This window comes from Neofelis nebulosa, chromosome 6 (genome assembly GCF_028018385.1).
Source record: "Neofelis nebulosa isolate mNeoNeb1 chromosome 6, mNeoNeb1.pri, whole genome shotgun sequence".
Taxonomy (NCBI): Eukaryota; Metazoa; Chordata; class Mammalia; order Carnivora; family Felidae; genus Neofelis; species Neofelis nebulosa.
Window position 1 is genome coordinate 27963002 of NC_080787.1, and position 144179 is coordinate 28107180.

The 144179-nt window shown below is 38.1% G+C and overlaps 4 protein-coding genes and 1 long non-coding RNA gene across 22 annotated transcripts; 3 read left to right on the plus strand and 2 right to left on the minus strand.

Annotated features, from left to right (window-relative positions):
- Nucleotides 1–7496: 7496 nt before the first annotated feature.
- ECI2 (enoyl-CoA delta isomerase 2) lies at nucleotides 7497–26891 on the plus strand. Of its 2 annotated transcripts, XM_058733147.1 has the most exons (11): nucleotides 7520–7614; nucleotides 8845–8866; nucleotides 9989–10139; nucleotides 12352–12450; nucleotides 12674–12862; nucleotides 14689–14758; nucleotides 19787–19889; nucleotides 20451–20571; nucleotides 24130–24219; nucleotides 25618–25761; nucleotides 26640–26891. In XM_058733147.1, exons 1-11 carry the CDS (start codon nucleotides 7602–7604, stop codon nucleotides 26793–26795), a joined length of 1158 nt encoding a protein of 385 aa, XP_058589130.1. In that variant the 5' UTR covers nucleotides 7520–7601; the 3' UTR covers nucleotides 26796–26891. The 2 variants fall into 2 exon arrangements, with proteins under 2 accessions (XP_058589129.1, XP_058589130.1); XM_058733146.1 differs by lacking the exon at nucleotides 8845–8866 and having other exon boundaries at nucleotides 7497–7614.
- Nucleotides 12452–38971, minus strand: LOC131513849 (testis expressed protein 56-like). Of its 3 annotated transcripts, XM_058733149.1 has the most exons (5): nucleotides 38657–38970; nucleotides 34374–34572; nucleotides 26986–27208; nucleotides 22525–22623; nucleotides 12452–13091 (listed from the first exon to the last, which is right to left on the minus strand). In XM_058733149.1, the coding sequence occupies exons 1-4, from the start codon at nucleotides 38847–38849 to the stop codon at nucleotides 22549–22551; spliced, it is 690 nt and encodes a 229-aa protein (XP_058589132.1). In that variant the 5' UTR covers nucleotides 38850–38970; the 3' UTR covers nucleotides 12452–13091; nucleotides 22525–22548. The 3 variants fall into 3 exon arrangements, with proteins under 3 accessions (XP_058589132.1, XP_058589133.1, XP_058589131.1); XM_058733150.1 differs by lacking the exon at nucleotides 22525–22623 and having other exon boundaries at nucleotides 38657–38971; XM_058733148.1 differs by lacking the exons at nucleotides 12452–13091; nucleotides 22525–22623 and having other exon boundaries at nucleotides 26899–27208; nucleotides 38657–38967.
- A 43-nt stretch (nucleotides 38972–39014) lies between these two features.
- Nucleotides 39015–41454, plus strand: LOC131513850 (uncharacterized). The gene is made up of 2 exons (XR_009262832.1): nucleotides 39015–39367; nucleotides 40903–41454. It is a non-coding gene; the product is annotated as an uncharacterized LOC131513850 (long non-coding RNA).
- A 3887-nt stretch (nucleotides 41455–45341) lies between these two features.
- On the plus strand, nucleotides 45342–53971 carry FAM217A (family with sequence similarity 217 member A). Its single transcript, XM_058733145.1, is given in 7 exon segments — nucleotides 45342–45627; nucleotides 47129–47216; nucleotides 49084–49168; nucleotides 49329–49342; nucleotides 50056–50123; nucleotides 52501–53567; nucleotides 53570–53971. Coding segments are annotated over 7 exon segments (1473 nt in total). The 5' UTR covers nucleotides 45342–45622; the 3' UTR covers nucleotides 53716–53971.
- Nucleotides 53972–58384: 4413 nt separating this feature from the next.
- PRPF4B (pre-mRNA processing factor 4B) lies at nucleotides 58385–94917 on the minus strand. Of its 15 annotated transcripts, none has more exons than XR_009262835.1 (17): nucleotides 94717–94916; nucleotides 86504–87703; nucleotides 83793–83969; nucleotides 80319–80474; nucleotides 78839–78920; nucleotides 77078–77288; nucleotides 73677–73750; nucleotides 72257–72347; nucleotides 71457–71604; nucleotides 70021–70158; nucleotides 69259–69412; nucleotides 66518–66632; nucleotides 65766–65917; nucleotides 64340–64426; nucleotides 62298–63039; nucleotides 61745–61790; nucleotides 58385–61230 (listed from the first exon to the last, which is right to left on the minus strand). XR_009262835.1 is itself a non-coding variant. In XM_058733151.1 (15 exons), exons 1-15 carry the CDS (start codon nucleotides 94851–94853, stop codon nucleotides 62836–62838), a joined length of 3126 nt encoding a protein of 1041 aa, XP_058589134.1. In that variant the 5' UTR covers nucleotides 94854–94916; the 3' UTR covers nucleotides 58385–62835. The 15 variants fall into 15 exon arrangements, 1 of the variants encoding a protein (XP_058589134.1); XR_009262846.1 differs by having other exon boundaries at nucleotides 58385–60360; nucleotides 61143–61230; nucleotides 61745–63039; XR_009262843.1 differs by having other exon boundaries at nucleotides 58385–60884; nucleotides 61143–61230; nucleotides 61745–63039.
- Nucleotides 94918–144179: the final 49262 nt, after the last annotated feature.

A 144179-nucleotide genomic window follows, 5' to 3' on the forward strand; every position in this document is an offset into this window, starting at 1 on the left:
CCAAAGTAGGTTCCAGGCTCCGAGCTGTCAGCACAGAGCCCAACGCAGGGATTGAACTCACGAGCTGTGAGATCATGACCTGAGCTGAAGTCAGATGCTCAACCGACTGAGCCACCCAGGCACCCCAAGAATCCTACTTTAACTATGATGATATACATACATTAAAAGGATGAAAATAAATCACATAAACCCCAATCAAAATAAAGCTGTATTGTCTATATTAGTATCAAATAAATTAGATTTCAGATCAAGGAAAATTATTTATCAGGGATAAAAAGAGACAATACATGATGATAAAAAGTTCCGTTCATCAAGGAAACATAAAATCACCAATTTGTATGCATGTAACAACAGAGGATGAAGTAGAAACTGATAAGACTAAGTAGAGAAAGAGACAAGTTCACAAATATACTTTGTTACATCAACATTCTTCTCTAATCTACAGAACAAATAGACAGTAAATCAGTAAGTGTCATTTAAAGAATATCTACCTGATGGGGTGCCTGGATGGCTTAGTTGGTTGAATGTCTGACTTCAGTTCAGGTCACAATCTCAAAGTTCATGAGTTCCAGCCCCTCATCAGACTCACTGGTGCCAGCACCAAGGTAGCTTCAAATCCTCTATCCCCTCTCTCTTCCCCTCCCCGACTCATGTTCTCTCTCAAAAATGAATAAATGTTAAAAAAAATAATAATAAAGAGAGAGAGATCTACCTGACAACAATGCCTTTTCTAAGACACGTGGAACATTCACCAAGATAGACCATATGCTGGGCCACAAAACAAACTTCTTTAAAACAAATTTAACAGCATTGAATTAGCACAAAGGACGCTCTTGGACCATAATTAAATGAAACTCCATGGTTCATGTCCTTTTTTTTTTTAGTTTATTTTTTTATTCTGAGAGAGAGAGCACACAAGAGGGACAGAGAGAGGGAGAGAAAGAATCTCAAGCAGGCTCTGCATTCTCAGTGCCAAGCCCCAGTGCAGAGCTCAAATTCATGAACTGTGAGATCATGACCTGAGATAAAGTCAAGGGTCAGACACTTAACCAACTGAGCCACCCACATCACCCATTACATGTTCTTCACTGGCTCTCAGAGTTCTCTGAGTTGATTAATTTGCTTGATTAACTCACCTTTTATTGGCGGCTTTTGCTTTCCTGTCTTCACTCCTCCCACACAAATGTTTCCTGGGATGATTTCCAAATAAACTCCTTTCTGGAGGTCTGTTTCATGAAGCCCAAGCTAACACAGCTGCATGCACAATTAATTCTCATTATTTGTTCAAGTGAGATTTTCTAAAGTCACTGCAAACACTGAATTAGCGAATACTGAACCCTGTTAGCTCCAAGGGAAAATACAGTTAGGATCCTGTGAGCCTCTGGTCACATTTTCATCAACGAATCAATACATAACCTTGTTTTATGTGTATTTCTGTTTAAAGACAACTTATTTAATACACATTGAAATTTCATTAAGATTGAACTGATGCCAGAGTGCCTGGATAGCTCAGTCGATTAAGCGTCCCTTGGTTTCAACTCATGTCATGATCTCACGGTTCGTGGGATAGAGCCTTGAGTTGGGCTCCGTGCTGACAGCATGAAGCCTGCTTAGGATCTCTCTCTCTCTCTCTCTCTCTCTCTCTCTGCCCCTCCCCTGCTTGCTCTGTCTCTCTCTCTCTCTCTCTCTCTCTCAAAATAAATAAATAAAGTTTTAAAAAAGATTTAACCCATGTGAATAGCACTATAACTCATGTCTAAGTGAAGCTTATTTAGGACACATTTTCCCTATAAGACACATCACAGCTTTCTTGCACTTAGGTACACTAGACAGCACTTCATCACTATACTTGGAGGCATTTTAAACAGCAAATTTCCACCACCACCACCAATAAAAAAAACCACATGCCCACACACAGCTGTGGAAAACATGATACAAAATAGACCATGAAAAGGACACTTGTTTGCAGTATGAGAGCTGGAACAAGACAGCAGATCATCTCCTCGTTTACCCCTCAGCTGGGAACATGCATGTACTGAAACTCAAATGTTTTGATGCTCTCTCTACACATGTCTATGAAATAGACATATAACTATGAAAGCCCCAGGAGTACTGATTTGGAGGTTTCAAATAAATTTTGTAGTGAGTGAATTCTCAAATACAGAATTTGAGAATAATGAGGATTGACTGTGTCTTTTTAAAGTCTTCATTCAGTGACTTATGGATAGAAATCTTAATTCACTTCTTTTTTATACAGAAAGAAGAGGCCATATCACCTTTGCTAGTCAACAAGGATGTCATCTGCTTCCCCAACCGTGGATGTCATTCTCTGACCTCTTTCTAAGCCCTGGAATCAATGTAAATTATTTAATGTTGTACTGAATCCATAGCTTATGATTCTTTTTGTGACTCTCTTGGCTCATTTTTTATCGTGGCCATTGTTCTTGTTCTTTTTTATGCATTTGGACAAGTTGTAAGATAAGCTTTGGTGTGAACAAGAAAAATTGGAGTTATTCTGGAAACAACAGCCACTTCTTACACAGTAATATGTATCAGTTCCAATCATTCTCAGAGCAGGATACCTGAGGGAGATTTCTTTGCTAGAGAAAAAGGATTGAAAGGTAATCCTCAAACAAAAGGTTGGGTTTATGTTTGTGCAATACACACACCCAGACCCACACCCACCCACCCACCCACCCCCCCCCCCACACACAATGTGGATAAAATAGCCATGGATGGATGAATGAATGAATCATTCAAGTATAAGGAACTCAGGCACAGCTGATACAGTGAGTCAAATGTTTACTTCTGAAATGTCTTTCTTCTCTAAATTATAATAATTGAAATAGAAATGAAAATAGAAATAGAAATAACATGCAAAAACATATAGGATTCCAGAATGTTATTTTTAATATATTTTAATATATTTATATTTTAATCACGTATAAGACAGTTTAGAAAGATGATACAAAGCCTACATAGAAAAAAAAGATTAATTTAGTAAAGAAAACATAATAGCAGCATAGGTTTAACTGGTCTCAAGCAATGTTATAGAACTCAAGCCAAGAAACAGCTTTGATACTGAGTACAGAACATGGACTAATAATCTTTAATGACTAATTGAAGATAATATATTACCCCATCCCAGAAATTTATAGATTTAAATACCATAGTTTCCTTAATCCCACTTTTTCTAGTTTTGTTTATTTTTATTTTAGAGAGAGAGAGAGAGAGAATGAGCAGGGGAGAGGGGCAAGGGGTGGGGAGAATCTTAAGCAGGCTCCACACTGAGCTCAGAGCACCCATGTGGGGTTTGATCCAGCAACCCTGTGATCATAACCTGAGCAGAAATCAAGAGTCAAGAGTCGGACGCTCAAATGACTGAACCACCCAGGTGCCCCTAGTTTGTTTTAACACAGGAAACTGGCAACAGCTAACTTCCCTCTCCTTAAACTACCACTAACTGAAAAGAAATAGTTCAAAGCACAAAAACATTGATGTTAATTCCTTCTGAAACTTCATAAAAACATAGCAATTTACTCATAGCTTATTATCAAACATGGAAAAATATGGCCTAGATAGACATTTTCAATAGCCCATCATTCAATACACATTTACAGACTATTTTGTGTCAAGCAGTGTGTTAGGAGGTGGGGCCTGGGGTTTACTATAAGCGTGGAATTCTCAGTGTGTGCCTGTGGGTGAGTGAGGAGACAGATCACTAACCAGACATATACAGTGACACAGGTGCTATGAGAAAGAGAAGACAGGGGGGATTATAGGAGCTCAGAAGGAAGAAATATACCTGATTGGGGGGGGGGAGGTCAGAGGAGACTTTCTGGATAAGATGAGGATATGAAGACTCAGAAACAGAGTATCCCAAGTTCATCTGCAATGGAAGATTCAAGTATAGGGTCGGTGAGAGATACACTAAACTGGTAGGCAAGGGCCAAATCTTGAGGGCCTTTAGGTTAGACTAAGAAGTTTGAATTTTTTCAGAAGACAATGGGGACCCACCAGAAGATTTTCAATTATGAGGAGAGATTGGGGAGAATTATGAGTGTAGCGTCAGGTTTACAATTTAGGGAAACCAGTTAGGAAGCAGATAGACAATGGGCTGCAGATGTGGGGCTGAAGTCAGCAAAACTGGTAAGTGGCTGTTATGGTAACATAACTAATGATAATCCAAAAACCAGTAATCACACACCATGAGGGTCTATGTTAAGACGGTGGTAGAGGGGAAAAGGAAAGAAGTGAAGAAATATTTAGAAGTCAGAGTCACTAGGATGTAGCAACTGATAAAAGTGAGGTCTCAGTGAGACAGAGAGATTCCAAGATGCTTCCAGGCTCCTAGCATGCACTGTTAATTGGACAATAGTTCCCAAATAGCTCATCATGACTGAATGGGACAGACTTCTTGTATGTCATAACAGTATCTGATGGCTTGAAAATCAGAAATAAAAATAATCATTATGACTGACAGAAGACACACAATTGGTAGATGTTACTCTGCAATTCTAAAAAAGTAAATATTTTTAAGATAAAAATTTCCTACCACTGAGCACAACAGTGTGAAGTGGGCATCCTGGCTCCTAAGCGTCATTACAGCACAGTGGGCACCTGTGACCTCCAGGGGAGTCTGGGATTCTCCGTACACAGAACAGCATCAAATTCCCTTCCAGGCAGACCCTTCCCCCCGCCCCCCCCCGCAATCAATACTCTAAAATGGGATCCAATCAGATAGGACATTCCCCTTCCAATGCCTTCAGAAGCACCAGGGGAACCTGAACATATACTAGAGATTAGAACTTTGTGAGGTCTTGACTGGGCTTCTGCATTGCTTACTCTTATCTAGACTCATTACACCCTGAGGATACAGAGGGAGTGTATTATTGCACTAAGAACTGATAACCAGACATACCAGTGATATCTTCAGTGGCTCTCCAAAGCTCTCAACACAAAATCCAAACAGCTTAGCGTGGAGCTTCTAACCAACTCACAGTGGTTCCCTTTAGCTGAGAACTGGTCTTTTTACCCATGAGGCCATCATAACCATGTTTAAATGGCATGGCCTGAACTTCTGGTAACAATTTGATAGACCAAAGGTGGACCCAAGATGTCAGGAATGTCTATCTTCTCAATCATCTCCCCTCACTCATTCACTGGCATATAGTGGTCTTTAGTAAATACAACCAGTGGAGATGCAAACTATTTGAATAACGGTAAAAAAAAAAAATACACTCCAGAGTTTATGGTTTTATTGCTCTGTAAGACATTAACCAATTTTGTATATAACCTGGCAGTCTACTCTAGCATTCTTTTTTATAGTAATGATATAAACCAGCCTTTCAAATTCTTTCTTACCATCCTGTTAGTTCCCTAATTAATGAGTTAAGTAAACCTCTCACCAATGTTCCCTCTATATTTTTAAAATTATACTTTGGCAAAGATACTTTCCCACATCCCACTTTTCTGTTGAAATACAGGAGGCATAATCCAAATATGTTCACCACTAAAGAACTTTTTCAAAATACTAATATTTCAGAGAAGTGTTTCATCTTCTGGAGTCCAGAGAATCTCCCAGTATTTTTGCAATTTCCGACTAGTGTATTTCCACTGCCTAAGAGGGTCACTTAACTCAGTCCATGACAGGACCAATGCCTTTGAGAAACAGCTCAGCCTACCAACCATAACTTTGTACTGTCTGAAGTTTTAGGAGAAGTCCAAATTGTTCTACCTGGCCTTCAGTCTTGCTCCCAGCTGAACTACTACCCATATCTGCCTGATGAGGCACAAATACTAAAGGACCATCAGCGTGGAATAATAAAATTACTTGGGACTTCAACTCTGGGCTTTGAGTTGAAACATTCTAATCACTTCCAAGTCACAGGTCTTTGGGCAAGCCACCTAATTACTCTTTCTTGACCTCAATTTCCACAACAGCAAAATGGGGAAAGACCATTTTTCTTGTGTGATTACAGAAAGAATTACAACTACCCTGGCTCACTATATATAGGTAATCCAGGCCTACTTGGATGTTACACCTTGAGCACTATAACAAAAATTTTTTAAACAAAAATTTAAACAGTAAATTTGAAGAGCTAACTGGCTTTATGAAATGATTCATGAATCAGGCATGCTGTTGAACTGTAGAAAAGGCAGAGAGGGAGCAGAAAGAAGGCAATTATTAGCAAACAATGCATCATTTTAGGCAAGGTCAACCTCCTGATAGAAACAGAAGTCATCAGTAAATTTCCTGCTGTTGATCAGGAAATTCCCTATTGACAGTTATAAAGTAGGAGGGGCAGTGTAGGAAACTGCAATCAGGTTAATTTATTAAGTCTTAGTTTGCTGACTCTGAGCCCTTAACATAAGTGACTCCATTCTGGACCTGTGGTTTTCTTTTTAACCCCATTTAAAACAGTGAGTTTTGTTGTCCTCCTGTGACTGGAGGAGCTGACTGCCAAAGGCCCTTTCAATTCTTAAGAATTCTTTCCCAAAGCCGCACCTGGGTGGCACAGTCAGTTAATCGCCTCTTGATTTCGGCTCAGGTCATGATCTCATGATTAGTGGGTTCAAGCCCTGAATAGTGCTCTCTGCTGACAGTGTAGAGCCTACTTGGGATTCATTCTTTTTTTTTTTTTTTCTTTCTTTCTTTCTTTCTTTCTTTCTTTCCTTCTTTCCTTCTCTCTTTCTCTCTTTCTCTCTCTCTCTCTCTCTCTCTCTCTCTCTCTCTCTTTCTCTCTCTCTCTCTTTCTTTCTTTCTTTCTTTTCTTTCTTTCTCTCTCTCTCTCTCTCCCCCCCTCCTTGCTTGGGTGCTCTCTCTCAAAATAAATAAACATTTTAAAAAAATTCTTTCCCAAAGAAAAGACTTTGTTAAACACTTTGGCAAAACTGACAACTATCCAGAGTTACTGATGTGAAAAGATGGGTTTAAAATAGTCAGCAATTTCTGATGCCCAGGTGCTCTACCAGGTCTGTAAACCTTTCATCTTTTGCATTAAATAAGGCGTGTTCTGTTTTGTTTTTTTTTAAACACACCCTCATTATTTTCCTTCCTTAACGCACGGCCCATCCTAGGTAGCTGGGCGGTAGGAGAGGGAAGCGACCACCCCTCCTCGGGCCCTCTAGCAGGTAGCCCAAACTTTGGCAGAGTTCCAGTGTACCCAATACACACCTTCGCACCTCCTAACGCACCTCCTGGAGCTCGGACAGCCTCAGTTTCCCACTCCGTTTGTCGGCTTCCCGCCAGTCGTCGCCCCCGCGCCCCAACTTTGCTCTTCCTCCTCCGCCTCCGCCCGCCTCCCCGCATCTCCCCAAGCCTCCGCAAAACCTTCGGGCGCTGTACCTCCCCCACTCACTTCCAGCCGCGCCCCGCCTCCCCGCGCGTTGGCCCCGCCTCACACGCCGTCTCGCCCGCTTTGACCTATCGGGTCCCCACCTCTTCCCCGCCCCGGGCCCGCCCCCGCGCATCGTTCCCCCAGCCCCCCGCGCAGGCCCCGCCCCCGTCCCTGATTGGTCCTGGCATCCCGTTCACGCCCATACCCTCGGGGTAGCCATGGCTGGCTCAGCGGGTAGAGTCGTCCGGCGCTGGTACCCTAATGTCCTCAGGAGGTAAGTGCTGAGCCAGGGGTCCAGGGTCGCCCTTGCGACGCCGCCGTCCCGGGAGAGTCGCCGCCTTTGGGAGCTGCCCTCTCTCTTAACTTGTCCCGAGAGCAACAGAGCTATGCTTTTATGGTTTTTCAGGAACACAGTGCCAGCAAGTATCCTGAAACGCGCGCCCTCTTCCTCAGCTGGGCGCGAAAGAGTGGGGGTGGAAGCCGCGGGGCCTAAGCTGAGACTCTTCTCCCCGCGCGCGTCCGCGCTCAGCGCCCGCCTCGGGCCACACTCCCTGCAGGAGTGCGTAGCACTCAAATCTCCGGCCTGTACGCCGCCACCCTGGCTGCTTCTGGGTTACAAACGTAGTTTGCTAAAATGAGGTCGAACATCTAAGCACGCTTGCCTTTTCTGCTGAACGCTGTAGAAACGCAAACCCTTATCAACTATTCTCTTCTTGGAGAACACTTGGAGAATAATGTTAAATGGCGGGATACACAAACTATGTAAAACTAAAAAAGGAGGGGGGTGCGCCCGCTATGCAGGCGGTAAAGCACGTGACTCTTGACCACGGGTTGTGGATTTGAGCCACATCTTGGGGGGAGAGTTTACTTAAAAAAAATCTTAAATAGCAGACACAAAAAGGACGCTATGCGTAAGAAACCAGAAACCCCGGTAATGTGGTGGTTGCCTTAATGTGATGGAGTTAACGATTTTCCTGATTCTGTATATTAAATGGTAGTGTTTTGTAATTTTTTTTAACTTTAGCTTAAAATAAGTGTGTACTATATTTTGTGAACACTTGCACATTTATTTAGGCCTTCTAATGGACATTTTGTTTTCCTTTCATTTTGTGTGGAACTTGACAGGTGCCAGATTCACGTAGGATGCAGTTTTTTCCCCCATTTTGGAAAGAAACTAATTCAATTATTTAGTATAAAAATTGTTGAAGACTTATTGAATTACTAATATTTAAGCGTTTGAACATAGTGTTCATTATACTCTTTGAAAGTTGTGTTATTGCAGAAGAAGTGATACTAGGTTTGGGCTCTATTAGTAATTGTATGTTTTAATCATCTTTGATCCCATTAACTTGAACTTTATATGCCAGAGTCATCATTGTGAACACCCTTTTTGTTTGTTTGGTTTTTTGCTTGTTGCCTTAATACTGTGCACTGAAATTTTCTCCTCCCCTCTGCCTGCTAAAAACTTACCTGTTTGTGCTTGCTGTTTCTGCTCTGCTTCTAGCTGGCTCCTTAAACTTCCTGGGGTGAGTATTTAGTTATATCTGTTCAGCCCAGTTTCACAGACTAGCATCCACATCAGTTAGGTTTCCCCTAGGTGGGTCCCTTACTTCACTAAGAAGTGGCTGGCTCTTTGGATGCCAGCAACAGCTCATTTGTCTTTTTGAATATTTCTTGTATTTTACCTCATTCTCCCCTCCTTTCATCTGTATGTTGAGACACACATTTTGCTGAATAGGAAGAATTGGCCTTGTAGTAGTTTATACTTTGTTAATCAGTAAGGGCAGACAGGGTTTCTGGCCCACAGGGTGCAAAAGACCAGGTTCTGTTCACTTGACCTGTTCTGACTCAGTGTCCTGATTACTTTCATTTTGCATGCCTTTCATTTACTTCTTGCCAGTGGCAAAATTTTGTGGCAGTTCAGGTTCTACCTGTTCTTACCAGTATTTAATTTGAGTTGCTACAAATGCATTGCGGTATTGTAGCTTCCTTTTCCTTTACTTGAAGATGACTACAGTTAGTCTCTGTATTGATTTTTAGAAATCACTGTTGGGGAAGAAGAAATTTATTTTGCCCTTCAAGATCCTTCTAGCTGGACCAAGAATCAAATGGACATACGACAGATTCACAGAAAACCAAATTTAGTTTCATACATATGGGGAATACATGACATGAATTTCCAAAAATAGGCAGCATGAGGCTTGTATGACTTGTATCTTGAAGCTTCCATTCTGAGCTAAGGAGAAGGGGTATGGGTTTGAGGATACAAAGGGGAAGAAGACCAGTAGCAGGAAGGTGAGAGAATGTTGGCAAAACAAAGATGGTCCTGTTAGGTAAAGTTTGTTAGATAAAGGGGAATCTCTGTTAGTGGCTTTCTTCAACCACTCTTCTTTCCAGTGTAAACTCAGGCAGTTGGTGGGGAGGCAGAGAGATTTTCCTACATCTGCTGGCTTTTGCTTGCTTTTTACTCAAAATATTGTTCATGCCAAAGTGGCCCATCTCGGGGCTGCCTGCCCTTGGCCACTACACCACTAACCATTTGCAGCCAACTTGTATAGGGCAGGTATAGGGAACATGTTTAAGGAGAAACATAGCATTTTGGTATGTAACGGTTGGGAACAATTAGAAATCAGTGTGCCTGTTTGTAGTTCCCTGCAGGTCCCAGCACTTCAGCTGCACGTGAGTAAAACAGCAATGAGAGCCAGTCAGAAGGACTTTGAAAGTGCACTGAGTCAGGTGAAACTCTTGAAGGATCCAGGAAATGAAGTGAAGCTAAAACTCTATGCGCTCTATAAGCAGGTAACTCCCTGAGGTCTCATATCATTTAGAGACGTTTTGAGCAGATGGCTCTCAAATAGATACGCTGTGTGTTTTACTAAAATCTGTTTCTCATGTTTTTGAGGTTGCTGCCTTGCCTCTCAAACCTGTATACATGAGAGTTTTTGTATATTACCGGCCTTTGCAGTACTGTTAAGGCAAAAAGTAACCCCTCAGGATCACTCCAGAGTAAGAGAGACTTAAAAAAGATAACAACCAAAGGTGTGGACCTTATCTGGCTGAGAAAATATCCGCGGGGGGGGGGGGGTAGTTTTTTTGAGACTACTGGGGAAATTTGAATATGGATAGAATATTGGGTGATACCTGGGAGTTATTACTAAGGGCATCATGGCTATATAATAAAATGTTGATGTGTTTTAGGAATGCACGCTAAGTATGTAGGAGTGAAGTAGTATGTGTTTGGGAATCGATAAAATGGGCAAAAAAAAAAAAAAGGGGGGGGGGGAAGAAAAGGATGGACAAAGCAAGTATGACCAAAAAATGCTAGTTATTGAGTTAGGTTGAATATTGGGAATTCATTAGAATATTGTACTTTAGTGTATGTTTTATTTTTTTTAATGTTTATTTAGAGAGTGCGTGCATATGCGCAGGGTGGGGGTGGGGGGCAGACAGAGGGAGACCAAGGATTTGAAGCAGCCTCCACACTGTTGAGTGCAGAGCCTGATGTATGGCTCAAACTCATGACCCTAAGATCATGACCTGAGCCGAAACCAAGAGTCCACTGCCTAACCGGCTTGAGCCACCTAGGTGCCTGTTTGAAAATTTTTATAACAAAAATTTTAAACTTCAGTTTTTAAGTTGTGATGTCTAAAGACTACCTTGAGAAGTCAGCTCATCTGAGCTCCTGGGTGTGATCTATTTTCCTCTTCCTGTGATTGGTATGAGCCTCCCTTACTTTCATATGGGTGTGTATAGTGAAGAATTTGACTTAGCTCAGAAAGAGCTAATGAATATGGATAGAATATTGGGTGATACCTGGGAGTTATTACTAAGGGCATCATGGCTATATAATAAAATGTTGATGTGCTTTAGGAATGCACGCTAAGTATGTAGGAGTGAGCCTACAAAGTATGTAGCCTTTGCCCTTGATTTCTGGGAGGTAATCCCTCAGCCCTTGAGATACCATGCCTGGTACAGACTATCTTTGCCCGCCTGGAGAGTCTAACAATGTGATTTAGAGTGGGGGCTTCTGGTTACTTAGTCAACCATACCCATGTGATGGAGCCCCAAATGAAAATTTTGAACACTGAGTCTTGAGTGAGCCTCCCTGGTGAGCAGTACTCCAACATGTGTAGTCAGACACGTGTTGTGGGAGAAGTGTTGCTATCCTAACTCCATAGTGGGTGTGGGGAAGGAGGCTTGTGAACTGTGTTGCCTCCAGCTTCTCAGGTATCCACCCCTTGCAGGGTGACTCTAGTCTCTCTGTCTTGGGAAAGTCTCAGACTCTTTTACTGCCTTTGTTTTTCAAAGCCTCTTCTTTCCTCTTTTGGCTAATTATGGAATTTAAAGTTTTTAAATGTGGCTATTTAAGTGGAAAGCAGTTGCTTGGGATATTTTATTCATCTTAAAACACTCCACCTGTTCTCAAATAAGTAAAATTTAGTTGTTTTTATGCTTCCTACTTGCATGCCCTTCAGTTCAGCTTCCAAAGGGTGAGTGGCTCTGACAGCCCCCCATCCCTGCTACCCTAGGCACAACTCTAGTTAGCAAAAATCCACCACTGAATGAGTGGTATTTTTTTGTACCTCTGAGTGGGGTTTCAGAATATGCTGTAGGTTTGGCTAGTCACGTTTGAAGATAATTTGCTTGAATATTTTGAGTGTGTGTGAAAGATGTGATCATCAGTATAAAACTAATGGACTACTGGAATTTTTAAAAAAGTACTTTCCCAGAACCCTTACCTTGCATTATTTTCACATGCAGGCATTTATAACCTATTTTAGGGGCTAATAGCTCATGGCATATTTTCTCTCTCCAGTATTTTTTCTGTTGTGTATTTTTAGTAATAGCGTCAAAGGGAGGGCAAGGAGAAAATTCAGATGAATTTATGTACCTTCCGAAAGTATTTGGGAGTGGAAGACACATTCATGCTAGTTGTGCATTCTGTGGATCTTAAATATTTAACACTCCAGTTTGCATGGACATTTGATAATTGCCTCTCTGCTTTTCACAGGCCACTGAAGGACCTTGTAATACACCCAAACCAGGGGTGTTCGACTTGATCAATAAGGCCAAATGGGATGCATGGAATGCCCTTGGCAGTCTGCCCAAGGTAAATTTACTTGCTACTTTGCTATTATTTGCTATACTCCTGAAGGAAGTTGGGTGCTTCTCATTATTAAGCCATTGCAGATGGAACCTGTGAGATCTTGATGTGTTCTGTTGAGTCAGAACCTCTATTCTTCATTGGAAGGTGCTGTTTCTTAGCATTGTAAGTTTCTCAAAATGCTTACTCGTTGACCATGGGCCGAAGTTATTTGTCATCTTCTCTTCAGGAAACTGCGAGGCAGAACTATGTGGATCTGGTGTCTGGTTTGAGTTCTTCCTCTGACTCCTCCAGCCAAGTGAAGCCTGAAGCAAATAGGAAACAACCAGGATATGAAACCCTGGTGGTAACCTCTGAAGACAGCATCACAAAGATCATGATGAACCGGCCAGCCAAAAAGAATGCAATGACAACTCAGGTAAAGCGACCTGCCGTGAGAGTTTGTCCTGCTTTTCTGTTCTTCCCCTATTTCACTCAAAAGCTGTAGTGTTTCAGCATCATTCCTATTTTTGTGATCTCTCGTTTGATTTGGTGTAGTAAGATGAGTAATGGTGGCTGTTACTTCACATGACCAAGTTGGGCATTCATTATTTAGAACTTGTTGGCTTCGGGTAGGTTCTGCATGTCCAAAAAGCACTGCAACTTTCCTAACGATGGAAGCACAAATAAATTAACATAAATGAAGTATATATTGATATAAGTGAATGTGCATAGAGATTCTCTCTAAGGTCAGGATAGACCATCCCCAGACTTTGTTCCTGTCACTTAGACTTGAGAGGGAGTACTATTCTAGTTGCATGGGGCTTTATTTTGTACAAGTAGAGGGAGAAAGGAAATAAGGCCTTCCTCTTAAATATAGCATAACCCAGCTCTGCTTAAAATGAGTTGCTTTATAAGAGCAACTTTGATCTTTGAATCTTTCATTGAACTAGAATGATAATAAAAATAACTATTTCCACCCCTTCCACTTGAAAAAATTATAGGGAATTAATTAGATGCTTCGTGCTGAACTGCAATTAAAATTTGAGAGGACTATCTATAACCTTCTTTGTTGGGTTTATCATATGCTTTATAGCAGAAAGAGCACACTAACTTTAAAGTAGTCTTAAATAAAAATTCAATGAGGTTGGGTATGTGCCATCCAATTAGTAAAACATTTGAATCTCAAAACTTTATTTCCCTTGCCCTTCACTCAATTCTGTATAATCCTGGTGATGATTATAGCGAATAGTAGGTACTCTTCACAGTGTCAGCACTTTCCACACAGAGGTTTCTTTAGTTCCCATACGGAGCCTACTGCTATTATTACCTAACAATAAAATAATTAGGTTAAGTAGTAACTTGCTCAAATAAGCTGGAAAACCTAAATTGAAACCCTAATAGATCCATCTCATAATCCCAGCTCTTGCCAGTTACCCCATCATGCTATGTCATCATAACTGTAATAATATTGGCATTACTTCTTCATTTCTTCCCTCAATGAATATGATTTCACTTTTACTCATATATTATGTAAAGTCTGTCTTTTTTTTCAGTGTCTGCGTGTGCATAAATATCAGCCCTCTTCATCATTCTCTCCCACCCACAGTGATGTCCCATCTGAGGTAGAAATGGCACCAGTGCATTAAAAGCTATAACAACTACACACCTGAGGTTTTCAGAGATGTTGCTGATTTGAAATACTGTCCTGTTGTCTTTGGTTACCATTACAATGTCCTGAAATCCCAGCCTTTAACACTCATTAACGCTTTTCAGACTGCCTGGGACACTTGGGCTCTTTTTTGAGGTCCTAGCTGAAAAACCGCTTCATGAAACTCTATGGCCACCTCCCCTCCCACCCATGCCAGATGCATCAGTGCTTCCTCTGAGCTTCCAGCTGCATTGTACCCTCCACCCATTGTAGAGCTTCCTGGACCCCTCCCTCCCTTCCCCCCCCCCCCCCCCCCCGCCAGCATTAATTCCAAAAGCTCAAGAAATGTGTCTTGCTTACTTTGGGAAAAAGTGGACAAATCCCCCAGTGTCCACCATAACACATGGTACCATTATACACACGGAGTAGTTGTAAAAAGAATGAGAATCCTTTCAAGTGTATCCAACTGCCTTTTTGATTATGTAAATACAACCAACATAAACAGAAGGCACTTTGCAGAGAGCAGGCTTGCAGACTGACTTTAGTCAATCTACCAGGTGGCAGTTATTATTTTCAAAGTTCTTTTCTTTTCCTCGTCTCCCCCTTTCACATAGATGTATAATGAAATCATGCTTGCACTTAAAGCTGCCAGCAAGGATGACTCTGCCATAACTGTTCTAACAGGTAAGACATTCTCTTGGATTTCTTAATAATTAAATTTCTATTGGGGGGGGGTGGATTTCCTACCAGGTAGGAAACTGAGTAAATAGCTCTAAGGTCTTTTCCAGTACTGAGATACTCTAATTCTTTAATATATAAAAAACACAATAGGCACAAGATTGGTATCTTTATCGTGTAAAAAGGAGATACAGACTGGTAAGAGAAGTACTAAGATCTCCTAGAGAAATTGGTGAATAGAATGAATAAACAGTTTATATGATAAAGACCAGGTATTAGATACCAAGGAAAAATGCAGCCTCATTAATAATCACAAATACAGATCAAAATGATGAGATACCATTTTGTACTTCTTAATTAGCAAAATTTTTAGTTATACCCTACTTTGACAAGGTTATGGTAGAATAAATGACTTTAATGTCTTGCTGGCAGCAGTGAAAACGGCTGTAAAAAGTGTAAATAGCAAAGGAAAAGGGCATTTTGGCAATATATAAACTGTTTAGCATGGGAATCCCACTTTGTAGAAGTTTATTTTAAGGAAATTATCCAAGAAAAGGTTAAAGGCTTGAGGCAAGAAAGGTATTTTGCAGCATTTCTTGCAATTGCAAAAATGTTAAAACATTCTAAATATGTTGCCATAATAGAATAATAAAGCAAATTCTAGAATATCCACTGGACTGTTTATTGCATAAGCACTAACAATTATAATTGTAAAGACCAACAATATAGAAAATATTTAAGATATAATTAAAAAAACAGTAAAAATTTTTAAACAGTGAAAATTATATCAGTTCTATGATAATCACTGAAAAATGTCACGGATGCCCATGAACCTGGACTGATGAGAACATAAAAAATAGAAGCTGGATTTGGAAGGGACACCACGTGTGTGTAGGGGGCTAAGGCTCAGGACTCAGGTCAACTTACATTTAAATCCTGGCTTCATTCCTCACCTACCTGTGGGTGACCTTTGCTTCTGGAATGGAGAAGACAGTGTTTTACTAACCCCATTGAAGGGTTGCGATGGTGACATGAGATCATGCAGGTAAGGGCATGGGACACAGCAGGAATGTGGTAGATGGTAGCTGTTACTGTTTGTTGGCATTAGCAGAAACAGAAGTGATTCTGCTTTCTTTTATTTTTTGTTAAAGTTTGTAAAATAAATAATATAGAGATATCACACAGCTCTTTGCGAGAAAAGAGGTCAGGAGAGAGAAATCTCATAGCTGATTAGAGGGTCAGAGGAAGGGAAGAGCTGAAGATCATCCTGGCAGTTCACGCATCTACCTAGGTGATTTCGGAGAACGGAGGGAACAAAAACAGTAGGCTAGAAGTGACATTGGTTTGATACAGGAGAAGGATGTTTTATGTATATTTTTTATAATAGTTAGACATAAGCACATGGTTTTTGTTTTATTTTGTTTTTAATCTAAAGAATATGAAAAGGCAACATAACAAAACTAAATCTCAATTCTTGGAACCCCAGTCCTGCTCCCTAGAAAAATTTGATTTTTCTTCCATGCCTTTTAGAAACTGTATGTATATACGTGTGTGTGTGTGTGTGTGTGTGTGTGTGTGTGTGTGTGTGTGTGTATGTATGTGTGTGTGTGTGTATGTGTGTTTCTCTTCATGTTTTTAAAAACAACCAGAAAGACAGTATACACACATACTATATCCACCTACCTACCTTAACACATCCTGAAAAACTGTTCTGTTAGCAACCTACACATCTCAGTGTTTCCTTTCAGGGCCACAGAGTATTACATTTTTTGGATTCCATAACTTACTTCATTATTCTTCTGTTGATGAACATGTAGATTGTACTTAGTCTTTGGCTATTAAAGTGCTTCAGTGAATGTCTTTAGATGTATGATTTTAGGCTAACGTGCAATCATATCTACAGGCTCTATTCCAAATTGCTAATTTAATAATAATGATAGGTGACATACATATATATATGTGTGTGTGTGTGTGTGTGTGTATATATATATATATATATATACACACACACACACACACACACACACACACTTTCTGTTCTCTTCACCAGGTCCTCTTCTAAACACTTGGATTCTTTTTAAAGCTTTTTTTTATTTTAACTTTTTAACTTTTTCTAAGCTTTCTTGGAACAAACCCAGTGAAGTTAGGTCCTGTAATTATTCTTCTTTTATAACTGGGAAAACTCAAAGGTTAAGTTTTGATAAATAGTGCTTTTGCTATAGTTATCTTTTATATATTCTTCACATTGGGTTTCTGTTTCCTCTTTGATCCAATCATTACATAATAATGATAGTTCCTTAAATTTCCAGAAAGTTTTTTCTTTTGTTTGTTTCATTGGTTGGTTCCCTCCTTTCTTACCCTAGGCTTCAGTGGCACAGCCTGCCCCAAGTTGCTGGCTCTGGTCTCCTTTGTAAGTTCATGCTCTGTGTTGTCATCAAATGGGAGAGTTCCTGAAGGTTTACCCATAGGCAGTCTTTTCTTGCTTCTAGCTCTCCCTGGACCCTGCATCCATGCCTACTCTCCAACAAAAATTTACATGCTGGTGATTCCCCCATTGGTATCTTTACTGAGGACGTTCCACGGGGTTCCCAACTGGTGTACCCACCTGGCACTTCTTCAGAGGTGTCACCTCCCACATCTCTCTGGAGCTCTTTTAGTGTTCCAGATCACAGTAGGTGGCTTCATATCTACCCTTTGTGTAGACCAGAATCCTAACATTCATTATTGATCTTGTCCCTGTCTTACCTCCTATGTCCAGTCCAATCCAATTTTACTTCATCAGTATTTCTGGACTTGTACTTTTTTTTTTTTATGTCTCCTCTGACGTAGTCCAAGCTACCGTGGACTCTTGTCTGAACTGAAATCAACCCCATATAATCTCTCTGATACCCTTTTGTCCACCTCTCTCCCATGCCTTGTCCAATCTTACCACATCCAGTAAAATTCTTTTTCCAAATAAAAATCTTATTCCTCCCCCATTTGAAACTTCTTCAGTGGCACCAAGATAAATCAGTGGAGAAAGACAAATCTTCTGAAAAATGGTGCCAGAGCAACTAGATATCCATATATGGAAGAGTAACTAGATCTTTATGTGGAGAAATGAACTTCAACCACATCTTACACCCTATACAAAAATTTAAAAGTTATTTAAGCATAAAGCCCACAAACATAAAGCTTCTAGAAGAAAACAGTATCTTTGTAACCTTGGGGTAAGCAGAGATTTCTTAGAACACAAAAAGTATTAACCATTGAAGAAACTATTTACAACTTAGACTTCATCAAAATTTAAAATATCTGTTTATCAAAGTCAGTAGTAAGAAAATGAATATACAAGTACCACAAGCTAGAGGGGGGGCATATTTACATATACAAATTTATGTATACATAAATCTGATTAGTGATTAATATTCAGAATATATAAAGAACTCGTAAAAATTAACAACAGCCAGATTTATAAACTAGATAGAGGTGCTGGGGTGGCTAAGTCCATTAAGCGTCCAACACTTGATTTCCACTCAGATCATGATCTCACGGTTTGTGAGATCGAGCCCATTATCAGGCTCTGCACCAAGCGGGGAGTCTACTTAAGATTTTTCTGTCTCACTCTTTCTCTGCCCCTCCCCCACTCACACATGAGCTCTTGCTAAATAAATAAATAAACAAACTTAAAATAATAAAAGAATAAAAACTAGATAAAAGACTTGAATACTTCATAAAAGAACATATACAGATTGTCAGTAAACACATGAAAAGGTGCTCAATATCATTAGCCATCAAACAAATGCAAATTAAAATCACAGTGAGATATTTCATGCACTAGAATGGCTAAAATCCAAAGAACAGACAATATGAAAGACTGGTGATGATGTGGAGCAACTGGAACTCTTACACATCTAATATGAGAACTCTGCAGAAAACTGGCAACTTTTATGGAGTTAAAAACATACCAACTCAGTGGCACACCAATCTACTCCTAGATAATTACTCAAGATAAGTAACGCATATATCCACAGAACAGTTCATAATCCAATTTACAGTAGTCCAAAACAACTCAAATATCCATTCAGCAGATGAATAAACAAATTGTTGACTAGTCACACAAATGGAGTACTACTCAGCAATGTAAAGGAATGAAGAACTGATACGAGAATACAGGTGAATCTTTAAGACAGTTCAGCAAAGAGAACACAGACACAAAATAGTACACATTATGTGATTCCATTTATGAAAGTTCTAAAATAGGCAGAAGCGTTCTGTGGTGATTGAAGTCAGAAAGTGATTGCATTGGGGCAGGGTGGGGTGGAGTGAGATGGCTGGAAAGGAGCTTAATGGAACTTTCTAGGATGGTAGAAATGTTCTATATCTGTTTCAAATGGCGATCACAATTATTTACAGTTATCGAAAATCATTTAACCGAGCATTTAAAACAAAAGCATTTAGCATAAAAAAAAGCATTTCTTGTGTGTAAGTTATACTTTAAAACAAACACCTTCAATGGCTCTTAGAATAAAAGGCAGAACTTCTCAATGGTTCAGCAAAGCCCTGCATGGTCTTTCCTGCCTGCCCACATCCTACATACACCAACTCCCCCTCTGGATTTTACTGCTCTGGAACAGTGGTGCTTCTTTCAGCTCGTCATGTACACCAGGGTTACCCCCTTCACAGAGCCTTTGTACATGGTGTTCCCTCTGCATGAATTCTGCCTTACCCCTCTTTTTCTAGCTAACCTTGCTCCTCCTTCAGATCTCCGTTCAGCTATTCCTTCTTTAGGAATGTCCTTCTGAAACGGGATTAGAACAAATTCTGTTACATACTCTCATGTCATCGTCAAGTACTTCTCTGTATCAGAATTAGGTTACCTACATTTGCTTATGTGTTTTGAAATCAATGTCCAGCTTATTCAACAGTCTGTAAATTAGGACAGGAGCCATAGCTGGTTCACCAGTGCATTTCCACTGCTTGCTAATAGAGCCTTACCTAGTAGATGCTCAGTAATTACGGAATGAATGGTGAATCTGCTGATTTTATTTACAGGAAATGGTGACTATTACTCTAGTGGGAATGATCTGTCTAATTTCACTGATATTCCCCCTGAGGGAATAGAGGAGAAAGCTAAAAGTGGTGCCATTTTACTGAGGTAAGAGTGACATTTGTTGATCCCAAAGGGCACATTCTTATTCATTAAAGTGGTATTTAGTCGAGCAGAAGATAAATACTTCTTTGTGTCAATGTAATAAACTACAGTTCAAAAAAAAAAAAAAGTTCTCTCGTATTGAAGCAGAGAGATCTAGCAAATTCTCTTTTTGGCCAGAGGATTGCATGGTTTCTATGATTGCGGGTAATGAGATATGTGAAGTAGTCTCAGCCTAGAGGACAGGAAGGCTTCTCTCTTCCTAACTCATTTATCCCTCCTGGGTTTCTCATTCCCACTGAGCTATAAAATTGCAGCATATGCTCAGCCAGCCACCCTAATCTCTAAGTCTGTGGCTGACATACAGCCCTGACCTGGCTGCCCAGAATACATGGTTGAAACAAGGTCAAGCTTATGGGACTCATTTTATGAGCTTCCATCAAGTGCCATTCAGATGGATGTCCAGCCTGGCCAGAGAGTTTATTTCAGGCTCATGCTGTCTTTCCTATACTTCAGTAATGCTGCCTTGGAACATTTAAATGTGCTTTTGTATTTCTGTTTCTGTAGGGATTTTGTAGACTGTTTTATAGATTTTCCTAAGCCTCTGATTGCAGTGGTAAATGGTCCAGCTGTGGGAATCTCTGTCACCATTCTTGGGCTATTTGATACTGTGTATGCATCCAACAGGGTAAGTTAGCCCCCAGAAACTTACAAAGTCTTGAGGGAAAAATGAGGTCCTCTGAACTTTCCTTTATTGTTGCTAGTAGTAAGTAGATTACATGGTTTATGGTAGAATGGACTAAATTGAAATTTTTCCTAACGAATTACCCTAATGTAATTCAACTTGTTTTATTTGTCCTTCATTATTAACTTAGGTTTTCCTAAACACCAGTATTGTTGTGAACATTTGTCCCCACTCTTTCAGTTCTTTAGTCAGATTACATAACAGTTACTCAACTTCTAATTTTCCAATTAATCTAAGATAGGAGTGGCATTTTTGCATGTTACACAAGTGGATCACTTAATACTTTTTTTTTCCAAATAAATTCTAGAGTTTAGAATTTTAGAATAGAATTTTTGAATAAGAAGGAACTTTCAAGCACTCTCTGCCCTCACTCCCTTTTTTGCAGGTAAGTAAACTGAAGCTCAGTGAAGTTACTTGCCAAAACAGTTCAGCCTGGTGTTTATCATTGAATTGTACTGATTTTACTTTCTGTTCTTACTACAGTAGTGGTGTATGTCATAGTAGAAAATAAAATTTTGAAAAATCTGGAAAAGCACAAAGAAAAGGGTTCAATTAAAAAACACTCCTTGTCTTACCTCTCAGAGATAACCAGTCCCTGGGTGCTGGAACTCCAGGTCTTTCATTTTGAACAAAGATGTGATGACCATTTAGCTTAGAACTTTTACCCTAGAACTTGTACTGTAGAACTAATAATCCCTTGTACGGTTACCAGATTCTTAGAGTTATTTTTGCTTCTGCAGTAGTAGGATTTCCTGATCTACACCTCATGGGAAACATTTGGTTTTTATCACTGAAGAGATTTCTAGTTTTGTTTGGAGGTGTTTTCCCTACTGATAGACAAGACCATATTTTAAGATCCTAATCTCTTGGGTTCATTTTTTACCAGATTCATTTTGGTCGGATTGAGCATATTGTCAGACCTAATTGTTACTAATAATTTTTCCATGAAAATAGTAAATGAGATTCTAGGTGCTAGGATGTCTAACCTTTACAGGTGGAAATTTCTGCCCAAAGGCAGAAATCAGTAGCCTTTGGTCACATTGCGTGTGACCAGTCATTAATCAGCCAGTCCAGAAGGGGGTGGGTTCAGGAATTCCTGACATGAACTTGGGGGTCTCCTTCTTCAGTACTCAGAGGGAAAATATATTATCCTATTTGAATATTTTCCTGATTCTCTCTCAGAATTCAAAATGACTGTCCTATCCATCATCCTTTTATAGGTTTCTAGGACTTCCATCTTAAACGATACCAATTATAATTGAAATCAAAGAAAACACATGTATGTAATTAAAAATGCTAAAAGATTTGGCTCAAAGTAAAATATTTAAACAAATAGAGACCACTGCTAAGAGTTCACCCAACTGAATCAAACCAAGGTTCAATTTCAAATCAGAGAAAGACACAGAAGAAAGAACCTGTGGAGAGGAATTCGTTTTATAGGATTTATCATTATTGGCTTCATAAACAAATACCATACTAAACGTGGGTTAACATTTACTCATATAATCAAATGATTCTTTATTATGGGCAGTAGTTAACATTGTCTGTTAGCTTCTTTGTCAACAAATAGTGCATTTCCCCATAAGGTAATAAAAAGGTAGAAATCCTAAAAATCATATTTGAGTACACCACATACTGGGTGTTCTGTTGATGCACAGTGTACATACATAACACTTACAACAGCCCTGTGAGACAGGTACTCTTGTCTCCATTTTACAGATGGGGAAACTGTGGCACAAAGAGGTTAAGAAGCTCCCAGCATCACCAAGCAGTCTGATGCAGAGCCTGACCCTTAGTCACATCTACTGCTCTATTTATGAAAATGGGCTAAATGCTTACTTATAATAATGATTGTAAATAAGTTAAATGGTGCTTTATTGTTGGCTCCACACATACCTGTTCGTGTCCCCTTAGCTATGATTAGCCTTTTCTTTCAATTTCCTGCTTGTAATCCTTAGGCTGTGACTTTGCAGTATATCTTCTTGAATATGTTTTCTTTTGGAGGGAGGGGGATGATAGGTGACATTAGTATTTTATATTTTTATTTAGGTTTATGTGCTGCATTCATTATATATTTATGTCCTCTAACAATATACATTATGAAATAGCACCATATCTGATTAGGGGAAATGAAGTCTAAATGTTCTGTGTACATATTGTCAATTATAAATTAATTTCCTTTCATAAGGACTTCTCATTCATCAAGAAATACACAAAAATATTTCTTAAATAAATTTAAAAAATTAAAGATGGCTCTGTAGTCTAACCAGTATTAGTCATAGATTCTGATATTTAAAGCCAATTTAAAAACCTCTCTGAGGTAAAATCAAGACAGATGACAGACTGAGGAAACAATTTTTCAACTGACACAATAAAGGCTAATCTTCCTAACATTTTTTAAATACATTTATAAAATGATAGATCAATAACTTAATGTAAAAATGGGCAACAGAGGAATACATAATCTGCAGAAAATAAAGTATAAATGCCTCTTTAAAAACATAGGAGAAAGACACTATTAAGAAAGTTACTTGCAACCAGAATACATAAAGAACTACAATTTGATAATAAAAAGACAACCAATCTAACTTAAAAATCATGGGCAAAGTATTAGAATGATTACTTCATCAAAAAAGATATAAAATGAGCTAATAAGTACATGAAAAGATGCTCAACATCATTAGTCATTAGGTAAATGGAAATTAAAACCACAAGACACTACTACACACCTACCAGGATGGTTCAAGATAAAACGACTGATAATAAGGTTTAGCGAGGATGTGGAGCAATTGGAACTCCACGTGCTGCTAGTGGGACTGTTAAATGGTACACCATGGTGGAAAATCTTTTGGCAGCTTCTTACAAAGTTTTAAACCACCATTTACCCTACAACCCGGCAATTCCACCCCTAGGTATTTACCCAAGAGAACTGAAAACACGTTCATGCGGAGACCTGCATAAAATTATCATTAACAGTCGTAATCATAATAGCCAAAATGCTGGAAATAACACCGATGGCTTCCGCTGGTAAATGGATACACGAATTACAACATCCATACAATGGAATTCTTCTGTTCAGTAACGAGAAGGAACAAGCTACTAATACATACTACAGCATGGTGACTCTCAGAAATCTTAGGCTAAGGACCAAAGGCTACAGAACATGTGATTCCATTATATTACATTCTAGAGAAGGCAAACAGAGGGATAGAAAACAGATCGGTGGTTGTTTAGGGGTGACAAGAATGGAAGGCACAAAGGAACCCTTTGGGGTGATGGAGATAGTCTACACCTTGACATGGTGGTGACTGCAGAACTGTATACATGTGTTAAAACTTACCAGCTGCATACCTAGTAGTGAACTTTCTGTGTATATAATTCCACCAAAATCCTAATTGTAAAGCAAGTTACTCAGTTAAGTATTGTGAGGATGTAGACAATAGTGGGGTTTTTTTTTATCCCATACAAAAAATAATTTTATTTTCTTTTTTCTCCAAATAGGCAACATTTCATACTCCTTTTAGTCACCTAGGCCAGAGTCCAGAAGGATGTTCTTCTTACACTTTTCCGAAGATAATGGGCCCAGCCAAGGTAACTTTTGGAAACCTCAAGAATAAATTGTAATAGTGACTTCTGTTCCAAAGGCAACTCTGTACTCTCTCTTTTTATAATATAGACAGGAGAAAAATGAAACATTTGCTGATAATGTTTGAACTCTAAAAGTTTCAAATATAGAGGAGCTGGGCTATGGGAAATGGTCTTTCTGGTATGAGGGACAATCAGAAACCCTCCATAACTCCCCAAACTAGGATCTATTCTTGCAGCTGGGTGCCTAGCTCATTCTCTGCTGCTGTGTGGTGTTAAAAGACCAGGGCTTTAAAAACATTAAAAGACCAGGGCTTGTTCCCAGCTCAGGGCGCCACCTGGTTTCTGTACAGATGAGTGGCATCCTCTGGAAGCCCTAAGATGACACCTTTACTTGGAGAGTCACGGGAGATACTCTTCCACAACCACTTCCAGTCACAGCAGCCTCTTCGTGGGTGGTTTTAGTTGTGTATTCAGGTTCCCTGAGTGGTTCAGTGGCTGCTCAGGTCTGTCACTGTGTCTGGAAACTTGGTTGTGCAGGCTTAGTGTGCATGACTGCAAGGTGATCACAAGACTGGAGTGTGGAGAGCAGGGGCTAGGGGATGGCTCGGCCCACACTCTTTGAGGTATGAAAGGGCTGGCGTTGGAGTTGAGCCTGTTTTCACTGACTGCTAGGTTTTTGTTGTAAATACGTATTTTTTAAATCTCATTATTCTGTCATAGACCCTGAGTCACTCTACAGATTTTAACTTTGAAAAGCTGGGCAGAACCAACTCTAAGGCTTAGGGCATTTGACTATGAAAATACTATTTTTCCAGAAGAAAAATTGGAAATACAGAGGATATCTGCTTAGGGATCTCAGTTTGTTAGAAACAATCTTAGTCCTCACTTTCCTTTAGCCAGGTAGAGCTAAGTACTAGTCTCTGTGCAGGTAAAGAAACCTGTCAGAGCTGGACCACTGGGTAAAATCTCCAGGGAGAGGAAGTTAGAGAGGTAGAGTGTCTAAAGTTTGGTTGGCATTCACTGTGACCATGATTTTCCTTTTTTTTTTTAATTCTTTTTTTCTTATATAGTTGTTTATGGTATATTAAATAAAAAATTATAGCTGCGTGGGTTATCAAGTCAGCATCTGCTTCAAGTCATTTCTGCCCTGGGCTCCCTGCTCTTGCCTCTCCAACATAGATACATCCAGAAGCAAAAACACCTGCAAACCTTCTAGAGAGCCTAAGATGGCTTCAGCACATTTTGCAACAGCATTGCCTATTGAGGTCTTCAGTTTCTCCCTGAACAAGAAATCCTGGCAACCTGAAAAGACCACAGGGGAATCTCCCTATGTCTGCTGTTCTGAGGTTAACTGACCTTTGTTTTATTAAGTTAATATCTCAATCCTACTTTTCATTTCAGGCAGCCGAGATGCTTATTTTCGGAAAGAAGTTAACCGCTGCAGAGGCATGCGCTCAAGGACTTGTTACTGAAGTGTTTCCTGATAGCACTTTTCAGAAGGAAGTTTGGACCAGGCTGAAAGCATATTCAAAGTTGCCCCCAAATGTTTGTGTTCTTTTTTTTTCTTTTTTAATAGTAGAAACCATGGAAATAATGTATTTGCCTTAAGAGAATAAGGAATTTAAAAAACAAGACCTATCTTGGTTAGCTTTGAGCATATCTAAATTTGAGATTAAAAATAACCATAATAATGTTAGAAGCACTGATTTTTATAAAACTTTTCAAATAGACATTTCATTTCTCTGATATGTAGGAAGGCAGAGGGGCAGTTCTTTCTGGGGATGACTTTGAGGAGGATGATAGGCATTATTTGCTGAGCACTTTTATTCTTGAATCCAGGTGAGAAACCAGATAGGTTGACCTTGAGGAGATTCTTATCATGCAGCACTTTTGTGGGGGTGGGGGGTTGGTTTTTGTTTTTATTTTAAGTTTATTTATTTATTTTGAGAGAGGGAGCACAAGCAGGGGAGGGGCAGAGAGAGAGGGAGAGTGAGAGAATCCCAAGAAAGCTCTGTGATGACAGTACAGAGCCAGACATCGGTCTCAAACCCACCAACCTATGAGATCATGACCAAGAGTTACACACTTAACCAAAGAGCCACCCAGGCACCCTGCACTTTCATTTTTATATGCAGCTAACTGGTAACTGATTGCTCTTATAGTTTTTCTGTCCAAAATGTGGTCCTGGAACCAAAAGCTTTAGTATCTGTCTGGGGCTTTTTACAAATGTGGAATCCCAGGCTCTCTCCCACACCCATCAAAGTAATTTGTATGTGCATTGTAGTTTGAGAAACACTGTCCTATGTTACACCTGTATCTGAACGTGTGACAGGATTAAGTGAACAATGGAGAAACAAAAATCAGAACTATAGGGTACCCTGTTACAATGCCTTTTAACCTTATTGTTGCTTTTGTGTTTTCAGGCCATGAGAATTTCAAAACAGGTCATCAGGAATAGGGAGAAAGAAAAGCTACATGCTATTAATGCCGAAGAAAGCAGAGTCCTCCAGGAAAGATGGCTGTCAGATGAATGCACAAATGCAGTCATGAACTTCTTAACCCGAAAAGCCAAACTGTGATGCCTATCACAGAAACGTTAAACATTTCAAAGGAAGGGATATGCTATCATTTGTGATTTCCAATACTTGAACTGAATAAACCGTGCTGAAATATCACTTACGATTATCCTACTTCACTAAAGCCCTGGTGAAAAACAAATGACATGTAAAACAAGAATCTACAGAGGTTTTTGGTCATAGCGAGTCTTACATCTTTTGACATGAAACGCTGTTGCCAGGAACACTGAAACATTGTGCCTGTGGTCCTGCTTTGAAAAGCATTCACAGCATTACAAGCTGAAGTCAGGTCTTCGAACACCACGATAGCACTTTGCCGTCCACAGAAGGTGACTGACTTAATTGGCCCAAACACTGACAGCCTCTGGATTACTGACTGGAGGTCTTCGGCGGGTTGCATGTTCTTTTTCAACCATCTAGCAAGGGAGCAAATGGAGCAGTAGTACTATTAGAAAATAAGTAAGAATCTTATTTCCATTTTTTCCCCCATAATTTAATAAAAAAGACATGAAGGGAAAATTGGGTTATTTCATTGGAAATAAAAGCAGCGTTCTGGATCCGTAATTACATACTTAACTATTACATAGTCTTCATTCTTGTTTAACGTGTTAGGTTATAAAAGGCATACCTACAAGCTACCTTACCTGTCCTTGGAACTTTCTGCTTTGATTGGCGCCATATCTATTAGTTGACAAGGATGAGGGTGTCATTCCAGTGGCTACAAAGCCATCATGGAATATTTTGCTCTTCTAAATACCCCCTTTCCTTTTCAGTCTGTCCTTCAAGCCTCAGTATCCAGGTAGCCAGCCCACTGAACCTGTAACTTTTGAGGTCTTCATTTTTGTATTCCAGTATTATAATCCAAAATGTTCAGTCTTATTGAAAATATATGAATAGTAATAGCCATTGTTTTGAGCACTTACTGTTTGTTACAAGTGTTAGATGGCCCATAACCACATTTTATCCTCAAAGAGCAGTGCTACAAGTTGAAAATGATGTGGGTACTGTTGCTTCTACCATTTTACAAGTAGGGATGTAGAGGCACGGGGATTTAAGGAGCTTTTCCAGAGTCAAACTCACAGGAAGTGTTGCAGAGAGTTACAGTTCCACTGTGTTACCATGAGCCTACTACTGCCTACCCTCCCACTAATTTCATCTAAAATCTCTGGGCAAAAGATGTGAAACAATTCTTTGGAGATGCTGAAATTGAAAGCAGATGGATTGTGTTAGGGCATCAAAATACAAAGAAGCAACTGCACAAGGATGAGTTTCTCAGATGGTGGGAAACGAAACAGTTGCTGGGCCTTCCTGAGCATGTGACTTCCACCCAAAGGCAGGCCCCCATTAATCCTTGCAGTGGTGGCCAACAGTACACCTGGCCAAATAAAATCTGAGATAAAGGAAAACCTTTTTCTAATCAGAGAAAGGATTCCCTGGGGGGTAGAGAGTAAGCATGAGGACAATCCCCGAGCAGAGAGAGAGACATGTTCCCCTAACTGTATGAACACACACAAGTCTCAGGTTCATGAGTGGACAAAACACACAGAAGGCTTTGAAGACTGTGCTGGGATTTTTGATCATTACCCACACAAGATCAAGATAGAGTGTATAGTCTCTAAGCAGGTTGATTACTTGCTAAAACAAAAACAGCAACATTCTCCAAACAATTGTAGCAGGACCCACAAAAACAACATTCTCCAGACAATGTCAACAGGACCCAGGATCCATGCAATGTGTAATATTTAGTGTCCACGGTACAACGCAAAATGATTTGACATGCAGAAGACCATGAAAATGCAAACAGGTGAAGAAAAAGCACACGTCAATCCTGAGATGACCTAGATGCCATTGTCCTACAAAGTTTTTAAACTAGTTTTTGTGACTGTTCTACAAGGTAAAGCACACTTGAAATGATGAAAACAATGTGGCTTCTCAGCGCAGGAACAAGCTACCAAAGGAGATGCAAATATAAACTTTAGAACTGAAAATCTGAAATTTAAGAAAGATGATCTGAAGGGCTTTGCTAGCAGACTCGGTGACGAAGGAGTCAATAAACTTGGAAGGTAGATCTACAGAAATTAAGCAGTGCAAAACACAGAAGAAAATACTGGGAAAAGATGAATAAACAGTGACAGCAAGATGGCAAGCTAGGAAGATTTAGGCCTCATTTTTCCATAGAAACATCAAATAACTACAGAAACTGAACACCTAAACAAGTGAAAGTCCAACACAAAATCACATTGAATTTTGTAAAATTGTGTGGCATTTTTACTTGCCCTTGCCCCACCACTTCCCTGAATGGTGCGGTTGGAAGGAATTCACCTGATTCTTGGCTCCCTCCCTTGGGATGAAAGGAGCAGAGTGGAACTTGTTTGCAACATTCTGACCTATCTGTGGACTGTCTGAGGAACTGTTTGCTGTCTTGCTGGAGTCAAAGTTCAGAAGGGAAACACTGCCATAATTTGGATGTGAGACAAGAAACCACAAGAGGCAGTGGCAGTCAATGGAACACATGAAAAGTACAAGCTGACTGCAGATGAGAAAGATTACAAAACAGTGGAATACAATACAATACTTAAGGCCCCAAGAAGAAGGTGGAGATTCTTCAGGAAATTAAGACATTTAAAAGCTGAAGGAAATTTTTAAAACATACAGACCTGGACAGGAAGCATGCCCAGAAAAGACCTGAGAAGGCCCGGGCTGCTCTGAAGACTCATGGTCCCACTAATGAGAGAAGGTCTTACCCATCAGTGTACGAGGGGCCTGTTTTTGCAAATGCTCACTTTTCAACAAAAGGTCATGGGCATGCAAAGAAACAGAAAAACATGGAAGCAAAAATTTCAGAAACAAGCAAAAAGGCACCTAGTTATTAGACAAGGGTTTTAAAACAAATGTCAGATACCTCAAAAGAGCTAAAGGCTAATATGGACAAAGAACAAAAGGACATCAGGAAAACAGCATGTGAAGATAAAAGTGTATTGACAAAGAGGTGGACTTTTTTTTTAAACTGAACAAATTCTGGGACTGAAAATTACAATAATTGGAAAAATTCACTAGGGCAGTTCAGCAGCAGACTTGAACAAATAGAAGAAAAATCAGCAAACTTAAAAAGAGGTCATTTGAAGTGATCAAGCTTGAGGAGCAAAAAAAAGAATGTTAAGTGAATAGAGCCTAAAAGACTTAGGGGACAGACTCCATCAGGCTGACTGCTATACACACAATGGGATCCCCAGGTAGAAGAGGAGGAGAGAGGGCAGAGTGATCATTTGAAAACAAGAATGCCTAAATTTGAGGAAAGATGTGGATATACAAATCCAAGAAGCTCAGTGAACTAGAAGTAGCTTAAACATAAAGAGACCTACACTGAGCCACACTATAATGACACCGGTCAAAGACAAGGAGTGAATCTTAAAAGCAGCAAGAAAAAAGCAACTCATTATAAATTTATTTTTAATGTTTTTATTTATTTTTGAGACAGAGAGCATGAGCAGGGGAGGGACAGAGAGAGAGGGAGACACAGAATCCAAAGCAGGCTCCAGGCTCCAAGCTGTCAGCACAGAGCCCAACACAGGATTTGAACTCACAAACCGTGAGATCATGACCTGAGCTGAAGTCAGATGCTCAACCTACTGAGCCACCCAGGCGCCCTAAAAAGCAAATCATTTTAGAAAGTGATCACCAATAAGATAATGAGCAGATTTCTCAGCGGAAACCTTGCAGTCCAGAAGGCAGTAGGATACATTTAAAGCGCTGAAAGGAAAAGAAAAAAAAAAGTCAACTAATAACTCTACATTTGGCAAAACTGCCCTTCAAAAATGAGGGAGAAATTTAAGACCTTCCAATGTAAAACCTGGGCATTCATTACTTCTAGATCTGCCCTCCAAGAAATACTAAACAGCATCCAAGTTGAAATGAAAGCGAGCTAGATAGTAATTCAAAGCCACGTAAAAATATAAAGTTCTCCAGTAAAGGTAAATATATGCACAAATATAAAAATCGTACTCTGATATTTGGGTTTGCAACTCCACTTTTTATTTTCATAGGATTTATTTGCTTGTTTATTCATTTGTTTTTATCTATTTTAGCATGAGCAGGGGAGAGAGGCAGAGAGAGAGAGAGACAGAATCTCAAGCCTGCTCCACGCTCAGTGCAGAGCCTGATGTGGGGCTAGATCTCACAACCCTGGAATCATGACCTGAGCCAAAATCAAGAGTCAGATGCTTAACTGACTGAGCCACCCAGGAGCCCATATTTTCTTTTTTTTTCTTTTTTTCTTTTTTTTTTTAATGTTTATTTATTTTTGAGACAGAGAGAGAGCATGAACGGGGGAGGGTCAGAGAGAGAGGGAGACACAGAATCTGAAACAGGCTCCAGGCTCTGAGCTGTCAGCACAGAGCCTGATGCGGGGCTCGAACTCATGGAGTGCGAGATCATGACCTGAGCCGAAGTCGGTCGCCCAACCGACTGAGCCACCCAGGCGCCCCAGGAGCCCATATTTTCTATAGGATTTAAAAGAAAAATGCATAAGATGTAATTATAAATCTATGTTCATGGGTATGCAATATGTAAAGATTTAGTTTGTGACATCAATAACGGGGCAGAGCTCTAAGGGAGTTTTCTTATGCAATTGAAGTTGAGTTGGTAACAATTTAAGATAGATTGTCACAACTTTAGAATGTTATATATAATCCCCATGGTAACCACAAAGAAAATATCCATAGAAGATACACAAAAAGAAATGAAAAGAGAATCAAAATGTGTTGGTACAAGAAATCAACCAAACACAAAAGAAAGCAGTTATGGAGAAAATGAGGGAAAATATATAAAACATACAGAAAACAACATGGCAAAAGTAAGTGCTTCCCTATTAGTAATTACTTCAAATGCAAGTGGGTTAAATGCTCCAAAAAACATGGACTGATAGAATAGATAATAAAGCCAGTCAGGATTCAATGATATACTGCCTACAAGAGTCTCACTTTAGATCTAGGGACATGCTTGGGTTAGAAATGAAAGGATGAAAAAAATACTCCATGCAAATAGTAAGCAAAAGAGAACAGGGATGGCTATACGCATTTAAAAACAAAAAAAGGAGACTAGAAAACTCTTACGATAGATAAAGACGTAATGGTAAAAAGGTCAATGAGGCAAGAAGATATAACAATTATAAACATGTATTAACATTTTATAAACACACCAAATATTAGAGCTCCAATATATAATCTTATGATTCCATTATAAACCAATGGAATAGAATAGAAAACTCAGAATAAACTTTTGCATGACTTTATTTTTAATGATGAAATGATTTTTGACAAAGGTGCCAAGACCATTCAATAGGGAAAAGATGATCTTTTCAATAAATGCTGGGTGTTTTGTTTGGATAAAATAAAATGTAGCATATACATACAATGGAGTATTATTCGGCCTTCAGAAGCAAGGAACTTCTGACACACAACATGATGAACTTTTGAGGACATCATGCTCAGTGAAATAAGCCAGACACAAAAGGACAAATATTGTATGGTTTTACTGATTTGAGGTATCTAGATTAGGCAAATCCATAGAGACAAAAGGAAAAATAGTGTTTGTCAGGAATTGGAGAGACCAGGAAATAGGAGTTAGTGTTTAATGGGTGCAGAGTTTCAGTCTAGGAAGATGAAAATGTTCTGGAAATATGGATGGTGTGATGGTTGCACAGCAGTGTAAAGGTGCTTAAAGCCACTGAACTGTACACTTTAAAAATGGGGGAAATAGAACATTTTACGTACATTCTACCGTGATAAAAATATTTTTAAAACAATATAATTCACCGTATTAATAGAAAAGATAAATATGATCAACTTGGTGGATACAGTGAAAGCATTTGACAAAAGTCAATATCCATTATAACAAAAACTAAGCAAACCAACAACAGTAGTGAACTTCTTCCAACTGATAAAAGTAACCTGCAAAAACCAATAGCCAACAAAATACTGAATTATTTTTTCCTGACATTAAGAACAATGAAAAGATGCCTGCTTTTACCAGTCCTAGTTTTTAAGAAAAGCAAATAAATGTTTGTAGAAGAAAATATGAATAAATATGTCATTTCTTATGTTCTAACAATCTGGCTATATTTTTCAGAAACCAAACAAACTAGGATGTAAAGTGAAATATATTAGTTCACATCAAGACATTATGGCCTGAAATTGAGGTGTATAAACTGTTGTTTTCTTTCTTTATAGGCCTCCAAAGTATGGTCAAATAATCTTAGCTTGAGTAATCAGGAATCATCACTTAAAATAACTTCTATCCTTAATCTGAACACAAGTTTAGTGCCTTGTATTGTTCAAGAAGAAAATACCATCATTCTAATTCTTTTATAACATATCTTTGCCTTCATTGAAAATGGATTTTTAAATCCAATTGTCAAGTTATGCCACTGAGGACATTGGGGGGAAAATGTAGACAAGGAAATTCTTTCCAAGTGGGAGCTTCCAGTACAGGTAAAATTCATGAGCTGGAAATCTCTCCCTGTTACCTTCAAAGCAGAGAGAACTCTGTCTTTATAGAAAATTATATATTCTCCTGTCAGCCTGGCAACAACATTTTTTGAATACCTACTAAGTGCTACATGTAGAAATCACTTATTAGGTATTGTATAGTAATACATGCAGCAATACTGAAGAAACAAATCTGGAAACATCCTCTGTCTGGCATTATCAGGGAAGGAAGTGTACCAACAAAGATAATTTTCCAAGGAAACCAAAGCTTATAACTTTAAGTGCCAGAATCCAACTAATTCTACATCCCCACTGTTACTACTGGTCTGAGACCTACCATCCCTCTCCTGCTTCCCCCCTGGTGCCCCTAGGAGCCAGGGAGGTTTCAGATGAGATTGTATTGCCCTTATTTTTAAGACCCTGAAACGGCTCCCAGTTCTGTCAGTGTAAAACCTGCACACTATACAGATAACGCTAAGGTTCCACTGTTTATACTATTGTATCCTAGGCCCCTAGTCATGCTAGGGGTGCGCTGGTGCTTCCTGACTCATGCAGCATAAAAGCCCCATAGCTCTGTAGTTGAGTCCCTCTCCCAAGAATGCCAGCCCAGCCCAGCTAGATGTCTGCCTACTAACGTGAAATGCAATGGCCCATGGGAGACCTACACACCTCCTATCTCCGTGAGTTCTCTCTCTCTCAGAATTTTGTCTCCATAAGTTTTGTCTCTGAGAAAATGGGGCTTATATGCTTTTATACATAGCAATGCTTGTTTTCATGCTCATCATACATCTCAAAGAGCACATTAAGACATTTTTTGGCTAAGGCATGAAGAGTTTGTGATCACATTAAAAGTAGATGCTACCTGGGGCGCCTGGGTGGCGCAGTCGGTTAAGCGTCCGACTTCAGCCAGGTCACGATCTCGCGGTCTGTGAGTTCGAGCCCCGCGTCAGGCTCTGGGCTGATGGCTCGGAGCCTGGAGCCTGTTTCCGATTCTGTGTCTCCCTCTCTCTCTGCCCCTCCCCCGTTCATGCTCTGTCTCTCTCTGTCCCAAAAATAAAAAAAAAAAAAAAAAAAAAAAAAAAAAAGTAGATGCTACCTGACAACTATGGTTGACATCGGAGGTTCCTCAAGGCTTTTATTCCACAACTGACATTTCTTCCACCCACGATTTGCACTGTTGATGCATTTTCTTCTCCACAGGGGCATGCTACTTGGATTGGGAGTCAGATTAATCTCTTTTGGAAACTGATGTCTTGCTAAGATCCTTTCTAAGCCAGAGAATTCAGAATTCCGACCTAGTAATAGAATAAACATTCATACGATTCAGTGTTCCTTTCCATCTTTGCATAGCAAGAGTAACATGGCATTAGTTTCAGAAAGAATATTTATACCATTTAATAATTGCTATTGAGCTCTGCCATTCCTTCACTGCAAAAGTATTACTTGACGACATTCAGACCTTAGTCTGGTCCTAGACATCTAATAGATGCACAACAAATAAATAAATGAATGAACAAACCAATGTGCTGGTACCACCACAAATATTGAAGTTTGTTTAAGTAATTTGTGCGTGATTCTCAAATTAATGGCAATTTACTGTTCCATTATTTCGATCTTCAGAGAGATTAACCATACCCTGTATTTACATCACATCCACCACTTCACGTTGCCCGTGTTTGGCCCCTAACCAAATCTCTCGTCTGCTGTGGGACAAAGAGCTTGTGCCAGAATATAATTCACTATACTGCTTCCTTCATCAAAACAGTCCTGCTACCAAAAGAAAGGAAGAGAGGGAAGGAGGGAGGGAGAAGGCAAGGAGGGAGAGAAGAAGGGAGAGAGGGAGGGAAAGAAAGGAAGTCAGTAGAACTGCATGGTGGATTTGGTGACATACCACCATACATACACTGTAGTGTAAGCTTCTCTCTTTGCCAACTGGTAACAAGTTGAGAACCAAAACCAGTTTGCCGGCTACACTGTGAGTGGCTCTGCAATGCAGCTGGGTGTATTAGAAAATAAGAGTGCCGTGATCAACCTAATGCAAGAAGAGAAACTGAACCCCAGTGATTCAGGGTGACCCTGCATAGAAATTAGTTCCCAACTCAGCCAGCCTCTGTTGTTTCTCAGACTGAACCACTGATGGTCCATCCCAGACAGGGTAATTGGCACAGACTCCAAAGAACCAAGAATTGACTCAAGAGGCCATCTCTTGGCAATCTAAATGATGTAATGATTAACAGATCAATCTTTAGAGGCCTGCAAATCATTCTAAGTGAGTAAAAAAAAAATCTGGGGCTCCTGCCCAGTGGTCTCGGGCCTGGCCCAGACAGCATTCACATACTGCTCCTAGAAGCAGTTTTAGCTCAGGATCCCATGGCGGGTGGGGGCAGGGATGCCGAACTCAGAAGCCCTTACACCCTAATGATAGGAATAGCATGGTTTGCTTTGGTTGTCAGAATTTGGAAGCTAATTTATTTGTTTATATTTTTTTACTGTTTATTTATGTTAAAGAGAGACAGAGAGTGAGCAGGGGAGGGGCAGAGAGAGGAGACACAGAATCCAAAGCAGGCTCTAGACTCTGAGAGCTGTTAGCACAAAGCCTGATGCAGGGCTTGAACCCATGAACTGTGAGATCATGACCTGAACCGAAGTCAGAGGCTCAACAACTGAGCCACCCAGGCACTCCTGGAAGCAAAATGTAGTATTTGACCGAAATAATAAACCCAATTCAGGTATTTGATGACATCCAGCTAAAAATAATTTTTGCCTTAAATGAATTGTTTTTTATTGTCTTGTGTACACATACTTTGGTATTCTAAACTGCCTCAAATCCTTTATGTAAGTAATCAAGGATGAATTAGAAAGGATAACATTTAACAAATATAACAAATTCTCATATTCTCCAGCATAAAATTTATATTTAGCACTGCACACCAAAATAAGATAAAACTCAGAACTCACTTTGAATATTTAAGTCTTACTGCCAGCCTTATCTGAAATTATAAGCAAGTTTCCTGGTTTTGAAAGAAAGTACAGAAAGTATAGTCATGCCTCCAGAAATTATTGGAAATAAAATGATATTGATTATAAATTTATAGATGAAAATTAGATATATTGGACTGTGAGCTGCTTTGAATGGTTTTTGATTTCTTTTTTTTTTTTTTTTTGAGAGAGAGAGAGAGAGAGGCAGGTGGGGCAGAGGGAGAGGGAGAGAATCTCAAACAGGCTCCATGCCCAACACAGAGCCCAATGCAGGGCCCAATCCCACAGCTGTAAGATCATGACCTGAGCTGAAATCAAGAGTCAGATGCTTAACTGACTGAGCCACCCAGGTGCCCCAATTTCTTATTTTAATGTGTGGAATGCAGTACATGTTAGATGGGTGGATGGTTTGAAGAATGGATGGATGAGTTTGTAATCACAATACAAATCAGCATAGATAATGTATATAAACCAGTACACAAGCCAATGTGTGTGTGTACCAGACACAGCAGAAAATAGATAACTTAAAACTGGAGGCTTTAAAATGACTTGTTGCTTTTTCACCTCAGAACTGTCTTTAAGGCACACACAAAAGTCTCCAGCTGGCACATGAACAGGACATACACACACACACACACGGACACACACACATGCACACACACATGCCTCTTCTAGAGCTGCCCCGCTCATCTCCTCCCCGAGCCCGCTCCTTCTGTGGAATCCACTCTTCCTGCTTTCCCTGCCCCTCACTGCATCCAACTAAGCAACCTCCCAAAGTATCTGTGGGGAAAAGCCGTGAATTAACCAAGAGAGGTAGCTTCTTAAGCGTTAAAAACAATATACAAAAGCTTCAAACTTCCTCCCATTTCCTACTTTTTGGTTTGGTACCAGTCATTGAGAAAACTGGTCTGGAGGATGTATTAAACAGAATATGACCAGGAAACCTATGAGATCTGCTTGTAATTTTACCCAAACATGATGACTGAAGAGCAACAGAATGGTCACAGGGGAAACCATGACAAAAAAGAAAATTATTTTCTACTTATTCTTTGCCAAGTTCAACTCATTTAATAAGCCAGTAACATGCATTTTAAATTTCGGCAAAGACTTTCAAATTATCTTCAAAAAAGCCTGAATCAATAGCATTCTAATAATGATTATGAGGGCATTAATTTCCCCACATGTTCACCAGTACTGATCTTTTAAAACTTGACCAGTCTGATGGCCTAAAAAAATATTGCCTTGATTTATCTTTTACTTCCTTGACTACCAGAGTGTTTGAACAGCGTTCATGCTTACTGATAATTTGTATTTCATCTTGTGAATTGTCTGTCTATATTTATCTACTCTAGGAGGTTGCTTTTATTTTCCTTGATTATTTTTATGTAATCTTTAGTGTAATCTGGATATTGGGATCAATTCACAATACTGTGCATTCAGGGACTTGGGACTAACCAGAATATAAATGGACAAATTTGCCATTAAACCTTCCTCCCCAGGACTGTGTCTTAAGCACTGTGGCAGCTGCTATTTTCCTTTCTAAATTCATGGGCACAAGTGGCTACCAGCTACCTTTGTCTTTCACTGAAGCAGGAACAAACACTTCAGGAGGCAGGCCCCACCCAATTCTGCGAATCAGTCCAGTTATAAACAGCTCTGAGAGAATTCCAGGACTGGGGGCTGCTCCAAACTCCAGAAAGGGAGGGGCATTTATAATCCTTGGTGGCGGGGTGGGGGCGGGAGGGAGAGGGAATATCCGGCTTCTCTGTGGGGTGGAACAGTAGGAGGAAGGCACACCAGGAAATAGAGCAAAGGAATAAGCTTCGAAGCCTGACCTTCAACTTTGACATTCCCTTACTCATCTTCAAATCAAATCTGAACCTGTAAATTTAGAGATTATTTCCCACTTAATCCACTTTCCATCATCCCACAGGTAGACTTTGCCTGAAGAACAGTGACAGACCTCACTAGATTCATAAAAGACCAGTCCAATAAACGAAAGGGAAGAAGGGAGCTCAGAGAGCATGGACCCCCACAGCATGATCAGCATGTCAAGGACTGACCACACCTGCCATATAAAGAGTCAGTTCTTAGTCATGGTAAAAGCAGAGGCAGGGGGCGGCTGGGTGGCTCAGTCAGTTATGAGACGAACTCAATTTGGGTTCAGATCATCATTTCACAGTTTGTGAGTTTGAGCCCCTCATCAGGCTCTGTGCTGATGTGTAGAGCCTATTTGGGATTCCCTCTTTCCCTCTCTCTCTGTGCTCCTCTCCTGCTTGCTCTCTCTCTCTCAAAATAAATTTAAAAATTTAATAAATAAATAAAAGTAGAGGCAGTTTTACACCAAGACGAAGTATATGCTTACTAAACAGAGTTCACACCCATCCTCTGCCCACATACAATTTTGTTTGTCCTCTTCCCTCTTGTAGAAGTAGAGTGTCTCCATCATATGATTTGGCAGCAGTTTGTGAAGGTTAGACAGGGTCTCAAAGGTGTGACACAGAACCTCAGGTTGGGCATAGTTTTTCTGTGTCTTGGGTTTGTCAAGGAGGGGAAGCTTCAGTGCAGTGTGGTTGTTCTTGGCTGTCCCCATGATGACCCACTGAGTTACAGAGAAGAACAAATAAGGAATCAGAAGGGTAGAGTGCCCCACAGTTGTTCTTTCTCCCCGCTTTCCTCCATCTCGGAGAAGGTATCACAGAATCTATTTTCTGGTCTCAGATCACTTAGCATTCTGAGAGTCACAATGGCCCAGATCTTAGTCTGGAACCCTGAATGCTCATCCTATGTTCAAACCAGAGGAAATCAGCCTGTCAAAAAGATCTTGCCAACTCTTATGGGGATTTCAGGCAGAAACTCATTTCCTGTCTGAACGTGGACAACAGCTGAGGCAAACAGAGTACTTTCCTAAAGGGAAGAGGGGAAGCCACTGTGCACACATCCAGTGTTGATTTTCCATCTGGCACTTCATGGAGGTCTGTGTGTACATAATTGAGACTCCACAGACCTACTAGGCCCCGAGGGAAAGGGATTACCTCCATACAGTCCTCAAGCTGAACTGAGTGAAGAGCTTCATTGTCCACAACTGAGGAAATGTCCAGATTAACACAGGTAGGAGGCCAACCTGCTTCTTATTCTCTTATCCGAACTAATAGAGTCAACCAAATGCTCCATTCTAGCTTTACTGACAGAAGCCAGTCCTCACTGTGGACCCAGAGCAGAAGTACTAAATGATCTTGACCCACCATAGCTGATAGCATAGCCCTGAGCAAGGTAGAAGGTGTCAAGAACTCCTCCCAGATTTGAGGCCAAAATGCAAACAGTTAGGGTTGTTCTAGCTACTCCTTAACCTCAGCATGCTTCGCCACCTGAGCCAGGGTCACCACTTTGCTGTATCCCATGAACTGGCTGGCAACCGCACTGCAAAGTGATCAGAAATGAGGAGATCCATGTGAGCCAAGCACGCTACGAGCCAGCTGGTAGTGCTTGCCAGCTTCTTAACAAACTTCAAAGCCCTTGGTCAGGACCACAGTAGCATCATGGTTATATCATGTCATACATTAGTGCCCAGAGCAGAAGATACAAAATTTTATTTCTGAACTTGCAAATTAATTTTTAATTTGCAAACTTGAAGAGTAAGGCTTTAAAAAACAACAAAAGGGTTTACTTTGAATATATTTAAAATATGTTAGAGAATCAGAATCACTCAAATATAATGTGATTCTCATGATTTCATGGGTGTTTTGGAGACAGAAGGGAGCTTGTGGAAGTGAGGGGGGTAGGATATTTTGATAGGTGGAGACTTCTTTCTTCCAAGCAAACTTGAATATGTTACACTAAATATTATTTATATAAATAGAAAAGAATGAACCATGTTTTAAGCTATTCTACAGGCCAAGGAAGTGATATATTGCATGTAAGTTGACATATATATATATATATATATATATATATTAGTGTTACAATACCATTGACTATATTCCCTGTACTATACCTTTCATCCCCACCATATGTTCTTAATCATTGCTCTAAATAGCAACTGATGGAATGTTTCCAGTTATTTGGCTTATTTACCTTGGCTGAAATCAGAAGTAGGCCACGGGATTATATTTTATTTTTAAATAAACGCTCTGATGGATAAATGTCTTCTGCAATGGATAAGACTGCTTCAAGGAATCCATCTCATTCACTCTATGTGTGGTGCAGTGGAAAGAATACCATTCAGGACCAGGGTCAGCAGTCGGAGGCTGGTGCCCCGCTGCTGTTGACTAGCTGTGTGATCTTGATCTCAGCCAGCCAGGTCTCACCCTACAGAACTAATGTCCTCTGACGAAACATCCTTCTAGTTTGTATCTTGTTTTGAATTTGGCTTATTTCCAATTCTGTTCTTCCATGGCCAAAAAATCTACATTTCCAAAACCACATTTGTAATATATGATTATTTTCTCAAAAGAAAGATGAGAGAGAATCCTCCTAAGCCAGTGCTCTCTTTCTTTCTTATTGTGACAATGAGTTGCTATGAAGGGCCAGCTGTGCCGCTCAGGTAGTAGCACTGTATTATTAACTAAATTGATCCCACAGCACAGCACCTGCAGGACGCTGCGTTGTTTTTCTAGTTAGGCTGATCTCTTCTTCATGACTTTTAGGTAAACGGCAATTCCTTTTTTTGTTCCAAAGAGGGCTGTTGTGTCTCCCGAACACCTTCCCCTTCCCCTCTGCCATGGTGGATGTGACAAGATCAGCTGGCTTCCAGAAGGCAAAATATTCAGTAATGTTCAAAGGGAAAAGATCATCTCCAAGTTTCTTAAAGAAAGCGTTCTAAAGAGAGTGTTCCGTTCAAAGCAAATGAGGTGGGAGGGCTCCAGCTACCAGAATGAGGACCTAAGCGACAACTTTCCTGGCACCATTTCTGGTGCCTGCTCCGGAAACTTAAACATTCAAAGTACATTTGGGATACAAGGCTAAGAGCATAGGCATCTGAAGGACAGGAAGCCATAAAGCTATGCAAACTGCAGAAATCTAGTCTTGCAGGAAAATCTAAATATAGGTAGACATATATGACTGAGAATTTATTCAACAGTATGGGCTGCAACATATACAGGTGTAGAATTTGTGAAGGTACCTGCTTAGCTTTTGGAAATATATCCCTATGGATCACTATCACATTTGTTCTAAGAATAAATAGGTCTTAAACAAGATTTTTTATGTTTTTGCAACAAAATGGTGGTCTCCCACATAAGGGAGCAAAGTGTTCAAGGTTAATTTTTAAAAGAGAAATGCAACTTCTAACCAAAAAAATATTTTTATACATTATTTCCTAAAAAGAAATTAGACAAATCCAAGAAAGTTAGGACATTTAAGGTAAAGGCTCACAGAAATGGAGTCCTAAGTTGGGGTGAATATAATTGGCTATGGCTGAAACAGAAAGCAGGAGCTGGGAAAGCAGGAGAAAAGGAGAAGCAAAGGACTAGTTATCTAAATCATACACTAAATACAAATCGCCCAGAATTGAACTGAAATGTTTCCCACTGAATAGCATCTCGTGTACTTGGGAACAAAAATGCATATTACTAATTAGAAAATATGGCCTTGACTTTCTGAAAATATTTACATAATTACACTGAACGAGATTCCACTGCAGTAAATAACCAGCTGTGACATTGACCATACAGCAGGGAAGAATAAAGGGAAGTGGAGGCAAATACATGAGTAATGTAAAAATATGAAAGGTCTTGAAAGAGGTGAATGGAAATAGAAGGGTTTCCCTGAAGAATCATTAGAAGCTAAGCAGTGTTGTCACTGACATCTCTTTACATAACTCTGGACGACAAAAAGGAATGTATGTTAAAGGGCTTTCCAAAATAGTTTTCTGTTGGTCAAAATTGTCACTTTTGTCATAGTAGGAGAAACTGACTTGATCAGCAAGCCATGCTTACCTGCCAAGTGATTGGCCCAAGGCGTTCCTTCTTTCCACCAATTCAGACCACCTCCATTGCAATGAATGTAAGAGCTTGTTAAATGCCCTGAGACATAGAACATCTCCCTTACCCTCCTTCACTGGATTAGCTAAAGAAGTGTTAAAGTAAGGCAAGTCTGATGCTGCCACTAAAATCTGAATTCCTGGAGTGGCCTTGGGATGGCCTATAAGGAAAGTGCACTCTGTTGGGCTAAGGAGTGATGTTAGAGCTGCGTCAGAGCTACTATGGAAAACCCCTGTCCAATAAATCCCCTTGCTCTCAAGGCAGGACTAGAGCCAAACCAGACTGAGGGATTTGGAGAGGGTGTGATTCTCTTAGCTGTTTCCCTTAGATTTCACACTGGCACATCATTTCACACTTTTTCTCTTGTCTCCTCGCCACCTAGACTGGGGCTCCCATATAGATAGTGTCCAGGGACTTTGCTGTGACTATAGTTATAAACCTGTAGCACTAAAAACTATCAATTCAACAAGTGATTGGGGGGGGGCATGATTTTTATGCTAATGTCAAAGCATTAAAAAAATCTCCAGAGAAAGGGGGGAAGAGTCAAATTGATAAGAAGGTTTTTAGAAATATGTCCTGTCAAGAAAAAAAAAAAAAGAATCTTAGAGGATGTATTTAAGGATGACAAATCTGAGGGAGCTTAAGGGATTGGGAAGGAATTCATGTTCTGAAACAAAAGGAAAACACAGAAACAAACATAAACCAAGGAAGACAGGAGATGTGTGAGCTAGAAAAGTGATGTGCATGCCCACGTGCACATATACACACATCATTTTTGTCTTCTATCCCGACAGCAGAAAAAAAAATTTCCCAGCTAAATATATTTGTAGAAAGTATCATCTGGGAGTATCTGGACTTAAATATTTACCCAATTCACTATTTTTAAAATAATTGTAAGTTGGGAAAACAATATATTTAAGGCTCAGGTTACCAATTTATAAAATAGGAATAACTATTCCCATCGTGTTATTAGAAGTATTAAATTGGTTAATCTACATAATCTATATAAAATGTTCAGCCTTATGCCTGCCACATGGGAACCCTATCCTAGCAAGTGTTATTTCTAGCAAATGTTATTTGTGGAGTAATTAAATTGATTCAAATATTTATTGCATGCCTACTATATGCCAGGGACCAGGCCAGATAGAATAAGTCCAGGCCTTGTCTTTAAGGCATTGAAAAGATAGTGACTGAGATATGAATGAAATGAAGAATTAGAATGTAACAGTGAGTAGGGAATTGTAAGCAAATCAGAATAACCCAAATGAAGAATCTTGGAAGAGGTAGCAATTTATTCTTCCTGAGGGGCTAAGGAAGATGATTTGTGAACTAGATTTATATGGATAGGACTTAACTAGGCAGGTAAAAGGGGGGAGGAGAAAAAAAAGGAGGAACTATTAAAGAAAAAGAAAAATGATGTATGTCCTGGCAGAGAGAGAGTGTTTAAGAAAACTGCAAAATGTCTGAGGTGTTGGACATGCAGGCACCAGGAGTGATAAGCAGATACTTAAAGCCTGGCTACAGAATTTGGACCTCATTCTTTGGGATTAGGAAGGCATTAGAGCAGGTCTATGTTTTATAACAGCAGTATGGAAAACAGTCTGGAGGACATAGCCTAAGAGGGAGACTTCAAGGAGGCCAATGTGAAATTCATTCTCTTATATTTATTGTCCTTCTACTATGTGCTAGGCACAGTTTTAAAGTGATAGGGTAGATCAGTGAACTAGACAGTCAAGGCCTCCGCCCTCACAGAGCTTTATACTCCAATGGGAAGAGACAGGCAATAGAAAAGCACACAAGATTAACAAGACTGTGAGGCATACAGTGAAAGAATAAAAATAGGGTCTTATGAAAGAGTAAAGTGGGTGGGAAGGCTTCTTGAAAGCCGAGGCAGGAAAGGCCTTTCTGAGAGGAAAATGGACATGCAGAAGAAGGAGACAGACACCTCTGGGCAGGGGGTGGGGGTGGGAGTTCCAAGAGCTGACAAACCCTTGAAATTCTGTTGGACATCTGGTTTATATGTGCATTTTCTGGGAAGACTCTCAAAGGAGCATGACATCTCTTCCCCCCAAATGTTAAGAACCAGTGCATTTAGATGCTTAATGAAACATTTTGGGGTTCGAATCTATAGTTGGATGTTCAACCCAACAGAACGCAATAGTATCATCAGCAAAGGATTGCAAAAATGTCTTTCTCAAATGTCAATGCTTTCTTATAAAGAATATCGCTGATTTCTTTAAACATTCTTTACTTATACACATATATCTTTATATATTATTATATGTTATTTATACATATATATCTTTATTCATTTACTCATACACATATATCAGCCATAAATATGTAAATATTCACTTACATATTTACTTGTTATACATGTATATACACAATACTGCACATATAATAATATATCCATATCATATATATGCATACACGCTCCTTCCTCTCCCACCCCACACATTGATTTCATGGAACTGAAGTAAGAGATATACATTTGGAGGGCCAAACTGGTCTCCTATCATCTAAATTTATCCTAGATAGAAAAAGAAAAAATCAGCTTCTGTTCTTCTGTTGTAAGACCAATGACTGATCTGGAACCACCAGAGGTGGGCTTGCTCTCAGCTGGGATACCTTCCTTCTTCCATTTTAATTAAATTTACATATTATAAGCATGGATAGAATTGTACATATATCCGTGCACATACGTACATTTAGCCAGCCCGACCCCCTGGCTTCATTCGAACAGGTGCCAGGGACCTGCGGATATCTCTTAGCTCACGGTCAGGGTCAGGGCCAGGGCCCAGGAAGGCCCGAGAAGTCCCTGCGGCCGTGACCTCCGCCCTTGCGGAGCCTCGGGGCGGCCCCTCCACCTGCGATGGCTGAGTGCGCCTGTCCGCCCGCGAGGAGGAGCGGAGGGGCGCAGGGGCCCGGACTCAAGGCACTGCCCTGGCGGCGCGGCTCGTCCCGAGGGGCTGGAGGCCTGGCGACCCCCAGAAGGCTCTGGGCCCAGGCGGTCCCCGACCGGCCCGCGGCCCCGGAATACCGGTGGCCCCGGTGGAACGTGGGACCGTCGCGAGCGCCTCCGCTCGATGGTAGTTGCCGGGCGACCGGGCCGCTGGGGAGGCCCGCGGAGCCGCAGCCCCAGCCCAGGCTGGCCTCGCTGGGCCCGGCCTGGGCCCCTGCGCCCCGCAGGCCGTCCAGCGCCGAGGGGGCCGCGCTCGCGGCCAGCCGCCGTCCGCTGCCCCCCCTGTCCTCCCGCTGCAGGAAGGCCGAGTCCGAGGGGGCGCCCGTCAAGCCGTTCGCCCCGCACGCGGAGGGACCCGGGCCTCGGAGCAGCAGCACCTTCGGGGACGACGCCGACGACGACACGTGGGCCTGCGGCGCCATGGGGTAAGAGGCCGCGGCCCGGGGCGCCCCCGCGAGCCCCACCTGCTGTCACCTGCTCCGTGCCCCGGACCGAGCCACCCCCGGCCCGGGAAGGAAGGGTCAGGAGGGGTAGCTCACTAGCGGGCTTTGTGCCTCCCACCTGCACCTCTCTCCCTGCTTTCCTGTCCTGAGGCTCCTTTCGCCGAAGCTTTGTCACAAAGGCCTCCTTGTCTCTGGGCCCCTCCTCCAGGTGCGGTAGCCTTTTCCAGGCACCCCAGGCCCTACTCCGTGGCATACACTTGGGGGGTCCCCAGGCTGTGCCACCTATTCAGCAAACTCCTTCCTCTTCCTTCATTGTTCCATCCCAGGGCCTGGCATGGAGCAGGTGGATCGATACCTGAATTGTACTCTTCTATTTCTTCAGGATCTGCCTCTCCTTCTAGGAGACAATAAATTGTAAATGATTAAGAAATATACTGATTACTGCGGTGGCTTTAATTTGTGATTCCACATAGTCATACATTAGCCCAGTGATTGTCTTGTCTGTTATGTTCTCTGATACTTCTACCTTATACAGTAGTGGGCTTAGAAACCATGATAGTTGGGCATGGAAAATAGCGTTTGGTCCTTTGGGCCTTCTAGTGTCCCCAGAACTGCATGGGGGGCTATAAGGTTCATCCGGCTTTCAAATGGAGCACCTGTTTTGCCTAATGAAAAGCCAAAGAGTTCCTGGCCCTGTTTTATGAGTTCCAGATAATTGATGTATTTTTTCTAATTTGTTTTTTTTTTAATTTTTTTAATGTTAATTTATTTTTGAAAGAGAGTGACAGAGCAGGAGTGGGGGAGGGGCAGAGAGAGGGAGACACAGAATCTGAAACAGGCTCTAGGTTCTGAGCTGTCAGCACAGAGCCCAACAGGGCTCACAAACTCACAAACTGTGAGATCATGACCTGAGTCAAAATTGGACACTCAACGGACTGAGCCACCAAAGTGCCCCTCTAATTTGTATTTTTTAAGTGTATTTATTTATTTTGAGAGAGAGTGAGAGAGAGAGTGCAAGTGAGAGAGGGACAGAGAGGAGGCGAGAGAGAATCTCAAGCCGACTCTGAGCTGTCAGCACTGAGCCTGACACTGGGCTCAATCCCACTAATTGTGGGATCACGACCTGAGCTGAAATCAAGAGTCAGATGCTTAACCAACTGAGCCATGCAATTGCCCCTCTAATTTGTATTTTATCTTTCTATCTGATATGTTTCCTTTCTCACTTAAGACCTTAATTTCCTAATCTTCTGTCAGTTAGATTTTAGAATTTGCTTTGTCTGTACTTTTTTCTTTCGTCTGGCTTGCACCTTATTTCTGGTTGATTTCCTATTGTTACCTCTTCCCTGTCCTCATAGTTCCTTTGTCCTCCATTCTAAACATTTTTGCAACCTCCTTTAGATGAGGAGCCAAAGCACAAGCTTTGAAAAAAAAAATCACTGTTATACCTTACCCATCTATTGTGCATGTCCCACAACCTGTGTAGGATTTTAAGGAAACAGAGATGCAAAATGGGAAGAAGAAATGGAGAGAACAATGGCACCACCCCGCGTGCATCCAGCATCTCGCAGGAGGTACGGCCTGTGGCAGTGACCTGAGCGTTAGGCAGCTGCTTTGCTAAGACAGAGCTCCTGCTGAGTCTTCCTGCTGAGACCCCTGCTGCTTTGTCATTGTGAGCGGTTTGTGTGGGATGTTCCTCTTGGGAACTTGCACTAATAGCAAAGGGAAAATTGTTATTTCTCTTAATGAAGGAGAAATTCACCAGCTTCCCTCCAAACCTCAAAACGCTTCCTGTTGCAATTGGACTTTGTGAAAGATGCCACCTTGATCCATCAGGCCGTGCTCACCTTGTAAAATCTTCTCACACATAACTTTGTGAAAAGTGTTGGTAAGGCAGGTGGGATATCAAAGAGCCTAATCGTTCCCAACCTGTAAGGAGTTTGCAATCCCGCTGATGTCGTGCGGAGTTAATAGCTTTCCTTACCAGTTGACAAATTGGTTTATATTAATCTCTTATTTAATAAATTTATTTTTGAGAGAGAGAGTGCAAGCGTGAGCGTGGGAGGGACAGAGAAAGAGGGAGACAGAGGATCCAAAGCAGGCTCCACATTGTCAGCCCAGAGCACATCCCAGGGCTCTAACTCACCAGCCCTGAGATCATGACCTGAGCCAAAATCAAGAGTCCCATGCTTAAGCCACTGAGCCACGCAGGTGCTCCTATATTAATATTATTGGATGACCTCAACCACAGTTAACAGCTTCCCTTTAAGGTGTCACTGTAAGGATGTTTCTCTCACATGTTCTCTTGTGCATTAGTGGACCAGGATCACAGAGCTGAAAGAAGCCTGATAATCTTTCAGGGAGGTTTTAAAAATACAAATAACTGAGCCTTACCTTCATCCTACTGAGTCAGAACTTGTGGTAACTTTTTTTTCAAGCATTAGTTTTAAAAAGGTCCCCAGGTGATTCTCAGGAGACTAGACCTAATTACATGTTATCTCAGGGAGCAGGGAATTAACCTCCAGAGAAAGATAATCTGCAGGCTACCTTCCCAATGTTCAACTACCTTTCCTGTCAGGAGATAATTTTCTTGTGGGCCAGTTAAATCCTCAGACTGTATTTAAGCTTATTCTCCCTGTTCCTCTTTTAGTTTTGGGATGACACCTAATGTTTTATTTGTGTATTGCTTAGAGTTTAATTTACAAAGGGTTTTCTTATTTTGAGATAGGAAATAACTGAGTTTGCTCCTAAAAAATTACTAAAAAAAAAATAAATAAATTCCACCTCCTCATTTTTCCTATTCCAAGATAAATTGTTACAATCCTCTCCTACACGCATCCCACATCCCCCCCCCACCCATGGCATAGCACAATGTCTGGAAAATAAAATATTCAGTACATATTAATATCTTCCCCTATTCATTTCTTGACTTGCTTTTGAATACTTCCTGAGTGTTTTTTCAATATCTGGAGTCTAGAATGATTGGTGAGTTTGTCAGTGTTGAGTACGATGTGAGGATTAGAGAATTTTTTTGGTCGATGGAAAGAGTTTATAGGATATCAGATCCCGTGTTCGGATACAGAAAATTTGGCCAATGTGCCATGGTGTACCAGGGACACACAGAACTGGATATTTTATTGTATTTTTAAAATCATTTTTGAAAACCTGTGTGTCATTATTTTTAACAAAATGGGAATGAAGCCATAAATCATTATAAAAGCCTTTCTATTTCCTAATAGGTGTCATCAAGTTGTTAACAGTTTGATAAGAGAATACTACCTGCTTCTCAAAAATGCTGGTAGTGTACTTATAGGAGGGACAATGGGTCAAGAAACTTTGTGCTTTTTGTCAGACTTTATCTACAGACATGAAAAATTATGTACTTGAGCTTTTATTAAAGTGTTCTTAACATTGTTTATCCTAAAACAAATATTGTTTTAGAACTTGTGTCACTGGAATTTGGATTCAGAAATACCTGCTCCTGAAAATAAAAATCTCCCACCTGGAAAGGATAGTGCAACAGGTGGTAAGAAATCCTAGATGTATGTATTTATACTTATAAATATTAAAAATTTATATTCATACTTGTAATACAAATAGCCACTTATATTAAAGGGGGTTTGTTTTTAATGCAACCAGTTTTATGTAACTATTAATTGTCATTTTTTCCATACACATTCTTTCAGGTTCAATTAACAAGGTAAGGATAAATGTTTGGTTTTAAATAATTCACAAAACATTATTTTAAAATTACATGTATGCTCATTAAAAATTTTTTTCTTTAAAAATATCAATTTCATTTCCGTAGAGTTCTTCAAACAAGTCAAAGCCTTTTCTGTTCTATAGGGCTGCAAACTGGTCATTAAATTAATATTTTATTATGTATTTTTCAATATAATAATACCATAAATGGAAATTAACATTGCCAAAAGAGAAGTAGTTTCAGCCCTTGAGATTTATTGAAGCAATTGAAATGGTTCATTTCAACTAAGTAGTTGAAGTAGTGAAGAAATTAATCTTTCATTTACTTTTTTTGATCAGGATATAAAACACTTAACTATCAGTAAATCTTAATGATATTCAAGGCTTATTAGTTAATACTGTTTAGCTGGTACTTGCAACAGATTATACCAGTTCCTGCTGAAGTCAGTAAAAACAAATGATTCTTGGTTAGAACAAGAATTATACAGTCTTAGAACAAGAGCAGGGAACAGAGATGTCTTGCGTTTAAAAGTCTTCTGCTGCTTTATAGAACCATTTGGAAATTTCAATAGAGCAACTGATGCTAGAACTTAATTTGTCAGAGCATGCTCACAAAAGAACACAGGTGGGATTTTATTCATCATACTCCTAAAGTATTTTTTTTAATGCATTCAGTTACTAAAATGTTGTCCATGGTTTTTCTGTTATCAGAATAGTAAGCAAGGGATGTTTCAGTTATGGAGTTATCCTCTTAACGAAGGAAGTACCATGGAGAACAGGTGAGAGAATATTTATTTTTGTAAACCCATAAATTAGTGAAATATATCTAAATACAATGAGTTAACTATTCATCTTAGATACTAGGAAGAAAAACAACCTGAAGAAAAAGTATTGCATATAAATATGGGGGAATTATAGAAACTCTAAACTAGGAAGTGGCTGGCTTACACTACAGAGATCATCAGTGTATGGGCAATTAAGAATTTCTGTGCCCTTAAATGAGAGTTTATATGGATAGAGTTTGGGCTTCTCATCAAAGGGAAAATAAACTGTAACAGGAAAATAATAGTCCATGGGGCAAGAATGATTTCCATCCCTTATGTATAAGGTACTGGTGTCAGCATTCCTACTTTACAGATGAGAACACTGAGTCAGGGCGACAAGATATGTAACTTGCCCAAAGTCATACAATGAATGGAATGGTAGAAACAGGATGTAAGAAGAGCTTGGTTCATGCTCATTAGCACTACAGTGTATCACTTCTCAGACTTTACTTATTTTTTGGTTCTTAAACTTAAGCATCCATCAGAACCAGCTAGAATGCTTCTTACAAACACAGGGTACTACTATGTGGAGATTACATTTATTGAACCCTGGGTCACTTTTACACACAGTGTGTTGTTTCATGGAGATCCTGAGTTCTGTTCCTCAGTTTTGTGCCCAGTTTTGACAGTGGGTGTGGCTCACTTGATAGCAGTCTCCCAGAGGACTTTACCTCTGTGAGACTCAGGATGAAACTCCCCTAAGCTGAAATTCAAGGTGTGAATCCAAGAAATGCTAAAGGGACCCTAGTGACTAATGCCCTAAGGGAATGTCGGTGCTGAGGGGGATAGAAAGGCTACTTTTACTAGAAGGAACTCAGCTGGGAACAAGGATTTCAAGGTAAGAGGTCAAATGAAATGAATTGAATTGTATCACACTAACACAGAGCAAACAAATTGAGTCAGCAGAGGGCAGTGGGTAGGATTACAAACATCCGGTCCCACCACTCTGGCTCTACCACTTACCACATGTATGACCTTAACCACTCTGCCTCGGCTTCCTTACCCATAAAAGGTAAACAATAAAAGTGCTTGTCTCCTGGGGACTAAGCAGAACAATGTGTTTGATAGGTATTTGCTATTTATACTGGGAAAGCCTAAGATGTTGCAGAGTTGGAAGCCCAGGATCAATGAAATAGTTTATTACTGAGATTTTTCTCTTCAATATGCCATCAAGAAGAGAATAAAAGTAGTATTTTTAATTTAGGGTTTAACATTTTGCAAAGTACGTTCATGTAATTGCTTCTCAGACCACCTCAAGGTCGGTATTGTCCTTACCATTCTGATCACTGGTGGCAAAGGGATTCAAACCTAGGTCCCCACTCCCAGATTCCATGCTCTTTTCACTAAACAACGTGGATTGTGTCTGTCATCAATTGTAGATTTCAGGAGACTTTCCTGTGGTTTTATAAAGGCAAGTCGGTATAACTAATATTTAGCTAAAGAAATAAATTTTTACTCTTTTCTGTAGAAATAAAAGTATTTTTCAAAATCCTTCAAGAATACTTTGCTGTCTTTAATATAAACTGGCATTAAAAGAAGCAAGAAGATAATGAGACTTTAGATGTCAATTAATGCTTCAACTCTTTCAATGTCAGTACTTCTAGTAAGCTTTAAAAAATGAACTATTATAAACTCAGTGTTCCATGGCCTGGCTCGTATGCAGTTTTCATTCTAATATAATACCTAGAAGCATTAGTCATAAAATAAAAGAGCACTTCCAGGTGAAAATTACAATGGGATAATTTTTTTTTTTTTTTTTTTTTACCTGTATGGTTCCTTTTTTTTTTTTTAACTATGGGATAGTTTTTGATGAACATTGTTTTGTTTCCTTTTATATGGGCATAATTTTTTTTAGACCACAATGGCTAATGTAGAAGGCTTTATTGAGTAACCTAATTACATTCTTTGAGCTTCCTTTTATCTAATCCTGGGTCATAAACATGTCAATGCAATTTCAGTTTGAGTTGGATAGCCCCCTTCTCAGACATCATCAGTGCAGATACAATCTATTCATAGGTAAATAGATGTAATTAGCCACTTTCAACCCAGTGACCATTCATAGACACAGCCATTTGTGGGTATAACGATCTAGTTTCCTGTGAATGCACACAGGGATATCCAGTTAATATTCTAATCTATACGTTTAAAAATGTATATAGTTTTATGTACTTGAGCATATTTGGGAGTTAACATCTGTCAGTTACAGATAGATACACATAGGCCATTGGAAACTAAACATTAACCAGTCTTTGATGATTTTACTTTTTGATTATTTTAATAGCATTTTAATTCCAGTCAACAAACCATTCATTAACTAAATCATTTTTTGAAGGGATTTCAGAAAATCTTCCGTGGAAACTGGCTTTAATGTAACCAATAATCCCATAAGGCTCTTTACTCTGAACCACGCACTTGTAACAAGTGCTTCAGTTGAGAAGCAAGTTGGTTCTTACCCTGGACTGCAGATACCATCGGTTCTCTGCTGGCCCTATGCTGATGGAGACTTTTTGAAGGACAGAAATGAGCCTTATATTAATTTATGTTCAACTATAGAAAACAATAGTGGTGAAACTTTACCTGCTTTAAATTGGAACTTGAAATATGGAAACAGCAGTGTGGAAGAAAACTTAACAGATGAAAGTGATTTATCAGAAAATGAAAAAGCAAGTGATAGTTTGCTCAGCTACTTTAAAAAGATGGACCTGAACTTAAAGCCAGAAACAATAGTAAACGTTGAGGAATCTTTCACAGAGGAACCAAGTGAAGTATTTCCATATCCTGATTTTCTCCCTTCTCCTTTCAATACCCTGGACTTGTGCAAATTAGCCCTTTCAAAATCTGAAAATTGGAAAGTGACAGTAGAACCTCCAGAAAGCTCTGTTGAACGTCTGATAACTCGTTTACTAGAAATGGAAAGATTGCAACACATGACTATCCAAAAAGAGAGGCCCAGACTACAAACTACCTTCTGTACTCTGGCAGCTACTGAACGACCCTCTTCCTCTAAAGCTATACCCAAAGTGAGACAGCCCAAACTTTCAGACCCTTTGAGTCTTCAGACGACGTGTGTAGATAAAAGTCGTGAAAAAAGAAAAAGCAATTCTGGATCTTGCAAGCTTGAACAAAATGCTTCAAAATGGAATTGGAGCAATGCTGGCAAATATAAATGGAATTCTAGACCAACATCTCTAAAAAGTTCATCCACCACCAAACAATTGGTTGCAACTTGTGATGACTTTAGGAATCTCAAAAGCTCCATTTTAAATCCATGCCAAGAACTCGCAACCAAGCCTACTCCTTTCCAAACAACTCAATCATTGGTTAAAATGGTCTCAACAAGATGTCTGCCACCGAAGTCTCCAATACCAGTCTCATCTATACCTCTGTCTTTTCCCGAAAATCAGAAGAAATTAAGGTACCAAGGACCAAAAAGAAACTTTATCAAAAAAACATAGCACTGAACAGACCATTCTATATTCAGAAGCTAAACTGTTTATCACCTTCCTTTACAGCTAAGGATAAGTGTTCACCTATTGACCAAAAATAACTTTTCTTTCATACATCTCAATGTGAGCAAATCTGTTTCCAAGAAGCTTGGCTAAAACGTGGTTCATCATTCCGAGATACAGGTATTACACACATGCATGAGTAACTTGATTTGATGTGGAGTGGAATTTGTAAAAATCATTGCTGAGATGTGTAAATATAAATTCAAGGGCTTCCATACTGACATATTTGGCAATCTTTTGCATGTTATGTTTCAAAGGAATGTTTCACTTAGTAAACTGTTCTTTTCAAAAGAATATTCTCTTTTGTTGTGATGGTTTCCTAATGTAGTTCCATCATCAACGAACGCTATAATCAACTTATTGCTGGTATATTTTGTGTTCTATTATAGTTTGAAGAGTGTAGTTACCTCTTTTTAGTTCTTCCCACTCTGGTTCCTTTTTTCTTTCCTTTACTGCCTCTACAAATCTCCTTTGTCTATCATTTTGACCAATATTTTGAGTATTTGCTTGGCCATTAAAAGCTAAAATACTTGCTATTTTGTTAAGTTAATATGCGAGAGCCCCTGGGTCCTCCTGTGAATCTTAAAAAATGTTCCTTTCCCAGGTCCTTGGTCATATACATGAAAGCAAGATCAGTTCCCTTGGAGACTATAGTTGTAGACACGAAACAACCCTCTTCCACTCAGACTAAGTAGTTTTATTTTAAAAAAAAAATTTTTTTTTAACATTTTATTTATTTTTGAGACAGAGAGAGACAGAGCATGAACGGGGGAGGGGCAGAGAGAGAGGGAGACACAGAATCGGAAGCAGGCTCCAGGCTCTGAGCCATTAGCCCAGAGCCCGATGCGGGGCTCGAACTCACGGACTGCGAGATCGTGATCTGAGCCGAAGTCGGACGCTCAACCGAGCCACCCAGGCGCCCAGACTAAGTAGTTTTAAAATGTCAAAGGGAAAATGAGAAAAGGTTGCTGTCCACAAGAGCAGCCAAAATCTGTTAGTGGAACTTTTCCCCAAAGTTCTTTGTTGCTGGAAGTCTTAACCCTGGTTAGTTGAAACTCAAACAGCTGAAGTTTCTTATTTAAAAAAGTGTGTGGGGATTGGAGGCAGGGGGACTATGTGATGGACACAACTTACTGCACCTAAGAATCAGGGAAACAAAAAAGCTGAGTCCTGGGTTCTACCGCAGAATCTTTTGAGAGTGGGGCCAGGGAACCTGCCTGGTAAACTTCCCAAGTGATTTTAATGCAGGTGGTTCTTGGATCCCAGTTTGAAAAACCTGAAGGAAAAACTTGATGCAAAATGCTCAGGGTTGGTTGGTTTGTGGGGATCATGTGCTTTGGTTTTCAGTTGATGGTTGGTGAATTCAAATGAGTTTTTCTTAAACATTAAAAAAGTAACACAGGATTAAAACTTTTAGGTTACCCAAAGGAAAATGAGAAATAAAAGGCCTGTTCCCGCTCCCAGCCCCCCACCAAGGCAATTGATATTCCATTTTTGTGTAGCATCCCCCTGCCCCCTGCCCCCCCCCCCCCCATAAGATGAAATAACATGAGATCCATGTGGCGAAGTGAATTTTCAGGACGATTCAAATACACTTTGAAGACAGCAACTGCAGCTCAGTTTCCTTTGTGCTATTTGTGCTCAAAGAATAAGGCTCAAGGAGTTTGCTTAGAAGCAGAGGTCAAAGAGAGCATGCTTAGTTTTTAGTTTCCAAGAATTTTCTGGAACTGCATCAACACAGCAATAGAAAATTAACTGTTCAGGATCCCTTGTCATAGAATTTTGCCTAAATCCCACACAGTTGGTGTCATTATCCAAAGTACTAGAACATGCCTTTGATAGAATACAAAAATGGACTCCAGCTTTCACTCTGTTCCAGCTTGCAACAAATGATCTTTCTGGTTTCCCCTCTCAACCACCCTTACTCTCATTATTTAAAAAAAATTTTTTTAATGTTTATTTTTGAGAGAGAGACAGAGTGTGAGAAGGGGATCGGCAGAGAGACACAGAATCTGAAGCAGGCTCCAGGCTCCAAGCTGTCAGCACAGAACCTGATGCAGGGCTCAAACCCACAAACTGTGAGATCATGACCTGAGCTGAAGTCAGATGCTCAATGGACTGAACCGCCCAGGCGCCCCATCCTTACTCTCATTCTTACAGCTCTGAGTATTGAGCCTTATTTGCCAACCCTTGTACCCATTCTCATTTCTACCTTCTTTACTTGCTTGCATTTTATCCCTTCACCTTTAGGGTTGTAATGATGTAATTTTTATCTGTGAAAGCTTCAGGAAAGGGACATGCCTGTTCTGTTCACCACTGTATCCCGAACAATCATTGGTTGGCATGTAGATACCCTTCACAGTACATAAGGAAAGGACTTTACCCAGCCTTGAGGACTGTTAGGTGACACAGCAGTTACAGGCGCTGGCTCCAAGGCCAGACTGAGTCTGAACCCAGGCTCTGCCACTTAACAGCTATACACCTCAGTCAGGTTCCTTAACCTTGGTTCTTCACTTTCCTAATTGGTAAGGTGGGTAGAGTTATCTTTTATCTCATATAATCATGTGAGGATTGAGTAAAGTGCCTGGAAAATTACCAAATAGATCAGGGAAAAGAGGAATGACACAGGAGAGCACACTGAATGGAATGAGCTGCCTCAGCACTGAATTCACTGTCACTGGAGTAACAACTCAAGATTATTAATGTCCTACATCTTACAAGGCATGTGCCAGGCATCAGGGACACGGTATGAAGTGATGCAGACACCGTCCCTGGTTGTCAAGATCAGGAGTGGGAGTGGCACATGGGCAATGGGGGGTATTTTAGAGGGAGAGGTAGTAAAAGATCACGGTCAGCAGTTCCATGAAATAGATTCCCATGAATAGGATTGCTTTGGGAGGTGGGAGGAGACAGATTCTCAGCTTTAATGTCTTAGAGGTAGGGCAAATTTCTTACTGCAAACATAACCAGGCCACTTTATTTAGGATGTCATTAGACCTGAAAAAAAAAAAAAAAAAAAAAAAGCTAGCTACTGAAACACCAGTTTTCAATTAGTCCCAAATTGCTTTATTTTTTTAAGTTTATTTTGAGAGAGAGAACCGACAGGGGAGGGGCAGAGAGGGGACAGAGGCTCCAAAACAGGCTGTGCTGACAGCAGTGAGCCTAATGCTGGGCTAGAACTCACAAACTGGGAGATCATGACCTGAGCTGAAGTCAGCTGTTTAACTGACTGAGCCACCCAGATGCCCCAGTCCCTAATTGTGTTCAATGTAACTATGTAAAAAACACATTTGCAGCAGTGCAGATTTCAATTATGAGGCAAAGGTACTAATTTTAACACGTCATGATCATTTGTAAAAATAGTTGCCAAAATATTTTGTGTTTAAATGGAGTCTCTAAAAGGAGGTTGGAAGAGGCATAATGTACATAGGAAGATGTAGCCATCTTAATTTCATCTTGTAAAAGGATAGCCAAACATTGCCTATTTTACCCCTACAAGGAAAACTCACCACTGAGGGGTGGGGGCACAGTAGTTACCAACAAAGTCAAAAGACTTGACTTCCAACGGGCTTGAGAAATAGCCAACTTCTACTAATTTTGAAGAAACATCTGGCAGTTTGTAACAGACATGTTTAAATTGGAAGTTAATTCCGTCCAGTAAACTTTAGTTGAATTTGGCTTAATGGCTTGCTCATAAATTCCCCATGTTTAGCTCTCTAGTATTGAAGCCTTGTCTTAGCTCCTTTTTGGATCTCTCGATTTCCTCAATGAGAGAAAGCACATCTTTCTCTTTAAAGTTTGCAGCAACCTCCTCCCAAGCCCAATACACTCTGATAAAAAATAGGATCTCAAGACTCTCATGTCACTTTAGAAGAATAGCATATGGTCATTAACCGTCTGCTAGCCCAAGCAGAAAACAACTGGGGCCTTTGGGGGGGGGGGGGAGGGTACCCAGAACCACAGCCATTTGGCCCATTTCTTCCCAAAATCAGGAATCGACTGCTAATGAGAGAAGGGAGCATCAGCTAGGTCAAGTGTATTCACACAGCCACACATTCTGGCTGTCTTCCATTCTCCAGTCCTGCTTTGTGTATTAAAGAGCCACTCAGCCTTGCTGCCACTCTTAAGCATTTTACACGTTGTTTTGTTAAGGACATTTCCTTAAATGAAAATGGACAGACTAAAGATAGAGTCCAGTATTTGCCAGCCTTTCCCATCTGCAATGAACTAATTGAATGAAATCATTACAGAAGAGGGAGTTCTCTCCTTACTTACAATGTTTCTATTATTAGGAAAACCAAATCAGAACTATATGTACCAAGAATAGGAATCCAACACCGTTCGTTTGGTGTGTGTTGTGCACTTAGTCACTAGGAAGGATTTTGATGTTTGTAAGGAAGATACTAGGCTGTTTCCAAACAGCAGGTTCTGTGAAAGGGCATATTCTGCCAAGTGGTTTGGTAAACTTCTCTCTATACCTTTGCCCTCACTGGGATGCACATCAGATGTCTTCTGAGAACCTGTAAATACCACTCTAACTTAATCCGGCAGTTGTCAATCAGATTTGAGCACAGAATACCTTTCGAGGCAGATCTATGAACACCAGTGAAATAGCATCTAAGAAACTTTAGGTGGGAAATGGTGTTTTAATTTAAAACTAAACACAAAATACCAAACTGGAACAAAGGAAAAAATCAGGAGACAACCTGGTAACAAGAGGCATATTTTATTAAGGTTTCCCAATAATTGGAAACATTGTTTCTATTTAAAATGCAAGTTACAATTCAAATGATACCATGAGTAATTGGGATACACATTGAGTATTTTCAGAGACCAGCTTCCATATCTTGATCACTAAATGGAAAGATTCTTCAGAAGAACAGTCCCTTACCCTACATACAGAAGGAGAAGAAAACAATTAAAGATGCCATGATGATATCTATCAAATAACTGGAAAACATTTTAAGTCAATTTAGTGTACATTATTGACATGTAAAAAAAACACAAATGAATCTGTAGTGAACACTTCCAAAAGGAAGACATTCCGTCTAGGAGAATGATAAAACTTGTGTTGCATAATATATGCTTGAACTAGTATGCTACAAGGAAAGAAACACTTCACGAAGCCCAATTTCTAATGATATCATAACTCATGAAAGGAAATTACTTATTTGAATGTCTACTTTCCTATCTCCACTATTTAAAAAGGGCATTCCTTAACTGCCTGGCCTAAGTTTGAAGAGATGTGATTCCTGTGTCATTTCAGAGATTTTATTTCTACCTAGCCAGCTCCAGTAACCAAATGATGATCAAGTACAGGTAAAGCAAAGCAGGACAGATGCAAATATGAAACAAATGTGAGAACATTACATTTCTCTGCTCTACCACATACCATAAAACATACGTTTTTCGTATTGTAGAAATGCCCTGAGTATTTGTTTTAAAGAGGTGGTTATAATAATGGGGAAAAAAAAGTTACAGTATTTTACAAATACAAAACTATTTTGAAGTAGTAGAGTGGAATGAGTTATACACTGGGTTTGAATAAACAGGATGCTATTAATAAGGACTTAAGGGTGAAAGTGAATACTGGGAAGGTCTTCAAAGTTTACAACCAGATGCTCCCTTCCTTCAAAACTTGGATATTCCAACCTGAATTCTGAGACCTTTGAGAATAAGGTCCACCTAGAATGGGCTCTCCAATGTATGTGCTTTCTGGATCTCACCTACCCTCTCACTACAGAAAGTAGGACCTTTTTGAGGGTTGTGTCCTAAGACTTAGGAACCCTGAAGTCCGACACAGTCACGGTATTATTTTGCTGTGAAGTGTAATAAAACAAAAAGCTTTACCAGAGAGTAACTTATTTGAAAACTATACAGCTACTGTGAAATATGAATGTAGGTTAAAGGTAATTCAACTAAATGACCATAATCAAACACACAGGTCTTACCAAGTTCTGAATTTCTGCCTCTGCAAAATTACAAATTCTAATCAAATCCTGTGTATGTATATAAAGAATGTTTACAGAGTTCCTTTCAAATAGACAAATCTAGGAATGCTAAATTTGGGAAGATTGACTTCTCTCATTTCCCTTAAGAAGAAAAACTGACAGTGACTCTAAATACTGTGTCTATTTTAAGACCATGATTGGTGCACTTGTGAAAACAAAGGGACTAAAAGGAAAGCTGGGTTAAAAGGAAAGAGGATTAAGGGAGTTGAATAATAGTGTTCTTCAAATTCCACGACTTGCTATTCTTTTGCATTTGCCAAGGAGATTAGATACCTAAAGCTAAAGACTGCTTTTTGATGTACAAGGTTTTGGTGGTTTCTAGTTTCCTAATAACCCCTAGGGACCAATTCTGACGGCCACGTGTTTAATGTGGAATCTCGCCATTGAGGAGTCTTTCCTACCAACCACTCAATGACCACTGTTTTTACTGTAGGGGAGGGAAGAGAGGGGAGAGGTAGGAAGCACAATAAAACAAGCATGTACAGATGAACACAACAGCACTACTACTCTAAGTGCCAAACATTAACGAAACCCAAATGATAAGGCTGAAAACTAAAAAATTAGACAAAAATTAAATGGAGGATTCTTTTTTGTTTGTTTGTTTTAATCTTTTATAGGACAGAAACCTTAGCTCATGTCTTCTGGCTGTCATCATCTTCCACTGAACTGCACCTAAAACACAAAGAACAAGTAACAAGCAACTTTGTTTTTTAAAGAATAGGTAATAGTTTTGAAGGCATAAGATGAACTGTCTCTAGTGAAAGTTAACTTACTTAAATAATTATATAAAACGAAGCCATGAAAAATCACCAGAAGCATCAAAATGTTAACTATTTTGAGTGAAAATAACTACAAAAGACTCGAATATGCAGCATATGATCACCAAAATAAAGTAAATCATGGTGGGAAAATCACTACCCATTTCGTTAAGGTAGAAAAGCTGCACCTGTGAAGCCTTTTGTAAAAGGCTTCCCTCTACCTGAAGATGGAAACCAGCTTGTATTTACTTTAGTAAAGTCTAAACCATGAAGAGACGGGGTGTAGATTCAAAGTTGGCTTATTATATCATCTATCACCTTCCTGGCTGTAGTTCATTTCATGTCTTTAAATGGAGCAAAACCCACCAGAAGAATGCTGCTATTCTGATTTTCCATTCTTGAATGCACCAAAACGTGCATCTTGTTGTAATTAGGTGCCTGGGTGAATAAAAAAATCCCATTTACAATTTAAAAATATTATTTAAACCCCAAAAATCTGATTATTTTCCACATTGCTCAGGAAGACAAGCATTAATTTTACCACCCAAACAGAAAAGATTCATATGCATTTCTGAAAAAGCTCCCCTACCATGTTTAAAAATACGAATTCCTTTGTGTTGCAAAACCAAGCTGATTTACATGATTTTGTCTTAAATTGTGGCTAAATGTTTATCTACACATGCTGTCAGAAATAACCTTGTTAAGAAGGTGAAGCTGGTGTCTCAGCAAATCAGACCCCTTGGAGAAGGCGTTGAATGGCCTGTGCCCCGTTTTCCTTTTTTCTCTTTCCGCACCATCAGAAGGAAAAGTGAGAAAATAGCAGAAACATTAGTTAAATCCTGAATTATACCCCATAACCTACAGGAATTATCTCACTACACTGAAAGCTGACAATATTTGCAGGATTCTTTTGATGAAATAATTAGGATCCTGATTATTAATAAAATGATAAACTTGTGGCTAGGCTTTACATCTTTAACAAATAATTCTTTTAAAGACTTAAAGGAAGAAATGAAAGGTTGCTTTTAACTAGTTATGGTTTACCTGACTTACCAGCACTGAAGACAAAAACTTTTAAAAATGGCTACAAATGCCTTGTTCACAAAAGACTTTATTATCTAGTGATGCATACTGAGAACATACAGAAATCTGCATGGTCCACTTCACATGCAGTAGAACAATCTTCACTTTACAATAAGTGAGTGTCAACTGTTTTATGCAATAGACAACACTTTAAAGTCACATTCTTAAAGAAAAGTTTCATTTACAAAAGAAATAAAAGGTAAAGAAGCAATTACCGCTTTTAAAAAGCAGCTGCTTTGTTCAAGAGTGGAAGGTTTATGCCTGTATTGAAAGACAACATGATCACAAATAATGAAAACAATGAACAAATGAAAAAACACTTTTACCATAAAGCAGTACACTTTCAAAATGACATACAAATAGTTAAAAATTTCATTATGTTGTCTAACTTTTAAATATGAGGACTCAGAATTAGGCCTCAACATTTGTAATTAGTAAATGAAAACTACGCATTGTTTCTATGTCACTACGAACTGTATTTAACAAAATGTATATAAAGTCTATAGCAAGTTGATTTTAAAAAATTAAAGTTAATAAGAAACAGTACACTGAAGGCGCTCTATCCATCAAGCGCACACTCTTCCAATTTTAAATGTGATGAACAGAACAGAAATTGTAACTATGCCACAGTCGCGATGCCAAAAAAGAAAACGAGATCAGTTAGCACACATGCAGGGAATTCCGCCACAAAGCTAATATCCCTCATTTGTCAACTGTTCCAATAAAATAACGTCTTAAAACGCCAGTGATGTTGATGGTTTAGCTTACCTTCAGTGTACTGAATGTTGTACACAACCTGCTTTAAAAGAGGAGGCCGTCCCTGCAGGCAGGCTCAAGAAGGAACAGACCCCCTTCGGCACTGACTACGCCAAGGGCATGCCGCTGTGGCCTGCACACACACACCTAGGAAAATGTGAATATAAACAGCATTTATGCTGGCCATTTTATCTGAAGACCAATATGAAGCCAAGTTTGCTAAAAATAAATCAACCACCCAACATTACTACTCCTTTTATAACAGATGCTTTTGTCTTTTATGTGAACTGCAACCATATACATTTGCACTGTAATTCTGTGCAGTCTTGGCAATTAAAACAGTTCTACAGTGAAATTTCACATAAGACACAAAACAGATTAACTAACATTTCTAAAAGAAATATCACCCTTGGTGTTAATTCAAATATATCATGCTTCCTCAAATTTGCTGGAGAAATATTTATAAGTTTATATACATTAATAAACTGCTGTGAAATTTCTTCAGTCTTTGTATTTAATTACTCAAACCCTTGGAGCTTCTTCATCTCGTTTAAATTTTTTCCTGGATGAAGGCATGCTGTAGGGCCTGATTGATGCTAATTCGTTTAGCTGGGTCCAACATCAGGATCTGGTCCAACAAGTCCTTTAGCTGGTGTACTTTTTTACGTTGGTCTTCAGGAAGTCGCTGGCACCCAATCAAGTCAGCCAACAGGTCCTTGGTTGGATTAATGGTGCTCATGACAGTAACCTTCTCCTAAAAATAATTTTTAAAATGTGTATGTCTAAATGAGTTACTAAGCATATGTAACTTAAATCAGACTGCTTCATCAAGACTTCTAACATAGATTATCATCTACTCATTGAAAACTTTGACACAGCTTCCTCTAGTCTACATCTTTTAAAGTACTTTTTTTTTTTTTTTTTTAACGTTTTTATTTATTTTTGAGACAGAGAGAGACAGAGCATGAATGGGGGAGGGTCAGAGAGAGGGAGACACAGAATCTGAAACAGGCTCCGAGCTCTGAGCTGTCAGCACAGGGGCCCGATGCGGGGCTCGAACTCACAGACCGCGAGATCGTGACCTGAGCCGAAGTCGGCGCTCAACCAACTGAGCCACCCAGGCGCCCCTAGTCTACATCTTTTTAAGAAGCAACCAAAAAACTTCAATGGGGGAAAAAAAAAAATCAACCCCAAGTTAGCAATGACAGTTTTTAAAAAACACTGTAATTTAATTTTGTAAAAAGAGAGAAAATGTCAAAAGAAAGAAGTCTGTGAAAACCCTAAAACAGTTTAATAATAATTAACAGTAAACACTTGAGTTTGAACTGTACTTTCCCTATCCTGAAGTGGTAACAAACAGACACGGAAGCAAGTCCATACCAAAAAGTATTTGTGGTTAAGTGCTCCGATGAAGTTAGGAACAGCCGATATAATGGGGCAAACAAAAACAAAGAAGTCCTTACTTTAACCTGGAGGTTTTAGAAGGGCTCATGTAGAATGTGTATTTCCCTTGAGGCCTGAAGTTGGACAAATTATTTTTAGGGGATGAGGAAGTACAGGAGGCAGATAAGGTCAGGACAGTCTGTGAACAAAGGCACAGAGGTGTGACACAGCAGGCCCTTTGGCTAACTGCCAAGTGTGGCATGGTGGGGTTTACAGAGTACTGCGAGGGGGTGGGAACTGCTGAAGATGGCAGAGTTCATCAGAGAGGAACCCAAAGAAGGGTTTTAAGCAGGGAGAATAACATGATCAGATTTGTTTTCAAAAAGATCACTCTGGCAAGCAGCACAAAAGCTGGATGGGAGGCCAGAATCCAAAGAACAGAGGAAGAGGGCCATTTAAATATGACCTATAATAAAAATAGACTCATTATACTAAACATTTTTAAATTCCTTCATCTTTTTCATAACCTGATTGTGTTTTATTCAGGAATTGGCCAACAGCAAAAGGAATTATTTTTAGTGTTTTAAATATTCATTGCTCCTAGTACCACCCAGCATTGTTTGTTCACAGTAAAAAAATCATTTAATGTAGCACAGCTAAAAGAGACTTACCCTCTCTGTTACTTTATCAACTTCTATATACATGAAGTTGAGGTTTTGATCAAAATGCTGGTCTTTGAATACACCTTTCCGAATCATCTGGCAATAAAGCAAAACAAAACTTGGGTTTTGAACTATTATGAAACAGTCTGGCCTACTAACAATTTAATACGAAACAAGTCACAAATAATATTAATTTAGTCTCTCTAGGTTTGTCTCCTTGTTTAGGAATCTTAGAGTCCTTGCTCTGGAGAGTTTAACCCCTTTGAAAGAGCAAATAGAAATGCTGTGCCTGAAACTACTTAATATCATGAAATTCAATTTTCCCAGGCAGTGACTTAAACCAATTATAATATCACATTGTGCTTTCATTATTCAAAATTGAGGATCAAACAAAGACAAAATAATTTATGCTTAGAAAGTAAAAGTATCACACATTTGGACCCTTTTCTCTTGGCAGTTTAAGAAACCCAATGACATTTCACAAATTATGTTCCAATGGTCCAAAGAGGATATAGGTGAGACCTCATTAAAACAAATACCAACATGGCTAATTTTTGTGTAACTTCTTCTAACCAAGCCCAACATAATAGAATTTGGACAGTACCTGAAAAATACAATGGCTTCTGACCCATACGTGGAAAAATCTGTAATCTCTCAGAAAATTTAGCAAATAAGCTGAAATCATCAAAGTCTAACATATGGCCCTCAGGTTTATAAATGCCTCAAGTTTCTGCTTCATTTCTGAAATAATTGTTGTAGCTGAAGCATTAAGGGTGAATTTTAGGTTATAAAGATGTCAAATTCAAGGGAGTTTTCTTTGTAACTTCCTTTCCCAAAGAACTTCTAATCTGAATAAACTGAAGGCCATCAAGTTCCTTTTCCAGTAGTCCCCCATCATTCTGACAACTGAGCCCTTCTTCACATCTGAACTAACCTGACCTGCATCTTTTTTCATTCCACCTCTCAAGCATGTTTGGTGCTGTTATCAATATACGGTGTGCTCCCAAGGCTGCTTCTCTGCCCATCATTAAAGGACAATAAACAAACAAGGGAAGAACAAAGATATGAAACAGTCATATATATACACATGTATGGTGCTGAACAAATTTATGCTCATCAATCTCTCTTCCTCAATTCCAATTCTACTCCAAACTCTAGGCCCCTACCCTCCTGCTTAAAAGAATAAAGAAAAGCAAAGAGAGACATTAGAGGGAAGAGGAAAATGGACTTATCTTGACAGCTCTTGGTTGATTAGAACCACTAACTTAAATAGCAGAAATGAAAAAGAACTAAGGAATCACAGTAGCCATATACCTGCCTTTCTGAAATTGTTTTATAGACACTACTGAGGACTAAGTGTCAGCAATCTACTGGTCTACAATAAACTACTGCTAAGACCTCAAAAAACAAAAAGCAGCTCACACTAATGTCCTACCTTATTGGGCATCTTTCCTTTGAGATCCATGGCAAGCTTCAACATATGGTTATTGGTTTTGCCAGGAAACAAAATTTTTCCGGTGTAGAGTTCATATAAGGTACAACCCACAGACCACATGTCTATACCATAGTCATAGCTTTTCCCTATAACTGGAAACAAAATGGGAGTGTTAATACATGATGATAAAAACAATCAACTACAATTTATTTTCATTAATGAGGGATTAATTTAGCTCGGCCTCCATAACTGCAATCTTAATACCTCACTTTGGCATTAGCTTTATGTTTTTTCCCCCACTAATTCTTAGTAGACTCTTAAACTTAAAAACCTTAAAAAATGAGAAAATGCAGAAGGGACTGAAGGGGGGTGTGGAAGAAAGTGTGTATTTCTTTTTTCATTTCACCTTTGGTGGAGGTGCTAACCAGCCTCAACCAAGGCAACAGGAAGAGAAAAAAACAAAGGTTCCATATAATCCATAAATTTGATAATCAGACCTTGAGTAATCAAGAGCAGTCTTCTAAAGCCGAGGATTTTCCAGAACTGTTTTGCTACTCTTGCCAGACATGATCAAGACTCCTGTCACAACTACCACCATTCCACCTGAGGAGGATGAACTTGCTACGGTTCCCTTCCTCATGAATGACCTCGAGCAGCTGCTGAAGTGCGATGGAAAACAGTACTTAGACATTAAATATGCTGTTTCCACTGCATATGATGGCCCAGGTCAAAGAACAGCTGAAGAGACTTACTGATTTCAGGAGCACGATAAAATCTACTGACAAGATAAGGTGTTATGTCATTATCCGCAACATGTGAAGCCGACCCAAAATCGCAGAGCTTTAAAATAGTTTTTGATTCATTAACCTGCAAAACATTTTATCATGAAAGTTTAATTCATGCCAGAAAGAATTAAGACAAATAATCAGATAAAAAACAATGGGTTTTGAGAAGTTATTTCCAATACTGAAAACAAAGTTACCCATTTAAAAATTCCTTTTCTAATTATCTTAGAACTCAATTTCCTAATTATAGAAAATTAAGAGCTATCAAGTATTTGATTATAATTAGTTAAAAGAACTTTTTTCAGTGAGGAAATATGGAATAATACCAAGTATTATTAATACCTATGCTACTTTGAAAAGGGAGGGGTAATAAAAAATCTCATTGAAGCAAATCATCTTCTAAAAATCCCCAGAATACCTGAATAAAGTCAAGTTACTAATTTAAAGGAACATGAACACGTTTATTAAGAAGGGATCACATTTAGATTCTAACTTTCAATTGACTGAGGTTAACTTTCAGTTGCCAGAAAATTATGATAGCAATGAAAGCAGAGGACGATTCAGATTAAATCTGGACAAAATCAGAGTAAAAACATTCTTCACCGGAAGCTGCTAGACCATCCCAAATTTAGCAATCACTTCAAGTCTAAAAAATACTAAATCCCTTAAATATAAAAAAGGTATTAGTCAAGAAAATGTTAAATATATTTGGCACAATATTTGATAAATATGAACTCTATATTAGTCATTTGTTTCTTTTTTCCTTTGTAAATACTTCAACATACACAGTAACAGTGACATCTGCTGAGAAAGGCTGGAGCTGCTCCCATGGCTGCTGCCACTCATGAGTCAGAAGCATGTTCAGGATTAACAAGTGAAGATAATTCATATTCCAGAGTCCCTTCCCCCCTTCAAAAGAGACACACACAAATTCCGAGTTGGGACTTGAACTTGGCCTATAGTTCCCACCCCAAAGAAACATAACACTTTAACATAAACACTTTCTACTGGGATATCCAAGTCTGGTCAGTGTTACAGATTGGCCCATTACAGTTGATATCCACAGAATTAAGCTAATAATGGAAATGATTATTTTTAACTGCCATATCCGTAACCATTCTCTTCATCTGGGGTCTCAGGAAGATAGGGATCTTCAAATGGAAAAGTACTTGTGAAGCTTTTTAAAAAGTATAAACTGCATTCAGCTACTTAATTAACGAAGCAGTTTAAAACCCAGAGAAACCTCAGGACAATTTTAAAATTACAATCTACCAGTTCCACTGACAGGAGTTACACTCTTGGGCTGGCTAACATGCCTTAAATGATAGCAGGGGAGCCACACTTATGTGCATTTCAGTTTGGCTACACAATTTCTATCCTCTCACAAGGAATGTGGTACTCCTACCACACTGATGGTTGAAATCCTGGGCTAGAAGTTTTGGATTTTCATTCACAAGCAGCTCCCTGTGATCTCTGAGGTCTATTTCCTCCTTTCTTGGGAAGGAGAGACAACATTCAGTGTCTGAAGTCCATGTGAAAACCTTATGAGAGTAGCATTAACTCAAAGAAAATGAAGTTTTAAAAATAAGAGCAAAGGTCTTATTCTTTAACTTCTATGGTGGTTAAACAGATTTTCAATGCATAGTTACCTTTAGGTTTTATAGATCTTACACATTCTTTGATATAATGTTATATTTCACAATTTAAAGAAAATTGAGGTAAAAACTAACTATGAAGTTGACTAGGCAAGTCTACAATTCATTGATTTCACTGTAATTACTCAGCTCTTCTAACCCCAAATTATACTGGATACGCAATACATTGTAAAGTCAGACAAAACATGCTAAGATGGAATGTCTCATTATTTATGTGCTCGTCTGGAAGAAAATATTTTAAGATATTAAAAAAGTAAAAGAAGAATCTGAACTAACAGCTAAGTTACTGACAAGGGATCCTTAAACTTTAATGGGATCGTAATCTTTTAAAAGTGTAGAACATGTTACTAGCAGACAAGTTAGGAATTCCTCAAGTTGTGAACATACCCGCAACTCTGAACATCTCAGAACAGGGGTGAAGAAATGGGACCAGGGAGGGAAGAGGTATGTGTGCATTCATCACTCCCCTATCAGGATATATTACTTTTAAATTTCAAAAACATGTACTCTGTGAAAGCTGCATATTATACCAGAAGTCCTTAGGAGATAAAGACTGAAAGGGACACCTTTCAATGTAATCACAACTGAGTTACTGTGTTTGGACCCCCTCCTGGGCACCTACAGACAAACCGTAGATTTAAGAGATAATTCTCCTTAAGTGTCTCTAACCCTGTCAGACCACAGAGAACAAAGAGTTGTGAACATTCCTAATTTCAAACAACACATATGCATCTTTTATTTCTTTTTCTTTTTAGATACCAGAAGAAACCCACCATTACTCCATTAAAGCACTCCTGAGATTTATGTGTACTCTAAATCCATCAATAAAAGGAAAAAATTGGGGACAATAGCCTATTTCCTTTCTTTACACTTTACTATGAAATTTCATGGACCAACTTCCATAAAAGTAAACCCTGGTTAAGTCCTTTGTAATGGGTAATTAATATACTGAGTTGTTCTTCTAAGACATCGTTTCTGGAATAATACAGTGGTAATCACATCATTGGTAAGAAACTATACGGATGTACAAGGCAACCTGACTGATGGACTTACCAGGATATTGTCTGGCTTGATATCTGCATGTAGGATATTGCATCTTTTAAGGAGTTTTAATGCCAAGAACAGCTGCTGACTATAGGACCTCACGGCTTTAATATGAAGACCAACATCTTTACCATATTTTTTTAACACCTCTCGTAAATTCATACTTTTAGGAGAGAAAAGCAACAACACAAAATTAGGGGTTAAAATGCAAAATGGAAATAAAAAAGGCAAAATCATGTCCAAGCATAAAGTAAAATCAAATCTGCAATCTGGATTATAATGAAAGTACCTGTTCAAGAACCTCCTCAGATGTTTAATAAATTATTCTACATTGAAATGAGAGCACATGAATCTGTGTGTATATAACACAACTTTCCAGTAAAACTCAATTTTCAAAAATAGAAGGGAAGACATACAATGGTAAAATTCCTATTGATTTCAGAATGGTTTACATCTGAAAGCCCAAAACTAAAGCCATACTTTTGACAATCAAAATTGTATTTTCCTACTCCACTATTTCCATTTCTTTTTATCATGGTGTAAAAGTATTGAACTTTCGGAGAAACTCTGTTGCGCTGATGGCTACAGGAGATTAGAGTTTGGCACACGGTATGCAGTCAATTCGTGTTTATACATTAACTATTGTCAAGAAACTAGTTCTTAACCAAAAGTAAAAGACAAACCCAGAGCTAACTGGAAAAATAAAACACACAGAAGATTTGTCATCACATTTATCTAAATGTTTAGTAATGTACAGATTTGACAGCTTACCTTAGAGGCTCAAATACGAGACAGAGATGCTGCTTGTGATAAAAGTGTCTGAAGAGTCGCAAACAATGAAATTTGTCATCAGGATCCGCATCATTAAGTTTTTTCAAGAATTCTAGTTCTTTTAAGCCAGTTTTTTGCCTGAAAAGTAAAAAAAAAAAAAAAAAAAAAATCAAAACTGAACACAATACAGATAAAAAAAAAAATCAAACAATATTTAACTAGTTCCAGTCTGATGTATTACAGATGATAAACAGTTTGGAATTTTTTTTAAATACTAATAAATCTATTGAGGACTGACAAGTCTGTATATCATTAATGCAATAATTTATACTGAGCCAAATATTGTTCTCACGTAGTTAATTTCCACAATTAACAGAAAGAAACACTAAGAAACAAACCCACATTTCTTGAAGGAATTCAATCTTGCACATATTTTATCTCAAAAACATCTTGATGTAAATGTTATTTTAACAAAAACAGAACCACCCTGTACAAGTTCTGGTGTAAGAGTCTAATAATGGATGTCTTACCAAGTATTAAATATTTGGTTTTCCTCTAAAATTCTAGTTATAATTTAATGGACTATTACTCGACAATCAAAAAGAATGAAATCTTGCCATCTGCAACAACATGGATGGAATGAGAGTGCATTATGCTAAGCAAAATTAGCCAGAGAAAGACAAATATCATGATTTCACTCATATGTAGAATTTAAAATACACAACCGATAAAACATAAGGAAAGGGAAGCAAAAATAATGGGGGTGCCTGGGTGGCTCAGTCGGTTAAGCGGCCGACTTCAGCTCAGGTCATGATCTCGCGGTCCGTGAGTTCGAGCCCCGCATCGGGCTCTGTGCTGACAGCTCAGAGCCTGGAGCCTGTTTCAGATTCTGTGTCTCCCTCTCTCTGACCCTCCCCCATTCATGCTCTGTCTCTGTCTCAAAAATAAACGTTAAAAAAAATAATGTAAAAATAGGGAGGGGGGCAAAACTTAGATCTAAATATAGAGAACAAACTGAGGGTTGCTGGAAGGGTTGTGGGTGGGGGGAGGGGCTAAATGGGTGATGGGCATTAAGGAGGACAGACACCTGTTGGGATAGCACTGGGTGTTGTATGTAGGGGATGAAATCACTAGATTTGACTCCTGAAATCATTATTGCACTATATGCTAACTAACTTGGATGTAAATTAAAAAATAAAAATAATGGCAAGTTGACTTTAACATCAACTCAGTGTGTGGTTATGGATTGTGCTTATTAGAACATATGGGTATGGCAATTACCTCTATTGTATAAAAGAAAAAGGGCATCAGATTCAATACCATCATTCTGTCATTTTAGAACTGCAATACTTTTATAGACTGTTATACTTTTTAAAAATCTTCATGTGTCAATACCTGTGTTTTTAGGTTTCATTACATATGTCTTCCGAACTTACATGAGCTCATTGTTTCTGATGATTTTTACAGCCACTTCTTGGTTTGCTCTTGCATTATCTCTGGCTCGTACAACGTTACTGAATACACCCTGGCCAGTGTAGCCATACACATTGTAACGCTTATCTAGGACTTCACCTATGTTCACGCCTAGAAAAGTAAATTAAGAAATGGGAATTTTGAAAACAATAAATACGTAAGAAAACTCTGAGATACACATAATAACAAGAAACACAGTGCAGTCACTTAAAAAAATGTGCCAAATCTCTACTGTGTGTTTGGTGCCCTAGGCACCAGGGAGAATCAAAGCCAAGCCTCCATCATTTGTCACTCTTTCATAATGTGGTTCAAGCTGCATGCCCACTTCCTATCCACTGCTGAGGATTTCAACATTGAGTAGGGAAGAAATGTGCTCACTGAAGTGTTTCCAACTGTAGTCCTGCAGGACAAATACTGCATGACTGGCATCCCAAGCTCCTTGTATGTCGTTTTTCTTGGTTTTCAGATCAAGACGAGCAAGTGACGTTCCCCCTTCCTCCTGGAGGCTTATCTCATGGCTGAAAACAACTTTGAATAGATTTAAGTTGCACATCAAGTTTTTACCTCACGTCTATTCATGAAGCTCGTGGGCTGCTTACTAGATTACAACATGGGTTCATGCAGCTATCCAATGTGCCATACTTTGTAAGTGCTGGCACTGTGATGGGACTCTCAGAGTTCTCCAATGTGTGACTGCATCAAGCAACAGAATTCTATAAAATATTGCAATGAACTCTAAAATTAATCAGAACCGTGAACTTACGGTAATAGCCTTCTGCATCTGTCCAGTTATCCCTGAGGTTGGGATTCTCTTTGAAATCTTTCCCAATACCAGCAGCCCGAAGACGAGCACTCTGAAATGAAGGAGGCAACAAGAGAGCCATTTACCTACTAATCAGGCAGACATTTAAACCACTTCCTTTAAAACAAAAACGGGGAAAACAAGCTATAATTCAATAAAAACATCTTATGCCAAATTAAGTAAACTCTTACCATCACCTGGAAACATGAGTCTCTTATACCACAATAACGCTCAGGAAAAAAGTTAAAGTATCTTCAAGAAATGTTAGGAATATGACTAGGGCATTATAAATGAAAAAGACTCAAAACCAGGTCTGGTTTTTGACAGCTATTAATAGACAAAGGGGGACAAAAATTACAGATGGGCACTCAGTTAACAATAGGTATCCAACACTCTCTTCTACCAATTCCACATTTCTTATACTGCCTTGTCCACTTGCCACCCCTTGGCTCCTCTTCCCACATATGCATGAAAGGTCACTGGCTGTACTAACAGTTTGTGTGGGAAATTAAGAATATTACAAACCACTCTCCATGATACCCAGAAGGCCCCTGTCACCCAAGCAAATGATGGGCACTGATACTTTCACTGGCTCAATCATTTCATCATTCCTTAACCTAGCATTATTTAGTATTTCTGTTTAAAATACAGACGTAGACACATGAGCCCATGATCAAGGTCTTCCGGGTCCTGGACACAGACTGCTTAATCCTACTCCATTTTTAATTTCCCCTTTTTATGTTTATCCCCCTACTTCCTCTTCTTGCCAAAGCCTCCTTATTTCTCATATTCTCCTGAATTTATAATGAAAAATCCCATACTTTTGAGTATGTTTTTAAGACTTTTTCAAGAAAAGAAAACTGGAAACATGGCTAAAAAGCCAAAATTTCTTAATCCCCTGCCTTAGAATAACACTCAGAACTCTTTAATGACTTTATTAGGACCCAAATCCTAACTTTTCAATCACCAATAATATTGAAGCCCAAAGTGGACTCTGCTCTAATACCAGCTTGGAAATTATTGGTACCATCTTGTCTCAGCTAACTATGCCCTACACACACACACACACACACACACACACACACACACACACACACTTTTAAATCCAAGAAAATGTTGCTTGAGAAAAATAACTACACATTTAAGTCATTTGGTGTTTAACTTTTCCGAACCTCCCAAACTGTTCTGCTATACTTGTTTTTAAAATATTGACCTAATTTCAGACTTCGAGAAATGTTGCAACATTAGTACAGAGAGTTTCCAGATAACCTTCAATCAGACTGTCCAAATGTTAGCATATATTTGCTTTATCTATTACTCTCTCTATATATACACAACGCTTATACATTTCATTTAAAGTTACGTAAGTAAAATTACTTACATCAAAATAGGCAGCAAACATATCATCAGATTCGGTAAACATATCAGGTGCCAACAGCTTCTTCTGAGATGAACCTAAATGGAAATGAACAGTAATATTTGAAAAATGAAGGGATACAAATTAAAACACAAATCAGTCATCAATGTAAAATCACTAACAATTCAGTTTCTTTCCTCTTGCACGAGTTTTTCATTAATACCCGCCCAAAAGTTACTTTAACACTTAACATATATAAGGCCATCCATTCTTTACTAAAAAGATTCATTTCAGAAAGTTGAAACACCTAATTATCAGTACTTTCTCCAATGTTAGTTAAATTAATATGCTAATAGGTAAATAATGATTATGTATTAAAATCAAAGTTCCTCTTCAAAAAATTCTATTTCTAGGAGTGCCTGGGTGGCACAGTCACTTAAGCTTCCAACTTCAGTTCAGGTTATGACCTCGCGGTTTCTGAGTTCTAGCTCTGTATTGGTACCTGTCAGCTGGCTTCAGATCCTTGGTCTCACTCTCTCTCTGCCCCTCCCCTGCTTGTACTTTCCCCTCTCCCAAAAATAAACTTTAAAAAAAAAAATAAATAAATTCTAGGGGCAGCTGGGTAGCTCAGTCAGTTGAGCAATCAACTCTTGATTTCAGCTCAGGTCACAATCTCACAGTTTCAAGCATTTGAGTCTTGCTCTGCGCTGCTGGTGTGGAGCCTGCTTGGAATTATCTGTCTCACCAATGTTACCCCCCCTCACTCAGGCGCATGCTCTCTCTCTCAGAAAAAAACAAAAAAACAAAAAAACCCAACAAGAACCCCCACAAAAACAAGCCCTGATAAACAAGAACTCAGACATTACTTGGGAGAGGCAAAACTGTGTAAGCCTTACAGCATAAAATTTGGAAACACAGCACAACCATACTCTTTAGACCCAGCAACTCCACTTCTACAAAATCATCTCAAAGACAGAGTGGTACACATTAAAAAAATGACAATGCACAATCGCATTATAATTAATGGTCCAATGAATACTCAACAACTGGAGACAACCCAAACATCTACCATTAGAAGACAATGAATAAACTTTGGCACATTCATTACGCTGGAATAGTACACAGCTATAAAAAGGAATGAAGATTTTTTTTCACATGGAGGAGTGTATATATCTTTGTGTGTTCTTGTATACATAGGATACAGATACACACACATATGAAGGACCATTTTAATAATAAAACAGAAAATTCCTAAAAATCACAAGCAAAAGAAAAAAAATAAACCTAAATCTATTAAATGAGTGGTACACCCACACAAAGAAGTATTTCAAGTGATTTTACACTTTGGAATGTATCCCAAGGATAAAAACAATATTGATCATACTGATAAGTATGTAAATAAAAGCTTCAAAATAACTCAAATAATGTTATTAGGAGTCAAGTTTTTCACTAAAATAGAAATATAAAATCAAAGAACTTAATAAAAACCTTATATAAGTACGAATTTGAATTGGCACTTTTTTAGTACGAACCCCCCCCTTCCAAAAAGGTATGTATGTCCTAGCTTTGTCCACTGAAAAGTCCCATGAATCACGGGCACCCCTACGTGCCCTGTGACCTCTGAATGGAATTTCCTATTATATGGCACCAGCGTTCCTTAGATCAACAGCTGTTTCTGTTCTGGGACAAGATACCCATAAGGTGAGCCTGTGAAATCTCACACTGTGGTAAAACTAATTTTGCAAACTACAGTGAAGCAAATCTGGCCCCTTATTTTCATATGGTCCATTTTTATGTTTTCAAAGATTTTGGGGAAAAACATGAGAATATTTTGTGACGTTTGAAAATTATTGAAAATTTAAATTTTGGTGTCCACACAGGTTTTTTTGGGAGGAACACAGCTGCTTCTGCTCTACAACAGCCGAGTTCAGTAGTTGGAACAGAGAAAAAAAGTCTAAATTATGAAAACCTAAAATATTCTCTATCTGACCTTTTACAGTTTGCCAACCCCTGTCCTAGAAAGAATAATATTAATAAGTATATATTACCAATCAATCCTGTAGGGTGTGGGTCAAAAAGACATTAGAAACCAACTTAAAAAGGCTCTTCCCCACCTCAGTTGGAAAGAGAATTTAAGTATATAATGATACGAAACCATGAAAACATGACAAAAACTACCAAAATTTCACTGGTTATCTCTGGAGGTTGCTAATGTACCAAACTCTATCTATGCTAAAAATTAGTCAATAAAAGAAAATAATGAAGCATTTATCCCAACTCTCCTGTACAAACTGTTTCACGGTAACCAAAGAATGGAAACCTTTTCTTTTATGGAATTACAGGTAGTAATTCAAAAGGAATTATAATTTAAGAATCACCACTTTGGAGTGTGTCCACACCCCCCCCACCCCTGCCCCTCATGAAAGAATGGATCTGAGTAATGATCACCAATGGCTACTGAAACTGCTAGGTGAACAGCTGAAGGTAAACTTCATATTGGACAGCTATAGATCTTCCTATCTGAACACACAATCTCAAGGTCAATAAAAACAGGACAAACACACACCACACGCCACCTGATGTAATGCAAGTGCACACCACTACTTATGAAGTATTCTTGCCAAAACAGTTAACTTAAATCTGCTCAAGTCTCCAACACGTTAGTGTTCAAGAAACACTGAAGATAGAGGAAATAAGATAAATGGCCCAAGAATGTGGTAAAATCAGAGTGCAAAGAAAAGTTTATAGGACACATGGCCCCAGTATCTTCACAAGTAAATGGAAAGGGGGGAGGAGGAAAGGATGAGAATATTAAAGACTCTGAGACATTGAGAGAGATATGGGCATCTTATGTGGATTCTGATTCAAACCAGCCAACTGTAATTAGACATTAGATATTTAAAAGCGATCAATTTTTTAAGTAATGTTTTTTTAAAAAAAGTTCTTATCTAGCAGAGATACAAAATGAAATATTTATAGACAAAATGAAATCATGGCTGGGATCTGCTTTAGAATACTCTAGCAAGCAAAACAGAAGCTAATGACATTTTTTAAATATATGTATGTATGTATTTATGTATTTATTTTAAGTAAGCTCTGTGCCCAACATGGGGCTTGAACACATGACCTCGAGATCAAGGGTTGCATGCTCTACTGACTAAGCCAGCCAGGCGCCCCAAACAGAAGGTAACGAACAATGTGGGATTCCGTATACTGTTTTAGGTTATGTGAACTAATAAAAAATATTTATAAAGAACATTCACTGGGACTCATTTAATACTATATTACCATAAGATTTAACAGGGGTTAACAGGGGCAACATCTCTAATCCCTTTCACTTTTCCCCATTCCAAAACAATCTCTTTCATTATTTACAGAGCTAAAAATTCAGAGAAAAGCATGATCAAAACAAAAATCTAACTTACCATTATTCTGTTCAACTGTCATTAGATTATGCTTGGCTTTTACTGAAGCCTCAAATGTATCAACATTTTCCCGTTCATACTCTTTAACATCAGCAGCTACCCTTTCTAGAATGTCATCTGGAGAAGGTGACCGCGTACAGGTACTGCTCTGGGGGCTGCTGGGTTCAGATGGCACAGACATATTGCTATCTTCAGCAAGATATTTATATTTCTGTAACAACAAAACAACATATTATTTTCATAAAATCTGATGCATATTTGCTAAAGAGGTATTGCACTGAAAAGAGTGTTAAATAATGTTAAAAATTTTTTAAAGAGTATTGATGCCTTCACTGAATCAGATCCACAATCCCTTACATAGAATTCCAAAATCCACACAACTCTGAAAGAGATTTTCCATGTTCGGTGCACATTCATTAGGTGACAAAACCTGACATGAACAGATGTGATGCTATTTGTAGTCTTATTTTTATCTCCCCCAGTGATATGCCTCACTGCAGAAATACTACTGTGTTTGATAATGGGGTGCTGCTCCTAGAGCCCACTGATGGGGCTAAATAATATACATAGATGCACCATATTACCTTTCTAAAATTCAAATAGTTCTGAGTTCTGAAGCACATCTGGCCCCAAGGGATGGAGATAAGGGATTGTGGACCTGGGCAAGAACAAAAAAAGATTCAACCAAGTCTTTAGGGATATCAGTTTAATAACAATTTCATCAGTGCCCCAGAAAAGGTTCTCTGGAATTCCAGTTTTGCCCTACATCTTCTGATGATTCAAGTTCTTTCCTTTGCTCTGACATACCAGTACATGGTTTATGATTTGCTACATATGTGTAAGTGAGCTAGTATGACTGTCCTTTCCTTTTGTCTGATGTTCTTATAGCACCTAAACATTTTTTACTTCTTCCAGAATGCATTCTCAACTTCATTGCCCACCTTCCATTAGGGGAAAACTTTACACTTTACAGGGACTGCCGTCCACAGAGCATCTAGTGGCCATGGCTTTAAGTCAGGATGGCCGAGGCATAACTGACAATCTTCCAAGGCAGGTAACCAAATCATTAAATGACCATATAAAGACCTATGTATAACACCCTTTCCCCACCCCACTTTCTTAATCACCTAGCTCTAAACGACTCAAACTTATTTTTGAGATGTTCCATGTAAACAATCACATTTGCATTAGAAATTTACCATTTTTTTTAGACCTTAAAATAGTTCTCCGCCCCCACATAGAGAAATTCTTCCTTCTAACTGAAATTCTTCCAATTTATTCTATACTCACTTATGAGGGTTTTCTTAAAAAACAAACAAAAAAGAAGGGCGCCTGGGTGGCTCAGGTGGTTAAGCGTCTGACTCTTGATTTTGGCTCAGGTCATGATCTCAGTTTTTGAGTTTGAGCCCTATGTTGTGATTCTCTCTCTCTCTGCTCCCGCCCCCCCCCCCCCCCCCCGCTCTCTCTCTCTCAAAACAAATATGTAAACTTTAAATTTTTTTTTAAAAAAAGCAAATTTCAAATTTTATGTCTTATAAAAGGTTTTTGTCAGAATCCTCTCTATAACAAAACAAGGCAACCATTTCAATTTTATTAAGAAACTATCATCTTTTCAAATCTCACAAAGATAATTTTACACATACACTTCTTAAAGATTTACTCAATTGCTGTTACCATCACTTCTTTATAAATAAAAACTGTTTTTACTAAAAGAGTAATTATTTCAGAAGGACTGCTCAAAGTTTCACTAATATCACACACCTGAACAATTGCCTGCCTCTGTATTCTTCTCTGTTCTATTAGGGCTTCTTCATCTTCTTCCTCTACATCAAAGTCTTCAAGGCTTAAAAAAAAATTTACACATATATACACATAATTAACTTCAAAAATCCTTAGAGACTCACAAATAGTAACTGTTACATAAATTAAAAGTAAGAGCTGGAAAACGTAAGTGATCAGCTAATTGCACCAAAGTCTTAAGCCATCCTACTCTATTCTGTTTCTAAACTCTCTTAGTTGCCTGGTTTGGAAACCAAGCAAGTAATTTAACCTTCTATGTCTCATTTTTCTCCTCACTTGTTTCATGGCACCAAACTAGGGAACAAATGAAAGATCCCTAAGTTCAAAAAAGTCACTCCCGGCTCTTCCATGACCTTGGTATTGCTAAAGTCATTTCATTTACTAGCCTGTTTTAATCTTTATAGAACAAGAGGGTGAGACACATAAGCAAACTAATACCTTTTCTGGGTCACAGAAAGCTGCAGATCCTTGGAAAGCTATGGATCTTTTCCCTATCAAAAATGCACACGTAAATATCCACATACACTCTGAAGGGGAATGTGGCTCTACCCCCAGACACTGTCCTGACTGTTCCCAATTTCCTCCCAAAAAAACTCCACAATCTTTGCAATCCCTCCCAGTATAGGCTTTTCTATGATCTGCTGAATGTTCACTGCAAACAAGTAAGCAAAATGCATTCTCAAGGTTATCAGGATGTTCACTTAACCTTCATTTAACTTTCATATCACCTAAGCTCTTTCTTGACCTCAGCACTACTGACATTTTAACAATTCTTCATTATGGAAGAGGGCATTGTCCTATGCCCTGGCAGATATTGAACAGTATCTCTGGTCTCTAGCCACAAGATGACAATCAAAATACCTTTAGATATTGCCAAAATGTCCCCGGAGAAGCAGATTACCCCCAGCTAAGAACTATTGCTCTAGATTAGTCTCATTTTTTGAGATGTTCCATCTACACAACTAAATTCGCATTAAAAAAAAAATTCTCTGTTAGACAATGAAATGTTTTTGCATTTTCCACATGGTAACAGGCATATCTACCACCAGATAGCCTCAACTGCAAAGTAGGTATCATTTTACACAAAGTGAAAAGTTTAAATATTAGTATACACCCGCACACACACATCACTGCAAAACTGGTAATCAAGATTGGTAGTAGAACTATCTAATATATCTGTTGTCTCTAATAAAAATGAAGGGAAGGCTCATGATAAATTGATAGCCCAATGTTCATTCCAGCGAAAACTGAAGCCTCTAAATTCAGAAAACCATGACCTCTGCCACATAACCTATAAAATATACACAAAAGATTAACTTTTCAATTCAGGACCTAATGAATGGATTTGCTTGCTATATCCAGGTGGAAAAGTAAAGACTTCCAGGTCAAATAGCACTTGTCTAAATTGAAAAAAGGAAATTATGGGAAATTCCATTCTTACTTATCATCAGATGAAGATTCTTGTTCAACTTTCATTCCTTCAGAAAGACTTCCTTTAAATTTATCTTCTTTTACTTTGCTTCTGCTCCTACGTCTACGACCACCCCGTGATCGAGACCGCCTTCTCAAGCGTGACCTGCTCCTTCGACCTCTGTCCCTATTTGGTTGGGTTAGGGGGAAAATAAATAAATAAATAAATAAATACACATATACACACACACACACACACACACACACTTTAAAGGTCAATTAAAGGTGGGAAAGCTGTGGGTGTGTTGGGCAGGAGTATACAGGAACTTTCTGTACTTTTCCAAAGCTCAATTTTGCTGTGAACCTACAACTGTTCTAAAAATAAAATCTTTTAAAAAGGGGTTAATTAAAAATTTAAAGTGAAATAACACACAAGATTGGGGTAATCAGCTTAACTGAAGACAACTAAAACACAGTTACTGTTCTTATTGGACTGCAAAAGGACACAAAAAGAACTTTGGGGGTGATGGAAATATTCTTGATTATGGTGATTATGTGACTATGCGTTTGTCAAAACTCACATAACTTTATACCAACAAGGGTGAATTTATTTACTTTATGTAAATATGTTTCAATAAATGAGATTAAAAAAATATCACCATTAATAAGGCACAGAAAATACAAACATGACAAAAATTCTAAGTCTAATTAATAGGGCCCTCAGATAGCTTTATAAGTGCCTGAAGGTCTTGCCTCATGTTAAACAAAAACTGATACTGTGGTTCAAGCATTAAAGGTAAAGTTTATGTTAGAAAGATGCTGTAGAATTCCAAACAGAAAAGGCTGCTAAGTCTACAGAGAATTGGCAAACTGCCTGTTAATGTCACATCTGACTACCAGGCTTATGTCATATTTCTTAAGAAATCTTACTAAAAATGACATGAAGGGAACTAAAGAATGTGAAGAGCTATTAGGACAACAGAGATGTCAACAAAATCTTGATGTGCACACTGGACAAAAAGAGTAGTAACAGATCAAATCTAAACATAAGTCTGACAGGAACAGACAAGATATATAAGAAACAAGTAAATCCATGTCACAAAACTCCAGAAAGCCTCAAGCATTGGAGACACAATATCCTGTAGGTAAAAGCTAAATAAAAACTGGTTGAAAGCCTTTAGGAATAGCTGGCTTCTGTATATTCTGCCTCCTTCCTGACTCAGCAGAAAATGCCAACCATTCCCCTTCACATTCTGGCAAAATACTTAAATTTTATAGAGGTGAGGTTGTTATCAAAACTGACCCAAGGTAGCAGGGAGGCACAGTACTGAAAATGGAAGGATTAGGGGAAGTCTACATTATGAAGAACCAGAACTCTACTGGCAGCCATGTCTACATTCTCCAGCAGATGAGAGGATTCTGGGAAACTGCTAACCCAAAAGAACTATAGTCAAGGATATGCTAAAGAGATCACAATGAAGCCACAAATTCTACATTCTCAGAATGGACGAAAGTTTCCATTCAGCTTTCTCAGTGGCTAAGTTTTAAATGAGAATAGGATCCAGCTGTTTGAATAAAGTCCTCAAATGATAAAGGTAAATGAGCAGCAAAAGGATTCTGGGAAGAAAGAAAGTATAAGAAAAGAAAATCATTAAGAACAAAACTCCACAAAGCAAACTCATTATAATCTTTGATGTAGGAGATGCTATTTCTATAAAACAAGTTAAAATGGCAGAAAAAAATTAAACAGCCAACAAATCTTGGAAATAAAAATAAATATATATGAGCACAGGAAAAAATATAGAAAGGTAAGAAGGCACAAGAAAATTTACGCTAAAAGCAGAACAAAAGGACAAACATAAAAGATGAGTGTGCATAGAGGGGGAATGAGTGGAACAATACAGAAGATCCAATGCAGGAATGAAGAAAACAGTGGGCAAAAAAGCAAACAAAGAAAATTTCCCAGAATAGGTAGCCATAATCTTCCTGCTTTAAAGCCTATTTAGGGAGCACCTGGGTGGCTCAATGGTGGGTTAAGCGTCAGACTTCAGCTCAAGTCATGATCTGTTTGGTTAGAGCCCCCAGTCAGGTTCCATACAGCGTAGAACCTTTCTTTGCCCTTGCACTTTCTCTCAAAAAGTAAACTTAAGTAAGTAAATTTAAATAAAGGGCCTATTTAGTGACCAGAAAACTACTGGAAACTAGAAGTTAGTGGAATAACAATTTCAAAATTCTTAAGGGAAAAAATGACTTCAACTTGGAATTCTATTCCTTAACAAATCAGCAGTGAAGACAAAAGCCTTTTCTTTTTTTAAAGAGACAAAGGTCCCCCAAAATGTCCTTTTCATGTACTTTTCGCAGGAAACTATTGTAAAGGCATTAACAAAGCAAGGAAATAAAATATGAAGATGCTGGATACAGGAAAGAGAATCACAAAATAAGAGAGACTGCCAAGATGACAGAAAAGGGAAAACAATTCCTACAATAACTGTTTAAGCAGGCCTATTCGTCAGTTTGGAGCTCAAAGGCTAGAAGCATTAGAAGGAAGGTCTTTTCTTGCCCCTTCTCCTGTCTGCTCAGCAATGAGCAATATGCACATGATCATAATGATTATAACTGGAAGCACAGGGAAATATGGTACAATTGGGTAGAAAAGTGTGTGTGTGTGTGGGGGGGGGGAATTAAAAAACAGTAATTGTCCAGAATAAGAAATCAATAGATAATATAATAATTTCTAAAAATTTTAACATACACAACCTTGGACAAAGCACTTCTACTTCAAGGAATCTAGTATACAAAAATACTCAGATAATGTAAAGATCTATCCACTGATTGCAATATAAGCCTTTGGTATGCTATCTTTTAAAAACATTAAGAATTGGCAAATGGAAGTCTACTTATGTTTGAGTTAAAATATTTAATGCATATATTTTAAAAATGATTTGTGCTTTATAAACCAACATTTTGATTAACCAACTCACTACATGTGCATCACATAAAATAGTTTCTACTACAGTGAATTAAATAAGTGTTTGCTGAGATTGTCTTTCACATCTACTGAGGTTATCATCTTGAAGTCACATTCTAAGGGGACCAAATACAAGTTAATAGAAAAACAGAGAAATGAAATTGTATGACCAGAAACTCGGCTACTTTTTTATTACCTTATGATCTATCCTGTTCAAAAAAACAAAACAAAACAAAAAAGCAGTAAGCACAGCTCATGTAGTATTTATCTTAAGTAGGGGAAAAAAATTCTTCCCTTTTAAAAGAATGAGTTTTTAATGAACACTGATTTACTTAAATTTGAAAAAAAGCTATATTAAAGAAAAATCAGCGCATGTGAAATATCACATGTTGGGAAAAAGGAAACTTTATGGGATCACAGCTACAATTTTTCAGAGAAAAACGGTCTCTAAGAAAACCTACCAACTGAGCTAATATGAGGCTTCAGAAGCATACAGTTTAATGAATCAAAAGGACAACATATGTAACATTATTTTACCTTCTCCGAGGAGACCTGCTTCTTCTCCTGGGTGACCTACTTCGTCTGAGTGGGGAACGAGACCGCCTTCTAATGGGAGATCTACTTGCTCTTCTTCGGGTTGGAGACCACCTATTGATGGGGCTGGCATCTTTTGATCTTTCACGTCTACTGAGGATATCATCTCGAGGTCGTGTTCTTAAGGGGACCAAATCCAAGTTATAGAAAAACACATCTAATTAATGAATTTGTTTTGCACATAAAGAACATCTTAAGAAAGAGTGTACTAAACATGAAGACAGTAAACAAATATTAACAGGTTTTTTAAAACTTAAATCCAGAAAATCACAATGACATTTTGGTGTTGTGGTAGGCACACAGTAAAAATGGTATACTTCCTGTCATCTCACAATCTGAAGAATTATGATGGCTATTCACATTATTAAAGTCACTGATTCTAATTCCAGATACACAACTCAAATAAAACTTGCCTAAGTAACAGTATTCCACTTCCTTAGTTTGAAGACTGTTTCTAAATTTTGACATTTTCCCAATATAGAGTCTTCTTTTTAATATATTATATATAATAGCATCTTACAATCAATGTTAACCTTTAAACGGAGGAAATATAAGTAAGGATTTAGACAAAAGGACAGCCTATCTAGTCATGGAAACACATATTGGTGTAACTTTCCCGGAAAGACATTTGGCAGTAACTTTCTAAAATGCAAATGTACATTACCTTAGACTTTGCAATTCCATTTCTATGAATCTATTCTACAAAGAACCTTCACATGTAAACAACGGACATAGTAGCATACAATCATGAAAAACTGACAACAACCAAAATTTTCATCTGAAAAAGGGGGATGATTAGAGGTGATCCTTGAACATGGGTTTGAACTGCATAGGTCCACTTACACGTAGATTTTTTATAGTACTGTAAATATATTTACTCATCCCTATGATTTTACCTCTAACTTACTTTAATACAGTATACAATACATACAACATACAAAATTTGCCAACTGACTTTTATTGATAAGGCTTCCAGTTAGCAGTAGGCTATTAGTAATAAATTTTGGGAGAGTCAAATGTTATATGCACATTTCTGACTGTGTGGGGGACTGGCCCCCCTAACCTCTGTGTTGTTCCAGGGTCAACTGCATTATGATATACCTATACTGTGAAATATGGTGCTGTTATATAAAGACTTAAAAGATCTTTATCGTCACAAAAATGTTTCATGAAAAAAATCACTGTTCACGTGAATAGGAAGACTCCATTTTTGTAAGAAAGAACATTCATAGAATTCTATGTGCATAAAAAAAAAAAAGGGCTAGAAGGACATTCTTGTGACTGGTACTGCAGAAAGGATGGAAAGGGAGAGAATTTACAGGTTTCTGCCTTATCTGAATTTCTCTTTGAGTTAGTATCTTTTCTGTAATTAAAACAAAATTTTGTTTCAAACATTCAACTCTAGTCCTTAATAAACTGCTCAGAATTTCCTTTTCAAATGGAAAGAAAATTGAAAGAGACAAGAATCATTTGGAAACACTTTAGAAGACATAATCAGCAACATTAACAACCATCTCAACTTAGAAAGCTAAAGAAAGAAGGGGGCCATTTAATTACAATGTCATTTAGAAAAATCAAGAGTATTTCCTAATATACAGCATTTTGAAAACAGCATTCTTAAAATTTTTCAGAGAACCATTTACACTTCAAGGTCAGCTTGTATGTATACTCACACAGAGTAAATGGCTAGGAATTTATATCTTCACATTGTATAAGCCAACATTCTTTTAAGCTAAACTTTGCTGATAATTTCACCTGCTTATTAAATATAAAGACACTAAAAATGTTTCTGAAGTAGTTTAGACTAAACAACCCCCAACCCCTCTTCCAAAATCTTTCATGTGCCTAAATTACCTATTAGGTCTATGATCCTAGGTAAATTAGATAATCTTGCAATCTTTTTTCTCATTTACAAATGGAGTATAAGAGTTACTCTACTTTATAAGGAGAGAGAATCATGAAGATTTATGAGAAAAAATATGATGGGCCAAAAGTATTATGCAAAAATGAATTACTTTCATTATTATTAAAATAAAATCATTTCTTACACTATTCTTAAAATTAAAAGGTACTATTATTTAAACATTGAGATTATAAATATATGAATTAGTAACCAAAAAAATGTCCACTTTGAATTTTATTTTGGGGGCCAAAAAATTTGGTAGTTCCAATTTACATTGTCAGAACTCAAAATTATGCCAACTCAAGAGAATGGATACATCACAAGCCTTAAATTGATACCTCCTTTTTTAAAATTAAAATCTTAAGCCTATACTGTCCAATGAAGTCATAATCCTTGCTCTAGAAATTCCCATAAATGGGTACACATAGATTTATCAGCCAAATTATTTGGATTTAAAGGAGTGATTCTGCAAATTAGGTACTAAATTAAGAACTTGAAAAAAACCTGATTGTCAACATTTCAATTCAATATTTTTAATATATAATTCAATTCAACAGTTCGATATTTTTAAATCCCATAGTCAAGATATTTGCTGACAAAAGTACAAATGTTAATATAGTTAGTGGGCAGGATCTATGTTAAAAGTATATTAACACCACCACTTTTTTTTATTGTTCACAAATTCTAGTTTCTCCTTTTAAAAATCTGATGTATTGGCAGAAAGCATTAACATTTTGAAAACAAAAGTTACCTTGGAGAAGAAAGTCGTCTCCTTTCTGGTTCTCTTCGTTTTCTTTCCAAGGATCGGCTCTTGGCTCTTCTACCAGGAGACAGAGTTCGAGAAGGTGATTTGCTCTGCTTAGACCTCCTATCATTTACTAGTGGAGATCTACTTCTCCTTGATTTATCACGTTGTTTTGGAGACAAACTTCTTCTTTTAGGACTTCGACCAGGTCTTCTACTGGGTGACCTGTTTTCTTTCCCAGAAGAAGCATCCTTAGAGGGAGATTTAATTGGCTTCTTTTCTTTATCTGTTTCAGACCGTTTTGATTTTCTCTCTTTGGATCGTGATCTTCTGTCTTTGGATTTACCTCTTAAATCAACTGGGGATCTGGATTTTTTGCCTCGATCACGACTTCTACTTTCATTTATAATTGGGGATTTTTTCCTATCTTTTGACCTACTTTTGTCTTCGGTTTTAACCTTGTCATCAGTAGGAGATCTGGCCTTTCCAATTTTCTCTTGAGATCGCCTTCTAAGGGTAGGGGATTTTGATTTCCTTGCTTGATCTTGAGACTTACTTCTTTTGGATGGACTTTTGGACTTTTTCCTCTCCTTTGATTTGCTCCTAGTTGTCTTTTCTTTAACTATTTCAACACCTCCCTTACTTTTCTTTTTATCAGACCTATGTCTAGTCCGTTCTTTGGATCTGCTTTTACTTCGCTTTTTTGTACTATTTTTATTGTCCATAAGTTCGAGTTTCCCCTTTGTACTTGAAGATCTGGTACTAGACCTATTTCCATTTCTTGCCTTTTCATGAATCTCCCCCTCTTCTTCAGAGCCAGACTCATAACCTTGCAATATGAGCCCCATCCCAGATTGGACCTTTCCTTCCATTAACTCATTATCAAGTTCAGCTTTAATCAAGGCTCTCTGTTTTTCCAAGTCTTCCAGCAAAGCTAAATCATCAAGTTTAGTTCTTTTTGCTGGAGACATACCTTCTTTGTCAGAGGCATCAATGACCTCTTTTCTTTTGTGTTTCTTATGTTTATGCTTATGTTTATGTTTTTTATCCTTATCTTCTTCTGAGGAATGTTTATGTTTCTTATGTTTACTTCTGTGTTTATGCTTCTTTTTTTTGTGACGACTGTGCTTATTTTGAGATTGGTCTTCTGATACTTCCCCATTTTCTTCATTTACACTCTTCTCGGAATTATCAGCATCTTCTATCCTATAAATGTATCAAACACATTTCAAAATCCTATCATTTATCAAGATTTGATCCAACAAAATAATGATAAATACATCTCAATGTAATACATGAAGTTAGTCACTGAAATATTTTCAGAACAGCTTCAGACATTTCAAAATACATGGCAAAACTGACTTAAATAGTGGTTTAGCTTTATTTCTAATGGTTGCACTAAAATACATAGAAGAAATACACGATGGCGGAAGATAAATAATTACACTGAATAGAAAAAGAAAATCCAAAACAGGTACAGTAAAACGTTAATATTGATTTAAACACTCGGTAACTTGTTTTTAAACCAGAATTTTTCACACAGATTTAACACCAAAGGCATCCCCCTCCCATTTTTTTTTTTTTTCCATAAAACACTGACATACATTGGGAGACTAATCTCTTTCTCCACTTTAAATTGAGAACTATACTTTCAGTCTGTGGCACCCAATGAGCAACCATGTGGTATTAGACTGAAAGACATCAAAGGGTCTTCTGCAGGTGAACAACAGTCCAATATCAGCAACAGCCTATGGTTCAACTAATATTAGTTCACTGGGCTATTTAATCTCTTTAAATTTCAAATGAAAGATTAGTTTCCCAAAATATGCTCATATTGATAGGTACCATGCAAAAAAACATTTAATTACATCAAGGGGGTAGCTTTTGTGTTTAAATGCCCGGGCTATGCTTAGTTTATGATGCTAAGTTATTTTGCTAAATCCCTGCTATTGTTAATCCCAGGTTAAACACAGGCTACAATGGCATTAATTACCTTTCCCCTTTAAAATCACTCCATAGTAAAACATCACACCCCAGAATATGAGACAAACATCAAAACACTAAGTCATCTGGATTCAGAACAAAACACTATTTTTGTAGGAAGATATGGATTATTTTGTCCAAATCCTTCAAGTTATGTACTGCTGTACTTTTAGAAAAATTATCATGCCAAAAAATGAAGGAATTTGATTTTTTTAAAAATCACTACACAATGTAGGCATTAGAAAAGGTAGCAGGAAAACAAAGATGTACAAGACCATATCTCCCACTCTCAAGGAAATAACAGGCCAATGGAAAAGAAAGTCACATGAAACACTGCAAGAAGGCAATGATAAAAACATAAATAAGGGCATTATGGGAACACTGAGGGATCACCCAAAACCACTTTGAAAATGGTCAAGGAGATCAAAGAAAAACCCAAGCTATGTGTTAAGCAAGGACTTTGAAAGGAGAACGAATGTTTACTGAGAAGGTACATGGATTATAAAATAAAAGTTGAGTAACAGAGTCCTAAATAATAATAAATTAACAAGGGAAAAGAGTATTTTCGATAGAAAAAAAGGTGACAAAAGGCACAGTTATGAATAGCAAACCAGAAGCAGATCAGTGTTGCCAGGGCATCAAAACTCATGAAGTAACTGGTCTAGTGGTTAAGATCTCCATGGACCAACTCCAGGAGATAAAGAGATACTGCTCAAGATTCTGGGAATGAGTGGCTGAGACAGTTAGAGGCTAATTGGGGTCAGAGGCCCAGGAACTGCAAGATTAGGTTGCTGGATAGGTGGTCTGTAAGGACACTGCTATTACAGAGGAGTTGGGAGGCAAGTCTGGTCCTCCAGCTAGGTCTCAGTCTTCAGTAAACTTAGGCTAGAGGAGGGAGGGGACACACCGGAGTAGGCTTGGAAAGTTACTAGTTGACAACAACAATGAAGGGATGTGGAGAACATGAAGAACATACAACTACCGCATGACAAGAACTTTAAATTTTTGTCAGATTGCCAATCTCCATTTTGGTACTGTGGAATGTGAGAAAGGAGAAAGTGCTGAAGAGAGCTGCAGAAAAAGCTGTACCTTCCAGTTGAGACGTTTTAGTTTGATCTGACTTCTCTCTAATGGGGTATGAGAAAAAAGAATAAATATAGCAGCGTTCTCCGGATCATCAAATTTTCTCAAAGACTTGGAAAAAGAAAGTGTAACATCTTTATGTTAAAAACAACATGGTTCTATTATGGGTAGGGGGAAATCACGAACTTAAGTAGAAGATACAAAGAATTAACTTTGTTCCTTATACAGACTATACCCTCATACAGGTAACCACATCCCTTCCCCTGAAATCTCCCATCGCACAACCTAGGAAGTGGGAGCATAGGTCTTTTTTCCTGAAACTTGACTTCTAGGGGGCAAATTTGAGGAAAACTGAATTAGGCTAATTCATGGTATGGAGACAGGTATGGAGAACCTGTTTAAAGGTTGCGAATGATTTTTAGGTATATAAAATCTCAGTGCCCAAAGTACAAAATTCTAGTCAACAGCCTGAAACTCAAAACTATCTAAAGATCCTCTAATGTGTCTTAGGAAGCCAGTCTCCAAAGCCAGACTGAGTTCAAATCCTGGTCCGAATGCTTGCTTACTAGTTGTGCATTAGGCAAATTTTAAGTTCTCTCTGGTCTGCAGGCACCTCATCTACAAAACGGAGAAAATATTCCCTACCTCAAAGTAAGCTGAGGATTGCATGGATTAACAGATGTTATCAAGGCTCATAATAGTGCCTAGAACAAACCTAGGGCCCCCAAAGTAAGAGATTATTATTCTTTAGAGACTGGATAAATCTACTTACTCACTAGGACACTGTGGAGCTATCAGAGCTGATGCTAAGAATGTTGAGTTTGTATGTAAAAGGCTACCACACAAAGCACTGAAGAAATACTGTCTCAGTCTCCACGACAGAGATTTTAAGTTTCAAGGAAGTTTAATGGTCTTGCCTTCAGTCGCACATACATCAAGCTAGTGAGAAGGCTAGTATTACATTCCAAGAGAGTCAAGAGCTCTTCCAATTGACTGAAGATGGATTTTAAAATGTCAGATCCTATCCCTACTCTGTGTGAAACTTGATTATTGCTTCATATTTTATTCAGAGTAAAAACCAAAATTGTTTACAAAGCCCTACACTATCTGCCCAACCTTCCCAACACTTTGATCCTACTTTTGTCCCACACTCACCATGCTTCAGTCATTCAGCCACACCGCTCACCTTGAACAACAGGTACATCCCTACCTCAGGGCCCTGGTACTTGTACTTGCTGTTTCTCCACCTGGAATGCTTTCCCCAGATGCATACATTGCTGGTTCCTTTGCCGAACTCAGGCCTTTGCTCAAAGTACTTTCTCAGTCAAGTTTTCCTCACCAATTCATTTAAATCACAACCCTCACTATACCACACACATATTCCCTTCCTATTTTTTTCTCTAAAGTAACTGCAATCAAATTTTTGTCTTTGCCTATCATAACACAAGTCTTACGAGAGCAGATTTTTAATCTGTGTAGTTCACTGCACTAAGACCTAGTAAATTGTCTAACCTATAGTAAGCAGGTATTCAGTAAGTAATTTGTTGTGTCAATGAAATAATTTGTATAGAATAACACATAAAAACTGTATTCATGAGATTACAGTTGGGTTTATAGTTGCTATACTATACTCTTACCTCTTAACAGGAAACAATTTGGTTTTGCTCAGTCAGATCTCCAGTGCCTCACACAGTGCACACACCTATCTGGCGAATGCAATAACTCAAAATAATTTAAAATTTAATCAGCTCCCTACCCAGGAAAAATCTACCCTTTGAACACTTTTCTAATGCTTTCTTCTACAAGTTACAAGTCTCCAAGGAGTTTCAAATCAAAATTCTTAAGAGTTTACCCACAAAGGAAGTAATTTCCTTCAAAAGAAAACCTAGCTCCTAAAGCTTCTGAGAATCAGAAGCTACACTGTGATGCCCAACGTCACTTAAGAGTTACTCCCATGAGTGATCCTTGTTTCTAATGTATCTTAGTGACTGTTAACCTCAAGGAATGACTACCTTACTGATAAAAATGCTACAAGCACCTTAGGGCCTACTAAGTCAATTCAACCTTAATTCTAGAGTTCTCCTACATTAGGGTTAGCAGACATTTACACCCTCCTCAGTTGGCTCTATCAATGCAAATTCCATAGAATATACCAATTGAAGTCTGATTAGGTACATCAGGAAAACCTGAACTCAATGAAGCAAAGGCATATTGCATATAACAAGCTTGTGCTAAGGCAGCTAATTTAGGTTCATTATCAACAACTTTTTTCTAAAACTTTAGGGAAAGGTACCTTGATAAATCTCAGTCTTTTTGCATAGTTTATATTTATAATAAATACAGGCATATAACTCCCACAAATGTAAATTTACATTTTGCAACTTAACACTACACATTTAGCAGGTGTATGTTTAAACCAACACGATCTACAATTATTTGTCATACTCATTGAGAACTGAGAAACATCCTTCAAATCACATTATTTGGAAACAAAGCGAATTTGAAGTGAAGACTATAGGGGTGTTTAACAGTATTTATTCATTTATTTTGTTAAATGCAATGTACAAGTTTCATCCTTCAAACAAGGGTCTCTAGGCATCTGACACAAAGAAAACAGCAATGAAACAACTTTAAAATAAAGTTTAAAATAAAGACTAATTACAAACCACCAGTGTTATTTTAATTTCTTCTTTCAAATTTTTTCATAAGAATGCTCCTAATGACATCTTATTTGGGAGGCATTCAATTAATGTTTTGGAAACAGAGAATGGAGAGCAAAGTGAATGCCATTACTTCTTTACAAAGAAAGTAATTTAAGCCTGCTTCTCTGATAAGCTAAACTACTTTAACACAGTATTCACATAGACATAAAAAATAAGAATGATTCAAAAGACCAAGTAGTCTTAAAATGAACTCCTCTGCCCCTCCTTTTCCAAATCGGGTGTGAAAAATTAAGCTTCAAAGATTTAGAACTGTCACATAAAAAAAATGGACCTTTTGGGAACAATGGAAGTAAATAAAAATGATTTCAAACCCTAAAGGATATTTTAAAAAGGAACCACAATGTATAGTGGGTGACCAGATAGTAAAACAGTTAGGAACAGGTCTCTAGAATCAGACTTCCTGGGTTTAAATCTTGGGTCTATCACTTAGTGTGACCCTGGCTGGCTAAGTACACTTAATTTCTCTGTGCTTTAGTTTCATCATCTGTAAAATATAGGAAACAACTGTATCCACTTCCAAAGGGTCATTATAACGATAAGATAGCCGTTCGGTGCTTTGAATAGTACCTAGTACTTGGTAAGAGCAAATAAGTGAATGCAGATAAAAACTTAAATGTTTAAAACCACCAAAGAGGTGGAGCTAAAGAGACAGACAAACGTAAAAGTCATTAAAAAGCCTTCAGGGAATTTAAAAGCTGTTTTTCATATTTATTTCTTCTCAAACGTTCCACTTTGAATAGAGTCCATACAACTGTAAACTACTCAGTGTCCTCTAAAGAACTGTGTAGATATTACATCCCAGAATTCACTATGAGCAGCACACACAGTGCTTGCTTTCATACTAAATTTATTTTCTTTGTCAAACATTTTAAAATAAGTGGGACACTTACAGAATACTCCAGTTGTACCAAGAGTTCTGTGCGGAAGGGATGTGGAATCAAGGTTTATTTCAGTGGCATTCATATTGCAGGGGCCTAAATAAATATTAAGACGAGTATTTGAATACGCATAGAAAATATGGCTCAAGCACTCGTCAAAATGAATCTGAATGGTCCCTCAAATCAAACAAATGGACATAATACTAAAGAACGTTAAAGAGATTGCTAGAAAAAACAGCTGTATAACATTTTTCCTTATGACATAAATACTGTAACTCTGCCACACTGTGAACTCAATAAGAAACAAAGAGGCAAAGTCTAGGTAAAACTTACAACCCAATTGCTCTAAGTCAAAATTGTAAAGCTAATAAAGCAGCTTTCAAAAGCCCTTAATGAAAAACTCAGTGTAATTCTGAGTAAAGCAAATGACTGAGGAGTCCAAAACTGGATGCACAGCAATGACGTGTTGGGCTGCCTGGTAGTAAAAATTTCTCCTCTCAGTCTCTAGTTGCTGGGAGACTATATCTACCTCTCTCCTAAGATGGGTTTAAAAAAAAAAAAAAAAAAAAAAAAAAAAAGGCAAGCTAATGCTGATGCACAAAACGGTCGCTATATGAACACTCTTTTAAAATCCATTTTCTTTTAGGTTCTTGTTTGAATTTTCCAAACACGAACAGAGGAACAAAATGCTGCTTTTAAGCAAAGATCAGACTTTGCAGCACATACAAGTTATATTTTCACTCGGCCGCATCGATTCTTACATTACCTTAATTACAGACATAAAGCACTTGGGTTTGGAAGGAGCTACTATTTCTTCCACTCATACTCCCAAGAAGCCCTATAAACTCAGGCCAAAAACGTCAGGCCTCAAAACCAAGGACTTGATCTTACTTTGCCTCAAGTTTGCAAGTTGGCAAATAAGCTGCCACTAGGCAGAGGGGGAAAAATATATCGAGTGATGCTGGATTAAGAGCACCGGGGTGAGGAAACGAAGCACCCCGCTATTATATAGGTCTGGGATATTCAAAGAGGTGGTCCTAGCATCCCCTCCTCCCTACTTTCAGGTCCTAAAACTGACACCAGCAGCAGGACAACAGCAGGTTACTGCATGCAGAAGAAAAGTATTATCGCTTGCCTCCCTGCCGCCACTGCTCCTCGGGTGCCAACACCGATGCCGCTCAGTGCTGCAGCCAAGGAGCTCCGCTCGGTCCCTGCGGGAGGAATACGAAGGCGCGACCGCACGGTCGCGGCAGCCGCCTTGCGCACGGGACCTGTAGAGGCCGCTCGCGCGTACGCCTCCCAGGGCAACGACGCGCGGCAGGCCGCGGCCGCCTCCGACCCAACAGCCGTGGCCTCCGGGAAAGCGAAGCTCGAAGGCCGCCCGCCCGCCCCCTACGCCTCCCGCCCAACAACGTATCGCGCGGGGAAAGGCAAAGTTTGGCTCTCGCCGTTAGGCCTGAACTTTCCCGCCAGCCCGTGCAGGTCTCCGCCGTTTCCCACTCGGCAGTCTCCTGGGCTCCGGCCTTCCGCACAGCTCACAGAGACTACTCACTCGGGCTGTTCCCGCAGCGACAGAGTCTCGGCGGCGGCCATCTTGAACTTCCTGACTCCTCGGCGGCGGTGGCGGCGGCTTCCCGGACGGTGGAAGCTAGTGGAAGTGGAGGAACAGGGAGCAGAGGCGTCGCGCATGTGCTAACCGCGTAGGGAACCGTGGAGCTCTGAGTCCGCTCTAAGAATCCGGATATAAAAGTGCATCCGGGGACAGAGCGCACGAGCGCCATGACGCAAGTTCCGGGACGGGGGTTGGGCGTGTGGAAGTATAGGCGGCACCTGCCAAGGGTTTAGTGACCAGTGACTGGGGCTTGCCCGGTAGTTAGTATTAGCACTGAACGTTTGGCTCTGGAAACTTGCTAGAGAAGGGACCAGAGTGAGTGGGATATCGGTATTTTGTGTGCGGTTCCGAGAACTGGTTTCATGGTGGGGCCCACAAGTTGAGTTAATTCTCCAACTAGGGCAAACAATATGATTTGGCTGCGGGGCTGCGTTGGAGGCATAATACCTCGTTACTGGTTAGATAACCCAATCTCAAGTGGCATTGAAGGAGAGTTGGTGAAAGACATTTTGAGAATACTGGGAAGTTAGTGCTGTTTTAGAATGTAAATGTCTTTTAATATGGAATTATTAATTGTTAGATTTATTTGAAACGTTTGAATTTCTTTCAGCTTTTACTGTTCAAGAGTAACGATTATGGAGCCTTTTGTTTGCTGGTTCAGTAACATTTTTGGTCCAAATCACTTAATGCGATTTTGTTTTTCTGTAATGAATTCTACAGTAATGGGATTAAATGAAATGTTTTATGAGAAAATATGTACTGGCTCTTGGAGAGCTTTTAACACCATGTAGTTTTTTACCTTCTCTCAAAAATATCTTTATACTATGATACCCGAAATCAGGTGACCATCACTTTCATTCTTACTGAGTTTGGTTTAATCATAGAAATTGGAGCTCATACTACCTGGCTTGTTATATGTCTTGGTTTTCTGAGGGGAAGATTTACAAACATTCGTACAAAATGAGTCTTTCGTTGGTTGACTTCTTAACCTGTTTAAAATGTTCAGCGTTTTACCTTTGTGGACTCTCTTAATATGGAACACTAATCCTTGGGTAATTACTGATTTTTGTGGCTTCCCTTTCCTCCTCAACTCCATTGTAGCATTTCTTTATGTGGTCCTTAATTACATTGTTTTCTTTGTGAAGGATTTTTCTTGTTCTTAACAATGAGATTCAGGTTTAATAACTTGGAAGACTTTTTTTTCAGAGGAAAAAGGTTCCAGAAATATGTTAAGGATGGTTTCTATCTTAAACCATATATCTATCTATCTATGGGATTTCAGAGTTCTAATTGCTTCCTGCCTCTAGATTCAAATCCCTGTATACCTTTTCAAATAGTATGAATTCAGCCTTATATTTATGGTTTATTATATTCTCTGTCCCACTTCACGTGAAGGCAAGGCCACGTGTCCTTGTAGCCACATTGGTTCAAAGGTATTAAAATAACAAAAAAAATAAAACTTTAAGTTAAAAGAGATGAACATAGTATATGTATGTGTAAACCTATTAGATTTCTTCTTGGAAATAAGTGCAAACCTGTAAGATCTCATCTTGGATATAAAGTAGAATATACTTTGAAGGCAAAAGAAGCCTAGCACACTGGCGCTTGGAGGTAAGGGAACTTGCTTATGATGACTCAGTTCCTAAGTGCCAAGCCAGCGTATGAAATGAAATCTAACATGCAATTCTGTGCTCTTTCCCTCTTACTCTGCTGCTTCCCACAGAAATGTCATTTGTTTAGCATCTATTTATTGAGTACCCACCAACACAGCTCTTTGATATTCAAATGTGTTTTGAGTTAAAGGTAATGGCGAAAAAAATAAGGGGGAGGTCCCTTTAAAAAATAAAAAAATAAAGGTAATGGAAAGAACACTGTATTACCATCCAGATACACCTTATTTTCTCTGGGTCCAGAGGCTGTAGTCTCTTCCTTGTTGCTGAGTAGCAGAGAGCTCACAGGTCAATTCCAATTTCCTCAATCATATTATTATCTCCCTGGTCCCCTCTGCTTTATGATTCTAAAAAATTTCTTAATTGAATTATAGTTGACATGAAATGTTACATTAGTTTCTAATGTAAAACATAGTAATTTGACAATTTAATATGCGTTACCTGTGCTAGCCATGCTATATGAGTTGTGGGTAAAAATGGGCAGAACAGACGCTAAATTATTCAGGTTTGAAGCCACATTATGACTGGCTCAAGTTTAGACTTGGACAAACCCTTCACGTTTGTTTTATTTTTTAAAGCATAGAAAAAGAAGGAACTCTTCACAAAATGATACTGGCAAATTTCCATTAAGATTTTCTTACCAATTCGCTTGCACGGTTACTACCAGTTCAGACCGCACTAGGAGGGATTTGTCAAGGATTCCCCCAAAGTTGTGTTGCAGTTTTGGAAGAACAGGATTTAGGGAAGGCAGAGTTAAAATTAAAGCAAACATCACTTATTAGTTTAATAATTCCGCAAACGTTTAGTAAGAGAAACTTAAACCCAACTTTTCACTCTTGCTGCTTTTCCTCCCAGAATTCGAGAACCTCTGCACCTTAGAGCCGCAGGCATTCCTACACCTAGCAGGCGCGGAAGGGACAGCATAGCCGCAGAACCCGCCCGCCGGAAGTCCCTGACGCGACGGCGCCTCCGCGAGCAAGCGCTTCCCTGTCTGTGGGCGCTCCGCCCGCGCGCCCAGGGTAGCGCGTGCGTGCGTGCATGCGTGCGTGCGTCAGGGGCAAGGGGTGGGCGTGCCTGAGGCGGCCGCGGCCCGCCTTACCAGGCAGAGCCCGCCCTGTAGCGGCGGATGCAGGCTGAGAGCTGATTATTTCTAGTCTGTACCTTCGCGCCGTGCCTGGCCGATCCGCCCAGCTAGTGTGTCTCCTCCTTTCGGCCTTGAGCCTGCGCTCTTTGGTCCCTGTCAGACGCGCCGCTCTTGCCGGTTTTACCGACAAGGCGGTTTCTCGGCGTCGCCCGGCCGGTCCGACTGGTACTAAGTAGGTCCTAGAAGCCGCGGCCTGGGGGCCTGGGGGCCCCGAGGACCTGGCGTCGCGGGCTCCCGCGTCCCTGAGACACCTTGTTGACCCCCGTGAATACCGAATTCAAAAAAGCAGAGGTCGACTTTGTTTTGCCAGCAGAGAGCGTAAAACCCACAACGCTTGGCGCCCTACTACCAAAAAAGTTTACTGGCCCCGAGACAAGGTTTTGAGAACAAGCCTGCGTTTTTGACTTTTTTTTTTTTTTTTAACCACCTTTCCTTCCTTTTAAGTATTACTACTTTCGTTCAAGATTCACACTCCAGAGGTAGTTTGGAAATGCTTTTGAATTACGTTCTTTCTGTGGAAAGAGATAATTAGGTTTGGACCATCTAAGCTACACGGGCATCAATCCCGATAAGCTCTTAATAGGCTCATTTTAACGTAGGCTACAAAGAAAATAGAGTATCATAAGATCCTTTGAAGAAAACTGGTCCATGGAAAGTCCCCAGATGTCAATTATAAGACTGTAGATCACCTTTTAGATAAGTTTTACCTAGTTTAGATCCAGACTTGAAATCTATAGCTGGGAAGACACTGGAGGCTGAGTTTTTCTTTTACAAACAAAACTTTTTGTTCCATGTAATTTAGGGTTTTCTTTTTGTTGTTGTTTTAAAAGCAGTTCTGACGCATTCACGAAAATCTGGAAAATACAAATAGCAAAAGAAAACAAAACCGCCCAAGTTCTATTGCCCAAACTGGACCAACATTAATGTATTGGCTTATTTTGACCTATTTCTATATGGAATATTAAATTTTTTGTACTCATGAGTAGAATGTGATAGTTGGCTTTTTCATGTAACATACCCATGTATTCTACATAATTCTAGTTTCAGTAAGCATTTTTACGTGATGTCCTTTTTTTTCAGTTACTGGATGTCTATGTCATTTTAGTTTTGCACTATTGTATATGCCTATGATGAAGCCGAATTTACCATAGTATTTAGAACACGGCCATTCAAGGCAGTGGGCTTCACCACTCTGCAACTTCCAGCAACTTATTTAACCTTTCTGAGCCTCATTTTACACATCAGTAACATGAGGATAACAGTTCTCATCACAAAGTGTTATTATGAGAATTAATTGAAATAATGCACGACAGTGCCTGGATCATATATATTGGTAAATACTACCATTTCTACATGTAAAATTTTTTTCGATTTTTGATTTTTAAAATTTCTCTTGTTCTAATTTTTTTAAATTAGTGACATGCATGGTTTATTTCCAGATTTTGTATATGGTTAAATACTATCACCACATTGGGTCTAAGAGGTTTTATACTCTTTTATATATTTTACTACATAAGTTATTCATCAAACATAAGTTAGAAATACTTCTTTGCAATAAACTATATTTGGCTATAATTTACCCATATATAATTATTATTCACATTTTATAGTAGGTCCTATTCTTTCTCACTTTTTATACATACGTTATTTTTAAGAATTACATTATAAACAAGGGGTTCAGTGCAAAGAGTGCAGTAAGTAGGGAAAAAGCTGAAAAAAAAAGTAGAATTTAGATTTCATTTCAGATTTACAGAGTAAGTTCAGGGTTGAGGAACAATCTGATTTAATTAATTTTAGAAGGTTCACTTGGCTGCTGTATGAGGATACACAGCAGGGCACCAGAGAACAAAAGGTGGAATCCAGTTAGGAGTGTAATTCAGTATTCCTGGTGAGTGATGGTGGTGTTTCAACCAGGGTGGAAATGGAAAAAGTGGCTGGATTCTGGATACAATTTGAAAGGACAAGCTATAGAATTCATTGATTCATTGGATGTGGGGTGCAAGGGACAGTGAGTTAACAGTTTGTGGCTTGAGCAATTAGATGGATGGCAGTTGCTGCTAACAGAGATAGAGACTGAAGGAAGAGCAAATGTTAAGTGGGGGAAATGAAGGTTCTGTTTTAGTCATATCATGCTTCAGACTGCCTTAGATGTCTAATTGAAAGTGGGGTCTTAATGACTTCAATTATTATTGAGCTGTTTGTTTCTCCTTTCATTTCTGTTATTTGGTGCATTAATGTTTATAAACATTTTCCGTTTGGGTTGACACTTATCATTCCAAATGTCCCTCTTTTGAAAAATTTTTAGTTTATTTTGTCTTGTATTAGTACAGCAATTCAGCTTTCCACTGGTTGTTGCTTACATGATATACCATTGTTGTGTGTCTCCTATAAACAGCACATAGTTGGGTCTTATTTTTTTTTTAGTCTTGTCTAAAGATCTCAGCCTTTTGATTAGAATGTTTCATTCATTTGCATTCAATGTATTGGTACAGTTGGATTTATGTCTGCCATTTTACTTTGTTTCCTATGTGTCTAATGTGGTTTTTGTTTCTCTGTCTCTTTTTCACTACTTTATTTTGCATCAGGTGAATATTTCCTAATGGAGCAGTTTACTTTCTTTAGTAATTTTCTTTCACTTTTTTCCTACTTTAAAAAAAAATGATATATAATTAACACACAGTGTTACATTTGTTTCAAGTGTACAATATAATGAATCAGCAATTCTGTACATTACTCTGGCTCATCACAATCAGTGTACTGTTAATCCCCTTGATCTGTCTCACCCATCCACCCACCTCCCTTCTGGCAATCACTAATTTGTTCTCTGTGTCTAAGAGTCTATTTTTGTTGTTGTTGCTTGTTTCTTAAATTTTCATCTGTGAATGAAATCATATGGTATTCGTGTTTGTATGTCTGGCTTATTTCACTTAGCATTGTACCCTTTAGGTCCATTCATGTTGTTGCAAATGACAACATCTTATCCTTTTATATGACTGAATAATATTTCACTGTATATATGTACCACATCATCTTTATCCATTCATCTATGGATGGACACTTGGGTTGCTTCCAAATCTTGGCTATTGTAATATGGTGCAATAAACATAGGGTTGCATATATCTTTTTCAATTAGTGTTTTAAGTTTCTTTGGGTAAATATTCAGTAGTGGAATTACTGGATCATTCTATTTGTGATTTTTTTTTTTTTTTTAACATTTTTAATTTTTTATTTTTGGGACAGAGAGAGACAGAGCATGAACGGGGGAGGGGCAGAGAGAGAGGGAGACACAGAATCGGAAACAGGCTCCAGGCTCCGAGCCATCAGCCCAGAGCCTGACGCGGGGCTCGAACTCACGGACCGCGAGATCGTGACCTGGCTGAAGTCGGACGCTTAACCGACTGCGCCACCCAGGCGCCCCCTATTTGTGATTTTTAATCTTTTGAGGAACCTCCATAATGTTTTCTACAGTGGCTGGACCAACTTATATTATTCACTAGCAGTGTACAAGGATTTCTTTTTTTCCACATCTTTGCAACACTTGTTATTTCTTGTCTTTTTGATTCTAGCCATTCTAACAGGTGTAAAATGATATCTCATGTGGTTTTGATTTGCATTTTCCTGTTGATTTGTGAGTATCTTTTCATGTGTTTATTGGCCATCTGTATGTCTTTTTTGGAAAAATGTGTATTCAGGTGCTCTGCCCATTTTTAATCAGGTTATTCTTGTTTTTGTTTGTTTTTGTTTTTGTTTTTTGGTGTTAGGTTGTATGGTTTCTTTATATACTTTGGATATTAACTCCTTATCAGACATATAATTTGCAAATATATTCTCCCATTCATTAGGTTGCCTTGTCATTTTGCTAATGGTTTCCTTTGCTCTGCAAAAGCTGTTTCTTTTGTGTCTCAGTAGTCTAATTTTGCTTTACTTCCTGTTGCCTGAAGAGACATACCTAGAAAAATTGTGTGATGGCTGATGTCAAAGAAATTACTGCCTATGTTTTCTTCTGGGAGTTATATGGTTTCAGGTCTCACATTTAGGTCTTTAATTTATTTTGAGTTTATTTTTGTGCATCATGTAATATAGAGTTCCAGTTTCATTCTTTTGCATGTAGCTGACCAGTTTTCCTAACACTATTTGTTAAACAGACTGTCTTTTCCCCACTGCGTTTTCTTACCTCTTTTGTCATAGATTAATTTACCATATAAGTGTGGGTTTTTTTTCTGGGCTGTTTTGTTCTATTGATCTATGTGTCTGCTTTTGATTACTGCAGCTTTGTAGTATAACTTGAAATCTGGAATTATGATGCCCTCAGCTTTGTTGTTTCTCAAGGTTGCTCTGGCTATTTGAGATTGTGTGTCCACACAGTTTTAGTATTATTTGTTCTAGTTCTGTGAAAAATGCTGTTGGTTTTTTGACAGGGATTACATTATATCTGTAGATTGCTTTGGGTATATGACATTTTAACAGTATTCATTCTTCTAATCCATGAGCATGGAATACCTTTCTATTTGTGTTGTCTTTAATTTCTTTCATCAACGTTTCATAGTTTTCAGAGTACAACTCTTTCACCTCCTTGGTTAACTTTATTCCTAGGTATTTTTTCCCCACTTTTTTTAAGATTGTTGTTTTCTGTTTCTTGTTTTTTTTTTTTTTTTAGTGGTTCCCTTCCACATTGACAATAGATTATTTTTAAAATTTTATGCCTTGTAGGAAAGATTGAACATTAGTCCTTTTGTATGTCAAGTGTATCTCAATAAAACTGGGAGAACAAAAAGGATTTAACAGCAGTCTTTTAAAATGCCTTTTCATACATTCTTTTCTGTTTTTTTTCCTATTTGTAGATTTGCATTGTTAAATTAATGAATTAAAATTTAAATTCTAGTACATTTCCTATAATCCTGACATTTATCAGAGGAAAGCATAATGCCCAATCCTTCTTATTTCCTAGGGGAAGGCTTGGAAGCTCAAACTGCAACTGTTAGAAATACTTTATTTAGACCCATAGGTGTGAGCTTTACCAGATTTCCATTTTCTTAGTTCTTTAAAAATTTTTCTGACAAGTATTTTCTAATTTCCAGTATACAAGTGTTACACACACTTTGTTAAATTTATCCTTACGTGTTTCACATTTACTGGTGCCATAGTATTTGTTAAATATTATTTTTAATTGTTTACTGCTACATGTAGAATATAAATGATATTTGCATGTTGACTGTATATTTTGCAACTTTGTTAAACTCATTATTTCTAGTAGTTTTACTTTAGAACTCTTAGGATTTTCTATATATAATCATCTTGTTTTCCAAATAAAAACTTTTACTTCTGTTCCAAGTCATATGATTTTTAAAGTAATAGATGTTATTGCTTATGAAAATTTTAAAAATACAGGAAAATTAAGCAGACAGTACAAAGTATTCCTATATTCTTTCCCCACCTGTACAATTTCTGCTATTAACATCTTGCATCTATGTGGTACACCTGTTACAATTAATTAATCAATATTGATACATTATTATTAACTGAAGTACATAGTTTACATTAAGGTCAACTCTTTGTAGTTACAGTTCTATGCATTTTGACCCATGTTTAATGTATCCACTATTGTTTAAGGTATCCACTATTGTAATATCATACAGAGTAGTTTGATTGCCCTAAAAATCTCTTGTGCTCCTCCCACTGATCCCTTCTTTTCTTCCATTGAACCCTTGGCAACCATTGATCTCCATAGTTTTGTATTTTCTAGAATATCATATACTTAGAATCATAAAATATATAGTCTTTGCAGATTTGCTTTTATTCAGCAATAAAGGTTTTAAGTTTTCTTACATGTCTTTTTGTATGTGTGTGTGAGGCTTGATAGTTCATTCTTTTTATTGCTAAATAATATTTCTTTGGGTGTACCACAATTTATCTATTCATCTATTGAGTTTTCCATTTTTAGCAGTTCTGAATAAAGGTGCTATAAAATATCAATGTGCAGGTTTTTGTATGGTCATAACTTTTCAACTCAATTGGGTAAACATGTAGAAAACAATTACTGGATCATGCAGTGTCTTAATATACTCAGCAGCCACAGCAAAATATTACAGACTGGGTGACTTAAAAAGCAGAAATTTCTCTCTCTCTCTCTCTCTCTCTCTATATATATATATATATATATATATATATATATATATATATATATAATTTATTGTCAAATTGGTTTCCACACATACACCCAGTGCTCCCAAAGGTGCCTCCTCAATGCCCATCACTCACTTTCCCCTCTCCCCCACCCCCCCAACCTTCAGTTTGTTCTCAGTATTTATTTATTTTTTTATTTTTTTAAATTAAAAAAAAATTTTTTTTTCAACGTTTATTTATTTTTGGGACAGAGAGAGACAGAGCATGAACGGGGGAGGGACAGAGAGAGAGGGAGACACAGAATCGGAAACAGGATCCAGACTCTGAGCCAACAGCCCAGAGCCTGACGCGGGGCTCGAACTCACAGACCGTGAGATCGTGACCTGGCTAAAGTCGGACGCTTAACCGACTGCGCCACCCAGGTGCCCCTGTTCTCAGTATTTAAGAGTCTCTTATGGTTTGCCTCCTTCCCTCTCTGTAACTTCTTTTTTTCCCCCTTCCCCTCCCCCCGGTCTTCTGTTGAGTTTCTCAGGATCCACATAAAAGTGAAAACATATGGTATCTGTGTTTCTCTGTATGACTTATTTCACTTAGCATAACACTCTCCAGTCCCATCCACGTTACTACAAAAGGCCATATTTCATTCTTTCTCATTGCCAAGTAGTATTCCATTGTGTATATAAACCACAACTTCTTTATCCATTCATCAGTTGATGGACATTTAGGTTTTCTCCACAATTTGGCTATTGTTGAAAGTGCTGCTATAAACATTGGGGTACAAGTGCCCCATGCATCAGCACTCCTGTATCCCTTGGGTAGGTTCCCAGCAGTGCTATTACTGGGCCATAGGGTAGATCTATTTTTAATTTTTTGAGGAACCTTCACACTGTTTTCCAGAGTGGGTGCACCAGTTTGCATTCCCACCAACAGTGCAAGAGCGTTCCCATTTCTCCACATCCTCTCCAGCATCTATAGTCTCCTGATTTGTTCATTTTAGCCACTCTGACTGGCATGAGGTGGTATCTTAGTGTGGTTTTGATTTGTATTTCCCTGATGAGGAGTGATGTTGAGCATCTTTTCATGTGCCTGTTGGCCATTTGGATGTCTTCTTTAGAGAAGTGTCTGTTCATGTTTTCTGCCCATTTCTTCACTGGATTATTTGCTTTTCGGGTGCGGGGTTTGGTGAGTTCTTTATAGATTTTGGATACTAGCCCTTTGTCCGTTATGTCATTTGCAAATATCTTTTCCCATTCTGTTGGTTGCCTTTTAGTTTTGTTGATTGTTTCCTTTGCTGTGTAGAAGCTTTTTATCTTCATGAGGTCCCAATAGTTCATTTTTGCTTTTAATTCCCTTGCCTTTGGAGATGTGTTCAGTAAGAAATTGCTGCAGCTGAGGTCAGAGAGGTTTTTTCCTGCTTCCTCCTCTAGGGTTTTGATGGTTTCCTGTCTCACATTCAAGTCCTTCATCCCTTTTGAGTTTATTTTTGTGAATGATGTGAGAAAGTGGTCTAGTTTAATTCTTCTGCATGTTGCTGTCCAGTTCTCCCAGCACCATTTGTTAAAGAGACTGTCTTTTTTCCATTGGATATTCTTTCCTGCTTTGTCAAAGATTAGTTGGCCATACATTTTGTGGGTCCAATTCTGGAGTCTCTATTCTACTCCATTGGCCTATGTGTCTGTTTTTGTACCAATACCATGCTGTCTTGATGATAACAGCTTTGTAGTAGAGGCTAAAGTCTGGGATTGTGATGCCTCCCACTTTGATCTTCTTCAGTAATACTTTGGCTATTTGGGGTCTTTTGTGGTTCCATAGAAATTTTAGGATTGCTTGTTCTAGCTTCGAGAAGAATGCTGGTGCAATTTTGATTGGGATTGCATTGAATGTGTAGATACCTTTGGGTAGTATTGACATTTTAACAATATTTATTTTTCCAATTCATGAGCATGGAATGTTTTTCCATTTCTTTTTATCTTCTTCAATTTCCTTCATAAGCTTTCTATAGTTTTCCGCATACAGATCTTTTACATCTTTGGTTAGGTTTATTCCTAAGTATTTTATGGTTCTTGGTGCAATTGTAAATGGGATCAGTTTCTTTATTTGTCTTTCTGTTGCTTTATTATTGGTGTAAAAAATGCAACTGATTTCTGTACATTAATTTTGTATCCTGAAACTTTGCTGAATTCATGTATTAGTTCTAACAGACTTTTCATGGAGTCTGTCAGGTTTTCCATGTATAGTATCATGTCATCTGCAAAAAACAGCAGAAATTTTTTGTCTTCTCAGATTTTGGGGAGGCCATAAGTCCAAGATCAAGGTGTGGGAAAATTTCATTTTTGGTGAGGCCTTTCCTTCTGGTTTGATTTGCTTTTCTGATGTGTCCTCACTTGTTCCCGAGAGACAGACATCTCTGGTGTCTCTTCCTTTGCTTATAAAGACAATCCTATCAGAATAAGGCCATACCTTTCTGACCTCAATTAAATTTTACCCCTTAAGGCCTTATTTCCAAATGCAGTCATACTGGGGATAAGGCTTCAACATAAGAATTTTTGGAGGACACATTTCAGTCTATAATATACCACAAGATTTTGTTGGGGTGGGGGGTAGGAGGTGGGGAAAATGGGTGAAGGTGGTCAATGTGTACAGACTTTCAGTTACAAGAGGAATAAGTTTGGGAGACATAATGTACAGCATGGTGAGTAAAGTTAACAATACTGTATTGTACATTTGAAGTTGCTAATAGAGTAGATTTTAAAACTTCTCACTACACACACAAAAAAATTACAACTATGTGAGGTAATGGCTGCATTGACTAACTTTATTGTGGCAGTCATTTTTGAATATACATCAAACCATTACGTTGTACTCCTTTAACTTACATATTAATGCTATATGTCATTTATATCTCAATAAAGCTGGGGGAAAAATAACAACTATGTTTAGCTTTGTAAGAAACTGCCAAATTTTCAAAGAGGCTGTTCTATTTTGCATTTCCACTAGCAATGAATGAGAGTGCCTGTTGCTCCATATCATCACCAGATTTAGGTATTGTTAGTTTTTGGATATTAGCCATTTTAATAGATGTGTAGTAGTATCTCATTGTTGTTTCAATTTGCGATTATGACATAGTTAGCATCTTTTTGTGTGATTATTTGCCACCTGTGTGTCTTCTTTCATGAGGTGCCTGTTCAGATCTTTTGGTCAGTTTTTGATATGATTTTTTTTTTTAGGTTGTTGATGTAATGGATTATATTAACTTATTTCATTAAATGTTGAACCAGCTTTGTAGTCCTGGCATAAATTCTACATGGTCATGGTTTGCAATTCTTTCTGTACATTATTAGGTTAGATTTCCTAATATTTTGTTTTGGAATTTTATATCTATGTTCATAAGTAATATTGGTCTGTAATTTTACCTTCTTTGTAATGTGTATAACCACTTTTGGTATAAAAGTAGTGTATAACTGAATGAGTTAGGGATTATTTCCCTCTGATACTGTTTTCTAGAAGAGATGATGAAGAATTGGTATCATTTCTTCCTTAAGTATCTGGTAGAATTCAACAGTGAATCCCTCTGAAACTAGAGCTTTATTTTTGGAAGGTTATTAATTACCAATTCAATTTTTTAAAAATGTTTATATATTTTTGAGAGAGAGAGAGAGAGAGCGAGCGAGAGAGCACAGAGGAGGGGCATCGAGAGAGGGAGACACAGAATCTGAAGCAGGCTCCAGGCTCTAAGCTTCAGCACAGAGCCCGATGTGGGGCTCAAATTCATGAACCATGAGATCATGACCTGAGCCTAAGTCAGATGCTTAACCAACTGAGCCATCCAGGTGCACCTGATTCAATTTCTTTAGTCGATATAGGCATATTCATATATTCATCATTGTGTGAAATGTAGTTTGTGTCTTTTAAGAAATTGGCCCATTTCATCTAAGTTATCATATTTGTGGGGATGGAATTATTCACAATATTCCTTTATTATTTGTTTAATGTCCATCGGATCAATGGAAATGGCCCTTTTTTCATTTCTGATGTTGGTGTTTATGGCTTCTCCTTTTTTTCTTAGTCTGACTAGAGGTATATCAATTTATTGATTTATTGATCTTCTCAAAGAACCAGACTTTGATTTCTTTGATATTTCTCTCTTGATGTCCTGTTTTTAATTTCATTAATTCTACTCCAATTTTTATTGTTCATTTTAATTTGGCTGCCTTGTATTTCTCTTTTCTCTCTAGTTTCATAATGTGGAACTAGATTATTAGCTTTAGATTCTTCTTTTCTAATTTATGCATTCAATGCTGTACATTTACCTTTAAGCACTGCTTTTGCTGTATCCCACAATATTGATAAATTGTATTTTCATTTTCATTTAAAGTATTTTAAAATTTCTCTTGAGACTTATTTGACCCATAAATAGTTTAATCTCCAAATGTGTTCAGATTTCCTAGCTATCTTTCTGTTAATGATTTCTAGTTTTATTTTATTGTGGTCTAAGAGCATATTTTCTGTGATTTCTACTTTCTTACAATTTTCAAGGTGTGTTTTGTGGTTCAAAATGTGGTCTCTCTTGGTGAATGGTGTAAATGACCTTGAGAAAAATATGTATTTTTTGTTGTTGTTGAATAAATATTATATAAATACTAGAGTATAAACTGTAGTTTGTCAGTTTGATCCTGTTGATTAATGATGCTGTTTAATTCAACTATATCCTTACTGATGTTCTGCCTGCTGGATTTGCCAATTACTGATAGAAGTTTGTTGAAGTCTCCAACCGAAATACTGGGTTCATCTATTTCTCTTTGCAGTTCTATCAGTTTTTGCCTTATGTATCATAATGCTCTGTTGTTAGGTGCATACATATTAAGGATTATTATGCTGTGTTGGAGAATTTTATTTATTATGATGTAATGACACTCTACCTTTTGTAAGTTTCCTTGTTCTTAAGTCAGCTTTGTCTGGAATTAATATATATGTTCCAGCTTTCTTTTGATTAACGTTAACATCCCTTTTCTTTTAGTCTGGTTCATTATATTTCATGTGGGTTTCTTTAGACAACGTATAGTTGGATCTTGTTTTTGATTCCCTCTGTGTTTTAATGGAAGTATTTGGACCATGCATATTTAAATTATTGATATGATTGGATTGATATGTATAATGTTTTTAATTATATTCTATTTATTGTACTTTCTTTCTGTTTTTTTCCCCTCTTTTCTGCTTTGTCTGCTTTTAGTTGAGTAATTTATGATTCTGTTTTCTATTCAAAATCCTTAAACTTTTTTACTTTCATTTGATAATTGATATATGAAATGATAATTCATTTCATAAATTGTTTTACTTTCATTTATTCTTCCTCTCCAGGACTCTGCCTGGCAATTTCCAGCTGCTTCAGACTCTCAGAACACCAACTGCTGATAACTTAGTTTAGCAGGACCACTACATTGTATGGGAGATCCCCTCCTTTTCTGCAATATGCAGGCCAAAAGCTGTGGCAGCTTTAGGGCTTCCTTCATTTGATTTTCTTTTCTCAATGCCTATAGTTCTGTGCTTCCTCTTGTCCAATATATGAAAACAGTTGGTTTTTTATTTTGTCGAGTTTTTTGTTAAGGCAGGAGGATAAATTTAGTTCTCATTCAATATATAAGGAACTAAAAGTTCTGTAATGAATTTTCAACATAGTTAATAGCATAAGCTTGGATTCTAAAAATTTATTGCATAGATCCTGAAATGTATCCATTTTGTTGTATGAATTCTGTGTAGTTGCAGACTATGTCTTTGTTTTATTTTCTTATGTATATCACAAGTAAATTATCAACTTCATATGCCAGATAGTTGAATGCAATATTAAACATCATTTCTTAACTTTAACATCATTGTCTTTTTAGGAATCTAACATTAATCACTGATTCCTTAGCATCTATGTTAGTTAGTCAAGTGCTTCTTAAAGTTTACTGTATGTAAAAATAATCTGGAAAATCTTATTAAAATATAGATTCTTATTTAGTAGGTATGGGCTGAGGCTTGACTTTCTGCAATGCTAAAAAGCATCTATGGGATCCATAGACACCACTTAGAGAAGCAAGGAGTTCATTTTCCCAGTATTATAGAGGAAACATATGTTTAGAGTATGTCAAAACAAGAATACCAGTTTATAGGGTGAACAGAAGATTTTCTTATTTGATATTTTTAAAAGATCATTGTAATAGGGTGCCTGGGTAGCTCAGTTGGTTAAGCATCCAACTTCGGCTCAGGTCATGATCTTGCAGTCCGTGAGCTTGAGCCCTGTGTCGGGCTCTGTGCTGACAGCTCAGAGCCTGAAGCCTGTTTCAGATTCTGTGTCTCCGTCTTTCTCTCTCCTCCCCCACTCATGCTTTGTCTCTCTCTTCTCAAAAATAAATAAACGAAAAAAAAAGATAATTTTAATAATGGATGAGACTATCTTTTTAACATTCTGTATTCTTGGAGTCTTTCTCACAGATTAGTTGACTGTTATGCATGTTTTATTTCTGGGATATGGATGTCTTTCTGAATGGCTTTTATTTATTTTTCTTGCCTAATTGCTTTGGCTAAGACTTCCAGTGCTATGTGGAATACAGGTGGTAAGAGTGGGAACCCTTGTTTTGTTCCTTATCTTAGAGGAGAAGGTTTCAGCTTTCACCATCAACAGATGAATGGATAAGGAAAACCTGGTGTGTGTGTGTGTGGGGGGGGGGGTTGCATATTATTTAGCCATAAAAAGAAGGAAGTCTTGTCATTTGTGATGACATGGATGAGCCTAGAAGATATTATGCTAAGTGAAATAAACCAAACACAGAAAGACAAATACTATATGAGATCACTTACATGTGGAATCTAAGAGTCACATTCATAGAACCAGGGAGTACAGTAGTGTTTGCCAGGGGCTAAGGTCCAAGGATGCAAACTTTCAGTTAAGGGATGAATAAGTTCTGGGGACCTAATGTGTAGTGTGGTGATTATTGTTAATTAACTGTATTGTATACTCAACATTTGTTTGCTAAGACAGTAGATCTTAATTTTTTTTACCATCAAAAAAAAGCTAACTGTGTATGGTGATGGATGTGTTAATTAACATGATTATAATAATTATCTCACAGTGTCTGCATATATTAACTCATTATGTTGTATATTTTTCAAAAAGTCACATGTATAACTGAAATATATAACATTTTATTTACCGATCATACCTCAATAAATCTGAGGAAAAAAAGAAATATAAGAAAACCTCAGAAATTTGTTTCACTGCCTTACATTCATTCTATGTATTAATATTATTTTATTTTGAATATATGGTAGGGGAATGACCATTAGCCTTTAGGATTTTAGGGCTGCTAATGTTCCTAATCCATATTATCCCAGATTTGATCCTTTCTCTGTATAGTCATACTAAATCAGGCATTTATACTCATAAAACAATTCTTCTAATCTTTCCTGTTTTTAGTTTCTTCCTGAACCTATGACAGTGGATCTCAAACATTTTGTTCTTTGGAACCCTTTATATCCTTAAAAATTAATGGGAAACTTTTAATTATGTGGGTTATACCTATCGATATTTGCTGTAATAGATATTAAAATAGAGAAATTTAAAAATGCTTATTGATCAAGTAATTTAAAATATCAATAATAAGCCCATTGTACATTAATATAATTTGTAGTTTTTAATGAAAATGACTATTTCTCACTGTGCACTTTTGCATTTTGAAAATACATGGTTGACTGATGTATTTAGGAAATGTTTTCTGAATAAAAGCATACAAATTTTTAAAAATTAGAAATATAAAATTTATGTGGTTTTTACTAACAATATTTATATACTTACTAACTTCACTTTTAGTAAAATTTGCCTTGGAAACATGTTTATCTCTAATTAAGTGATATCTCAGTAAATCAACTATCACAGAATTTGTTTGATAAAAATTAGCCCTCAGTTACCTCTTAGCATAGGAAAGATTGGAAAGAATCTAGGACTCCTTGGCACAGTACTGGCTGTAATTGTGGATAAAGAGGCAGTGGCTTAGTTTCATGTTTAGAGGTCATATACAGGCTAGACATGGGCCCCAGGAAATGCTAGGTGTACTCATCAGGAGAGGAAGTGAGCTGTCGAGTGTGATCTCAGGGAAGCAAGAAGGAGGAGTGCAGTATGAAGGTTTGTTTAGTGGAGTCCTCATGACCAGATGAAAGATGAAGACTCCAATAACGGATTCAGAATTCTAGAATACTGTCTTTTATCTAATGCAGTCTGTCATTAGTATTACATTTTCTGAACCACGAATAACAGTAATCTCCTATTCTTATCAGAAAATTATTACATATTTTATTTACTTCACACATTTTTGGAGTGCCTACTGTGTCTTAAACATTGTTTAGGCATTGGGAAAATGATGGTGAACTTAAGATACATAAGATCCTTGCTCTCATGTAGCTTATATTCAGTTGGTAGGAAACATGCAGTAGTAAGTGCTGTGAAAAGATGGAGCAGAATGATGTGGTAGGAGAGAGCTATTTGAGAGGATGGCTCTCAGACACTTCTCTGAGGAAATGACATTTGAACTGAGCCTTGAATAATACAAAGTGAGGAGCCATTAGGGAGAAGAATGTTCCAAACATGAGCAAGTATAAAACACCTGAGAAGGGGGTACATTTGATGTGTTCAAAAGACAGGAAGAAGACTTGTGTTCCCACTAAATACAGTTTATTCCATTTTGTGAGATCACTAAAACATTCCAGTTTTGTGCATTTAATTCTTGTGCAGGATCTCTATAAGAAATTGGTCAAATGGACTAACCTGCTATTCATGTGTTCATTTAACAGCTCTAATTACTGAATACAAATTTATGTGGCATAATACTCTCCTGACTTTCCTTCTGTATGTGTCTCTGGGGCTCCTACTCCTTAAGTTACCTTTCTAGCTTAGCCTTGAGTCTCACATATTCTCTGTGATCTCTAAGTGATCTCATCCATTGCCATTGTTTGTCATTTATGTACTAGCTAATAGACACATTTAGTTGGATACATGACAGAAATCTGAACATGAACATGCTTCAAACTGAATTATCATTCCCCCTTCCCAATTTAGACTCCTTTTGTCTCAGTATAAGAGATATCTCTGTTCTTGAGTTGCTCAAACCAGTTAATATCTAGTCCATCATCATGTTCTATTAATTTTACCTTTATTTAAGAAATGTTTATTTATTTACTTTGAGAAAGACAAAGAGAGAGTGAGCATGAGCAGGGGAGGGACAGAGAGAGAGGAAGAGAGAGAATCCCAAGCAGGCTCCACACTGTCAGCTCAGAGCCTGATTTGGGGCTCCATCTCACGAAACACGAGATCATGACCTGAGCTGAAATCAAGAGTTGGACGCTTAACTGAGCCATGCAGGCACCACTAACTTTAAAATGTATATTAAATTCAGTGATTTCTTTTCTATTCCCTTGTTACTACCTTAACCCAGGCCTCTGTCTTGTTGGAATGCCTGCAGTTGCCTCTTTTATGATTTCTCTACTTCCGCCTTTGCTTTGCTTCAAACCATTCTCTACCCAGAAACTGAAGTAAGCTTTTAAAAGTATGAATTAGATCATGTCACTTTACTGCTTAAACCCATGTAATGGTACCATGGAATTTTGAAATCAAACTTCATAACATGGCATGCAAAACCCTGATGATTTAGGCTCTATTGTTTATTCTCCTCTTTCAGCCATGCTGGCCTTATTTTCATCCTGAAACATGCCATACTTTTTCTTATCTTAAGGCCTGAGGTTTTTGCTGTTTCTTCTGCCTGGATTTCTCTTTTCTCTCTCTTTACCTTGATTACTACAACCTATTCTTCAGATGTTGTACACAAAGGGGCCTTTCTTTGAGTGATAGCGTTCCTTCTGGTCGGAATATCAATATAATATCAATATAATATAAATATAACAGGAACTATCTTTCTTTTGACTCTTAAAACTTCCTGTTATTTTCCCTAATCAAACTGTCAGTATATTTATTTTATTAAAACATTTTTTTAATGTTTATTTTGAGAGAGAGAGAGAGAGAGAGCACAAGATGGGGAGGGACAGAGAGAGAGAGAGGGAGATGCAGAATCTATAGCAGGATCCAGGCTCTGAGCTGTCAGTACAGAGCCTGATGCAGGGCTTGAACTCGTGAACCATGAGATCATGACCTGAGTGTAAGTTGGACACTCAGCTGACGGAGTCAACCAGAAGCCCCATCAAACTGTCAGTATATTTATTTGTATGTTTATTTGCTTGGTGTTTGTTTTTTCTTTCTAGGTTATAAGTTACATGACAGCAGGCCATGTATCTTTTGTTTGTCTTTCATTGTGTACCTAGCTCCTAACACAATACTTGTACATCGTACTCAAGAAGTATAGTATTTGATGAATGGATATAAGAAGATAAGAGCTTGTACTAGAATGATACCATTGACCATGGGAAGGAAAGTGTGAGTAATAAAGCTCTTGATGAACTCATAGTGGGTAGTTATGATACAGCTACCAGACGGATTCAAGAAATATTTTTGGTGAGTACACTAAGCAGTTGTTGTTGTTGTTGTTGTTGGTGGTGGTGGTGGTGGTGGTGTGTGTGTGTGGTAGCTACCTAACACAGAGGAATGATATTTATGGTATCTGCCCAATATGTAGGAATGATATATACATCACACATCTCAGTGATGTGTGTAACCTTTCCCAGTACTTGTGATGACTAAAGTCAGGTGAGGTTCAATTCTAAGGATTGAAACATTCCATTCCAATGGAAAGCCTGGAGAAGTTCCGTTGTAGGAGATGATCCATGACTTTGGAAGTCCACTCATCTATGAATTAGTGAAACAATTACAAAAATCCCTCACTGTTTTGAAGTCATATGATTATGGGCTTTCATGTTTAGTGTCATCATTAAGAGTTTGAGGAAGTACCTAGGGAGATAACTGTTTACCTACATTAAGACTTCAAGCAATGCTGTTCTTCATAGATTTTGTTGAGGATTGATCAGCCCTGCCTATTGCAGTGTTCAAAGCTCTTGGTTTCTTCTGAGATAGATTGTTGTCACAACCAACAGAGACTAAACAAAGAGCAGGAAATGTAAAGAAACTTGTTCAACTACTCACTTTGACTATTTGAGCTTTAAGAAGATGTAGAAGTACTTGAAACAAGTGATTGAACTGACAATTTTTGATTATGATCTTTATTTTGTAAATATTAGGATTTTATTATTGTACATAAACTTGGTACATGATGCAATTCTATAATTTTAAATAAGCATGATATATGCCAATCCATATACCCCAAAGATTAAATTGGAAGGTATTTAGTCACTTAACTAAGTAATTTATTATAGGATTCCTGTGAAATCAAGGGCCTACATATCAGAGACTCAGTGGATGAAGTTTCAGTTCAATTCTACAAACATTCATTGAGTACCTTTTTGTACTGGTTGCTTTGTTCTAGAAGCTGAATGATACCACTTAAACTAGGTATATGTGAACTAGTTATGAAAAAGTGAGACTAGTTATTGGCAAGGATTTGTGTATCTCTGTACATTTTCCATAAGAGGGCAGCAAAGGACCAGCATAATTTTGTTATCATGCAATCTTGCACCAGAGATTGGTTCACTTAGAAAACCTAAATAACGGAAATCTTGCAAGAGAAAGGGAAAACAGAGGGCATAGTTACAGTTTTGCTTAGTTTCCAGGTTATCTTTTGTCTGGTATAATATGGTTTTTGTACCACATAGCAGATTATCTCACAAGGATTGTGGTATCAGTGATAGTTTAATGATTGAATATTGGCCATGGGGTCAGTTGTTGGGGTTTGAATGCCTGCAGCATGACCTACCAGCTGCATGACCTGGAAAGACTACTTAACCTTTCTAAACCTCAGTTTCTTCATCTACTAAAAAAGGAGGGGGCAGTGTTAAAGACTGGCAGTGCCTACTTTACATGGTTTTAATAAACACAAATTTCTGTATCCTGGAAAGGCTAAGAGCAATTAAAAGTTGGAACTAGAAAAAAAACTAGCCCAATAGCCTACCAGACTTGGATGTATACTATTTGCTTAAAATCCTGGTTAGGGTCTGATGAAATTTTTTTTTTTTTTGAGGGAGAGGTGAAAATGAGCAAGGGGTAGAGAGAGAGAGGGAGAGAGAGAGAAGTAGGGCTCACCAGCAGTGGGGCTCGAGTTCACCCCATGAAGGACTCGAACTCACGAACCATGAGATCATGACCTGAGCTGAAGTCAGATGCTTAACCAACTGAGCCACTCAGGCACCCCTACTTCTATATTTTTAAATTAACATATATTTGTATACCAATGATTATTTATTCATATAATTTCTGAAGCCAATTAAATACATTTAATCTTTTACAAACTACCAGTTATAAAAGAAATCATGACAATGAAAGGTACAGAGGAAACATAGTAATATTGTTATAACTTTGGTGACGGATAGTGACTATACTTATGGTGGTGAACACTGCATAATGCATGTGATTGTTTAAACGCTATGTTGTACACCTGAATGAATACAATATTGTATGTCAACCATACCTCAATTAAAAATAAAATAATAAATTAAAAAAACTTGGACTATCTCAAATAGCATATCTTAATTTGGTTACTCCAATTGTTTTCTAAGCAAAAAAATAAGTGAGCTTGTTTCATCCTGATTTAATTCTCACAAATTTGTTGTGATAACTTTGTTTCTTCTTATTTATGACATTTTTCATGTTGTTCTTTTTTAAAACATTCTTGATTATTTTTTCCCCTTTGCCTGTGAAACTTCATTAAGTATGGTTCTCTTTTGATCTCTTGTACTTAAATTTTTACTAGCCATATTTGACACATATCTTTTTATCAATGGTGGGAATTATTGAGTATCTTAACTTCTGACTCTCAAATAAGACAGTTAGATTGATTTTTCTTTTTTTGTAAGTGGGTTCCACGCCTAGCACAGAGTCTAATGCAGGGCTGAAGCTCACAACCATGGGATCAAGACCTGTGCAGAGATCAAGAGTCAGAGGCTCAACTGACAGAGCTACTCAGGTGCCCCTGATTTCTTTTTTTAGATCTCCCTTTGTGACATGCTTATTATATTTTGATAAATAATTTAAAATTTTAGTCTGAGATTATTGTTACTTTTTGTTTGTTTTTTGTTTGTGTGTGTCTTTTTAAGATGCACCTCAAGTGGTGCACAGAAATAGATCACTAATATCTGGTTCTTGACATTTTCACTGTTGGTCCATGCAAAGCCTGCATTTGTTTTTTACTTTGTTTAATACTGATTAAACATCCATGAAGTTGCTATCCAATTCAACCCCAGAATCTTGATATTATGTCTGTCTCTTCTCATTCCTTGCCTACCTGAATTTGGGACCTCGGTCATTCCTTTATTTTCTGCCCATTTCCCCTTTGCTTTACATGGCTTTATTTTATCTCTATGCTTCTTAAAATTTTATTTTAAATACTTATTCCTAATTTTATTTTAAAAAAGAATTATGGGGCACCTGCGTCATAGTTTTAACCCATAGATATTGTATATCTTTTATTAGATTATTTGTAGGTACTTGGTATTTTCTGATACTATTGAAAATGCTATCTTCCTTTTTCAAAAATATTTTCCAGGTATGTGTTATTAGTGTAAAGAAATACAGTTGACTTTTGTACAACAACCTTATATCCACTCACTTTGTTAAACTCTCGTTATTTCTAGTAAATCATCTGCAGATCTTTTTCTACAGAAATGATCATATCATCTGCCAATAAAGATAGTTTTATGTACTTCTTTGCAAACATTTTAGCGTCAGTTTATTTTTATTATTTTATGTCCTATTAAGGGCTTCAACTTAGTGTTATTTTTTGATTTGTTAAAGGAATGGTTTTAGGGGCTTTTACTGCAGATTATTTAGAGATATTCTCTGTGGAAATTCATTGTATCTTTTCCTTCTAAGGCCTTTTGTTATGAATTTAATGTTAAATTTTATCGAATGCTTTTTCTGCATCGATTGGAATAATCATGGTTTTTCTCTTTTCATCTATTACGATGAATCGAATTTGTAGATTTTTCTAATCAACCATTTTTGTATTCATTGGATAAATCCAACTTAGTCATTTTTTTTTAATTCCTCTTAGCGGAATTAATCTGTTAAGTAGATAGCTTTCAAAGTGAAGTTTGACAGTGATGAAAAGTAGTGATACTGTTGTAGAAACTAGGCTTCATTTTATAAAAAGAATATAACTTGTAAAAGTAAGAAAACTGGAATTTTAATCACTGCCTTCATGTCTATTACTTGTTCTTTTCTAGCCAAATAAAGTTATGTCACAGATCAGAAACAGTGTTCACATTTTTATGGGAAGATTTTTTTGATAACAGCTTTATAGGGATATAACTCATATATTCTATCTATAATCCACTCATTTAAACTGTACAATTCAGTGGGTTTTAGCCTATTCAGAGTTGTGTAACCACCATCACAACGAATTTTAGCACATTTTTTATCACTCCAAAAAGAAACTTTGGACTCCTTAGCTATCGCCCTCTATTTGTCCCCCATTTCTCGTCCCTAGCATGCAGTCAGTAATCTACTTTCTGCCTATATATTTGTCTTTTCTAGGCATTTCATATAAATGGAATCATTAAATATGTGATCCTTTGTGACTGGCTTCTTTCAATTAGCATGATATTTTTTTTTAATTTTTTTCTTTTTCTTTTTTTACTTTTTTTTTTTTTTAAATTTTTTTTTTTTCAACGTTTTTTATTTATTTTTGGGACAGAGAGAGACAGAGCATGAACGGGGGAGGGGCAGAGAGAGAGGGAGACACAGAATCGGAAACAGGCCCCAGGCTCCGAGCCATCAGCCCAGAGCCTGACGCGGGGCTCGAACTCACGGACCGCGAGATCGTGACCTGGCTGAAGTCGGACGCTTAACCGACTGCGCCACCCAGGCGCCCCATTTTTTTACTTTTTTTTATATGTGATTTATTGTCAAATTGGTTTCCATACAACACCCAGTGCTCATCCCAATAGGTGCCACCCTCAATGCTCATCACCCACTTTCCCCTCTCCCCTATCCCCAATCAATGCTCAGTTTGTTCCCAGTATTTAAGAGTCTCTTATGGTTTGCTGCCTTCTCTCTCTGTAACTTTTTCTCCCCACTTCCTCTCCCCCCTGGTCTTCTGTTAAGTTTCTAAGGATCCACATAAGAGTGAAAACATATGGTATCTGTCTTTCTCTTCCTGACTTATTTCACTTAGCATAACACTCTCCAATTCCATCCACGTTGCTACAAATGGCCAGATTTCATTCTTTCTCATTGTCAAGTAGTATTCCATTATATATATAAACCACAGCTTCTTTATCCATTCATCAGTTGATGGACATTTAGGCTCTTTCCATAATTTGGCTATTGTTGAAAGTGCTGCTGTAAACATTGGCATGATATTTTCTTTCTTTTTTTTTTCAGTAATCTTTTTTCTTTTTTGTGCTTTGGTTTAACTTTGTTTTTTATTTTTTTAAATTTACATCCAAAGTAGTTAGTATATAGTGAAGCAATGATTTTAGTAGATTCCTTAATGCCCCTTACCCATTTAGCCCATCCCCCTGCCCACAACCCCTCCAGCAGCCCTCAGTTTGTTCTCCATATTTATGAGTCTCTTCTGTTTGGTCCCCCTCCCTGTTTTCATATTATTTTTGTTTCCCTTCCCTTATGTTCATCTGTTTTGTCTCTTAAAGTCCTCATATGAGTGAAGTCATATGATTTTTGTCTTTCTCTGACTAATTTCACTTAGCATAATGCCCTCCAGTTCCATCCACATAGTTGCAAATGGTAAGATTTCATTCTTTTTGATTGCTGAATAATACCCCATTGTATGTATGTGTATATCTATATATATATATATATATATATATCTGTATATATATATATATATATATATATATATATATATATATATATATATATATATATACATATACCACATCTTCTTTATCCATTCATCCATCGATGGACATTTGGGCTCTTTCCATACTTGGGCTATTGTTGATAGTGCTGCTATAAACATGGGGGTGCATGTGTCCCTTCGAAACAGCACACCTGTATCCCTTGGATAAATACCTAGTAGTGCAATTGCTGGGTAGTTATATTTTCGTTTTTTGAGAAACCTCCATACTGTTTTCCAGAATGGCTGCACCAGCTTGCATTCCCACCAACAATGCAAAAGAGATCCTCTTTCTCCACATCATCGCCAACATCTGTTGTTGCCTGAGTGGTTAATGTTAGCCATTCTGACAGGTGTGAGGTGGTATCTCATTGTGGTTTTGATTTGTATTTCCCTGATGATGAGTGATGTTGAGCATTTTCTCATGTGTTGCTTGGCCATCTGGATGTCTTCTTCGGAGAAGTGTCTATTCCTGTCTTTTGCCCATTTCTTCATTGGATTATTTGTTTTTTGGGTGTTGAGTTTGATAAGTTCTTTGTAGATTTTGGATACTAACCCCTTATCTGATATGTCATTTGCAAATATCTTCTCCCATTCTGTCAGTTGCCTTTTAGTTTTGCTGATTGTTTCCTTCACTGTGCAGAAGCTTTTCATTTTGATGAGGTCCCAGTAGTTCATTTTTGTTTTGTTTCCCTTGCCTCTGGAGATGTGTTGAGTAAGAAATTGCTGTGGGCAAGATCAAAGAGGTTTTTGCCTGCTGTCTCCTCAAGGATTTTGATGGCTTCTTGTCTTACATTGAGGTCTTTCATCCATTTTGAGTTTATTTTTGTGTATGGTGTAAGAAAGTGGTCCAGGTTCATTCTTCTGCATGTTGCTGTCCAGTTTTTCCAGTACCACTTGCTGACGAGACTGTCTTTATTCCATTGGATAGTCTTTCCTGCTTTGTCAAAGATTAGTTGGCTATACGTTTGTGGGTCCATTTCTGGGTTCTCTATTCTATTCCATTGATCTGAGTGTTTGTTCTTGTGCCAGTACCATACTGTCTTGATGATTACAGCTTTGTAGTATAGCTTGAAGTCTGGGATTGTGATGCCTCCTGCTTTGGCTTCCCTTTTCAAAATTGCTTTGGCTATTTGGCTTTTCTGGTTCCATACAAATTTTAGGATTATTTGTTCTAGCTCTGTGAAGAATGCTGGTGTTACTTTGATAGGGATTGAGTTGAATATGTAGATTGCTTTGGGTAGTACCAACATTTTAACAATATTTGTTCTTCTTATCCAGGAACATGGAATCTTTTTCCATTTCTTTGCATCTTCTTCAATTTCTTTCATCAGCTTTCTATAGTTTCCAGTGTATAGATTTTTCTCCTCTTTGGTTAGATTTATTTCTAGGTATTTTATGGTTTTTGGTACAACTGTAAATGGGATCGATTCTTTGATTACTCTTTCTGTCGCTTCATTGTTGGTGTATAGGAATGCAACCAATTTCTGTGCATTGATTTTATATCCTGCAACTTTGCTGAATTCATGAATCAATTCTAGAAGTTTTTTGGTGGAATCTTTCGGGTTTTCCATATAGAGTGTCATGTCATCTTCGAAGAGTGAAAGTTTGACCTCCTCCTGGCCAATTTGGATGCCTTTTATTTCTTTGTGTTGTCTGATTGCAGAGGCTAAGACTTCCAATACTATGTTGAATAACAGGGCGAGAGTGGGTATCCCTGTCTTGTTCCTGACCTTAGGGGGAAAGCTCTCAGTTTTTCCCCATTCAGCATGATATTAGTGTTGGGTAATAAAAGATGGCTTTTATCATCTTGAGGTATGATCCTTCTATCCCTACTTTCTTGAGGGTTTTTATCAAGAAAGGACGCTGTATTTTGTCAAATGCTTTCTCTGCATCTATTGAGAGGATCATTTGGTTCTTGTCCTTTCTTTTATTGATGTGATGAATCACCTTAATTGTTTTGTGGATATTGAGCCAGCCCTGCATCCCAGGTATAAATCCCACATGGTTGTGGTGAATAATTTTTTTAATGTATTGTTAGATCTGGTTGGCTAATATCTTGTTGAGGATTTTTGTATCCATGTTCATCAGGGAAATTGGTCTATAGTTCTCCTTTTTAGTGGGGTCTCTTTCTGGTTTGGAATCAGGGTGATGCTGGCTTCATAGAAAGTTTGGAAGTTTTCCTTCCATTTCTATTTTTTGGAATAGTTTTAAGAGAATAGGTGTTAACTCTTCTTTAAATGTTTGGTAGAATTCCCCTGGAAAGCCATCTGGCCCTGGACTCTTATTTTTTGGCAGATTTTTGATTACTAATTTGATTTCCTTACTGGTTATGGGTCTGTTCAAATTTTCTATTTCTTCCTGTTTCAGTTTTGGTAGTGTATATGTTTCCAGGAATTTGTCCATTTCTTCCAGATTGCCCACTATATTGGCATATAATTGCTCATAATATTCTCTTATTATTGTTTGTATTTCTGCTGTGTTGGTTGTGATCTCTCCTCTCTCATTCTTGATTTTATTTTTTGGGTCCTTTCCTTTTTCTTCTTGATCAAACTGGCTAGTGGTTTATCAATTTTTTTAAATTCTTTCAAAGAACCAGCTTCTGATTTCATTGATCTGTTCTACTGGTTTTTTGGTTTTGATAGCATTAATTTCTGCTTTAATCTTTATTATTTCCTGTCTTCTGCTGGTTTTGGGTTTTATTTGCTGTTCTTTTTCCAGCTCCTTAAGGCGTAAGGTTAGGTTGTGTATCTGAGATCTTTCTTCCTTCTTTAGGAAGGCCTGGATTGCTATATACTTTCTTCTTATGACTGCCTTTGCTGCATCCCAGAGGTTTTGGGTTGTGGTGCTATCAATTTCATTGACTTCCATATACTTTTTAATTTCCTCTTTAACTGCTTGGTTATCCCATTCATTCTTTATTAGGATGTTCCTCAGTCTCCACGTATTTGTTATCTTTCCAGATTTTTTCTTGTGGTTGATTTCAACTTTCATAGTGTTGTGGTCTGAAAATATGCATGGTATGATCTGCATCTTTTTGTACTTACTTAGGGCTGATTTGTGTCCCAGTATATGGTCTATTCTGGAGAACGTTCCATGTGCACTGGAGAAGAATGTATATTCTGCTGCTTTAGAATGAAATGTTCTGAATATATCTGTTAAGTCCATCTGGTCCAATGTGTCATTCAAAGTCTTTGTTTCCTTGTTGATTTTTTGATTAGATGATCTGTCCATTGTTGTGAGCGGGGTGTTGAAGTCCCCTACTATTATGGTATTATTATTGATGAGTTTCTTTATGTTTGTGATTAATTGATTTATATATTTGGGTTCTCCCACATTTGGCGCATAAATGTTTACAACTGTTAGGTCTTGGTCTATAGATCCCTTGATTATGATATAATGCCCTTCTTTATCTCTTGATACAGTCTTTATTTTAAAGTCTAGATTGTCGGATATAAGTATGGCTACTCTGGCTTTCTTTTGTTGACCATTAGCATGATAGATAGTTCTCCATCCCCTTATTTTTAATCTGTAGGTGTCTTTAGGTCTAAAGTGGGTCTCTTGTAAACAGCATATAGATGGGTCTTGTTTTCTCATCCATTCTGTTACCCTATGTCTTTTGATTGGAGCATTGAGTCCATTGACGTTTAGAGTGAGTACTGAAAGATAAGAATTTATTGCCATTATGATGCTTGTAGAGTTGGAGTTTCTGGTGGTGTTCTCTGGTCCTTTCTAATCTTTGTTGCTTTGGAGATATATATATATATATATATATATATATATATATATATATGTATGTATATATATATGTATGTGTGTATATACACATATATATATACACATATATATGTGTATATGTATGTATATATATGTATGTGTGTATATACACATATATATACACACATATATATATATATGTATGTATGTATATATATATGTATGTACACACATACATATATATATACATACATACATATATATATATATTTTTTTTTCATCTTTTTTTTCCCTCAGAGTGTCCCCCTTAATATTTCTTGCAGGGCTGGTTTAGTGGTCACAAACTCCTTTAATTTTTGTTTGTCTGGGAAACTTTTTGTCTCTCCTTCTATTTTGAATGACAGCCTTGCTGGATAAAGAATTCTTGGCTGTATATTTTTCTGATTCAGCACACTGAATATATCCTGCCACTCCTTTCTGGCCTGCCAGGTTTCTGTGGATAGGTCTGCTGCAAACCTGATCTGTCTTCCCTTGTAGGTTAGGGACTTTTTTTCCCTTGCTGCTTTCATGATTCTCTCCTTGCCTGAGTATTTTGTGAATTTGACTATGATACGCCTTGTTGATGGTCGGCTTTTGCTGAATCTAATGGGAGTCCTCTGTGCTTCCTGGATTTTGATGTCTGTGTCTTTCCCCAGGTTAAGAAAGTTTTCTACTATGATTTGCTCACATAACCCTTCTACCCCTATTTCTCTCTCTTCCTCCTCTGGCACCCTTATGATTCTGATATTGTTCCTTTTTGATGAGTCACTGATTTCTCTAATTCTTATATGATGCTCTTTTGCCTTAATCTCCCTCTTTTTCTCTGCTTCGTTATTCTCTATAAGTTTGTCCTATATATCACTGATTCTCTGTTCTGCCTCATCCATCCTTGCTGCCAGTGCATCCATCCGTGATTGCAGCTCAGTTATAGTATTTTTAATTTCATTCCAGCTAGTTTTTACTTCTTTTATCTCTGCAGAAAGGGATTCTAATCTATTTTTGACTCCAGCTAGTATTCTTATTATCGTGATTCTAAATTCTGGTTCAGACATCTTGCTTGTGTCTGTGTTGTTTAAATCCCTGGCTGTCGTTTCTTTGTGCTCTTTCTTTTGGGGTGAATTCCTTCGTTTTGTCATTTTGAAGGGAGAAAAGGAATTAATGAAGTAGAAAAATGGAAATTAAAAAAATTAAAATTAAAAAATATTAAAATTAAAAATTAAAAACACACCCACACAAAAATCGAATAGATGATGCTAGATCTTAGGTGTGTTTTGGTCTGGGTGTAGAAAGTGGTTTGACAGATTATAGAAACAAACAGAAAAAGAAGGGGGGTACAGAAAAAAGAAGGAAATCGTTTTAGAATTTGAAAAAATTAATATACTAAAGTAGACTAAAATACACAAAATAGAGACTATAGTAGAAAAAGTTATAGAAAAATATTTTTAATAAAAATTAAAAAGAAATATGAATTTTTTTGTTTTCTGTATTTAAGAGAAAAGAAATGAAAAAGAGAAAAAAGATAAAAAAGAAAAAAGGAAAAGAAAAAAGATCGTTTGAAAATTTGAAAAAGTGAATACACTGTATTAGACGGAAATAAAATGATGGGATTAAGATAGAATTTGAAAAAAATTTACATAAAATCAAAAAATATAGTAATAAAAATTAAATAAAAATATTTTAAAAGAAATTGAAAGTAAAAATGAAGTTTTTCTCTTTCTGCATTCAAGAAAAAGAAAAGAAATGAAAAAGAGAAAAAAAGAAAAAGAAAGGAAAAGAAAGGAAATTGTTTGAAAGTTTGAAAAGGTGAGTACATTGAAATAGACTAAAATAAAATGATGGAAGAAAGTAGAATTTGAAAAAAATTTACACAAAAGTAAAAAATATAGTAATAAAAATTAAAGACGGGGCGCCTGGGTGGCGCAGTCGGTTAAGCGTCCGACTTCAGCCAGGTCACGATCTCGCGGTCCGTGAGTTCGAGCCCCGCGTCGGGCTCTGGGCTGATGGCTCGGAGCCTGGAGCCTGTTTCCGATTCTGTGTCTCCCTCTCTCTGCCCCTCCCCCGTTCATGCTCTGTCTGTCTCTCTCTGTCCCCAAAAAAATAAATTAAAAACGTTGGAAAAAAAAATTAAAAAAAATTAAAGACAGATATTTTTAATAAAAATTGAAAATAAAAATGAGTTTTTTCTCTTTCTGTATTCAAGAAAAGAGAATTGTAAAAGAGAAAAAGGAGAAAGAGAGAAAAAAATAGATGAACCCGCTAACAGATTGAAGTAGGACTGAAATTGCTTTGTTTTCCCCTAGAGGTCAGTCCATGTAGCTCTTTATAGTCCCTAGCTTAAGCTGGTGGTGAGGTTTGTGTTCTTGAAGAGCGAAGTTGGCCCAATTGGGCAGGGCTCGGTGTAACAGCTCCACTCTCCCCTAGATGGCGCTGCTAGCCTACTGGGGTGGATTGTTGAGGTGCTCGTAGGTGCGCATGCTCATGCGTGGGAGCAGTGAAAAATGGTGCCACCCAGCCACCCAGTCTGTTCTCCCCAATCAGCAGTCTCACACCAGTCCTCCGTCTTCAGCTCTTGTCCACTCCCTGCTTTTCCACTCTCCATGACCAGGCCCCAGGCAGTACCTCTCTCCCGAGTTTTTTCTCAGATGTGGTTGTTTTCCCCGGTCCCTTACTTCCAAAGGACTGTGGTTTCGACCTGCTCCACCCCTCTGCGGGAGGGTCTCACCAAGCAATGGCCGAATGTAGCTGCACCCAGGAACGCCTGCTGGATCCTGCTGTTGCTGGTGCCCTGAGACTGCAGCCAGGTGCTAGCCCGCCCCGCCCCCCCCCCCCCCCCCAAAAATCACGAGACAATGTAGCCTCAGCATTTCAGGGACCATGGAAAATTGCAACATACATCTGACACCAGGCTTCACCCTCAACAACCTTGCTCCAGCACTGGTGAATGTGGCTGCCTTCCGGGGTCTGCTGGGACCAGGTGGCTTCAACAGTCTCTACCAAGTGTCCTTCCGGAAGTGGAACCGCTTTTCCCCATGTGGCCTGAGAACCTCCTGGACCCCACTCTGTTCCTGGGGATTCACCTTTCCCACCACAGCACCGCCAGGTATCAAGCTGCAGAGTTGCAGCCTTTGTGCTCCCTTTGTTTACAGTCTTAATGGAATTTAAACCCTGTCCTTTCTCCATTCTCCCTTTTTAGTTTAGTCCCTGCGGCTGTTTCCAATTTTCCACTTTCTCTCCAGCTGCTTTTGGGGAGGGGTGTTTTTCCCGTATGCTCCCCCCCTCCCCAGTCTCCATCCTCTCTCTGCCTTTAAAAGCAGTTTCCTGCCTTTTGGGGCTTCTTGCTCCTCAAGTTCAGCTCTTCGTGTCCCGTTCCTGCTGAATTCTGTGGTTCAGGTTGTGCAGATTGTTGTGTTAATCTTCCAGTCGGTTTTCTAGGTGTGTAGGATGGTTTAGTGTTGGTCTGGCTGTATTTCACGGATGCAAGACACACAAAAACCTTCCATGCTGTTCCGCCATTTTGTGGCATGATATTTTCAAGGTCCATCTATGTTGTAGCACGTGTTCTATCTAAAACTTGTGTGACTTGTTATGCATTTCTGCCCAGAGCCGCACATACACAGTCATGGGGGACTTAGTTGGCTTGTACTCTGTATTGGCCTTGGTATCAGAACTGGCCCTTCTGTTCCTGATGCCAAAAGGAATTTTAACTTGCTTCACCTCCTTGCACCAGACCAGGCTGGCTCCCTGGAATAGATCAGGGAGGGAAGAAAAATATACAGATGTCGAGGCTCCTGAGATTCTCAGATATGATAAGAAAAACAGAGAGGGCGCCTGCGTGGCTCAGTCGGTTAAACGTCTGACATTGGCTCAGGTCATGATCGCAGTTTGTGAGTTTGAGCCCTGCGTTGGGCTCTGTGCTGACAGCTCAGAGTTTGGAACCTGCATCGGATTCTGTGTCTCCCTCCCTCTCTGCCCCTCCTCCGCTTGCATTCTGTCACTGTCTCTCTCTCTCAAAAATAAGGAAACGTTAAACAAAAATTAAAAAAAAGAAAAAAAGAAATCAGAGAAAAAAAAAAAACCCAGCTTGCTCAGGACTGCACTTAGGCAAACTTAATGACTAGTCATAGATGAATCACACAGCTAGTACATATATTGCCCCGGTGGGAATAGTTGGAAGTCTCACCCCAGGGGAGGACACTCCACTGTAGGGCCCTCAATTAGGACTCCAACTGGGCTGTTCACTGTGGGGCTTTCCCTGCCAGAAGGTTTGATGTTGTGAGTACCTGATTTGATGTATTAACCCTTCTTTGTTCTCTATACTTCTCTCCCTCCTTATGTTTACTCTAATTGTTTAATTCCGTATATTCCTTTCCCTTATAATTAATAAAGCTTTCCTCTATGAAATAGCATCTATCGTGAATTACTATTATTCAGAACAGTACTTCTTTCCTTTTTATTGCAAAATAATATTTCATTATATGGACATCCTACATTTTGCTCATCAGCTAATGAATATTTAAGTTGTTTATACTTTTACACTTTATGGCTATTATGAATAATGCTGCCACGAACATCGATGTGAAAGTTTTTTTGTGGACTTATGTTTTCATGTCTCTTGGGTACCTAGGGGTGGAATTGCTAGATCATATAGCAACTCTGTGTTTAATATTTTGAGGAACTGACAGACTGTTTTCCAAAGTGGCTGTGCTATTTTAGATTCCCGCCAGCAGTGTATGAGGGTTCCACTTTTTCCATATCCTTTAAAATTGGTAAAATACACATAACATAAAATTTACCATTTCAGCCATTTTTAGTGTGCAATTCAGTGTCATTTTGTACATTTATGATGTTGTATAACCATCACCACTACTCATTTCTAGAACTTTTTTTTACCCCACACAGAAACTCCATATCCACAATAATTCCATATTTCACCTTCCCCCTAGCTCTTGGTAACCTCTATTCTACTTTCTATCTTTGTGAATTTGCCTATTTTAGTTATTTCATGTGAGTGGAATCCTTAGCATATGCCTTCAGGGTTCCTCCTTACGTTCTTGCCCAGCTTATGTCAGGTGCCTCCTGGATCCTGCTTTCGTACCGTGGCCAGCCTGCCTTCTGAGTGGTCAGTGCCCATATGGTGGTTTTGGAGAGCATCCCTGAATTGATCATAATTTACCATGTTTTTGGTGAAATTTCATCTGTATATTGGAAAGTACTTTTCTGTTAAACATTTATGTTTAAAAGTCTCTTCTGACTTCCTTGAAATTTTATGATATCTCGAGGAATCCATGTGTTTTCATGGGAAATTGGTCTCTGAAATATCACCACCGTTAGTGTAATAATATAGAACTTTTTGGAGCAGTGGTTTGGACATATAAGCTCCAACTTATACCAGAACAGAAATTTTTCCTTCTTTGTAGAGCAGAAACCATGGCATTTGGGTGGGATTCATTATTTTTATGTCACTTTAAATTCAAACATTCAATGCATTTCTCTTTAAATATAATTTTTTTCTGTAATCGTATATTACGCATCACCATCTTCCAGTATGGCTTTATCTTATACTTCTTTATTTTCTTTCCTCACTTATCTTTTCCTAATATACCCATATGTATTTTTTCTGAAATGTCTTTCATGTTTTCCCAGTCTCAGCTAGAATTTCATATCACATTATATGGTTAATTTTGTGTAATCTAACCTTGTACATTTCCCCTCATTCTAGTTACTTACCAGCTTTCATCTGTTTTACATAAGCAGCTTTATTCTAAGCTGAAAGAAAGAAAGAAAGAAAGAAAGAAAGAAAGAAAGAAAGAAAGAAAGATGCACATTTTTATTTACCCAGATCTTCAGAATGTTTTCTTGTTTGTTTGTTTGCTTTTAGAGTATTTATGAAATGACTGTGAACTTTTTATTGCAAATTTCCAAGTTTTCTCTTTTTAGCCCAGGAGAATAATTTTTCTTTAATTCTTACACAGTGAGATCTGTTGCCACCGCAGCTTAAAATAACCATAAGGTCTAGGCCAGCCACTCCTGCTCCTACAATGATGTTCTTTCCCTCTGTTAATTAATTTAGGTGAGAGTGATGAGGGAGCTTGGGGAAAGCTGAGGGCAAAGTATAGGCTAACAGCATGCACCTCCCGCCCCACCCCAGGTGGGATATGTGTGCTATTTCTCAGATACTCCTGGCTGCCCAAGGATAGAGGAAAGGAAAAAAAAAAAAAAAAAGCAAATGATTGACTGATAGAAATCGCAGTCATGCATGATAGGAGTCTCCTTCAGTTTATGGATAACTGAATAAACTGCAAGAAAAAGGCAATTTTATCCATAGCCTAATCTCCAGAAACCTATAGACTCTGTTCCCTGGAGCCCTAACATCACACTCATCAAGATGTAAGGAGGTTTAAGTGTTTGCCATGGTGATGTGGGAAATAAAGCCAAATTAAAAATTAAATTCCCTTACTACCTACAGCCCACTGACAAGTACTTGAAACAGACAGAGTGACCTCCCTCTAGAAGCTCCGCTGCCTCGATGATGACACTTTGCTAGAGGCAAAGGGGAATCTTGGGTTAACATTGTCTGACCCCCCAGGATCCTTTAAATCTATTCAAACATATAAAAATTCCTTTGGAAACCTCCTTTATCTCAACTTCCCCAAGATATATGCTGGCAATCATACTCCAAATGTATGGCCCCCTGATATACATCTGAAGGGGTCTCATGACTGAGATTTTATTAATTGGTAATAAATGGCATTTTCCTAACAACATCTAGCCCCTCAAGGTCCTGGAAACTTTGCTTCCAAAATACCTTAGAGACGTACTCTTTCCCAACCCCCTCCCAATATGAATGTATATAATCAGTCACCTGTTACAACCCCAGTGCAGCTCTTTCTGTCCATGGGTCCTGTCCCTGTGCTTTAATAAAATTACCTCTTTGCACCAAAGACATCTTCAAGAATTTTTTCTTGGCCGTCAGCTCCAAACCTCACCATCACCCCAAAACCCCATCAAGAGGAAGGCAAGTGCCTGCCTATTGATTTTACCATAAAATATGTTTATATTGCGGGGTGCCTGGGTGGCTCAGTTGGTTGAGTGTCCGACTTTGGTTCAGGTCATGATCTCATGGTCTGTGCGTTTGAGCCCCGCATCGGGCTCTGTGCTGATGGCTCAGAGCCTGGAGCCTGCTTCCGATTCTGTGTCTCCATCTCTCTCTGCCCCTTCCCTGCTCATGCTCTGTCTCTCTCTGTCTCAAAAGTAAATAAAAACATTAAGAAAAAAAATTAAAAAAATATGTTTATATTGCATGATTTCATCTTATCTTTGTATCTCCATTTCTACCATTCTAGTGTAAGCCATCAAAATATCTTACCTAGTCTCTCCACTTCAATTCCTTTTCCCTCAAAGCAGCAGAATGATGTTTTAGAACATTAACGAGACAGGGGCGCCTGGGTGGCGCAGTCGGTTAAGCGTCCGACTTCAGCCAGGTCACGATCTCGCGGTCCGTGAGTTCGAGCCCCGCGTCAGGCTCTGGGCTGATGGCTCGGAGCCTGGAGCCTGTTTCCGATTCTGTGTCTCCCTCTCTCTCTGCCCCTCCCCCGTTCATGCTCTGTCTCTCTCTGTCCCAAAAATAAATTAAAAATGTTGAAAAAAAAAATTAAAAAAAAAAAAAAAGAACATTAACGAGACAAAAATCCACCAGTGTTTTCTCACCATACATCAAATAAAATCCACCTGTGGTCTGACCTATGGTCTATAAGGCTCTACATGACTTGGCCCTCCCTAAATTCTCTTTTGTACTCTTTAAGCTTCAGGCACACCCTCTTTTCTTTTATTATAATTCTTCAAGCTTATTCCTGTCTCACAATCATTATGTGTGCTGTTCCTCTGCTTACAGCTCTCATTTCTACATCTGTGCGTGGTCAGTCTTCCAGACTTTTGAGTCTCAGCTCAAAGGCCACATCTTCTAAACCTTGTTAATATCATGCCATGTTCTATCCCTGACTCAGGAGTCCTTTTGATGGGGCGCCTGGGTGGCTCAGTCAGTTAAGCGTTTGACTTCAGCTTAGGTCATGATCTCATGGTTTGCAGGTTAGAGCCCTGCATCAAGGCTCTGTGCTGACAGCTGGGAGTCTGGACCCTGCTTTGGATTCTGTGTTTTTCTCTCTCTCAAAAATAAATAAACATTAAAAAAAGAAGAAGAAGAAGCCCTCTTCATCACACTGCCTTGCTTGATTTTCTTCTCACTACTTAAGACTATATACAATTGCCCCTTTATTAATAATTGTTCACTGACTTAGATGTAAGCTTTATAAAATTAGAGATATTGTCTACTCTTGTTGGCAACAGTTTATCTAGCACTTGACTGTGTTAACTGTACAATAAGTGTATGATAAATGATGAGGTTTTGGACTGGTGGTGGGGGTTCAGAGCTGATGGCCAAGAAAGAATTCTTGAAGACGTCTTTGGTGCAAAAGGTGATTTTTTTTTTTTTAAAGGTGATTTTATTGAAGCACAGGGATAGGACCTGTGAGCAGAAAGAGCTGCCCCGGGACCATGAGGAGAGACTGCTTATGTACTTTGGAGTTGGGGGAGGTAAAGTCTAGGGGAAGTTTCCAAAGAGTTTCATATGCCAAAGAAGACTCACAGGTTACTGGAGGCCTAGCTATTGTCAAGCTTCTCCTCTAGCAAAGGATTAAGACAGGAGGGAGTTCCTGGAGAAACTGCTGGTTTTACTCTGCCAGCCTCAAGTATTTGTCAATGGGCTGCAGGTTATAAGAAAATTTAATTTTATCTGCCATTTCCTTCTGCCTTTGTTTCCCACATCAATGAATATTTGTTGAATGAATTAATTTCAGCGTTGTTAGTTTATACTCCAACCTCTTTGGCAAGTGAGTATTTTATTGCCTTTATATGAATTTGTACAGATTTTAGTTGTTTTTAATTAAGTTTAGATCAAGAGGGACCCGTGTCTCCCAAAAGAGTACCCCCATTTCAACCAGGATATGAGGAATATGCTGCTTTATTTTGGGATTAAGATGCTGCACCACAATTATCTAAGGAAAGTGGCTGAACCTAGCTACTGAAGAATAGTTCTTAGAATATTTTAGACACGTATTTTATTTCTGTAGTTGCTGACAAGTGTTTTGTTTTACAGAATAAAAGGCATCTTGCCTGGAGTAAAAGCAAAGGGCCTTGTCTTTGTAATGCTTTTCGTTCTGTTTTGGAAAGCATTTCTTTTCAGCTACTCTGTGTCATGGTAATGTTGAATTCTCTGTTGAAAGTCTAGGGCCCTTGGTTTCCTTGATGTTCCTAGGCTTTGGGTTTTGTTTAAGATCTGTGTTTTTGGAAGGAACATTTCCATGGTTACACCCGTTCCTTCTACCATTCTTGAAAAAAAAATGATGACAAGTAGAGTAATCTGATTCCTGGATTACTGCACAGATGTCTTTTGTATCTGCCTGCATATGAAACTCTTGGGCAAGTTCCATTTCCGTGCATTTATTCCCTTGAATGCGTTTATAAAATGAAGCATGTTTTAAGATTAGGAATAAATGACTTGGATTGGCAAATTAAACAGGGTATAGCCTATGTTATGTTAATGGTTTGAACTCAATGGCAGATGAATTTGGAGGTGCAGTAGATGAAGGGACAGACTATGTCAGAGGCAAGATGAAATAGCAGGTTTGGGCAGTAATCACACGCATATGTGAAGCATCAATGCCACATTTGGAAAGACTGTTGTGTTCAAATATAGTGTGCAGTTTTTAAAATGTAAAGCTTCATGTCAAAGTATTTTAATAAACATATGCACTTCAACTGCTATGGAGCAGTAAAACTCCCTTTTCCTGGAACAATTTGTATGCTTATTGCCACTCCACTCAAGCCTAGTCTAATAGCTGTACAATCTAGCACTTTTCAGAGCATTTGCAAAACATTTTCACAGACTTGTTGATGTTGTGTATATATATATATATATTTTTTTTTAAATGTTTATCTATTTTTGAGAGAGAGACAGAGCATGAGTAGGGGAAGGACAGAGAGAGAGGGAGACAGAATCCGAAGCAGGCTCCAGACTCTGAGTTGTCAGCACAGAGTCAGAGGCGGGGCTTGTACCTGTGAACCTGGAGATCATGACCTGAGCAGAATTCGGATGCTTAACTGACTGAGCCACCCAGGAGCTCCACTGAATGATACATTTTCTTTTTTATTTTTATTTAAAAAAATTTTTTTTTTCAACGTTTTTTATTTATTTTTGGGACAGAGAGAGACAGAGCATGAACGGGGGGGGGGGGGGCAGAGAGAGAGGGAGACACAGAATCGGAAACAGGCTCCAGGCTCCGAGCCATCAGCCCAGAGCCTGACGCGGGGCTCGAACTCACAGACCGCGAGATCGTGACCCGGCTGAAGTCGGACGCTTAACCGACTGCGCCACCCAGGCGCCCCTGAATGATACATTTTCAAGTAAGATGAGGGTGGAAGACAAGGACCTCCTCCTCCAAATTAAAGCAAATTTAAATTGTGAAAAAGTTGTGCATCTTTTTTTTTACAGTTAAAGTAGTGACTAATTTGCACCACATTTTTCAATGAGTATACGAAACATTTAATTTGAATATTAACTATTGGTATGCAGACAGCTTGGCTGGAGGTTTATTTTCAAGTATTTAAAATGACTTCTATAACCTGGTGTCTATCTCCGTTTTGCTTGAGCTTTAGAGCCTATCTCTTTTCCTCCTCTTTTCCTCCTCTTATACTTTGGTATCTCCTCTCTTCTTCCATCTGAATTCAATTATAAATTGTCACTAGTATGTAATTATTATTAATTTATAAATGATTGTAGTTTAAAAATACCACTAAAAGGGAGAAAACTCTATAATCTTAACCTCTAGAGACATTTTTTATGAGTATATTAGCATATAGGTTATAATTCTTTTTTATTTGACCAAAAGGAGATTGATGAAGAAGCGTGGGGCAAGCTGAGGGCAAAATACAGGCTGGCACCCCCCCCCCCCCCCCGCCACCGCCCCAGGTGGGATCTATGTGATATTCCTCAGACACTCTCAGCTACCCAAGAACAAAGACAAGGGTTTTAAGTGCTTGCCATGGTAATATGGGAAACTAAGGCAAATGAAACATTAAATTCCCTTGCTTCCTATAGCCCATTGATAAGTCCTTGAAACTGGCAGAGTGACCTCCCTTTAGGAACTTACCTGTCTAGATGATAACACTTTGCTAGAGGCAAAAGAGGATCTTAGCTTAACATTATCCTAACCTTGAGGATCCTGTAAATCTACTTTTATCTCAACTGCCCCAAGATATATGTTGGCAATCATACTCCAAGTTTATGGCCCCCCGATATATATCTGAAGGGTCTCATGGCTGGTTTTATTAAACTATATGAACATTTAAGCTGAATAAACACCAAAGGGTTGTCTGTATGGATCAGTCTGTTAGGTGGCCAACTTCTGCTCAGGTCATGATCTCATGGTTCATGAGTTTGAGCCCCACATTGGGCTCTGGGCTGACAGCTCAGAGCTGGAATCTGCTTTGGATTCTGTGTCTCCCTTTCTCTCTGCCCTTCCCCCCCCCAAAATAAGTTAAAATATTAAAGAAAAAAAGTTTAAAAAATATAGATTTGAATAAGCACCAAAAACTACCTTGAAAAATATACCAGTTTATACTCCCAAAACAATGTAAGAGACTGATTTGATTTGATTATTATATTCTTACTAACTCAGAAAATTATCAATTTTTTTTGCAATCTTGGCCAGTCTGCTAGGTACTTATGGGGTTCAAGGCATACCACCTTGGTTTATTGAATAGATTAAGCTGAAGGAGTCTGAGAAAATGGATGCAGCAGGAAGGTGACTCTGGCTTCCCCCTGCCCCTTTCTCTGGAAGCAATCATAAAACCCTTATGTGAGAAGTGCCCTTTCTATACCTGGAAGAAAGAAGCATCTTCATCTCTGAAGATAAGGGGATGTTGAGAAACAATGGGCCTGGCTAAATGTCCCCCAGTTTGCTATACTTATAATCTTTACCCTATCACATCTTTCCATGACTTTCCACTCTTCATCAAACCTAGCATAAAAACACATAGGTTTAACCATTTCTTTGGGTCTTCATTTCCTTTTGAGCCTCCCATGTCACATAGAATTCAGATTAAATAAATGTGCATGTTTTTTTTCTCCTGTTAATCAGTCTTTGCTGATTTAATTTTCAGACACAGCAAGGGATGATGAAAGGTCAAATTAAAGTTTATTTTCCTCCATGAACAGTATAATCATGTGTCTTATTGTTGTTGTCTTACTTTGCATTTCTATTAGTAGCTTATATATATATTTTCATGTGATTATTAACTGATGTTATTTCTGCTTATTCGAGCTTACTGGTTACATACTTTGTCCTTTTAAAAACATGAACTGTTTTTTCTTATTAATTTGTAATTATTGCTTTTGTCAAATATTACAGATCTTCTCCCCTGAATTTATTGAATGCTTATTATGTGCTATGCCCAGTGCTAAATACTTCATGTACATGATCCCATTTAAGCCTTATATCAGTCTTGTAGAATATTGGTATTATTCTCACTTTTCTTTTTTTTTTAATGTTTATTTATTTTTGAGACAGAGAGAGACAGAGCATGAATGGGGGAGGGGCAGAGAGAGAGGGAGACACAGAATCGGAAGCAGGCTCCAGGCTCTGAGCCATCAGCCCAGAGCCTGACGCGGGGCTCGAACTCACAAACCGTGAGATCATGACCTGAGCTGAAGTCGGACGCTCAACCGACTGAGCCACCCAGGCGCCCCTATTCTCACTTTTCATGCGAGGAAGTCTGGAGTTCAGAGAGATTAAGGAATTTACCCAAATTCACACAGTTTTAGAGCTGGCCTTCAAACAGGTCTCACTGACAACCAAATGCACACCACAAGCTGTGATAGGACGTTATCTTCCAGATTGTCTTTTATCTTTTAACTTCAAGGAGGGTTTGTGTTTGTTGTACTATAAAGAAGCTTCAAATTGTTTAAGTAGTCAGATTCCCTTGTGACTCCTGGGTTTCCTGATGTGCTTATGAAAATCTCCTTGCTCCAACATTATAAAAATATTTAAGTTTATTTTTTGTAATACTTATATATATTTTAGAAGTCTTTGGTATGGGTACCCAATAGGCCTCAATGAATGATAGGGGGTATGAGCTGGACTATCATCAATAGTGCCCCATATGAAAAAGCCAGAAAAAAGAGGAGCCAGTGTTTGTGTAGTGGTCTGTCTTGTCCTATGGAAAACCCCAGCTTCAGGTTCTCATCTCTCTGCCAGACTTTATAGTATTAAGCTGGAACTCTATAGATAAGGTACTGGGAAAATATCTGATGTGCCAGGAGGAAAAAGGATAAATCTCTAAGGGAGAATTTGGGCTCTTGACTTGATTAAAGCAGAAAAGAACAGGGGAAGGAAGGCAAAGCTAAGCATCAAGTGTAGCATTTCCTACACACATTGTCCAGAGTGAAGACCAGGTGGGAAAGCTGGCAGAAGGGAAGGAGGTGAGGTGCAGTCCCAGGAGAGAATGATGACTAGTATGAAGTTTAATCAAAGTCGAATTCAAGGACAAACCACTAATAAAATAAGTGAATTTGGGGCAGCAAGTCTCCACCTTCCTCCCAGTTAAACACCAAAACTCATGGCCTTATTTCTGCATGGATTTAAAGGGACCAGAAGATAGAATGGACCTGAAGAGGTCAGCCTACCCATCTTTGGGCAGGATTCACGTCTCTCTTCCTCCTCCTCCTCCTCCTCCTCCTCCTCCTCCTCCTCCTCCTCCTCCTTCATGGAAGCTCTCCATAGAAGTAAACATCCCCTCAATATTCTTCACAAAGCAAACTTGCTGCCACCCCAGTTATGTGCCTCACACTTGCACCAGCTTAAATAGCACTAATTCCTTAAAAATACTTAAAAAATACTTTGTTCTCAAGGACAAAGGGCATAGCAGGCTAACATTATCCCAACTTTTTTGCCATGGCCCTTTCATCAAAATAATGGTAATATTTCAAATTGATTATAGTGTGCTCCATGAGATATTCACAATGCAGATTATCAAAAGTAGAGAGGCCTAGATTTTAAACTAGTTGACTGCCAGGATTAACTTGATGGACTTTGACCCAACTTTTAAAAGAAAAAGACCTCTGGAAATTTCAAAGAAAAAGGCATCACTTATTTGCATCATAATGGCACTTTTTAATTTAGAACACTGAAATCAGCCACACACACACAGGACCCAGACAATCATTGGGAAGAAAAAGAGATAGGCTGGATTTAGATTTATAAATGCCCATGGTAGCAGTAAATGGATAAAGTCCACATGGGTAAAGGAAGAGCTCTAAGTATGCTACATTTGTGAAGTTTTCATTTGAATAAGGAATCAAAGTATATTTTTGTAATATTGAATCAACTATTTATAGAACTGACGTGCTAGCTTTTGCTTCCATGGCTCAGTCAACAGAAGTTAAGGCAAGAAATGATTAATTACTGTGAGAAATAAGCCCAGTGCCCCAATCAAAGGAGGGATATGGAGACTTGGAGCACAGTGAAGGGATGCTTTAATCAATGTTTTTGCAAGAACAGGCGTCTGATGGACAGGCACGTGTGGGCAGTTACAGCAGGCAATGTATCTCCTAGCATGAAGTCCCTCTCCTGATTCCTCATTGGCTAAGTATTACAGAGGTTATGGCCTTACTGGGAAGTCACTTATGCCCATATAAGGCCAAAAAGTAGTCTGATTGGAACAAATGTACTTTCCTTGAAGTGATGCAGAGACTTCAGTTCTTTGGCCAATGCTCATTGCAAAGCCTATGAAAAATAAGTCTGCTAAATGGTGAGGGGAAGAAGAACCAGAAAGTGAAGCAGCTAAGGGTTTGGGACTCTATGGGGGTGGGGCAGTGTTCATACATATTTCCAATAGGTTGCAAACCTATGGTTAACTAAACAACAGCTTTTATTTGGTATCTGAAAATGAATCATCTCACTTCTCACAATTATATTCCACAAAAGAAGAGGGAAAATATATCAGATATGGCAATATTGCTTTGTTAAAGTAACATCTCCTGGCTTGCTCTGTAGTTTCATGGCATTATTTTGAAAGTCTGTGAAAATAGGCCAGGAAAGTAAGATTCTGTGAAGAGTTGTGGAAGAGAGTGATGATACAGGAAGGGTGGATATGGATCTAGAGCTCACACTGTTCTATTCCTAAATCTCCTCCAATGGCCAGTCTTCAAGTAAACGCATTGGAGTTCTTTAGATATGAATCTATGCCTTCCATTAACATTCCCTCTCCTTTCTAGCTTTCCAATATGTGCATTAATGACCCAAACAAGAAAGAATTTATGAGGAATCGTACTCAATTGACTGAAATTGAGTGTTGTGCGCTTTTGGAATCCTGTTAATTCTTGAGGCTAACCTACATAGTGGTAACATTTTACAAGAGATGAGTTGCAAATACTGAATCAAAACTTTTCAGGGATTGGCAGCAGTAAAATGGCAATGTGTTAAATGCTCTCTTAGGAGACTAATGAGGAACTTTTGTATAAGTATGATGCAATCATGGTAAAGTAATGGATTAAGTGACCTTGTTTAAAAAAAATCTTTGTATATGTTAACAGATTACATTAAATTCAGATTTATATGTTTTTTCTCCCTTAACAATTAACCATTGTCTTAACACCTTTATGGAATATTATTTCTCCCATGGTATAAGATACAACCTTTGTCACATTCACATGCCCTGTATATCTGAGTCTACATCTAGACTGTCTTTTGGTATAAAGAAGTACAGATAACTGTTGTATAACAATCTTTATACCTACCCACCTTGTTAAATTCTTTTATTATTTCTCGCATCCTGTCTGTAGATTCTTTGTGATTTTCTGTTAAAATGGTAATATCCTCTAATTAAAGTCATCTTCAATCCTTTCTAATCCTTTTGATTTGATTTTTTTTAATTTTATGTGCTGTGGTCTCTCAATGTTATTTTTTGATTTCTAAAAACACAAAAACACAAAAGTCCTTTTATATGCTGGAAACCTAATGATGAAGTAGCTGAACACTAAACTCAAAATTTGAAATTTAGGGTTGTCAAATTACTCTATTAGTTAAAGCCACCACATCATGTAAGTAAAAGTTAGAACATAGAGTTAGGAAAAATCAAGACTGTGAATTGAAATGAGTGCACCTGAAATGACTCAGGGAACTCCATGGAGTACTCTGAACTCTAACACCACCAACCTCCCTTACTTGTCACAGAAGCCCTTTCTTCCATCTAATCCTCCTGACACCAAATTTGTGGTCTCTTTTTCAACACCAGCCAATTCTCCATTCTCTGGACACCAACTGGCTGTCCAACAATTCAGTTCACTTCTGACATTACCGACCTGGAATAAGCTTCGGATTCTACAAGTTGAAGAAGATTGGGCAATCGGTCCCACAAGATTGACCCACTTCAGAAGCCAGCCATATATGGAGTGTCTAGGCAACCCACATCTCTGTCCCACTGACCACAAACCCACTCCCTCAGGTTCAATGATTCACTGGAATGACTCACAGCAACTCAGGAAAAGGTTTTACTATTACTAGTTTATTGTGAAGGAATAGTCAATTGGAAGAGATGCATTGTAGATATTGTAGCTCCTTATTATGGATTGAGTTTTGTCCCTTCCATCCCCCCCCCTCCATTTATATGTTAAAATCCTAACCCCACTTCAGTCTGGCCTTATTTTGAGATAAGGACTTTAAGGAGGTAGTCGAGTTAAAATGAGGTCATTAGGATGAGTAGTAATCCAATATAACTGGTGTTCATACAGATAGGGAAAATTTGGACACACAGACATGTATAAATGTGAAGAGACATAGGGAGAAAATGGTCATCTACAAACCAAGGAAAGAGGTCTGGAACAAATCTTTCCCTCACAGACCTCTGGAGGAACCAACCCTGATGACACCTTAATTTTTTACTCCTAGCCTCCAGAACTGTGAGACAATAAATTTCTGTTTTTTAATCTACCTGGTCTATGGTCCTTTGTTATGGAAGCTGTAGGAAACTAGTATACTTCTTTATCTGAGGAAGTTACTTTGCAAGATAAAATAAATTTTCCTCAGTACTGTCACAAACACTTGTCATCAACATGCTAGAAACTTGAGCATAATTAAGAATCTATGTGTGTCTTGTGCTGTGTACGTGGGTAGCAACTACCCCATGAGCACATACTTGTTGAAAGCCCTAAAGGATGTCACAAGTGAGCTCTTTAAAATCTGAAATTATGTCCTTGGACTAGTAAATAGGACAGATATTTATTCAGAAATTATATGTAGACATTTGGGCTTCAAAAAGATGTGTTTATAAACTGAGTTGGGCATATTTATAATTCCATAATGTTAATAATATCAACACGGTAGTTTTCTGGGTCACATTTTTGCTTTCATGAATATAAAATCTTTAATTCTTTCTTTCTTTGAAAGGCACAATAGCACCATTTTAGTTAAGGAGAAAAAATCTCACTTCATCTGAATTAATTAGTGAAGGAAAATGTGGTTTCTTTTTTTATAAAAACACAAGAGATAAATTTATTGGCTAATGGAATGCATCATTCAGCGTCTTGAAGTCTCACGGTTAGATTATTGGTACATTAGGAATAATTACAAGTATATAACACATTCTTATTATTATTAACTAGAGTTCAATAATTTCCTGATGAAGTTATTAAATAATGTAGGTTTCTAAGCCATATGCAATGAAAACATATTTGTTTCATGACTAACATCTACATACACCGATGTTATCCAGTGAGTGAAATACAAGTCAGCTGCATAAAAAGTTCTTCTTTTGTATTCCTGTTTCCTCTTTTCCAGTTCTTCTATCCTGTTATTTTGTTCTCATATAGTATGTTTCTTTTACTCTCGGGAAAGAACCTCTATGCAGGAGACTTAACCCAACAAAGCATAGCAACAGCAGGGCTGGCACAAAATCAAGGGGAAGTTTGAAGAAAGAGAAGTTCCTGGATTGAATAAGTGTTTAATGCTTTACTCATAGATGACCTTGGATTGTACAGAATGATTCTACCCTGCTCACCTATATGCTTTGTCCACTTCTGGCCAATGTCATTGTTGTATAAGCTGAATTATGCATCTATACTCACTTTAGCTTCACTTTAGAACCAAAAGATGAATAACTTATGCCCTTTAAATTTACTTTAGTAACATTTCATAAAATTATGGGTCTGTTTTTTAAATAATAAAATTACATTTCTATATCTGGAATGAGCCATTTGCCTCAGCAAGACATTGGCCAACATATTAATACTCAATAAATGCCAGCTGAAGGCTATTTTTTCTAACAATCTGAAGTCTTTTGAAACATTTAATACTTTTTTTAAAAAAAGAAATTGCCTTCAGAAACTTAAGTGTATTTTTAAAAATATTGTCAATGTTGATAAATCTTCATCTGCCAACATTGGATTTGATTTTTGCAGATAGTCAAAAAGTCAGAGTTAATTCTTTTTATAACACAAGTGATTAAGCTGGATAATGCCAAATTATTATTTTAAGAAAGAGGTATGACTATAACATAAGTGACAGGTTTTTGTATATGATGAATAAATTTACTTGTAATCTGCTCCAACAGAGGAATTAGAAAATGATATGTTACATAGAAAGATTGGCATTATTCTAAGGATTATTGAATCATTATAAGGTGTTCTATGGTTATATGTGTTCATAATTTTTTCAAAAAGTTTCTTAACCTTGCTGACTGCTCTCATAGATAATAGGTAGTAGATAATATTTTATTATCAGTAGTAGAATTTTCTTAGGAACATTGTCTTTTTCCCAGTAATGCTGAATCTAAGCTACATTGTGTAAATTTAAATAACACAGAGTGAACATTAGAATGGTGGAGTGCTAAAGACATAAATATAAACACAAATTTAAGATTCTTATATTTTAAATAAAAAGCATCCAAATCAGCAATAAAGTAAACCTTTCACTATATTTGTAGATGACATGATACTATATATGGAAAACTCCAAAGATTCCATAAAAAAAATGCTAGAACTGAAAGACAAACTTGATAAATCACAGAATACAAACAAACATACAGAAATCTTTTGATTTCTATACACCAATAATGAAGCAGCAGAAACAGAAATTAAGGGATCAATCCCATTTACAATTGCATCAAAAACCATAAGATTTCTAGAAATAATTGAACTAAAGAGGCTAAAGACATATACTCTAAAAACTATGGAGCAGTTATGAAAAGAATTGAAGATGACACAAAGAAATGGAAAGATATTCCATGCTCATGGATTAGAAGAACAAATATTGTTAACATGTCTATACTACCAAAGCAATGTACACATTTCAAGCAATCCTTATTAATTTTTTTTTCACAGATCTAGAACAAACAATCCTAAATTTTGTACAGAACCACAGAAAACCCCAAATAGCCAAAGCAATCTTAGTGCTGGAGGCATCACAATTCTGGATTTCAAGTTATATTACAAAGCGTAGCTATCAAAACACCAAGTATACTGGCACAAAAATAGGCAGAGAGATCAATAGAACAGAATAGAAAACCCAGAAGTGGACCTGCAACTACATGGTCAATTAATCTTCAACAAAGCAAGAAAGAATATAATGGGAAAAAAGACATCCTCTTCAACAGATGGTGTTGGGAAAAGTCAACAGCTACATGCAAAAGAATGAAACTGGACCACTTTCTTACAACATACACAAAAATATATCAAAATGATTTAAAGACCTAAATGTCAGACAGAAAACCATCAAAATCCTAGAGGAGAACACAGACAGTGTTCAATATCAACCTCTTTGATATTGGCCATAGCAACTTCTTTCTAGATAGGTCTCCTGAGGCGAGAGAAACAAAAGCAAAAATAAGCTATTGGTATTACATCAAAATTAAAAGCTTCTGCACCTCAAAGGAAACAATAAAACTAAAAGGCAACATATAAAATGGAAGAAGATATTTGCAAGTGACATATCTGATAAAGAGTTAGTGTCCAAAATCTATAAAGAACTTATAGATGTCAACATCCCAAAAATGAATAATCCAATTAAAAAATGGGCAGAAGACAAAAACATTTTTCCAAAGAAGACATACAAATGGCCAACAGAAAAGACGCTTAACATTACTGTTCATCAAAGAAATGCAAACAAAACTACAATGAGATATTACCTCACAGCTGTCATGACAGCTAAAATCAATAACACAAGAAACAAAAGATGTTGGCAAAGAAATGGAGGAAGAGGAACCATTTGGACTACTAGTGGGAATGCAAACCAGTGTAGCCACTCTGGAAAATAGTATGGAGGTTCCGCAAAATGTTAAAAGTAGAACTACCCTACGATCCAACAATTGCACTACTAGGTATTTACCCAAAGAATACAAAAATACTAATTCAAAGGGATAGTTGCACCCTGATCTTAAAAGCAGCATTACATACAATAGCCAAATTATGGAAAGAGCCCAGGAGTTCATCCATTGATGAATGGATAAAGAAGAGGTTATATATAAACACAATGGAATATTACTCAGCCATTAAAAAGTATGACATTTTGCCATTTGCAATTACATGGATGGAGCTAGGGGCTATTATGGTAAGTGAAATAAGTCAGCCTGAGAAAGACAAATACCATATGATTTCACTCATGTGTGGAATTTAAGAAAGAAAACAAATGAGCAAAGGGAAAAAAATATGTAAGAGTA

Excerpts from the sequence above, each read along its gene's own strand:
- ECI2 (XM_058733146.1), top strand. The coding sequence starts at position 7,559 with ATGGCTGGCTCAGCGGGTAGAGTCGTCCGGCGCTGGTACCCTAATGTC. Across the intron at positions 7,615-9,988 it reads TACCCTAATGTCCTCAGGAG|TTCCCTGCAGGTCCCAGCAC; the intron begins GTAAGTGCTGAG and ends GCCTGTTTGTAG. Across the intron at positions 10,140-12,351 it reads TCTATGCGCTCTATAAGCAG|GCCACTGAAGGACCTTGTAA; the intron begins GTAACTCCCTGA and ends TGCTTTTCACAG.
- LOC131513849 (XM_058733148.1), bottom strand. The coding sequence starts at position 38,849 with ATGGGGACAGCCAAGAACAACCACACTGCACTGAAGCTTCCCCTCCTT. Across the intron at positions 34,573-38,656 it reads GGAAGAGGACAAACAAAATT|GTCGGAATTCTGAATTCTCT; the intron begins GTATGTGGGCAG and ends TTCTATTACTAG. Across the intron at positions 27,209-34,373 it reads ATGTCAACCATAGTTGTCAG|ATGGTTGAAAAAGAACATGC; the intron begins GTAGCATCTACT and ends CTCCCTTGCTAG.
- PRPF4B (XM_058733151.1), bottom strand. The coding sequence starts at position 94,853 with ATGCGCGACGCCTCTGCTCCCTGTTCCTCCACTTCCACTAGCTTCCAC. Across the intron at positions 83,970-86,503 it reads AGACGACTTTCTTCTCCAAG|AACACGACCTCGAGATGATA; the intron begins GTAACTTTTGTT and ends GGTCCCCTTAAG. Across the intron at positions 64,427-65,765 it reads AAGGAAAGATGCCCAATAAG|ATGATTCGGAAAGGTGTATT; the intron begins GTAGGACATTAG and ends CTTTATTGCCAG.